Source organism: Euleptes europaea, chromosome 10, assembly GCF_029931775.1.
Source record: "Euleptes europaea isolate rEulEur1 chromosome 10, rEulEur1.hap1, whole genome shotgun sequence".
Taxonomy (NCBI): Eukaryota; Metazoa; Chordata; class Lepidosauria; order Squamata; family Sphaerodactylidae; genus Euleptes; species Euleptes europaea.
Genome location: NC_079321.1, coordinates 10,749,876 through 10,892,734, shown reverse-complemented (window position 1 = coordinate 10,892,734; position 142,859 = coordinate 10,749,876). Strand labels below are relative to the sequence as shown.

At 45.7% G+C, this 142,859-nt stretch overlaps 5 protein-coding genes across 6 annotated transcripts in view; 3 read left to right on the top strand and 2 right to left on the bottom strand.

Annotated features, from left to right (window-relative positions):
• Window positions 1-3,126, bottom strand: part of SLC25A27 (solute carrier family 25 member 27) — a 13,769-nt gene extending 10,643 nt beyond the window's left edge. Inside the window, exons 1-3 of the mRNA XM_056856823.1 lie at window positions 3,102-3,126; window positions 1,389-1,481; window positions 43-234 (exon numbers count right to left, since the gene is read on the bottom strand). Coding sequence (XP_056712801.1) covers window positions 43-234; window positions 1,389-1,481; window positions 3,102-3,126 — 310 coding nt within the window. The remainder of the gene's footprint in view (window positions 1-42; window positions 235-1,388; window positions 1,482-3,101) is intronic.
• A 5,183-nt stretch (window positions 3,127-8,309) lies between these two features.
• On the top strand, window positions 8,310-35,850 carry LOC130483913 (24-hydroxycholesterol 7-alpha-hydroxylase; the record flags this gene model as incomplete). Its single annotated transcript, XM_056856822.1, has 13 exons — window positions 8,310-8,366; window positions 8,707-9,138; window positions 13,617-13,752; window positions 17,027-17,201; window positions 17,723-17,872; window positions 18,563-18,656; window positions 19,239-19,337; window positions 20,120-20,210; window positions 21,575-21,708; window positions 23,291-23,386; window positions 24,333-24,421; window positions 26,574-26,661; window positions 35,770-35,850. Coding segments are annotated over 13 exons (1,713 nt in total), but the record flags the coding sequence as incomplete, so codon positions are not given.
• Window positions 35,851-49,549: 13,699 nt separating this feature from the next.
• On the top strand, window positions 49,550-103,456 carry RCAN2 (regulator of calcineurin 2). Of its 2 annotated transcripts, none has more exons than XM_056856925.1 (4): window positions 49,550-49,771; window positions 93,458-93,631; window positions 95,947-96,118; window positions 103,302-103,456. In XM_056856925.1, the coding sequence occupies exons 1-4, from the start codon at window positions 49,550-49,552 to the stop codon at window positions 103,454-103,456; spliced, it is 723 nt and encodes a 240-aa protein (XP_056712903.1). The 2 variants fall into 2 exon arrangements, with proteins under 2 accessions (XP_056712903.1, XP_056712904.1); XM_056856926.1 differs by lacking the exon at window positions 49,550-49,771 and adding an exon at window positions 75,807-75,893.
• Window positions 103,457-115,565: 12,109 nt separating this feature from the next.
• On the top strand, window positions 115,566-121,482 carry ENPP5 (ectonucleotide pyrophosphatase/phosphodiesterase family member 5). The gene is made up of 3 exons (XM_056856924.1): window positions 115,566-116,394; window positions 118,801-118,977; window positions 121,100-121,482. Exons 1-3 carry the CDS (start codon window positions 115,566-115,568, stop codon window positions 121,480-121,482), a joined length of 1,389 nt encoding a protein of 462 aa, XP_056712902.1.
• A 6,357-nt stretch (window positions 121,483-127,839) lies between these two features.
• ENPP4 (ectonucleotide pyrophosphatase/phosphodiesterase 4) lies at window positions 127,840-133,569 on the bottom strand. Its single transcript, XM_056856928.1, has 3 exons — window positions 132,744-133,569; window positions 132,157-132,327; window positions 127,840-128,334 (listed from the first exon to the last, which is right to left on the bottom strand). Exons 1-3 carry the CDS (start codon window positions 133,567-133,569, stop codon window positions 127,970-127,972), a joined length of 1,362 nt encoding a protein of 453 aa, XP_056712906.1. The 3' UTR covers window positions 127,840-127,969.
• Between the last annotated feature and the right edge of the window lie 9,290 nt (window positions 133,570-142,859).

Here is a 142,859-nt window from a genome sequence, read left to right as displayed (position 1 = left end):
ATAGATGAGATAGATGAGATAAATAGACTTTGCATTTCAGACCTATGTGTCTGTAAACCGCTGGTGTTGCTCCTTGCCAGAGTTTTAGCATCCCTTCTTCTTGGACTATCCCGGCTGCCGTACGTAGCATACCACGGTAAGGGACAGTCCTCCTTCTTGCATCTTCATAGCTACGTACAGCAGCTTCACCTTGGATCTGAAGCCGGGTTTTTGTGAGGTCCAGAGGGAAAGTCACTAAGGGAAGTAACCGAGAAGAAATTGGAATACGTGATTATTTTATGTAACCTTCCCAGTGCAGGAGACAGGTCACTTTTTCCCTAGGTAACTTCTGCACGCTGTTCACGTTAAATGCCTTGGCCCTAATTTAAAAGATGGCCATGAATTTGCCTCCTCAGAGGCTCTCCTTAAACATGCCCCACATCTGTGAAAAAGTGTGCAAACCAAATTACATTTTACTAGTATACCCACACCAAGGAAAGCAAAATTTGTAATGCAAAGTGGTATCATAAGAAACCTCAAGCAGACTGAAACACTGGTCCAGTTTAAAGCATGTTTTAAACTTTTTGAAAAGATACAGATCCAGTTTCTCATTTTAAAAATAAACTCGTTTCAGGCAATTTGAATGGACTGAAGCTGGTCTTCATCATCATCACCATCATTCACTATTTTTAACTTCATTTGTAGCCCCCTTTTCTCACTGAGACTCAAGTTGAATTACAATATCTCAAAAACAACTCAATCAAACAGCAGAAATCTCTAGTAAATGAAACAATGCCGTGGGGCCAGAATTACAGCACTGAAAATAATGCAAGCAAAAAGCTCTCTAAGGCAACAAAACTATTGAACTAAATCTCTTTGTTTCTGATAAAAGGCCAATTCTAAACTGTAGTCCCAGATCTCAAGCAGCAAAACTTTGGTTATTCATACAGCCTCTTTTATTTCATATAGATATCATGATAAGAAGCTGGTGTCTACTGAATTGAAGCTATCTGCGGCATCCTCTATATATTCAGTACTGTATCTATGGTTGCCAACAGGCCTGGAGAAAAAGTGTCTTGTCCCTTTAATAGAACCCTACTGTGCAGAAATGGGCAGCTGACGCTTTTCATGTCTTGCAGGTAAATCACCTGGTAAATAATATCCCATTACGGTAAGCCTCTGTTATGGGGACGGAACATTTTTCTCGAGCTCTGTTGGCAACCCTAAATTGTTTTTCCCCTGATTTGGGGTGGGGGAGAGGCAGCAGCTGCAGTCCCAGCATTACACACATTTCAGTGCCCACTCCCTGCCCACTCTCTCCGTACCATGCATAATTTTATAGACCTCTATCATGCCTTGTCCTTCTGCCCGCGCCCCACCATCAATACTGGTATGGACTGGGTCAATACCTAGTTCTGCCACAGAAGCAGCACACGCGGACAGGATGAACTTGCTGATTCTCGGCCACCTCTCTGAAAAAAGAGGCATTTTCCTCTTCCTTTCTGGATAGCATTCAGCATGCAAAGCGGACTGTTTTGTCCACCCGGGATAATCTGCAACAGTTCAGTGCTTCCTCGCTTTACATCACAAATCTGGGTCTTCCGGCCAACCCTTTCCCCAGCTTCATTTTTGTAAATTTCTCTTGCAATGGTAACAGCAGCACTCTTGTTAAAGTCCAGTGTCCTGAGAACCCTCACTTCAGAGAGTCTCTCGTTAATGACATGTCCATGTTGGGGGCTTCTGGGATATGTAGTCTTTTGTTTCCTTCACCAATATCCCACCAGATGTTACACAATTGGCAGCAAAAAAAAAATAATTAAAAAAAAAATACCCGAAAGACTGCCATGGCGTGTGCTTTTCTTGATTAAATTTGAATTTTTCTTAATGACATCTCACAAAGCTGGGGGAAAAGGCTTGTTATCGTAACTGAGAAAGTACTAAATTTTGTCTGTCATCTTTGTATGTCGATTGACTTGATGCTGCAAGACATATGTTTCTCAGTCACCCTTTTTGTAAACTGTGTTCAGATGAGAACTTGGAAAAAATACCATGTTCTAAATGTCATTTGGATTTTAGTATTATAGGCTGGTCCCTTCTACTAAGGTCCCTCCTAAACCCCATCCTCCCAGGCTCCACCCTCAAATCTCCAGGTATTTCAGAACCTAGAGTTGGCAATCCTAGTTGAAGGGCCTGTTTTAGAAGAAGAAGAAGAGTTGGTTTTTATATACTGACTTTCTCTACCACTTAAGGCAGAATCAAACCGGCTTACAATCGCCTTCCCTTCCCTTCCCCACAACAGACACTCTGTGAGGTAGGTGGGGTCGAGAGAGCTCTAAGAGAGCTGTGACTAGCCCAAGGTCACTCAGCTGGCTTCGTGTGTAGGAGTGGGGAAACAAATCCAGTTCACCAGATTAGCCTCCGCCGCTCGTGTGGAGGAATGGGGGAATCAAACCTGGCTCTCCAGATCAGACTCCACCTCTCCAAACCACCGCTCTTAGTCACTACATCATGCTGGCTCTCCTTTAGAAAAGGTCTTGCTTCTGGTGGGCTGACCTGATGGTGAATCCTGATTCTGTATTTCCGTTCCAGAGGGGCAGCTGAGCTACTGGTGTAGCAAAGTAGAACAAAAGTCCAGTGGGCACCTTCAACACTAGCCACTTCTGCATTATGTCTGGATTCATATTTAGGAATATACTTCTCAAGGCAGTTTTATTACAGCCCTCAGGCCTTACAGAACAGAAGGCAAACAAACAGCGTTAATTACTTAAAATTCACCTAAAATTACATTGCTACATATATAATTCATCCTAGGACATCAGACAATGAAAAGGGTTAGAGGTTATCAAAGGGAATTATACCCAGAACATTATCTCAGTCCATATTTCCATAGCAGAGGGCAGAAACGTATTTATTTGTACACTGATCCTTTGGTCAGCCTCAGCCAATAAAATTTTAAGAGACTTCTGCTTAGAAAACAGTTTTTTTTTATCGACCAGAAAGGGTTCTAGTAAATGCAGGCATGCTTGAAAATAAAATCTACAGTGTAACAATACACTTCAACCTTAAAAAATATATATCTGAACTGTCTCTTGGATGCTGTTTGCGCACATTTGCAGATGAACCTGAATGCTTCTCAAAGTTGTCCATGTTACAGGGATTCTTGTAAAACTTTTCTTTTTTCCAGAAGCTGCATGTCTCCAGTGGTGAAATTAGTTTTAATCACATGCTTATCTAGACATGTTGTTGTGATAAATTATGGCCTTTGGTATGGTTAATTTAATCATTAATATGAACATGCTGGAATCCTGCAGTCAAGGACTGGCGTGGCTAGGTCAGTACGTTAAATGCTCTTCGTTTTCTGTTACTTTTTTCTAATCAAATGCCATTTTCAGTGAAAAATATCCCACATGGTATATAAACCGATTCCATTAAATAGGGCAAATAAGGTAAAACCATGTAGACTGTTCAAAAATAAAATTCAAAATAATTTCATAAATTTGCATAAAGTATACATTCAAAAATAAAGCATAGAAGCAGCTGGCTTGCTCCTCCATGGCTCCCTTTCTAGCTGGCTCCTTTGCCATTCTTCTTTCACCCTCAGAACAGCAGAATGCTGAGGGCTGCCAGCCTCCAGGTGGTACCTGGAGATCTCCCAGAATTACAGATTATCTCAAAACTAAAGAGATCAGCTCCCTTAGAGGAAATAGCTGCTTTGGAGGGTGGACTCTATGGCATTATATCCCGCTGAGGTCCTTCCCAAATCTTGTCCACCCCCAAATCTCCAGGAATTTCCCAACAACCTCCAGGTGGGTATGGAGATTTCCTGGGATTATACCAGATCTCCAGACTACAGATACCAGTTCCCCTGAAGAACATGGTTGCTTTGGAGGGCGGACTCTATGGCATTATACCCTGCTTTGGTCTCTCCCCTCCCCAAACCCTGCTTTCTCCAGGCACCACCTAGAGGTTGGCAACCATACCAACCTGCTTCACTGAAGAGTAGATTCAGTTTTGCACACTAGCTGCTCAGTTGCCTCCCTTTCTTCCTCACCATCCATTTCAATCAGGTGTTTGTCTGTCACAGCAAAGGCAAACAGATATCAAGAGGCACCTTTAAGACTAACCAAGTCTAATCCAGCAGAAGCTTTCATGAATCAGACCTCATTTCCTCAGATCCATAACTAAGGTTGCCAACCTCCAGGTGGTGGCTGGAGATCTCCAGCTATTACAACTGATCTCCATGCTACAGAGGTCAATTCCCCTGGAGAAACTGGCCACTTGGGCAATTGGACTCTATGGCATTGGTCCCTCCCCTCCCCAAACCCTCCCCTCCTCAAACCCTCTCCTCCTCAAGCTCCACCCCAAAAATCTCCAGGTATTTCCCAACCTGGAACTAGCAACCCTATTCATAACGAAATGGAAATTTTACAAAGACATTTTTAACCACAATCACTGGGGGTGGGGGTTAGCAGGTAGGGGAGAAGATTTTTGTTCTTTTTTGGCCAAGTCACAGCTGACTTATGGCGACCCCGTGGGGTTTTCAAGGCAAGAGGTGTTCAGAGGGGGTTTGCCATTGCCTGGCTCCGTATCACGACCCTGGTATTCCTTGGAGGTCTCCCACCCAAATACTAGCCAAGGTCACCTAGCAAGCTCCCATGGCGCGAGTGGGGATTTGAACCTAGTTTTACCAAGTCCTAGTCCAGCACTTGAACCGTTATACTACACTGGGGGTAGGTGACTTTATTTACTGCTCCATAACTGAATCCCATGAGAGGCTGGGACTCATAATAAAAGCGTAACAACCACCTCAGTTCCAGACCCTTACGTGGGAACTCATTTGGAATGATTCACTACAATCCTCTCCCTGGCACAGCTCTCCCCCAACCCCAGAGGGTTGCCAACTCCGCGTTAGGAAATCCCTGGAGATTTGGGGCTAGAGCCTGGGTAGTTTGGCGGTTGGGGAGGGGAGGGATGTCAGCAGGGATGTGGTGCCATATAGTCCACCCTCCAGAGCTGTCATTTCGTCCAGGGGAACTGGTCTCTGTAGCGCAGTCTGGAGATCAGTTGTAATAACAGCAGGCTTCATGTGGAGGAGTGGGGAATTGTATCTGGTTCTCCACATTAGAATCCGCCACTCTTAGCCACTAGACCACGCTGGCTCTCAATCCCACCTGGGGGCCTGTGCGTTTGCCGGCCGTGGCCTGTACCCTTCTAGAGTTGTGGCTAAGACAGGAGTTGCTCTTGCCTAGGGTTGCCATCTCCAGTTTAGGAAATTCATGGAGATTTGGGGGGCAGTGCCTAGGAAGAGGGGAGTTTTAGGAGCAGGAAGACCTCAGCGATGCTACAGAGTCCACCCTCTGAACCTTCAGGGAAACTGATTTCTGTAGCCTGGAGTTCAGTTGTAATTCTGGGGGGACTCCAGGTCCTACCTGGAGGTTGGCAATGCTAATCTTGCCCCTTGCAACAGGAGAAAAGGAGGATCCTGCTTGCGCTGCCAAATCAGGGGGCAAGCAGCACCCAGAGTATTTTCTTTATCAGAGTCAATATTTTTTCTTTCTTTGCTTAACTTGCATCTTTATATTCTTAAACTAGGTCATTCCGACCTCATCCCTTTTTCAAAGCGGGAAGCATTTTTAAGGAGATGTCCAAGAACAACATTGTCTGCTTTCGATCTGCTTATTTATCAGCGCCCTGCAGTTCAAGGGCACCAGCTGGCAAGGGAGGGACTTCAGAGTTGAAATTTTACATTGCATAACCTTGGTTTTATCATGCGGGCAGACCTCTATTTAGGAGCTTGCTGAATCATCAGTAGCAATTGCTGAGGTAAGGAGCACTACCGAGATTAGAGACAGGGGTTACCCTTTATTGTCTAGAAGTAGAAGCCTGATCTTGTGAGATTTCAGCAGCTAAGCAGGATCAGCCCTGGTTAGTAATTGGATGGGAGACCACCTAGGAATACCAGGGTTGTTGTGCAGAGGCAGGCAATGGCAAACCCACCTCTGTTAGTCTCTTGTCTTGAAAACCCTACGGGGTCGCCATAAGTTGGCTGTGATTGACGGCACTTTACACACACAGAAATATGTCAAGATTAGTTGGAGAAAACTGGTGAGAGGGGGCAAAGGTGTTAGAGGTTTCCTGGAATTACTGATCTCCAGACTACATAAATCAGTTATTTACTTATTGTGTATTTATTTAAAACATTCCACTTCTCCGAGAGAACATAGCTGCTTTTGAAGGTGGACTGCATTATACCCTACTAGGGTCCCCACTCATGCCCACGAAGCCAACTGGGTGACCTTGGGTTAGTCACAGTTCTCTTGGAACTTTCTCAGCCCCACCTACCTCACAGGGTGTCTGTTGTGGGGAGGGGAAGGAAAGATGATTGTAAACCGCTTTGATTCTTCCGTAAGTGATAAAGTCGGCATATAAAAACCAACTCTTCTTCTTCCTCTCCCTAAACCCTTCCCTCTTCAGTCTCCACCCTCAAATCTCCAGGTATTTCCAAACCCAGAGTTGGTAACCCTAACTGGGGTGTTAGTCTTCTATATTAAACACCTTTACGTGCACATAAGACCTACTGATGAAATGTGTGTTTGTATTTGTGTGTGTTTATAATAATTGAGGCTCCAGGAAATAGGAAAGTTGTTTGGTTTCCTATATTTTAATCCCTCCCTTTCTCCAAAGGACTCAGGCCGGCTTCCATCAGTCTCCCCTCCTCCATTTTACCCACACAACAACCCTGCAAGGTAGGTTAGTCTAAGAGCATGCAACCAACCCAAAGTCACCTTGCAAGCTTTCATGGTGGAGTCAGGATTCGAATCTGGGTCTCCAAGGTCCAACATTCTAACCACCACACAAACAGGCTGCATGAACGGTGCAGTTCTTGCCCAACAATGAATGAAGCAAAACCCTCTTGTAAAACAAGGGGGGAAATAATGACCTGGTTTTCAGTGGGTGTTCTGAGGCATCCTTGAATACGAACCAATCCAGAATCTCTTGACATCGACACTGCAATCTGTTCTGGTAGCCGGTCACATTTGTTCCCACATGACCATGCAGTCAATGAGCATTTTAGCTTCATCCCCACCTCGGAGAAGAGCCACGGCAGTACCTTTCCCCCCCCCCTTTATCCCTTAGAAACTCCTTGATCAATTGATCTTGAGCAGCATATATCTAGTGTTGGAGGGATATAAGGATTGAAACAAATCTTGCCACTGACAATGTAGCCTTGGGATCCTGATCGCTTAGTAAAAAAGGCATTATGTCAGTCACAGAGGCATTGGATTTGTATGTTAAAAGGGGGGAAATACAGTGTGATCGAAGTTCCTCATAAAAGCGGCCTTCCAAAAGGGCATGGGCTAATGAGTCAATAGAGCCAGAAGAGCAAGGGCAGATCCTGTCGGAGTATGGTATATTCAGAATTCTGCCCTGCATTACCATAGAAGGGTTAGCATTCAATCTAGCCAAGCAAAACGCTCTACAGAGACGAGGAGTTGTCAGATAATATGTATAGGCAGGCAGACCACGTGGAGGGGGTATTCCGAAGAACTGGGATGAACAGACGCGACGAGCACGAAAAGTAGGGCTGTTATAATCGAGCTCTCCACGGCAGTACCAGCTGTATTTGCCCTGACCTTTTAAAACCTCTGCGCTGGTCGAGCATGGACCAGTTCTCATTAAAGGCCGCCCTTGCTCTGTATTTGCGTTAAGCAGCAGCTGCCAGGAGCCGCCGGCGTTCCCCTTCCACGCCCATCTTTTCTTTCCCGCCGGGCCGCTCGCCGCTTCCGACGTGGCTTGGAGCAATGGCCACGAGAGAGAGTTCTTGAACCAGGACAAAACCCGCAGAAGCCTGTGTTTCCAAGAATGCCTAATCGTGTGTAAGCTTAGTACCTGCCAGCTTCTGGCAAGGTTAGGAAACTTAGCTATGTAGAAAGGATTATTTGTTTTACCTCCCAGTGAACCCTACCCTTGAGTTTAGCTAGTAAAGATTATTCACAGTGGGTAGCCGTGTTCGTCTGTCTGCAGTAGTAGAAAAGGGCAAGAGTCCAGTAGCACCGTAAAGACTAACAAAAATATTTTCTGGCAGGGTATGAGCTTTCGTGAGCCACAGCTCACTTCTTCAGATACAGCTAGAATGTGAATCCATCTGTCTTTAAGTAGAGGAGAGTGAATTCAGACAAGCATTAGTATGTAAATGTGAACAGTATGTAAATGTGAACAGCAGGCGTGATGGGATTAGGTGTGGTATGCAGAAGAGTCTGTGATGTCCAGGGGAGAGATGGGTGTGGAGAAATCAGCATTGGTCATGAGCCATGAATGCAAGGTCTTTATTCAGCCCAGGTCAATGCATTGGAATATTAGTTGGAATATCAACTGTAATTCAGCAGTTTCTCTTTCCAATCTCCCTTTGAAATTCCTTTGTAAGAGAACTGCTCCTCTTAAATCTGCAACAGAATGTCCTGAGCCGTGGTTCCCGAAAGCTCACACCCGACCAGAAAATATTTTTGTGAGTCTTTCAGGTGCCACTGGACTCCTGCCCTTTTCCACCAGTAAAGATCGTTTTTACTAAGACAAACGACTTTGTCTCTTGTGTGTGTGTGTGTGTGTGCATGACTCATCCTTACTTTCAATAAGCCATAACCCACGAGCCTATCCCTCTGAATGGTCGCAGATGAATAAGTCAGTTCCAGAGCCTCAACAGCCTGGCTTGCAGGAGACCTTTTGCAGGGGGAGGGGGGGGGAGAAGAGCCCCAACCCCGCCGGACTGCCAGCCAGCCAGCCTGCCAGCCTGGAAGAGAGATCCTCCTCCTGGTCCTCCCAAGGGGCGAGGCTGCGGCTTGGCGGCCAGGCGAGGAGACGCCGGAGGAGGAGGAGGAGGAGGAGGCGGGGATCCCAGCGGGGTCTTGCAGGGGCAGCCGGTGCGGGGCCGGGAAGGCGCCTGGGGTCGGGGGTCGGATGGAAGGCAGCTGGGCCAGGATGGAGACCCCCGCCGCCGCCGCCCTCCTCCTGGCCGTGCTGCTGGGCTGCCTGGCGGCCAAGCTCCTTTGGTCCAGGAGGCGGGACGAGCCGCCCCGCATCCGCGGCTGGCTCCCCTGGGTCGGGGCGGCGCTGCAGTTCGGGCAGGCGCCCCTGGAGTTTATCGAGCAAGCCCGCATCAAGGTCAGAGCCGGGCGGTGGATTTGATAATGTTGGATAGGATGAGAACGGGTTAAAAATAATACCGGGATTAGCTCCGTTAGCAAAAGTTTATACAATTTATTTCTAGATGGACGAGGGAGAGGGGGGAGTCATTTTACTTTTAAATTAGTGATATTGTTTGTTTTTTTTATTTTTATTATTACTATTTAGTAATATACTATTTTTATTATTACTATTTATTATTACTATTTACTATTTTTATTATTACTATTTAGTATTGGATGCAGAGAGAGGAGTTAGGAGCTGGCTTTGCATTTCCAGGTGGTCGATCCAGTGTAGTGGTTTGGAGTGGAGGACTCTGATCTGGAGAACCGGGAGGAGTGATCTGGAGTGGAGGACTCTGATCTGGAGAACCGGGAGGAGTGATCTGGAGTGGAGGACTCTGATCTGGAGAACCGGGTTGGATTCCCCGCTCCTCCACATGAGCGGCGGAGGCTAATCTGGTGAACTGGGATTGTTTCCCCACTCCCACACATGAAGCCAGCCGGGTGCCACCCAGCTGCCTGAATATGTGATGAAGTAAAGCAGTAGGAAAAGACAGTCATGGAAAAGACAATTCACAGTGGGTAGCCGTGTTAGTCTGTTTGCAGTAGTCAAAAAGGGCAAGAGTCCAGTAGCACCTTAAAGACTAACAAAAATATTTTCTGGTAGGGTATGAGCTTTCGTGAGCCACAGCTCACTTCTTCAGAAGTATCTGAAGAAGTGAGCTGTGGCTCACAAAAGCTCATACCTTAAAGACTAACAAAAATATTTTCTGGTAGGGTATGAGCTTTTGTGAGCCACAGCTCACTTCTTCAGATACTTCAGATACTTCTGAAGAAGTGAGCTGTGGCTCACGAAAGCTCATACCCTACCAGAAAATATTTTTGTTAGTCTTTAAGGTGCTACTGGACTCTTGCCCTTTTTGACTATGGAAAAGACAGTCATGCTAGGAAAAGTTGAGGGCAGCAGGAGAAGAGGAAGACCCAACAAGAGATGGACTGACTCAATAGAGGAAGCCACAGCCCTCAATTTGCAAGATCTGAGCAAGGCTGTCAAAGATAGGACATTTTGAAGGACTTTCATTCATAGGGTCGCCAAGAATCGGAAGCGACTTGACGGCACCTAATACTCACTCAAAGCAGTAGCATGTATGTCTTACCAATTAATCTATTCCATAATGTATTATATGTTGGACATATCTGGTCCTGATATTTCTAGTATTTAGCAGAGTGCTCAAGGCTAATAAGCACAGCGGAATTGCACCTTTAGCAGCATCCCGCCTGTGTGCGCTCACAGGAACAAAAGAACAGCAGGCTTTTGTTCTAATCAAACTAAAAACTCAATTATTTTGGAAATACATCACTGATAGGAAAGGGCATAACAAGTCCACTAAGCTAATCTGACTTTCTAGGTATAAAAAGGTAACTGCCTTCCATCCCATTGTGTGTGTGTGTGTGGGGGGGGAGACCTGCACGCAGGAGCATGCGGTTCCTAGCTTCTAGTCTTGAAGGATGCAAAGGAGAGAAGAGAGAATGAGGGAAATCGAAAGTTCCTGAGAATATCAGTCTAAACATCAAACCACAGGGAGGGAAGGATAGTTTCAGATGACCCTTCTGTCCCTGTCCTGTCTAACTCACTGGTAAAAACCCCTCTGGATCTGATGTTAAGTGACACCGCAAAGGCTATCTATTCCAACATTATATTGCTCGGGCTTTGTGGGAATAGATTCCTGTCACTTAAGTTTACAGTCCTGTGGCTTGAACCCAGCAGCCAAAAGAAACAGCAGGCTTTCATTATAACTGGCAGGACCTTATAGCCGTTTATCTAAGGCTGCACTGAAACTTGACTATTAACCACCACTTATACGCCTGTTTCACGTGATATCTGAATGCAGGCGGTCTAACAGTGGCTTGTTCAGTGTCAATGTCAAAGAGAGCCAGCGTGGTGTAGGGGTTAAGAGCGGTGGTTTGGAGCAGTGGACTCTGATCTGGAGAACCAGGTTTGATTCCCTGCTCCTCCACATGATGGCAGCTGGGTGAACTTGGGCTAGTCACAGCTCTCTCAGCCCCACCTACCTCCCAGGGTGTCTGTTGTGGGGAGGGGAAGAGAAGGTAATAGTAAGCTGGTTTGATTCTTCCTTCAGTGGTAGAGAAAGTTGGCATATAAAAACCAGCTCCTCTTCTTCTCCTTCTTCAACAAATAGTCATGATTGCAATACACAAATGGGGAGTGGCCGATTACCATGTTATAAAAGCCCTGGTGTTCTGCCTTACCCCATCTTCTGTTCCCCTCCACACACCATCACAGTCACATGGCCGTTTATTTCCATGCTCAAAACCATAGCAGTGACTATACATCTGTCCTGCCATGCTTGTCTTTCCGGAGCATGTTCTATGTCCTCAGGTGACTTTTCTGTGCAGCAGAACCGGAATGCGCTGCAGAACTAGCCCAGGCAGAGAACACAGGGCAATCTGGGAGGCACTGAAGGCAATGGAATTTATTTCTAAATCCTACATAGGATGTTTTTGTAGCTCTTTCTGTCTGAGCACATCGCTCCTAGCCTTGCTCTGACGCGAGCTTCTGTTTGTCATTGTTGCACTGATCGCTTTTTAAAGTCACTGCTAAGAAATGGGAAACAAGCAGGCGGTTTAGTTTGCATTTAGCCTTACGTGTCTCAGTAGTATAAATGGCAGTGAATGTCGGTGTAGTTTTCCAGTTCTGGGAATTTACCATCTCTGTTATAATATGTGCAAGGGAATCTCGCTCTCTCGCTCTCAGAGTGACTTGATAGTTCCAATACATTTGTTCTTCCTAGTTTACACGGGCAGTGGTCATGAAGCCACAATTTCTAGGTACTGCTATTTGCCTCACTGTGACCTGACACTTTCCTGGGAGTAAGCCCTACTGAATAGACCGGAGTAGGTTTCTGAGTAGACCTGCTAACTATTGTTCTCCAAATGTACTCTATGCACGTTAATTTATTTTAAAAGATTCCCACTTTAAAAGCTGTAACATACGTGACACTGTGGTCCAATGAGACACGAACCGCATCCTCGTTTACATAGAAAAGAAAAAATATGTTTCTGAAGCACCTGAAAAGGTTGGGAAACCTGAATGTCATTGAATTTCAGAGGAAATTAGGTCATGAGCAGAGAAGTCTGCCATTTTGGCACGAGTGCTTCTATCCTGTTGGTTTCTTAGCAACTAGGAAAGTTGGAGCTCTGCTCCAGAGCATTTGTTCTAGGTTGCGTCATGGCATTACTCTTTGACCAAGCCATGAGAAGGGTTACTGCAGTTCACACTAGATTTCTAGGCAGTTCTGAAAGTTGCCCATTTATCCATCGAGAACAAAATAAGAATTCTAGAAGACAGATGAGTTCTCAAGGAAATACCTTCCAAGAAACACGTTTTCCAGTGTGATCGTTCTGAATGGTTAGTCTGCAGCGGCATAGTAAAATAGGAGTCCAGAGGCACTTTTTTAGAGATGGGCAAACTTACAGCGCAATTCAAAGTGTGGGGGGGGGGGGAAATTGACAGCAGCCAGGAGTGGCATAGCCGTGCTACTGCCACAGAGGCTTCCTGGCCACAAAATAAAAAAAATTACAAAGAAAAAAGCCAGAAATCCCTCATAGTGCTTAAATGGCGCCGTGCCACCAATTTTGGTGGCATAGCGATGCTGCAGCGCAAAGTGGCATTCCTGAGCTGAAAGGGGGATGCTGAACATCCTATCAAGCTTTCCCAAATGCCCATCAACATTTCTGAGTGTTCTAAAGGGATATTTGCAAAACGTGAGTCACTCTGAGCAGAGCATGAGAGGTTTGCCCATCATTAGCCCTAACATGGATGGTCCAGACTTGTCCAATCTCATCAGATCTTGGAAACTAAATGTCTCCAGCCCTGGTTAGTACTGGGATGGGAGACTACCAAGGAAGTCCAGGGTCCCTACGCAGAGGCAGCCAATGTCACATATTGCTGCCTTATACTGACTCAGACCCTTGGTCCATCAAAGTCAGTATTGTCTACTCAGACCGGCAGCGGCTCTCCAGGGTCTCAGGCAGAGGTCTTTCACATCACCTACTTGCCTAGTCCCTTTAACTGGAGATGCCGGGGATTGAACCTGGGACCGTCTGCATGCCAAGCAGATGTTGTACCACTGAGCCCTTCCCCACCACCTGTTTCTTGCCTTGAAAACCCTACTGGGTGGCTGTAAATTGACTGCGACTTGACTGCACTTTACACACACATAGTTTTAGGCTAGCGATAAAAAAAGTTTTGGCATAGCCCATCTCCACTGAGGAGGTTCACAGAGTTTATTGCCTGACCTGAAACAACATTACTGTCTCTGGACCTTCCTAGGGAAGTTGGACTGTGGTGCCGTTTCTGCTACAAGCTGTTAGCATAAAATTGCAGTTATAATAATCTATTTACCTTTTTAAAAAAATCTCTCTGTACTGCAGTATGGACCAGTATTCACAGTGTACATGCTCGGAAAACGATATACGTTTGTTACGGAGGAAGAAGGGTCTCGGGTGTTTTGCACTTCGAAAGATGCAGACTTTGAGCAAGCTGTACAACAGTCCGTCGAGCATGCAGGTAGGCAAAGAATGCTGAATTGCAGTGGAAAGAATTTGTGTGCTGCAGCATATCAATTTTGGGACTTGGGCTATGAAGACCTGTTTTTAAATCCTTGCTTGGTCACAAACCCTATTGGATAAGCTTGGAGTTGGACAAGTTACTACTTCGCAGCCTCACCGATCTCATGGTGACTGTGAAGGGGAGGATAGCCCCAGGTATACTGCCTTGACTTCCTTGGGGGGGCGGCGGCATCCAGATAAGGTTGCCAACCTCATGGTGTGGCCTGGAGTTCCTTTAGAATTAAAACTGATTTCCAGGTTACAGATCAGTTTCCCCTGGAGCAAATGGCAGCTTCTGAAGACAAGCATAGGGTTACCAGGTCCCTCTTTGCCACCAGTGGGTGGTTTTTGGGGTGGAGCCTGAGGAGGGCGGGGTTTGGGGAGGGGAGGGACTTCAATGCCATAGAGTCCAATTGCTAAAGCGTCCATTTTCTCCAGGTGAACTGATCTCTATCGGCTGGAGATCAGTTGTAATAGCGGGAGATCTCCAGCTGGTACCTGGAGGTTGGCAACCTTAGGGAGGCTCAATAGTACACCAAACAGTCTGGGGAGAAACTGAAGTCCCAGAGTGGATACAGAAGATGGTGCTCTAGGACTTCCATGCCTACAAGTGATGAAAGGTGGGAGAAAAAAAGCTGGGGAAAGTGACAATGAGGTGGGGAAAATGAAGTTTAAAATTTGAATTTTGGTGGGAGGAAGAGACCTCAAAAGGAGGGGGAATTGGAGGAACCAGCCTTTGATTGGGACGTGCGATCCCAGGATGTGACATCACATCTCCGCAGAGCTCCTTCCCCAGGCATCACCCCCAAATCTCCTGGAATTTCCCAAGGCAGAGTTGGCAATCCTAGGTATGGATTTGATAATAAGTAAATACCATTGACCTTTCAGTTCTCATGGTTAGACAAAATTTTAAATGCGTCCAGGCACAGATTTTTAATAGAAAGGCTGTAATCCTGAAGTGGGAGGTTGAAGCTCCTTAGGAGCCGGCGTGACTCCCTGCAGGCGTAGGTGCCACCTTATCATGGAATAAAGTGTCACCAAAACTCTGGAGCTCTCTCCCAAGGGAGATCATAGAATCACAGAGTTGGAAGGGACCACCAGGGTCATCTAGTTCAATCCCCTGCACAATGCAGGAAATTCACAACTACCACGCCACACACACACACCCAGTGACCCCTACTCCACGCCCAGAAGATGGCCAAGATGCCCTCCCTCTCATGAACTGCCTAAGGTCATAGGATCAGTATTGCTGACAGATGGCTATCTAGCCTCTGCTTAAAAACCTCCAGGGAAGGAGAGCCCACCACCTCTCGAGGAAGCCTGTTCCACTGAGGAACCGCTTTGACTGTTAGAAAATTCTTCCTAATGTCTAGACGGAAACACTTTTGATTTAATTTCAACCCGTTTTTCTGGTCCGACCTTCTGGGGCAGCAGAAAACAACTCGGCACCCTCCTCCATATGACAGCCCTTCAAGTACTTGAAGGCATTAGGGGGTCTCTGGTCAACTCTTAATGTTGGAGGTCTCCAATCGTGAACGGCAGCAGAAAGCAAACCTTGCTTTGGCCAAGGGCTGTCAGCCTCCAGGTGGGACCTCGGGATCCACCAGACTACAGCTTCTCCTCTTCAGGCTAAACACCCAGCTCCTTCAACCTTTCCTCATAGGACTTGGTCTCCCCTTACCATCTTTGTCACCTGATCCTTCTGTTGCCGTCTTCTGCCAGTGGGTGAAGGCCTTTTTTTTGGGTCCGTTTGGCATTCCCTCGATGATCCCTCCTTCCTAACCAATGTTTTAATGGCTGTTTTATGTTTTGTACGTATTTTAATTAAAATATATATTTTAAGGATGCGTGTTTTTTTGGGGGGGGGGTGATTTTAATAGTTTTAAAATGGGGTTTTTATCACATATGTTTTAAATCATTAGCTGCTTCGATGGGCCTTGTAAAGGCCGAACGGCGGGATACAAGTTTTGCAAATAAATGAATAGATGTTAAGTGTTTGAGAATGTTTTTAATAGCGGGTTAGTGTTTGCTAACGAATAGCGGTCACCAGGGGGCACTGTGACGGTTTGGTATTTGCATTGCACCACCTGTGCAGTTGTTGCAAGAAGGAAGGGCGCTGTGGAAAGCCAGGCCTGAGAAAACTGAGGGAGGGAGCTAAGAGGGATGTCAGGTTCATTATGGAATTGACGCATTATCTTTGTGCTCTCCACAAAGATAAATGTGAACAATGTCACGGCCAGCTGGCTGTTTCCACTGCATGCTCATGCATGCATGCTTTTTATCCACAGTCTGCCTCAGGCAGTTTTCAACAGGTGCGTTATAGACATCACCTCCAGCTGGCTGTTTCCGTTGCATGCTCTTGCATGCATGCTCCTGGTTTACCGTCTGCCTCAGGCAGTTTTCAACACATGCGGTATGAGCAGTTGCCACCTATCTTCGTGGGCAGCACTTCTGAGCCATTTCTCAGACACCCTACCTCCCACACACTGCAACTGCTTTTCATGGTCCAACTGCTTCCTCCATGCATGTGCTGTGCAGGCTGGATCGGGGGCATAGGGTTGCTAGATCCCGGGTGGGGAGCTCCTTAAGATTTGGGGGTGGAGCCTGGGGAGGACAGGGACCTCAGTGGGGTACAGTGCCATAGAGTCCACCCTCCAAAGCATCCATATTCTTCAGGGGAACTGATCTCTGTAGTCTGGAGATCAGCTGTAGTCTGGCGGATCCCCAGGTCCCACCTGGAGGCTGGCAGCCCTTGGCCAAAGCAAGGTTTGCTTTTTGCTGCCGTTCACGATTAGAGACCTCCAACATTAAGAGTTGACCAGAGACCCCCTAATGCCTTCAAGTACTTGAAGGGCTGTGATATAGAGGATGCTGCTGAGTTGTTTTCTGTTGCCCCAGAAGGTGGGACCAGAACCAACAAGCTAAAATTAAATCAAAAGAGTTTCCATTCTAGACATTAGGAAGAATTTTCTAACAGTTAGAGCAGTTCCTCAGTGGAACAGACTTGGACTAGATGGCCCTGGTGGTCCCTTCCAACTCTATGATTCTACCATATATTACAGCACAGGTCTGGGAAGAGGGGTGAAGTGTGTATTTATAATGGAAAGGATCACCCCTTTTCAAAACCAACACCACTTGGAATGTAGGCACATTTCCCACGAGTGCAAGTTTCTAGGTATTTTCCAGGACAATTTTTAAGCTGATCCTGATTAGATTTTGTTTGTTTGTTTAAGTTTCAGTTCCCAAAGAGATCTTTTATCAGAATAGGTTCAAAGTCTATATGATGATGAAGGGAAGGCTGTCGCCCTTGAACCTGCCCCAGCTGGTTGGGAGTATCTGTGCGGAAGTGCAAGAACACATGCAGGACTTAGGGGCGGAGGGAACCAAGAGTCTCCATGACCTGGTAAGGTAGGTGAATTTTACATCCCAGGAGGGAACGGTGCAGGCCTTAACGCTTTTAATTCAACTAAGGGGGTTACCGCACTTTGTATTCCCAGTGATGTAATAAGAGTTTGAAAATGTTATAAAAAACAATCGCTTTGATTGTGGGATCCTGCATGGCGGGGGAGGGTTGGGGTCACTGGCGATGTGGGGGGGAGGTAGTTGTTAATTTCCTGCATTGTGCAGGGGGTTGGACTAGATGATCCTGGTGGTCCCTTCCAACTCTATGATTCTATGAGCTGCCCTCTTCTGGCATTGGAAGATATGACTTTTGGAATTATTGAGGTGTTTCATAAAGCAGAACAGAAAGGGGGTGTTCTTGTAGAAGGTCCGCCACCAGGTTCACTCAAAAGTATACACTAGTCAAAATTGATCCATTAGAAACCTTGCTTTATATCTGTTGACTGAGACCAGCACGACAACGGACTGTAACCAAGCAGGTTCTCAAGTTACTTTTGACTCCAATGGTCATCTCTCTTTCATTGCAGGCATATCATGTTCCCAGCAGTCGCAAATACCCTGTTTGGAAAAGACGCCTTTCTGAAAACCAAAATTAATACCAAGGAGTTACAGGAGCACTTTCAGAACTATGACGATGATTTTGAATATGCCACCCAGCTGCCTGAATATCTGATGAGGTAAAGCAGTAGGATGTCTGTATTACTAGTTAATCTGTTCCATAATGTATTATATTGCTCTGGCTTTGTGGGGATAGATTCCTGTCACTTAGGTTTACAGTCCTGTGGCTTGAACCCACTAGCCACAAGAAACAGCAGGCTTTCATTATAACTGGCAGGATTTTATAGCCGTTTATCTAAGGCTGCACTGAAACGTGACTATTAACCACCACTTATACGCCTGTTTCACGTGATATCTGAATGCAGGCGGTCTAACAAGCAGTGTCTTGTTCAATGTCAAAGAGAGCCAGCGTGGTGTAGGGGTTAAGAGTGGTGGTTTGGAGCAGTGGACTCTGATCTGGAGAACCGGGTTTGATTCCCCGCTTCTCCACACAAGCGGCGGACGCTAATTTGGTGAATTGGATTTGTTTCCTCACTCCTACACTACTCAGACCGGCAGCGGCTTTCCAGGGTCTCAGGGCAGAGGTCTTTCACATCACCTACTTGCCCTGTCACTTTAACTGGAGATGCCAGGGATTGAACCTGTGACCATCTGCATGCCAAGCAGATGCTCTACCGCTCAGCCACGCCCCCTCCCATGATCATTCTGAGAAGCTCCAAAGCAATGCAAATCAAATGACTGTGCCATTACGCTTTCTGAACAGAGGCTGCCAAATATATTTCAACGGGGTTGTTTCGTCCCACTCGCAGGAAATGGTCTAAATCCAAGAAGTGGCTCCTTGAGGTGTTTGAAAAAGTGGTGTTCCATGCCGAGAGAATGAACCCCCCTGACAGCGATTCCAAGGTGATCCCTTCAGAAGGCTTTCTACCGCCATTATCATTTTTAGAGCACCAAATATCGTGCTGGGCTCTGTACAGCTTAAAAGCCAGCCCCCGCCAATGGGAGCGGCTTCCACAAATCTGCTTGCTAGTCAAACAGTTTAGGGTTAGGAATAAAACGTGACACTGGTCTCCCTGAGAGCCAGTGTGGTGTAGTGGTTAAGAGTGGTGGTTTGGAGCAGGGGCTCTGATCTGGAGAACCAGGCTTGATTCCGCACTCCTCCACATGAGCAGCAGATGCTAATCTGGAGAACCAGGTTGGTTTCCCTACTCCTCCACATGAAGCCTGCTGGGTGACCTTGGGCCAGTCACAGCTCTTTTCGAGCTCTCCCAGCCCCACCTGCCTCACAGGGTGTCTGTTGTGGGGAGGGGAAGGGAAGGTGATTGTAAGCCGCTTTGATGCTTCCTTAAGGGGTAGAGAAAGTCGGCATATAAAAAACAACTCTTCTACTTCTTGTGTGCCCACAGCACTTTCTTTGGCAAATCCCTAAGTATGTGTCGTTCCACCCCCAATCAACCCACCTTTTATTGGTTGTTCTCCTAACAGACGCTTATGCATCATGTCCTGGACACCTTAACGGTAAAACGCTTTGGTCCTCATTATGGTCTCTTACTCCTGTGGGCAGCTCAAGCGAACGCAGTTCCTGTAAGTATGTGGCTGGGGAATATGTTTCCTTCCGTTGGTCCACTGAGCGAAACGTCCGAAAAGAAGGGCTGGTAAATTCATGACCGGCGCCTGCTGAGGTGCGGGTGCTTGGGGACAGAAGGGAATCTGGGGGAGGGGGCCAGTGGTCCCAGCTGATGACGTGGGGCAGAGCTAGACATTCAGGGAACATCAGCACCTTGGACAGCAAATGGGTAGTGGGAGCTGCATGCTAGCCTTGGGTTATCCAGGACAAGCATACTTCGGAGATATTGCAGGCTCGCTTCCAGACTGCTGCAATAAAGCGAATATCATAATAAACCGAGTCACGCAAAACAATTTGGTTTCCCAGTGCATATAAAAGTTATGTCTACACTATACCGTTGCCTGTTAAGTGTGCAATAGCATCATGTCTAAAAAAACAACAATGTACTGTAATAATAATGAAAAAGTTTGAAATATTGCGAGAATTACCAAAATGTGACACTGAAAGGGATTTCCATCCTAATGGAAATGACTGCCATTGGAGTGGGGAGAGAAAATGAACTTCCTTTGCACTAAGAGAGCTACTCAGGGTAGAACTTTGCAACTGGAGTATGAGTTTGAATGTACCGAACAGCATCCAAGAATCAGGCAGTTTTAGGTCCCACTGATTTCAGTGAAAGAGGACTAAGCATTTATTTTACGCTCTGTTGATATCACTGGGACCTAAAAGTGCTTACTTTTAACTTAATCATGTTCATAGTATTTAATTTGTAACATTTCGCCCTCTGGACTTTCTTCAGGTTTCTTTTTGGACACTTGCATTTATCCTGTCTCATCCATCTGTTTACAACAATGTCATGCAGGAAGTAGAATCTGTTTTGGGGAAAGCAGGTAAATATGCTCCAGTACTGTGCTGTGCTATTGGCTTGGTTCAGACATCATGCGAAACCATGGTTAGTTTGTGAAATTACAGTTAGTGTCAACTGCGGTTAGGTGGTGAAGCCTGAATTCAACTTACAGGCGATCGCTCAAACCCTAGTTTACCTTGACCAATGCTGGTCCTGTCATCTTTGCTGTGATTAGGTGTCAACGTCATATGAGATTGTGCAAGGACAGTGCCAGACTGAGTCCAGATTAACCAACCCAGATTAATCCATGACATCCTCATTTGTGTATCACACGAAACCGTCGTTAGGGCTAACTATGGGTAATGTACCCACTTTTGATTGGCACAGCTTAACTTTCACACAGTGCAGATCCTTGTGCTGTGGTGGCAGCTGCTGCCAAAGCAACATTTTTTAAAATCTGCACAGCAAAAGCCCTACTTGGCCCTGCCCACTTCCTAAAAACACTTGGCAGGCACCAAAAAAGGTATTAGTGGGTAGCATGGTGCCCATGGGCACCAAGCTAGGGACCCCTGTTTTAATGGGCTGCTTGAAAAGGACGACCAGGAGGACAGTGGCAGAGCTAATCAATGTGTCAGCTGCTGAATGGCATGGGGTCACTTACAAACTGACATTTGAAGCATTGCATGGAAAATGAAGTTTGCATGTGTGGGGAAATATGTATTAGATATAATCTGAGAAGGCGAGATGCTGATAGATTAGCTCAGGGAAAAAAACCTGTACCAACTTTCTTCAGCTCCTGCTTCACCTTAGGATGAAATATGTTACATTCAAGGATGAATCTCCAGACACATCATCACAAAAATCAATGCAGGGGGGAGGTAGTTGTGAATTTCCTGCATTGTGCAGGGGGTTGGACTTGATGACCCTGGACGTGGGGTTGGACTTGGACCCTTGATGAGCCTTGGTCCCTTCCAACTCTATGATTCTATGAAAATGGGTTGGGAACTGGCCATGATACCATGCCTGGTGCCAGATCTGGTTTATGAGCAGACTTGCCCCTGTGTTTCAAAGTATTTCAACTGGTCTCTTTCTAAATCATGCCCATTTGCTGAATCGGCTGTTGGGATTTTGATGGATAGTGGGTGAGAGATAAAAATCTGAATAGTGGGTGAGAGATAAAAAGTGTGCACAAGGTGTAATCAATATTGCATTATCAGTTTTGACATTTCTGATTTCTTCCCAACATTGTTGCAATAAATGAGGTTTGGGTTCCTTCCACCAGCCCCTCCAGAATGAGGCAGGAGTACTGATCGCCCTTCCTCGGCTGCAGAAAGCTGACAGCCAAACGATATGGTACCGCTATGCTAAAATTCCCGAATTGGAATAACCTTGATACAACTTCTGCAGGTAAAGAAAAAGTGGAGGTGTCGAACAAGGACCTCAAAAAGCTCCAGTTTATCAAGTGGTGCGTTCTGGAAAGCGTGCGCTTGAGAGCCCCCGGCGTCATCACCAAGAAAGCCATGAACCCAATAAGACTTCAAGTGAGATTTTGTTTGTGAATGCCTCTCACGATGAACTTCAGTCCTCCAGCTTGCCTGTTTGGCAAGGAGGAAATTGTTAACCTTAAAGGAAGCACATACCTTTTATCTGTTGAGCTTCAGTGAAGGACGCCGGTTAGCACAGTTCACTTCCTTATTGAAGGAGGGGAGGGAAACAAAAGCTGAAGCTATTTGCGTGCCTGAGCAAAGTCCGAGTGAAGTGGTTGCAATTCCCATTCCTCCAGAGAAAGGATTTTAGAGATAAGACATCTTTTCTAATATCTTCCTAACCTCCAAGAGCTGGCAAAAAATATTCACCGTGCACTTTATTGGGCTTTTTATTATGTTTTGGTGGTGGTGGAAAGTGCCATCAAGTCGCAATTGACTCATGGCAACCCCTGTAGGGTTTTCAAGGCAAGAGATATTTAGAGGTGGTTGGCCATTGCCTGCTTCTGCGTAGCGACCTTGGACTTCCTTGGGGGGGGGGTCTTCCATCCAAGTACACTAACCAGGGCCAACCCTGCTTAACTTCTGAGATCTGACAAGATCAGGCTAGCCTGGGCCACCCAGGACAGGGCAAGAGAAGAACAGAGGTGGTTTCCATTGCCTGCCCCTGCGTAGCAATCCTGGACTTCCTTGGTGGTCTCCCATCCAAGTACTAAGCAGGGCCGACCCTGCTTAGCTTCTGAGATCTGGTGAGATCAGGCTAGCATGGGGCATCCAGGACAGGATGAGATGAACGGAGGCAGTTCTCATTCCTGCCTCTGTGTAGAAACCCTGGACTTCCTTGGTGGTCTCCCATCCAAGAACTAATCAGAGGTGACCCTGCTTAGCTTCTGAGATCTGACAAGATCAGGCTAGCCTGGGCCACCCAGGACAGGGCAAGAGATGAACAGAGGTGGTTTGCCATTGCCTGCCTGTGCATAGCGACCCTGGACTTCCTTGGTGGTCTCCCATCCAAGTTCTAACAAGAGCTGACCCTGCTTAGCTTCTGAGATGTGACAAGATCGGGCTAGCCCGGGCCATCCAGGGCAGGAATTTTATTATGCTTTAGATGCTACAAAATCCAGTTAAAATATAGCCAGCGTGGTGTAGCGGTTAGAGTGTCAGACTAGGATCCAGGAGACTCAAATTCCCACTCTTCCATGGGAGCTCATTAGGTAACCTTGGCCCGGTCACTCTCTCAGAATAACCTACCTAACAGGGTGGTTGTTATGATTTAAAGGGTGGAGGAAAGAACAATGTTATAGGCTGGTTTGAGTTCCCATTTGGGGAGAAAAGTGAGGTACAAATAAGTACCGGTAAATACATAAATAATGTTGAATTTCTGCGCAAGGACAAAGCAGAACTCTGTGTGTGCATCTCTTGAGTGATGAGCGCATTGATGGGATTTTCCACAAGGCCCTGTGGTGCCATCCTAACGAGCGTTACACCTTCTAATCCGCTTGACTTCAGCTGACTTGGAAGGGTGGTGACTCTGCTCAGGTTTGCGCTGCCAGTGACCCAAAATCGTTTGGTTGAGATTGACATGGGAATTTTGTCTTTAATGTGCCTGATACCCCCTTTCTCCTTCTCTTCCTCCTAGAACTTTGTCATCCCTGCTGGTGACATGCTGATGCTGTCTCCGTACTGGAGCCATAGGAACCCAAAATATTTTCCCGAGCCTGAAGTTTTTAAACCAGTAAGTTATCACATTGGAGCCCATTTGCTTTGCTCTTTTCTCCTGAATTGGTGGTGGCATATTCATTATTTCAATTGCTATTTCTATTATTTCCATTTCTATCCCGCCCTCCCCGGCCGGAGCCAGCCTCAGGGCTGGTAACAACCATTAAATTAACATAAAAGGTAAAGGTCCCCTGTGCAAGCACCGGGTCATTCCTGACCCATGGGGTCACGTCACATCCCAACGTTTACTAGGCAGACTTTGTTTACGGGGTGGTTTGCCAGTGCCTTCCCCAGTCATCTTCCCTTTACCCCCAGCAAGCTGGGTACTCATTTTATTGACCTCGGATGGATGGAAGGCTGAGTCAACCTTGAGCCGGCTACCTGAAACCAACTTCCGTTGGGATCGAACTCAGGTCGTGAGCAGAGCTTGGACTGCAGTACTGCAGCTTACCACTCTGCGCCACAGGGCTCCTTAAATTAACATATTCCAAAATAAATATCCATAAAAACTTAGATGTTGCCTTTCTGTTTTCCCCAGAGGGGAGTCAACTAGTTGCATGCTAATACGCCGGAAATGTTCGGCAGCGCAAATTTCTCCTTGCGAGCTCTGAAGGTTGAAAATGTTACCTGTTTTCTTTAATTGTAAGCTGAGAGTTCTTAGGTGAGCCCGACATCCACTTTTCTTTGTGTCACGGCCAGGGGGGTTCTGAAAGAAACCAGCAAGGGACGCTGAAGAACACCAGAAGCGAAGCTTTGCCTGCGGAGGTGGTTTAAGAGCCTTCGCCTCATCCCCCAACCCTACAGTTCATTCTTTATAAAAGCCTAAATGATACTGACCGGGGGAGCTTCTTACCCAAGGATCAAGCTGTATGAGGCCATTTTTAGTTCGGAAGGGAGGGGGGTAAAACATGAAGCTTATTTATACAAAGCTGAGTTTGGAAACAAAAGTGTTCTTCCCACAGGACCGTTGGAAAGAAGCAAATTTAGAGAAGAATGCTTTCTTGGAAGGCTTCGTGGCATTTGGAGGAGGGTCACATCAATGTCCAGGAAGGTCAGTGAAACAGCTGTAAGAAAGGACTGGCGAGCAAAAAAAGATTGACAATTTGTCTTTTTATGAGTGGCCTAATAACCTCCCCTCAGCCATTTGCCGGCATATCTTGAGAGGAAAGTTAAGAGGCAGTGCTGGGTATCTTGTGGTCACGTCCCGTGTAATGCTGCCAACATGTTCACTATTGGTCGCTTCCGTCTTCCCAGTTGGAATATTTGTCAATATTCTGTGACACTCAGCAAGGGGCTGGAGGAAAGTTTGCCTGCACCGCGCACCAGGTGCCTGATAATGCTTTTCCTCATTCCCGGGGGAGACACACATTTCATTCTCTTAATGTGGGTATATTATTTTGACAATGAGGCCTATGAGAGAGGGCTGAGCATTTTATTTCCTATATGAATGCATGGTTACAACATTTATACTGCACTGAAACAGAAAAAGATATAATGCTACCTTATCCGGACTGCTTGGGACCAGAAGTGGTCTGTATTTCAGTTCTTTCTATATTTGGGAATATTTGGGAATTTTTGCATATACATAATGAGATATCTTGGGGATGAGACCCAAAACTAAACACGGAAATCATTTATGTTTTATATATACTTTATACACATAGCCTGAATGTAATTTTAATAATTTTGTGTACATTGAACCATCAATGGCACGGCTGAGGGGCCTGTGAGTAATGCCTGCATGCCGGCTCAAAAGGTCTGGTTTTCGGATCAGTCCGGATATCGGATGTCTGGATAAGGGATACTCAACCTGTATACTTCAAGGTAGACTAGAGTCCTGCCAAACGAATGAACTGTTAGTTTTCTCTAATGGAAAGTTTTTGCTTATTGCCAAATATAGTGGGTGCATTTAAAAAGTGTAAATAAGAGGTTAAACATTCCTTGTATGTTTTTTTTAATAATACAGCAGTCATTTCTGTATCTGAATTGCTAACTTTCTTCCCCAAGGGCCAACCCATCTCTTTTCATACATCCACAATTTGTTCATCCAGATAATTTTGATTACTCTCATATAGCTGGTTCCTATGAATGGCCTCACCAGGTGGATCAGAAAACCCACTCAGTGTGTCTATGTTTGCTTTTGTGAGGGTTTTTTGTTATTATTGTTTGTTTGGGTGGTGGTTTTCTGTTTGAAAAATGAATTTAAAAAATTGGCGGCGGGGGGGGGGAGAAAACCCACACCGTGGGGCCGCACAGGGCTAGACTAGATGTCTCTGCAAACCTGGGGAAACCCCAGAATTTGTAGGAAAAGGTGAACAGTCGAACCAAAAATATTTGGGTCGACCCCTGTGAAAAATTAGCTAGCAATGTCTGTATTTCTTTGTGCAGTCGTCATGCAAAAACCCAACCAATATTTTGGGTCGCTTTGCAACTCAATACGCAGTGCAAAAAGATAAGGCAGGCAGGGATCACAGAAGACAGGGGGAAGAGATGATGGGTGGATGGAGGGAAGAAAGGAAGATGGGTGGGATGGGCAAGGGGAGATGGTTGATTTGGCAGGTGAATGACAGGCAGGGTCTTCGGTGACGTTCTAGGTGTGAACGCTCATCCTGCTTGCTTGCAGCCAAAAGCCATTCCCGATCAGCTCCCTGGAGGGATCCTCAGTGGGGATTTGGGGCTGAAATCATAGCCCCAGGCCCCTGGCGAGCAGCCAATAGCACGGTGCCAAGGGCTACAAAGGTACATAGGGTTGCCAGGTCCCTCTTTGCTTTTGGGGTGGAGTCTGACAAGGGCGGGTTTGGGGAGGGGAGGGACTTCAATGCCATAGAGTCCAATTGCCACAGCGACCATTTTCTCCAAGTGAACTGCTCTCTATTGGCTGGAAATCAGTTGTAATAGCGGGAGATCTCCAGCTGGTACCTGGAGGTTGGCAACCCTAAAGGTACAGGAAAATGGGACTTCCCTTTCTCTTCAAATTGTAACAGGTTCCACATTGGTATTGCAGGTAACCACCCATTTTGGAAATGAAATCAAGTATGTGTAAAGTAGTTGTAAATAAACTTGATGGGTTGGGTCTTCGGGGGACTTTCTACCCACAGAAGGGCACCTTTGGGACCAACCCCATAGTTTGGAGCCATCATGTATAATTAGTTAAGTGCTTAAAAAAAACCTGGAGAGAAATGACGGTTCTGTCTTTCTTTTAGGTGGTTTGCTATAGCAGAGATTCAAGTCCTTGTGGTTTTGTTCCTTTATAAATACGAATGCAACCTTATGGACCCAGTACCAAAGGAGGTAACATTCTCATACTGAGAACCCTTTTTCATTACATAATGTTTAGTATATGTCACTCCAGTTTTTGATGCTTGCTATATTTCTGAACAGTTCTAAGTTGAACATGGAAGGCCTTTTCTTACTTGTTTTTTTATTTTTGGTGAAATAACTGGCGAGGGAACACCCATGAAAAAACCTTACTTTAGAACCCAATCTGATCATTCTTAAAGATGTTTGCATTCTGCTCTGTAGCCTGTAGGAGGGAAGGCGGCTTGGTACAGCCCGCTCTCCTCAGATCTCGGCTTGGTGTAGCTGTTGAAATCCCCTAAAACTATCAATCAATGGCACTTACTAGCAATATAGACGGGCACTAAACCAGTTGGGTGCCACTGTGGTATAGTGGTTAGAGTGTTGGATGAGGATCTGGGAGACTCAGGTTCTAATCCCCACTTGGCCATGGAAACTCGCTTGGTGACTTCAGGCCAGTCAGACACTCCCTGCCTAACCTACCCCACAGGGTTGTTGTGAGGATAAAATGGAGGAGAGGAGAATGATGGAAGCTACTTTGGGTCCCCATTGGGGGATAAAAGCAGGGTATAAATGAAGTAAATAAATAAATAGAAACTCGTACCTCTCCTTGGTATCCAGTAAAGGGTAAATATAATAAAAATTGGCGGTTATTTGCGCTGGCAACCTACAGAAGGAGAAAGGCACCCTAGCCTGTCTTCCAGTTGGGGTTGATGAAGGACCATATGAGGTAGAGCAACATTAGCAGAAACTGAGGTAGAGCAAGATTAGCAGTTACAGTATCATCAAGCCAGGTTTTCAGTCACACAAACCAGATCTATACTTTTTTCATCCACAACTATACTGTGGATAATACAGATCTTACTCTTCACAGATGTATTGTACACCATCGAGGTCAAAATGGAGTTCTCTTCATTCATGTCTCTAAGGATGGGCTAGAGGTTCTACTGTGTCAGGCTGTTATCTCAGTTTCTATGTTGCCTCTGTTCCTTTGCTGAACCGTCCAGACCTCAAGGACAGCTCCACATACCAAAGCCTGGGAAAGTGTGCTCTGTTTAGGCTTTGGTGATGCTTTGTAATCTCCCACCGTTTTCAAGCCTTATATTGCCAACTAGCTAGCAAGACACTCATAGCTGTCATTTTATCTTCTGTGCACTGTATTGCCTATTTGACCAGTAAAAGCCATCTGCTTGGATTCTAAATGTCTCTGTGGTGATTTCTGGTTCTTTGGGTCAAGAGCTCACATTATGACAGCTATCTCCTTCATCACCCTTTTCATCAGTCAGGCTGGAGCCCAGGAGGGTTCGCCTGCCACTCGGATGGGAGCTAAGACAAAGCTCTCCGAGTGAGTTTACCGTGCCTGGAGCCCCGTGTGGCTTGCCTGCCGCTCGGATGGGAGCTACGACAGAGCTCTCCGAGTGAGCCCGGTCCCGGTGGATCTGTTCCCCGGAGCAGGAGCTCTGGAAGGGTCTCCTCCTTGATACCTTCCTTTGGGGACGCCCTAGACTACGTTCATCGGGCAGAAGTGGAACGTAGCCGCCTGACTGGACTTGTAAGGGCGTAGCGTGGAGGCCAGCGCCCGCCACGACCTCCTAGTGTCAGATTGTCTAGTGGAGGATGCTCAACTGGCCCGGTTGTGCGGAGCCGGGTTAAAAGTACTGGCAAAACGGATGGTTGCACTCCTCCACGGAATGACCTCGACCACCGCTTCAATGGCCGGGATTGCTAAGCTGTCAACCCCCGTCTTTGGCGTCAACGCAGCGACCTTAGCGGTTCAGGTCCTGCCGCAACTGGATCTTCCGGATCAAGCCGGCTCTATGTCGGCATGGGAGCAGGAAGCTCTGCCACTAGTGACCACGACCCTGACCACCAAACTTGAAACGGATCAAGTTTTAGCGGATCGTAAGGGAACCAAAGAGGACTTGCACTATGAGGAAACTCTCTGGACTGCAAACTTCCGAATCAGCCAGCCCCGTCGCTTAGGTGATGCTGGCAAGGATATGTTTTTGCTCCGACAGAACAATCGGGAACACATAGACCGGGTGGCCCACTTGCAGGGTCAAATGCACGTTTTGCTTCACGACAACGACTGCTTGCAGCAGATACAAGCCGACCCGGATGGCTCGGCCCCAGCTCCACAACCAGGGTCTCCTGATCAGGCTCAACCGCAGCAACCTGCGGCACCTCTGGGCGGAACGCCCATGTTGCCAGTAACTCTAGCAGTGCCTGTGGCGCCAAGGGACCCCAGAGCTCCCGTCCTGCCACCCCCAGGAAGTCCAGGGGTCCCGTTGCTTGGATCTACACCAGCACCTGTACTACCCCCAGTTCCATGGAGACCACCCAAACTGAAGATCTCTTTTGCCGGCTCGGCAGAGATACTACCTTGTCAGCGACCCAAGGTGAGGGGAGACCAAAAGCCTCCCCCCGAAGTCTCCGTTCCCTGCCCGCAGAGATCAGCACGGCCCCCTCGAGATCGCGAATCCCGATTCCAAAGGGGAGCTTGCCTCGTTTGCGGCGCGATGAACCACTTTGTTTCAGCATGTCCTCAACGCCTGGAACTCCCTCGACCGAATGCATTGCCCCGAGCTCGGGGACGACCTCAACGCAGAGGCACCGCGGCCACCCGCAGTACAGCACCGGGACGGCCCACACCCTCTGCACTTCCTACTTCTGCAGACCCCTCCGGGTCCTGGATTACAAGTGCCCCATTGGGGGACAATTCTCCGTCTTCGGACAGGGATCCTCCCTGGGATACCCTAGCATTAACCCTGGACTCGCTTCCTGACCTCTCGCAAAACTGGGGAAGGTCTCAACGCGGAGGCGCCGCGGCCGTCCGCAGTACAGCACCGGGTTGGTCCACACCCTCTGCACTTTCTACTTCTGCAGACCCCTCCGGGTCCTGGATTACAAGTGCCCCAGTGGGGGACAATTCTTCGTCTTCGGACAAGGATCTTTCCTGGGATACCCCAGCGTTAACCCTGGACTCGCTTCCTGACCTCTCACAAAACCGGGGAAGGTCTCAACGCGGAGGCGCTGCGACTGCCCGCAGTACAACGCCAGGTCGGTTCACACCCTCTGCACTTCTGTTCAGAGACTCTCCCGATCTTCCTGTTTCTACAGACCCCTCCGGGTCTCGGATTATAAGTGCCCCAGTGGGGGACAATTCTCCATCTTCGGACAGGGATCATCTCCAGGATATCCCAGTGCTAAACCTGGACTCGCCTCTTGACCTGTCTAATAACCGGTCACAGTCTGCGGTGAATGGAACGTCCCCGCAGACCCCCGCAGTTTCTCCTGTAAAACCTACGAAACCGACGAAGGTGAAAGAAGTAGAAAGTACGGTGTATGTGGACGCAGTGTTACAACACTATAAAGGGGGTCCCCAACTGCCTGTCAAGGCACTTATTGACTCCGGTTGCGCTCGCACTCTCATCAATGAAGCCACATTTGCAGCACTCAAAGTCAAGTCCGAGGCTTTACCAGCCCCCGTCCATTTTGCCCAAATGGATGGGAGCCATTTCAAAGGGGGCCCAGTTGATCATCGCACTATAGGGGTGGCGATGGGAATTGGCTCCCACTGGGAGCAAATAGACTTTACCATAGCCCCTATCCGATTTGAAGTGGTCCTGGGAATTAACTGGATTAAAGGTCATAGTCCCAGTATAAACTGGGACACGAACACGATCTCCTTTGCCAACCCCAAATGCGACCAGCACCGACAGCAAGTTGCGGTGCTGTCTCCACCCGCTTCGGCATTAATCTCCGAAGTCCCATCACCGCCATCCCTCCCTGATGTATACCAGGACTTTGCTGATGTCTTCAACATTAAAGAATGTGATGCCTTACCCCCCCACCGGGCCACTGACTGTGCAATTGAAGTGGTAAAGGACTGCACACTAACCAAGAGTAAAATTTACCCTATGAGCGCTTCTGAGCGCACTGTACTACGAGACTTTTTGGACAAAAACCTTGCCAGAGGGTTCATTCGCCCATCGAATGCCCCAAACTCAGCCCCTGCATTTTTCGTCCGAAAAAAGGAGGGCGACCTTCGCCTTTGCATTGACTTCAGAAAACTCAATGCAGTTACTCAAGCCAACGCCTATCCTATACCACTAATATCAGATATTTTGGGGCAGTTGCAGGAGGGTCGTATATTCTCCAAGTTGGACTTAGTAGAAGCCTACTACCGGGTCCGCATCCGCGAAGGAGACGAGCCCCTCACTGCCTTCTCTAGCTGTTTTGGAATGTTTGAATTCCTCGTGATGCCTTTCGGGTTGAAAGGGGCCCCGGGGGTCTTCATGCAACTCATCAACGAAATCCTCCACGATTTGCTGTATGGTGGTTTATTTGGATGACATTCTTATTTATTCAAAAACCATGGATGAGCATGTAGTTCTGGTCCGAGAAGTTCTGCAGCGCCTGCGCAATCACCAACTCTTTGCAAAGTTGGCTAAATGCGAATTTCATCAGAGCAAAATAACGTTCTTAGGATACATAATCGCCCACCATGGCCTTAGCATGGACCCTACCAAGGTCCAATCCGTTCTCGATTGGACCCCTCCTACCAACCGCAAACAAGTGCAACAGTTTCTAGGTTTTGCTAATTTCTATCGCGGGTTCATCCCTAACTTCGCCCAAGTGGCGCTACCCATTACCGACCTGCTGAAAACCAAGGGTAAAGAAAACTCGGCTACTTTACCCTCCGCTAAAATACTGTGGACTGATCAATGCCAAACCGCTTTTGTAGCCCTCAAACGCCTCTTCACTTCGGAACCCGTGCTACGGCACCCAGACCCGAATCGAATGTTCATTGTGCAAGTCGATGCCTCCGACGTGGCTATGGGAGGGGCTCTTCTTCAAAAAGGACCGGATGGTCTCCTTCACCCTTGCGCTTACTTCTCGAAGAAGTTTGCACACTCCCAATTAAACTGGCCCATTTGGGAGAAAGAGGCATCGGCCGTTCACCATGCCCTTACTCTATGGCGACAATTCCTGGAGGGGTCTAAAGTCCCCTTTGAAGTTTGGACCGATCACAAAAATCTAGCTGCCCTCACGGGGTCCCATAAATTGTCCGCAAAACAGCAGCGTTGGGCAGAATTCTTTGCTCAGTTTCGTTTCGTCCTGAAGCATGTCCCTGGGAAACAAAACGTTCTCGCAGATGCTCTCTCCCGGTTACCTCAATACCCGGCGAAACTCGATCGGCCAACAAACTCTTTATTTACACCCGCACAAAGAGAAGCCCTGCCTGTACTAGCTGTACAAACTCGATCCCAGACGCTGCCGCAACGGAAGCACGCAATAACCGGAGCGCAAGCTCCTCCAGCCCTACCGGCTGCCCAGCCGCCTCCGCAACCGAAACTCATGATGGCCAGCGCTCCCGCTCCTCCAGCTCCACCGGCCGCCCTGCCGCCTGCAGTCTGCACACCACCGCAAGTAAGCGCTTCCCCCTCGTCAACCCCCATGACTGCTCCTGATGCCACTATGACCAAGGGGGGGGGGTCCCCATCTCCGAATCCTTCTTAAAGTCCCTTCGGGAACAATGCCTTATGGAACGCTCAGATCAAACCCTGCCTCCTGGTGTAATCGAACAAGGAGGCTCTTGGTACAAAGACTCAAAATTGTATGTGCCCAAAGCGCTCCGAAAAGACGTTTTACACTTGGCTCATGGAGTAAAGACAGCTGGACACTTTGGGTTCCTGAAAACCCTTCACCTGTTGCGCAGACAATTTTGGTGGGGGGGAATGCGTTCTGACATTGACTCTTTTATTCGCAGCTGTCCTGTTTGCGCCACAGTGAAACGTTCTCAAGGCAAGCCCCCAGGCCTACTGCAACCACTTGAAATACCCAACAGACCCTGGGAAGTGATTGCTATGGATTTTATGACGGATCTCCCTCTCAGCGGGGGAAAAACTGTATTATGGGTTATCACTGACTTATTTTCTAAGCAAATACATTTGGTTCCATGTGCGGGGATCCCCTCCGCTCAGAAGTTGGCCCGCCTCTTCGTGTCACATGTCTTTAGACTACATTCGTTTCCGCGCAAAATAATCTGCGACCGCGGAAGTAGTTTCGTTGCTAAGTTTTGGAAAGCTTTTCTCAAATTGGTGGGGGTGGAACAGGGGTTGTCTAGTGCATACCATCCCCAAACGGATGGTCAAACCGAACGTGTCAATGCTGTACTTGAATGTTATTTGCGCTGTTATGTCAACTACCACCAAGATGACTGGGTAGAACTGTTGCCTTTTGCAGAATATGCTTACAATAATGCTGTACATCAGTCCACAGGCTTCAGCCCGTTTTATGCGGTGTATGGACAGGACTTCGGTCCTATCACCCCGATAGAAGGTTTGGAGGGGGAGGGGGATGCTGACATTGCCTCTTGGGCACACACCCTCCGTACCACATGGCCCTGGCTGGTTAGCAACCTTGACCGAGCCAAGCGCAAATACAAGGCGCAGGCCGACAAGCATCGTTCCCCCGGGGGGGACCCGCAAGTGGGTAACCTGGTATACCTTTCCACCAAGAACCTGCGTTCCACCCGTCCGTGCCATAAGCTCAATGCTAAGTACATTGGCCCATTTCCCATCATTCACATCATAAATCCTGTCACGGTGGAACTGTCTCTCCCCAAAACCCTGAGGTGTGTGCACCCCGTTTTCCATATCAGCCTTCTAAAGCCCCATGTTGCTTCCCCGCAATGGCACCCGGAGCCGCCTCCTAAACAGCCCATAATGGTGGGGGGGGGGGAAGAACATTTCGAAGTCTCTAAAATCCTGGATTCCCGCATACACCATGGAGTCTTGCAATACTTGGTCCGCTGGAAACACTTCCCCCCTGCCTATGACGAATGGGTTCGCGCACGGGATGTCGCCGCCCCCAAACTCGTCAACGCCTTTCACATTGCCTACCCAGACAGACCAGCCCCCTTGCAGAATGGGAGGAGGTCTTAAGGGGAGCAGGATGTCAGGCTGTTATCTCAGTTTCTATGTTGCCTCTGTTCCTTTGCTGAACCGTCCAGACCTCAAGGACAGCTCCACATACCAAAGCCTGGGAAAGTGTGCTCTGTTTAGGCTTTGGTGATGCTTTGTAATCTCCCACCGTTTTCAAGCCTTATATTGCCAACTAGCTAGCAAGACACTCATAGCTGTCATTTTATCTTCTGTGCACTGTATTGCCTATTTGACCAGTAAAAGCCATCTGCTTGGATTCTAAATGTCTCTGTGGTGATTTCTGGTTCTTTGGGTCAAGAGCTCACATACTGGCCAGAAAAACAGGCCCTCCATCTATAAAACTGAGCAAATTATCCCCACAGCCGTCACCCATTCCCATTTCAAGTAAGGCCCTTCCATCATGCTAGGCTCCATATCTCTGTGCCAGAGTGACAACACCTTCTTGAATTGCCCTTCAGGGTCACAGAGGAGAGATAACCCGGCACTGCCCAATCCTAAGCTGGAGATCATCATCTCCTATGTATGGGGTGGGTGGTGGGTCTAATATCCCTCTCACTTGTTCGGCAGGCAGGTCTGTGGCTCATTAGCGGAATGTCTGCATTGCATACAGAAGGTCCCAGGTTCAATCCCCGGCATCCCCAGTGAAAAGGAGAAGGGGCAGGTGATATGAAAGGGCACATGGAGAGACACGGCATGGGCATATGAGGGCGAGATGGTTCACACCAATAGAAGGAGGGACTAGACAAATTGATGGTGGAGTGGCCTATCAGTGGTGGTTGGCTGTGATGGCTGCATGGAACCTCAGAGTTCAGAGGCCATCTGCAACTCCATGCCAGTCTCTAAGGAGCGGTCTTCTTCATGCCTAGCTTATGGGGCATCCGTTTCCTCACTGTGGGAGACAGGATGCTGGATGGGACGGACCTTTTCTCTCATATAGCACATTCCAGCACACTTTTCCTTCCACAAGTCTTGTATTGTCGAAAGCATCAGTGACTTGTGAATGAATATGTCGTGTCGTCACACCCTTAACATAAGAACATAAGAAAGGCCATGCTGGATCTGACCAAGGCCCATCAAGTCACAGTGGGCAACCAGGTGCCTCTAGGAAGCCCACAAACTCTAGGAAGCCCACAAGCAAGACGACTGCAGCAGCTTCTGGTTTGTGTTCCACAGCACCTCATATAATAGCAATGCTCCTCTGCTACTGGAGAGGATAGGTATGCATCATGACTAGTATTCATTTTGACTAGTAGCCATGGATAGCTCTCTGCTCCATGAACATGTCCACTCCCTTCTTAAAGCCTTCCAAGTTGGCAGCCATCAACACATCCTGGGGCAGAGAGTTCCACAATTTAACGTAGAAAAGACTGTCAATACCCAGTTTTTGTGTCAGTTGACGTAGGCTGTCCGCTGGGTAAGAAAAGAGTAACATATTGGTAACTCGAGGGTGATCAGTTATGACAAAATGTTGGCAACCTTTCTGCTTCATATCGTGAAATTGAAACAACTGAAAATGATGATAAAGATTTGTTTTATTGTAAGAATCTGTGACAGTTTTATCAAATGTAAAGTAGGTTTGAACCCTATCCTGGAAGAACTTTCTTCCCAAGGAGATTCGTTTGTCAACTTGAGTTGTTGTTGTCCACCAGTGGGTGAAGACTTTTTTGTTCCGTCTGGCATTCCCTCAATGATCCCTCCTTCCTAACCAATGTTTTAATTGCTGTTTTTATATTTTGTGTATATTTTAATGGTTTTAATGATGTCTGTGTTTGGGGGGGTGAATTTTAATGTTGGTTTAAAATGTGGCCTTATCACATATGTTTTAAATTGTTAGCCCCCTTGGTGATAGGGTTGCCAACTTCCAGGTACTAGCTGGAGATCTCCTGCTATTACAGCTGATCTCCAGCCGATAGAGAAAATGGCCACTTTGGCAATTGGTCTCTATGGCATTGAAGTCCCTCCCCTCCCCAAACCCCATCCTCCTCAGGCCCTGCCCAAAAACCTCCCACTGGAGGCGAAGAGGGACCTGGCAACCCTACTTGGTGGACTTTGTAAGGGCAGAAAGGCAGGATAAAATTTTGTAAATAAGTAATAAAATATTTAGGCAGATAACCTGATGGATGTACTTAAAGGTGCTTTTGTGTTTTTGCAGAGCCCTCTCCACTTAACAGGGACTCAGCAGCCTGAAGGACCCTGCAGAATTCGGTATAAAAGGAGAACATAGAAATCATCAATGACACTTGACCTAGTTCCCATGCCAGCCGCTGCCATACTAAAAGACTCTTGATCTCAAGGGCTTCCTGTGTCCTTAAGGGCTTCCTGTGTTTTTCATGCACCACATCTGGAGTTTGAAAACCAGAGCTTTAACTACACTAAGCAACCTACGTATTTTTATACCATGCTGATCATTTGGGGTTTTGGATTCCTTTACCCGGAGAACAGCCAGCTTCTTTTTCAGCCTTCGTTTTCTTCATATGGACCCAACCTTTTTTCTAATGTGCTCTCTAATCAACAGACTGTCCCTAGTGTCAAAATTCGTTAAGGGGAAGCAGCTTCCGTTTGAGCCAGACAGAGGCGGATATGCTAGGAGCTTCCTTTGTAATAGAGTGGTTCACTCCTACTCTGCAGCTGCGGAAATAGAGACCGAGTCCAAAGAAGGTGTAAAATGTTTCCAGAATATGAACGACGGCGCTTGATGCCTGCTTATGGACACGTGTGTTTTAAAAAGACTCACCTTTTCTCTCTTAAAATGCAAAAAGCATGGAGCCCTGTTTCAAACACTAAAACCATAAGTACATAAGAAAAGCCATGCTGGATCAGGCCAAGGCCCATCAAGGCCAGCAGTCTGCTCACACAGTGACCAACCAGGTGCCTCCAGGAAGCCCACAAACAAGACGACTGCAGTAGCAGCATCCTGCCTGCTTTTCAAAGCACCTAATACAATAGGCATGCTCCTCTGCTACTGGAAAGGATAGGTATGCATCATGACTTGTATCCATTTGGACTAGTAGCCATGAATACCCCTCTCCTCCATGGACATGTCCACTCCCTTTGGAAAGCCTTCCAAGTTGGCAGCCATCACCACATCCTGGGGCAGGGAGTTCCACACTTTAACTATTAACTATTCCTTCTCTGCATGGCTGCCGAGAACATTTGGACAAGCCTCCCATTTGCATGGGCAGAATGAGACGTGTTATCTTCAGGCTGTTTTGAGCCCTAGAAAGCATTATGATGAACTAAAAACCGTTCTCGGGTTTGCAAATATTCACAGTAAATAAGACCAGGCTGGAAGCTCTGCATCGGCACCCTGTCCACGTGAATTCAGAAAGCTTTGAGATTTTTTACATCCCGACCCCTGTGCACATTTACTCAAAAGGACTTCCCACTGTGTTTAGTTGGGCAAGTGTGCATGATTGCTTCATCCCTTAGGATTTAGGTTCATCAACACAAAGATGCTGTCAAAACATAGCAAATGACTAATAAAATGTACTCTAACCCTTAATCTGTATCTGGAAGAGGAAGGAGGAGAAGGTGGAGAAGGAGTAGGAGTTGGTTTTTATATGCCTACTTTCTCTACCAAGGAAGAATCAAACTGGCTTCCAATCACCTTCCTTTCCTCTCCCCACAACAGACCCCCTGTGAGGTAGGTGGGGCCGAGAGCTCTACGAGAGCTGTGACAAACCCAAGGTCACCCAGCTGGCTTCATATGTAGGAGTGAGGAATCCAACCCGGTTCATAAGATTAGCCTCCACTGCTCATGTGGAGGAGCGGGGAATTGAACCCGGTTCTCCAGATTAGAGTCCACCTCTTCAAACCACCGCTCTTAACCACTACACTATGCTGGCTGTCAAGCGTCCCCTGTCTATTGACTGTGTCTTTCTTAGACAAATATTATTATCGCTTCGTTGCTTGACAGGAGGTGTCACCAGTGTTTGTTTTTCCTGTATGAAACAGCCTGTCAAGGCTCTTCAGGGTCAGGCATCAATGAGGCCAGCGGGGTGATCATTCTCCTGGTTAAGGCCTAGAGGAACAAGGCTGAATGAGGAGGGGATTTTGGGGGGGTATTTATAGCTCAAAATGGGTCCATGAGAAGTTGACTGTCAGTGGCGTGGTGTGATGGGTAGTGTCAGACTAGGGTCCTGGGAGACCTGGGTTCGAATCCCCACTTCCTCTATGGAAGCTCACTGGGTGGCCTTGGGCTTGTCACATCCTCTTAGCTTGACCTACCCCACAGGGTTGTTGCTGTGAGAGAACGGAGGAGGGGAGAACACTGTTCTCAGCCGATTTGAGTCCCAGCTGGGGAGAAAAGTGGAATGTAAATAAATAAATATGATAGTTTAGGAGTCAGAGATGTTAATAGCATTTAATGTTTCATTCTGCCTTTTTTTGAGGACTACAGTAAAATAATCTTACAAAGACTAACAGCGTGGCCCTAAGAATACTTGCTGGGAGTAAGCCCCGCTGAGCAGACCTGATTCTGAGTAGACGTGCTCTTTAAGGGACCCAAACGTTGAAATCATAGTACATATTGTTAACTGACAATTTAAAAAATGGTGGATAGTCTTAAAAGCTATATATAAAAAAGTCTGGGCAGGCTGTGTGTCTCATAGGAGACAAACCATTACAGCAATAAATTCTGCTTATGATAATAATGCAGGTAAAATATGGCGAGAGCGGGTTTTAGTTACCTAGCAGTGCAATCCTAAAAAGAGTTACACTTAGAAGGGTGTGACTCTGATTAGGATAGTTTCAGAGGGTAGCCTGACAGAGGGTCTGCAGTAGAAGAGGTAGATTCAAGTCCAGTAGCACCTTATAGAGGCCAACGTGATTTTGGGGGTATGAACTTTCATGAGTCAAAACTCATACCCCGAAAATCTTGTTGGTCTCTAAAGTGCTACTGGGCTTGAATCTAGCTCTTCTGATTAGGATGGCACTGTAAGTCTTTAAGGTACAACACTATTAATTTTTGCTACAATAGACTAATACAGCTAGCCCTCTGGATTTCTTAGTCATATCTGCTGTAACTATACAGACCCTTACACACTGAATATCGTGAAATGGTACATACTGCATGTATTATACATGTCTTAAGTTTTACTTAATATTTAGTCGGGAACCTACTTTATAGTAAATAACATGCAGTATGAACCATTTCACGATATTCATTGTATTATTCCACACATAATTCTGTTTGAAGACCAAGAGCAAGACAGACCGCTTTGTCAGAAACATGCAGTGGAAAGTGAACGGGACACCAGGAAAACTTTGAAGAGGTAGCAAAGATTTAATTGAATTCCGTTGATAGGAGAGGTCGGTTATGTATTCACATGGAACTGTGTTTGACTTGCTACAAGACTGAGAGCTCTTTATTCCGATGCTTTGATGATGAATTTCCTAGGAAGGATTTGATGGATGTATAAATATCTTTTTTTTCCATGAGAGTCGTGGGAAGTTAATTATAGCACTGACCTCATTACAAAGATTGTATTATTTGCTCTGTGTGCCAGACGAGAGAACGGTACAAGGGGGGAAAGGCTCGGAATTCAGTCAGGAACACTTTGCCCCGTTCCCAGTTCTTCAATGGCATTAGCGAGCTCCCTTTGTCACACCCAGAAGGAAATGTAAGCAGTGCTCCTTCTGGGCAGATCCTCAATGCACAGGTGCATGCATCCCCAACCGCCTCAATACCCGCAGCGATTTCTCTTCCCACACCAAATTGCCAGGCCATTAAAAAATATAAATAAGAGGCTCCAACCAGCTGTTTGAGGTTTGGTTCAGGAGGCTGGCTGCATTTTAAACTGTTCATGTACTGCCAAAAGCATCCAAACTTCAAACCACATACATTTTCAGGGAGGGTGGTTTCATTTTAGTAAGAATCCTGGATTTCTAATACTGTTCCGGAAACCCAAAGTCACAACCCAAACAGTGATTGTTGTGTATATTTTCTGTTCTGGGATTCCATTAGCACAAGCCTACTGCTGGTTTCTCGGCATCAGGGCCACAAGGTGTAAGGTGAGGTAATTTTCATCCGTTGGTGCCTTGCGTGTGTGAATGGGCAGGTGTAAGTCAGGAATTCCAGATAGAGGCTGTTCTTTTGAGTGGCAGCCCTTCACACATTCAGTTGCTGTCCATCACATACCCAGTGGTTGAACATTTGTGAAATGTAGCATATATAAAAGCACAACCACAGCTACAAGAAGGAAAACAAGATAGTAAATCTTGGCTCTATATCAGTTCACACATTCATATTAATAATAATAATAATAAACTTTATTTATATCCTGCCCTCCCCTGACAAGCTGGGCTCAGGGCGGCTAACATAATGATGATTAAACACATTGTATAGTATAAACAGATACTACAGAAATTAAAATATTCTAAAAATGCTGAATAATACATTCTTTATAGTCAACCAATGTCACCATATTGATTCCCTACGAAGAGAGATGGCACAACTGCGACCACCTTCCAGTTAGATGTCATACCTCAGGGGAGAGGAGATGGATAATAAAATTAACACTATGGAGGGAACACCATAAAGGGAGGGAACATAGGTATTTGCAGATTAAAAAGGGGGGAAGGGGAAAGGAAAATGGAAGGGGTGAAGACACGAAGTGATGTACCTAAGGAAACCAGCCTGTTTCTCAGATGGTGCCAGCTAATATACTCTGATACAAACTGATTTTAGGATTGCCGTGTTCGATATCTGTTATGCACTTTGTAGCCTACGCAAAGGCACCGAGGTCCTGTCACAGTACATAGTATGTAAGTATCTCTAAGCGTTTTGCTTAACTCAATATGCTGCAGAGCAGTTCTGGACCCCCTAACCTCCAGAATAGGAATAAACAGTGGTCCAGAAACTTTTATTGCATACAAAATATTCAAAGCCGAGGCGCATGTGTACAAATTAAAAACAACATGGAGTTGCTCCCTCCTCCTCTTAAAAATCTCTTGCTGTTTTAAATTATGATTAACTTGTTCATGAAAACACTAGTGAGGTGTCTGTTGGACGGAAGACTCCAGTCTCCACTTGCAGCAGAAGGGGGGTGGCGGAGAGCTGCCGCTCACAGGTCAGTTGAACATCTGGATTTGGTAGGAAAGCAATTTTTCTCTCTGATCAGGAGGGGAACAGAAGGCGAGCCTCTCTCCCCTTCCCATGCGTGGCCTGCAAGTGCAGCATGAGAATTATCCGACCCGCAATAAAGAAAAAGCACGTGCAGCCTGAACGCGCGTCCACTGTCACTTGCGAACGGCCCTCTAGCGGGGAAAGAATCGCCGCCGGCTGGCGAGAAGCGCTCCCCGCGCGAAGCGCGCGCGCAGGGAAGAAGGGGCGGCCCCCGCGGCTCCGGGCCCCGCCCAGCCGGGCTCCCTCGGCCGGCGATTGGCGGCTGTGCAGCCGGGCCCGGAGAGGCCTCGCGGGCGGATTGGCTGCGCGGCGGGCCGCCCTCTCCAGCCCCGCCCCGCCCCGCGCGCCAGAGCGGCTTCGGCGCCCCCGGCCCAGCGCCTTCCGCAGCGCAGCCCGGGCGAGTGTGGCTGCTCCGAGGCGGCGGGAGGGAGGCCGGCAGGTAAGACGAGGCGGAGCCGCCCCCCCCCGGCCCAGGGCCCCCCGCCTCCGTGGCCCCGACGCCCCGGCTGGCGGCCGGCCGGCGGGTCAGCGCCGCGCGGCTCCTCCGGCCTCAGCCCAAAGAGGCCCGCCACGCGGGGCGGCGGGGGGGCGCCACTGCTGAAGCCGGACCCTGGCACGCGGCCGCGCTGCGTCTGCGCTCTTTCTGTCTTTCTTTCTGTCTTTCTTTCTGTCTTTCTTTCTGTCTTTCTTTCTTTCTTTCTTTCTTTCTTTCTTTCTTTCTTTCTTTCTCTCGCTTTCTCTTTCTTTCGCTCTTGCTCTATCTATCTAATCTATCTAATCTCTTTCTTCTTTCTTTCTTACCCTTTTTCTCTCTTTCTCTCGCTTTCTTTCTCTTTTTCTTTCTTTCTTGCTCTCGCTTTCTTTCTTTCTTTCTTTCTTTCTCGCTCTTTCTTTCTTTCTCGCTCTTTCTTTCTTTCTCGCTCTTTCTTTCGCTCACTTTCTTGCTTGCTCTCTTTCTTGCTCTCTTTCTGTCTGTCTGTCTATCTCTTTCTTCCCTCTATCTCTCTATCTTACCTCTCTTTCCCTCTCTTTCCCTCTTTTCCCCCTCTTTTTTCCCTCTTCTTTCTTTCCCTCTTCTTTCTTTCCCTCTTCTTTCTTTCTTTCTTTCTTCTCTCTCTCTCTCTCTTTCTTTCCCTCTTTCTTCTCTCTCTTTCTTTCCCTCTTTCTTTCTTCTCTCTCTCTCTTTCTTTCTTTCCCTCTTTCTTCTCTCTCTTTCTTTCCCTCTTTCTTTCTTTCTTTCTTTCTTTCTTTCTTTCTTTCTTTCTTTCTTTCCCTCTTTCTTTCCCTCTTTCTTTCCCTCTTTCTTTCTTTCTTTCTTTCTTTCTTTCTTTCTTTCTTTCTTTCCCTCTTTCTTTCTTTCTTTCTTTCCCTCTTTCTTTCCCTCTTTCTTTCTTTCCCTCTTTCTTTCTTTCCCTCTTTCTTTCTTTCCCTCTTTCTTTCCCTCTTTCTTTCTTTCCCTCTTTATTTCTTTCCCTCTTTCTTTCTTTCCCTCTTTCTTTCTTTCCCTCTTTCTTTCCCTCTTTCTTTCCCTCTTTCTTTCTTTCTTTCTTTCTTTCTTTCTTTCTTTCTTTCCCTCTTTCTTTCTTTCTTTCTTTCCCTCTTTCTTTCCCTCTTTCTTTCTTTCCCTCTTTCTTTCTTTCCCTCTTTCTTTCTCCCCCCCTCCTTCTCGTTCTCTCCCCACACGGCCCTGCGTCCTCCTGCCCCGCCGGTGCGCGTCTCCTCCCCCCCCCGCGGCGCTCCCTCCTGGGCCTCCCGCACGTTTGCGGGTCGCTGCCGAGCCTGGGAGTGGGGAGCTGTGTTCAGACGAGACGCTGGGCGGGCGCAGAGCCCGAGGGGGCGCGCTGCCGTGCCCCCTTGCCGCTTCCCGTTCCAGCGTGGCCCCGGCGGAGGTCCAAGCGGGGGGGGGGGTGGGGGTTCGCGGCGGAGTTTGCCTGCGACCTCGGGGATCTTTGGCAGGGGCCAGACTCCCCCTTGCCCCGCCAAGCCCGCACCCGCACGCTCCGTCTTCTCAGGGCAGGATCCAGGTCAGCCCTCTGCAGAGAGCCGCCAGCAAACCAGTGGTGCTTTTTGCAAATCTATTGAGTCCGCGTGGTTTGGAGCAGTGGAGAACCAGGTTTGATCCCCCGCTCCTCCACATGAACGGCAGAGGCTGATCTGGTGAACTGGATGTGTTTCCCCACTCCTGCACACAAAACCAGCTGGGGGACCTTGGGCTAGTCACAGCTCTCTCAGCCCCATCTACCTCACTGGGTGTCTGTTGTGGGGAGGGGAAGGGAAGGTGATTGTAAGCCGGTTTGGGTCTCCCTTAAGTGGTTGGGAAAGTCAGCACTCTTCTTCTTCGTTGGCGGGGGAAGTGATCACAACACCCACAGATCTAAAGATCAAGTTATATTTGCAGAGGGTCATTAATTCATGCTGTAGTATTCCCCGTTGCTAGGTATGGGTGTGAAAGTTGGACAGTGAATAAAGCTGACAGGAAGAAAGTTCATTCCTTTGAAATCAGGTGCTGGAGAAGGGTTTTACCGGTACTGTGGACCCCACCCCCAAACCACCCCCAAACCAAATCAGTGGATTCTAGGGCCTGAACTTGCCCTAGAAGCTAAAATGACTAAACTGAAGCTATCCTACTTTGGTCACATTATGAGAAGACAAGAGTCACTGGAAAAGACAATAATGCTAGGAAAAGTTGAAGGCACCAGGAAAAGAGGAAGAGTGAACATGAGATGGATTGACACTATAAAGGAAGCAACGGCTCTGTCTGCAAGACCTGAGCAAGGCTGTCAAAGATAGGACATTTTTTTTTTGCCATCAAGTCACATCTGACCCTTGATGGGATTTCAAGGCAAGAGACATGCATAGGTGGTTTGCCATTGCCTGCCTCCACATCACAACCCTGGTATTCCTTGGAGGACTTCCGTCATCTAAATACTTGCCAGGGTTGACCCTGCTTAGCTTCTAAGATCTGATGAGATCAGGACTATCCAGGTCAAGGCACTAATTCATAGGGTTGCCATAAGTTGGAAGTGTAGGGTTGCCAACCTCCAGGTACTAGCTGGAGATCTCCTGCTATTACAACTGATCTCCAGCCGATAGAGATCAGTTCCTCTGGAGAAAATGGCTGCTTTGGCAGTCGGACTCTATGGCTTTGAAGTCCTTCCCCAACCCAGCCCTCCTCAGGCTTTGCCCCAAAAACCTCCCACCTGTGGCAAAGAGGGACCTGGCAACACTATGGAAGCGACTTGACACTTAACACACACACACACTAACATCCTCTCCCTCAGAGCAGATGTCAAAAAGGGTGCTGTGTCCTTTTTTAAAGATTTATTGCCTTTTAATAGAGATTAAGAGTTAAGTTTGGTCTTTTTTTAAAGATAAATTCTATTCATACACATTTCACATACACATTTCAAAACAAATAAAAGATGTCTTACATTGGTTCTTGTAGGTTATCCGGGCTGTGTAACCGTGGTCTTGGTATTTTCTTTCCTGACGTTTCGCCACCAGCTATGGCAGGCATCTTCAGAGGAGTCTTGTAGGTTATTCGGGCTGTGTAACCGTGGTCTTGGTATTTTCTTTCCTGACGTTTCGCCAGCAGCTGTGGCAGGCATCTTCAGAGGAGAAACGTCAGGAAAGAAAATACCAAGACCACGGTTACACAGCCCGGATAACCTACAAGAACCAATGAACTCTGACCGTGAAAGCCTTCGACGATGTCTTACATTGTTTAACTTTTAACTGAATACACTCCATAACTTGAAACCTCTGACCTTAGTAAATCACAGTTCTCATTCCTTTGGAGAAATGCATGGTTTAGCATAAGAAAAACCTCCTTCGCTTTATTGAGCCATTCACATACTTCATGCATCTTCTTTGATTACCGATAACTTGGCAAAGTTAAAATGCGCTGCGGTAATTGAATACAAAGCTATATCTTGTAACTTCATCAGGACTGTTGGTACAGAATTCAGTAACGGGCATTCTGGATTATTTTTTGTTGTCCTTTCCAAACCAACCAAAAGGCAACCTTTGCTGGATTCTTAAAGATATCTAGAGAAATTGGCTTTCTGCCTGTGGTCCTCTTTATATCTTGCTGGATTAATTACTTTACTTAAAAGTAAGTGGATGATGGCTTTGAATTAGGCCTGACCAGTTGGCTCCCCCCCCCCCGATTCTTTATTTAAAATGTTTTCACAACATTCATCAATACAGGTTGACGAAAGGTATTTACTTCCTTCAGTTAAAGTACAGGGAGTCGCATTATAACATGAGATGAAGAATCGGCGGACAACCGCTGTATTATTTAGGTCATAGAGTTACAGTGTTTGAGACAAAACTTTTATAAAGGCCGCTGCTGTTAACACATGCTTATGTCTGTGTGGATCTAAGTCTTTTCAGACATGTGCCAAATCTATTTAAATGAACAAATGGCAAAAAAAGGGAATCCGCTTTTCTGTATTATTATTGACATCAAAGGAACTTCGGGTTTAATTTGTGCAAATATTTTGTTAGCAATTACACTTTCCCATGTTGTATCATACCAAGTAGTTGTAGCAAGGTCTTATGTGGTGTCTGTATGGATTGGTCAAAATTGCTGCAATGGTATAGATGCCCATTTACAAGGATTAGATGTCACCTTTCTAAATAGGTTGGTGGGCGTTGGAGTAGACCAGACAGAATTTGCCTCTTTACAAACTTTAGAATCGCCATCTGTTGCTTTTTATGTTCTAGTTTGTCTAGAAACATGCAGCGAGCAAACCTGCTTTTGCGTAGTAATTATAACTGCATCCCTTAATATCAACACATCTTTACAGCTATGGTGAGCGCCACCATACATAGAATCATAGAGTTGGAAGGGACCACCAGGATCATCTAGTCCAACCCCCTGCACAATGCAGGAAATTCACAACTACCTTCCCCCCCACACACACACCCAGTGACCCCTACTCCACGCCCAGAAGATGCCCAAGATGCCTCCCTCTCATCATCTGCTTAAGGTCATAGAATCAGCATTGCTGACAGATGGCCATCTAGCCTCTGCGTAAAAACCTCCAGGGAAGGAGAGCTCTCCACCTCCCGAGGTAGCCTGTTCCACTGAGGAACCGCTCTAACTGTTAGAAAATTCTTCCTAATGTCTAGACGGAAACTCTTTCGATTTAATTTCAACCCGTTGGTTCTGGTTCGACCTTCTGGGGCAACAGAAAACAATTCGGCACCATCCTTTATATGACAGGCCTTCAAGTACTTGAAGATGGTTATCATATCCCCTCTCAGTCTTCTCTTCATTTACTCAATGTATTAGTAATGTTATCTACTCCCTGGCAAGGAACACACATAGGAGGGCCTATACACTGGCCAGAGGCGCATTCCTACCGTCTGCCATATTAGAAGGGAGATTTAAGAAGATCCCCAGGGTGGAGAGACATTGCACCTGTAGCGCAGGGGAGCTGGAAACCATCGAGCATATATATATTTTTAGATGTCCCCTCTATAAGTCAACCCATTCCAATATTATTGACCCTTTGATTAGGGAAATGGGTGCTGGTGATAAGGGTGAATGGGCCACAAGGTTTTTGCTGGGAGACAGCTCACCAGTTACCACCCAGCTTGCAAAATACTGTGCAGTAGCGATGAAGGTAGCAACCTCGAATCTTCCAAGGTGGTCTTCCCTCCGAGTACTGACTAGAGCTGACCCTGCTTAGCTTCTGAGTTATGACAAGATTGGGCTAGGCTGGGCCACCCCGGGACAGGGCAAGAAATGAACAGAGGTGGTTTGCCCTTGCCTGCCTCTGCGTCGCGACCCTGAGTTCCTTGGTGGTCTCCCATCCAAATCCTAACCAGGGCAGACTCTGCTTGGTTTCTGAGATCTGCTGAGATCAGGCTAGCCTGGGCCATCCACTGGCGGCCTGCCTGTAAATCGGTGTTGAGGCTTTCTTTCTAACATTTGGCATATTAATAGAAAAAAGGACAAATTAGACAGGCATATGTTAAAAATATCTCTGAGGTTAAGTGGTAGAGGGGCTGTTGTTTTATTAGTTTCACCAGAAGTGCTTTGGGGCACGTAGGCACTCTGATTTTGAAACGGGAACAGTTCTGTGGCTTTTCCAGGGGGAAAGAAATAGGAATTAGGAAATTTTCCAGTGCCTTAAATAAATCACGATCTGTTTTAGCATAATTCTGGCTTACATTTAGTAAACGTTTTAGAAGTACCCCATGTTGTTGTTTTTTAAATGTCTCAATAGCAACAGATTCTCGAACTGATCTGATTAGGACAGATCAAACCAAGTGTGGTTTAAATTTTATATTCAAGCATATTTATATCTTTCTGAGGAACTTTATTGGAATAAAACCTATGGATAATTAAAGGCAATCTTTAGGAAATGAAAATTTTCCTTTTTGGATAAAAACAAAAGCTATCCCGCATCTCTGCTATATATTTGTAAATAAAGGAAGCCAAATGCTGTATGTCTCCAGGGTTCTCTCCTATAGAAATTAACCCAGGGAAAGGGGTCCCTCAGGAACGCCACTACCGATGCTCACGGGGAGCAGTCTCCACTTGGTAAATAGCTACCTATATTCACCCTTTGCTTATTTGCGTCCTGGAGTCTGATTTGGTTGTATTTGTGTCAAATTTGCAGTAATACAAATAAAGATTTCTGGAGGAAAGGACAAACTTGTCTGAATACACAAAGGTTGGCTCCTCTGATGTGTAACCAGAAATGTTGCTGTGATAATAGGGTACCCATCAGTAGCTGTCGTGTTGTTACGAATAAACGATTGTGCGGTTTAGATGCGAGCTCCCCAGAGAACTAGAAGTTTGTGCTAAAATTAACATAGGCAGAATTTCAGTGGAAAGAATTAGGATTGGGACTTCTGCCAATTGGCATATTGGGTTTTGGTTTTTTTTGTATTAAATGGAATAAACAATTCATCGGGAGGGGGGGTTAGCGTGACCACCCAATGTGGACGTGCAAAGATAGCGTTATAGCATGTGAAGTCTGGAAATAGTTCCAGGGGTTATCCAGGGAGATGGAGGCAGGGCTTACTGGAACTGAGCCCCAATACCAGAAGTAGAATTTTTTTTGGAAATGCTGAAGCCACAGAGAAATTTTTTTGGGGAAATTGAAATTTATTCAATGTTTTCTTCCTTATCAGACATAAACTTATTTTGCATATTAAATGCATAATTTATAACTTAAATAGCATAGACAATTGTACTATTTGGCATAGTTATGGGATGGGCAGCCCGTTCCTGAGCCTAAAGGACGAAAGTCCTTTGGAGGCCAGGAAGGGGCTGCGCCGGCGTTTGGGCCACCTGCGCTGACGTTGGCATTACTTACACCACCCAGGATGGGCTGGATGCCGGCAGGGAGGCCCGGACGCTGGTCTCCCAGCGCTGTCGTGGCAGTGCCACCCAGGGATGCCGGCTGGGCCTTCCGCTGGCGTCCCACCGGCGCAAAGCCCTGCGCTGGCGTCCCGGGGGTGTTCACAGGGCGTGCCGGGGGCAGAGTTGCCAGTAGGCAGCTTCCTGTCCTCTTTCGGCCCGGCACACCAGCGGGGAGAACGGCATTGCTCTGCTTACTTTTTTGCACGTGCAGCCTTGCTGTTCACAATGGGGCAAAATGCCCCATTTAAAATTTAAAAAGCCGTTGAAAGGCTTTTTAAAGCCTTTTGTTGGCCAGGAAATGGGTTTGGAGGCACGGGGGAGGTGGAGGTGGGACCTTTTCAAGGCTGTTTCAGCCTCCCAGTCCACTCCTTCCCTTGCCCTGCAGCTTTGTTTTGCAGAAACCAAGGCTTGATAGTATTGTTGTGGTTGCCTGGCAACCCCCAACAGCCGTTGAGAGTTCAGTAGGCATTCTTTTCTTATAGCTATAGATTTTGTTTCTGTTATTTTGTGGAGTTTTTTGTTTTGTTTTTAGATTTTTTTTGCTATCCTGGGACTTTTTTCAGGTTTGTAGAGAAATTCCCCTGGTCTATCCCTAGCTCCGTTTTGTGGCTCTGTCAATCACGGTATGGTTCTGAAACAGATATATTGATGTCGTTGAGTGTCTTGCTAAAAAAATCATCATATTACACATTTTGAGTAACACCAGGTCTTAAAAGGCATCTCCCTCATTCCAAAAGAGAAAATATTTCATACATTGTTTTAGAGTTTTTCAAATAGTCCATTTTTAAAATGGAAAAATCAGAGAGAGGGAGTTGTTGGGAGAGATGGACGGGACCCCCCCCCATTTTTTGGGGGGGGGGCTTTCACGTCTCTATCCAGTGCTCGTTCACAGTGTCAGGCGTTAGCTCCAGATCCTATGAAATGATGGTAAAGAAAAGTTTTTACATGTGGGTGTGTTTTCTATACCACTGAGTTTCCCTTACTACCAACTGTCATTCATCTGGAACAAATAAAAAAGTCAGAGCTTAGTTTATGGCCACTTCATACCCAAGCTGTTTCTCTGCCTGACCTGCCTTGCATGGTTGTTGTGAGGGGAAAAAATGAGAAAAAATTGTATGTGTCTCCCTAAGCTTTGAGGAAGACAGGTGGAACAAAAATGCAGTATACAGACCTTTTAAGTATAGGATTGGAGGTTTGGTTGTCTGTGACTCCTGAATTATTTTGCCTTTCCTATTGTGACGCTGACCTTTCATTTGCACAGTTGAGTTTACAGTAGGTTGGTCTCTTTCATTACTGTATACACAGCATGAACCTTCCGTTTCATATTGAACACACACAAAAAAAACCCAGAAGATACTTCGGTGGCATGTATTTTTCGATTCTCTCTCTTGAAATCTTTTCCTTTTGTTCATCCCAACAGGAATGAGGGGAGAATCGTATTTCTTTGGACTGAGAGAGCCTGCTCACTCGAACCGTTTCCCAGACGATGTGGGACTTTTCTTACTGGACTCTGTAGACCAAGCAAAGGATGCCAAGTTATGTTTTGTAGAAGATTTCCATGAAATAACTGATTTCAATGACCTTCCCAACTCCCTCTTCGCTTGCAATGTTCACCAGTCTGTGTTTGAAAATGAGGACAGTAAGGTAGGGTGGCACCTTAACATATTTGTAGATGCATGTAACTGAATTCACAGTGTCTGGTTTTGCTTCCATCCCTCAGCTTAAATATTCACCCCCTACGCTTTCTGCATTGGGCTGATTAGACACGGTTTGTTGTTGTGAAATTAGATCTCCTGCGAGGAGCAGGGCCTTTATTACTAGGGTTCCCATTTGCCAAGTTGTGGTGGAAGACCTCCAGCCGATTGCGGCCCTTGCCTGCCGATGCTCAGCTGATTGGCGGGGAGAAACGGGCCACAGGGGGTGCATGATTGTCCTGGGGAGAAAGAGAAAAACCAGGCCTCAACTACTTTTAGGAAGATCTGACCATAGATTTCCTAGAGCTACCCAGAAGTGACAAGGATAACGCTAGCAATCGCCAGAAGCTCCATGGTAATCTTACCATACAGTTTCTGGCAATTGCTAAAGTTATCCTTGTCACTTCTGGGTAGCTCTAGGAATTACCACACCCTCTATGGTCAGAACTTCCAGTAAGGATTTTTCTTTTTAATTTTTCTCCTGAGATGCTGCCCACGCGCCATAACCCTCCCACTGGTTGCAACCCTATTTATTACATTTGCCTACGGAATTACTTTCCTGGTGATGTCAAGAGCTGTTCTTGTGTAAGGTATGTGAAACTCCTCTGTTCTGTTTGGCATTTAGCTTCTGAATTTGTTTGGAGGCTCTTGTGACTTTGCTCGGTGGTCCCTGTTGTTTTGAATCAGCTATTCGGTGTGCCGTTTAAATTATTACAATGAGTTTATGTACTTTGTGTTGAGTGTGAGGAAGATTGGCAAATCAGAATTTGCAGTGTTCTGAGACCCTGCAAGGCACTTGACAGTGGTAAGAATATTTGAGTAGGAAGCTTCCATGAAACCTTCTCTTCAAATCTCTCAATGCCGACAGACGTTTAGAGCCTTTCAGTGGTCTACAGAACTTTCAAAATGGGATGAGGTGCCTCCTGGCAACTCAGGTGTGTCCCCACTACAGGCTTTAGAAAGCTTACATTATTTCCTCTTCCCAGGGATTTATTACATTTTTTATCCTGCCTGTCTTGTAAGGAGCCCAGGGTGTGTGGTGCATGTTGTTCTCCCCACCTCAGTTTTTATCCTCACAACAACCCTGTGATGTAGGCTAGGTAGAGAGGAAATTGCTGGCCCAAGATCACCCAGCCAGTTTCATGGCCAACCTGGATCTCCACAGGCCTAAACACGCGAAAAGGTGTGGAACGCGGAAACCAGTTTTACCAAGCTGCTGTGTGGAATGCCCTTAACGTTCCTTTTGGTACATGACATCCTCAGCCACTGTCATTTCCTCAAGAGACAAGATTATATTGGCGCTTATCTGCTGACTGACTTCGTCCAGGGAAATGGCACTTGCATAATCAGCTCTCCCTCCAGACATCTACTCTTTCTTAAGCATTTTCTCTCCACCCGACCCAGAACTCCAGATGCCCCGGAGAGGATGCCAAGTCGCTGTCCAGGGGGTGTCTGTGCTGCTAAATAAGACAGTAGGTTTAAGCTTTCTGCTCGTAGGTAAGCAGGTCCATTTCTCGCCGCAGCGTCCTTAATCGAGACAGAATTAGCAGGCAGGCTTACCGTGGGAGCTCGCACGCTGTGCCAAACTGAACTGATTTGCAATTTAGCTGTTTCCCAAGAACAGACTCTGCCCTGCTCCTAACTGATTTGTTTTTCATAATCCTTTCTATTATTAGCCCCTGCTGCAGGACAGGAACTCGTGAATTTCATCAGAAGAAGTTGATTCTTCAGTTGCATGCCTAGCAGACCAGGATTTTTAACCGCTGCTAGGTTTTGGTGTAATAAGAAGGGCAGGGAAACGTGGAGGCATGGAATGCTTTCAAAACCCTATGCGTATCCGTGGCTTTATTTTAATCATTTGCCTATCGCAAGTGGGGCTTTTGGTAGTCTTGGGGGTCAGCTGGACAAAACTGCATTATTTTCTGGGCCTTTAAAATTCTACGTTTAATCATTTAACAATTCATAACAATAGTTAAATAATTAGAATTGATTGCTGTTAAGCTGTTAATTTATCTGTTACATTTTTTTATCCCATTCTCCCTCTTCCAAGTTGCTCAGGATGACATACTTGGATCTCCTCTCCAGCGTGTGCTCACAACACCCCGTTGAGGTGGGTTAGGCTGAGAGAGAGTGACGGCTCAAGGTCACCCATGGCCGGGTGGAGAGTTGAACCCAAGACTCTTAGAACCTAGTTGGACTCTCTTAACTACTGTAGTATCCTCTGTTCTGGAATAAGAGCCAGTGTTAAATACTAGAACGATAGTCCTGGTGGTTGGGTAGGACTCAGAAGTAGAAAGAAAAGAAGGAAAGGTTTTCCAGTGTTGGGAGCTTCTCCTATAAGATCACTATTTGTTCTCCCTACTTTCACGACACCTGAAGATAATTGTTTATTAGAGAGCAGCTTATTGTGGTGTGCGTGAGGCTAATTCTTAAACCAGTTCTCTCTGAGATCAACCCCATGGCCAACTGGGCCTACCAAATGCTTTCACCGTGTGCAGCATGGGAAGTTCTCAGATGGCAAATGGCTGTCTGTGGTGATCACCTTTTGTGGCTCATCTAAGGTGAGGAGAATCCACACCTGGTCATAGTCCAGAAAAGCAGGGGAGGGCCAGCGTGGTGTAGTGGCTAAGAGTGGTGATTTGGAGTAGTGGACTTTAATCTGGAGAACCAGGTCTGATTCCTGACTCCTACACGTGAGCGGTGGACACTAATCTGGTGAACTGGGTTGGTTTCCCCACTCCTACACATGAAGCTTGCTGCGTGACCTTGGGCTATTCACAAGTCTCTTAGAGCTCTCTTAGCCCCACCTACCTCACAGGATGTCTGTTGTGGGGAGGGGAAGGAAGGAGATTGTAAGCCGGTTTGATTCTCCCTTAAGTGGTAGAGAAAGTCAGCATATAAAAACCATCTTTTCTTCCTCCTTCTCCTCTTCCTCCTGTGGGGAGGGGAAGGAAGGAGATTGTAAGCCAGTTTGATTCTCCCTTAAGTGGTAGAGAAAGTTGGCATATAAAAACCATCTCTTCTTCTTCTCCTCCTCTTCCTCCTCCTCCTCCTTGGTAGGGAGTTACAGGTGACCAGTTTACCGCGTACCAACATGAACACTAGTAAGTTTCTGCTTTGTCTGCTTCTTGGTCAATGCTGTGAGCTGCCTGCACAAGAGAATTGGCATGTTTCCTCATATTATGAGATAGACACACTCTCAGCTTTCACATGTAATGTTGACGGTGGAGCATTTGTAGAATCTTAGGAGTTGCAGGTTGCTTTAGAGTCCCATCTAGTCCAACCTTCCTACTTCATGCAGGAAATCCAAAACTAGAACATCCCTGACAAATGGCAGTCTAGCCCCTTCTAGAAGGCCTCCAGCAAAGGAAAGCCCAGCTCCCCACTCCACCTCTGCTAGCTGGTTCCCTTGTCAGACTGCCCATACCATGAAAAAGACCCTTGTAAGGTTCATCCTGAAACCCTGCCATGGAAGCTCGCTGGGTGACTTTGTGCTAGAAGAAGAAGAAGAGTTGGTTTTTGTATGCCGACTTTCTCTACCACTTAAGGGAGACTCAAACCGGCTTACAATCCCCGTCCCTTCCCCTCCCCACAACAGACACCCTGTGAAGTAGGTGGGGCTGAGAGAGCTGTGACTAACCCAAGATCACCCAGCTGGCTTCATGTGTAGGAGTGGGGAAACCAACCCAGTTCACCAGATTAGCCTCCGCCGCTCATGTGGAGGAGTGGGGAATCAAATCCGGTTCTCCAGATCAGACCCCACCGCTCCAAACCACTGCTCTTAACCACTACACCACACTGGCTCTCAGTCATACACTGTCAGTCACACACTCACTTAACCACGACACCCCACTGGCTCTCTAGTCACACACTCTCATTCTAACCTATCTCAAAGGGTTGTTGTGAGGACAAAATGGAGCTGCTTTGGGTCCCCTAATGGGAAGAAAGGTGAAGTATAAATGAAGGAAAGCAGCCGGGTTCCTTCAGCCGTTCCTGATGCAACTAGTTGTCAAGACCCCTGACCATCTTTGCAGCCTTTCTCTGAACCAGTGTGCGAACTCATTTTCTCCAGGGGAATGGACCTGTGTAGTTGGGATATCAGCTGTGAATCCAGATCTCCAGCCCCCAGCTGAGGGTAGGCAACTGTAGGTCTAAACATAACTGATAACAGCCACTACTGTCAGACAGCTGTGATGGTTCTCGGCTCCGTCGAGGGAAAGGGCCAGAGGACGTTGCCTGGGATGCACCCGCGGCAGGTTGCTTTTGTTTTGTTTAAAAAAAAAAAAACAGCCTCCAAACGTGAAGCTCTCTGGCCGTATTACATCACTGAATCTCTTAGGTGCTGAATCACGATTATTTTTAGGAGGCAGCGTGCTTTTCCAGCTCTAAGAATAGTTCTGAGGCCTGGATTCCATAGAAAGTCACCCCAGCGGAGACGAGGTCACAGCTCCAAGTTGGCACACGGGATCCATTCCCGCCTTCCTGGTACACTTAACTGCGGCCTTCGTTGTACGTTAGCCTTCTGCCTTTTAAGGTTGCTGCTGCCTCTCTTTCGGAGATAGCGTTATCAAATCTTGCCTCTTGAGCGGTTTGTGTGTCTTGGGCTACAATGGTTCTGCTTGGTCTCTGTGCAGCCATGTGGGGTGTGTGTTCCAAAATAGCATCCTTTCCCCCCTTTACCATGCCTGTATTTAAGAACAGCTGAGCACATGAACACATGAAGCTGCCTTCTACTGAATCAGACCCTTGGTCCATCAAAGTCAGTATTGTCTACTCAGACCGGCAGCGGCTCTCCAGGGTCTCAGGCAGAGGTCTTTCACATCAACTACTTGCCTGGTCCCTTTAACTGGAGATGCCAGGGATTGAACCTGGGACCTTCTGCATGCCAAGCAGATGCTCTACCACTGAGCCACAGCCCCTCCCCAATCCATTTAAGATTTTGGCATAGTACTGTGTATGGCAATGTTCACGGCAAAGGCTGTTTTTGTACAGCAAGTAATATTGTATTTTTTGTCCTAGCCTGTCCTTAGTTCAGGGGTCCCCAACACGGTGCCCGCCGACATCTTTTCTGGTGCCTGGCAAGAGTTTTTAGAAAGTGAGCGAGGCGATTGTAGGGCTTTTGCCCCGATTGACCACTCTCATATCTCTTCTGTGGTTGTATACCAGGAGCAATAGAGACGATAGATCACCTTTTTAAAATTCTGCGATGAATGGATTGCACCCAGAGCTCTCCGGGTCGCTCCTGTTTTATCTAGATATCGGCTTCCTGTTGAGCCGTGGGTGGTATCATTATTACTAGCAGGTTTTGACCCAGAAATAATAATAATAGGAGTTGGTTTTTATATGCCGACTTTCTCTACCACTTAAGGGAGACTCAAACCGGCTTACAATCCCCATCCCTTCCTCTCCCCACAACAGACACACTGTGGGGTAGGTGGGGCGGAGAGAGCTCTAAGAGAGCTGTGACTGGCCCAAGGTCACCCAGCTGGCTTCGTGTGTAGGAGCGGGGAAACAAATCCAGTTCACCAGATTTGCCTCCGCCGCTCATGTGGAGGAGTGGGAATCAAACCCCGTTATCCAGGTTAGAGTCCATTGCTCCAAACCACTGCTCTTAACCACTACACCACACTGGCTCATAACTAGATGTGTTGCAAAATGTCTAGCAATAGTAATTTCTTTAAAGTTCTGTTAAAATGATTTTATTTCTTGATTATATATGAATTGGATGGGTTTATGTATTTGTTTATGTGTTAACTGGAGGTATTATCTATTTTATGGTCCATAGTGTGATATTGTAATGTTTTAAGTCTTTCAAGATTTTATAATGTTTTAATTTTGTTTTATCTTTTATGTATTATTTATGCTCAAGATCTTTGGTCTTATGAGCTTAATAATAAAAGAAAGGATTGGCCACTGGAGATTTGATTTGCTATGCAGATTTTTTTTAAAAAACCATTATTTTTGCACCAGCTGCCACCATTTGACAGGTGAAGGTCAATTCTGTTAATGATGGCCTGTTTTGGAGGTCATTAATTCATAAGGTCACTGTTAAGTCAGAAGCAACTTGATGGCACATAACATTCCCAGTAGGTGGCTTCCTTCACAGATTCGTCAAAGAATCTTATTATGCCTAATTCTGTAGAATTCAAGAGACTTTTTTCATTATTATTCATCTACCCCCTTCAAAGAGCCATCAAAATGCTACAGATAATTTTCTGACTTGACAAATTAAAAATCTTCTCTACTCTTGTTACCTTTATTGGTATGACCCATCTTTCCCTGCCAGTGAGAAGTGCATGCAAAAATGATACCTTGTTCGGACGTACGTTCGTTTGTTCACCAGTAGAATCATAGATTCATAGAGTTGGAAGGGACCACCAGGGTCATCTAGTCCAACCCCCTGCACAATGCAGGAAACTCACAACTACCTCCCCCACACTCCTCCAGTGACCCCTGCTCCTTGCCCAGAAGATGGCCAAGATGCCTCCCTCCCATGAACTGCCCAAGGTCATAGAATCAGCATTGCTGACAGATGGCCATCTAGGCAGCCCATGGTTTGTGGGCCGTCTTAATGAAATAATGGCATTGTTTCCTTTTAGAAACCTAATCCAGTAGGAGCAAAGATGATGAAGGAATTCCAGAATTTACCCACAAGATGTCACTCTTCAATGGGCATCTATTGGGAAGCCTAATCATGTGGCAGTTTTAAATTACAGCCTTCTGTAGAAAACTGCTCGGGGAAGGTGATGTTGTCCACGCTACATTCTTTGACGTCAGACTGCTCCCTCTTAAAGAAGCACCAGCTTTTGTGTAATTTGTCAGGTCAGAAATCTCCTCCTTTGTCTTCCTTTCGGTGGCCTTTGTTCCACACGTCCCTTTTTAGTGTTGAGGTATTTTTCTTTTGGTCTGTCTTTTTACCTCTTTGGGGATCTGCGTCTGTATGTCTGGTTGCCACAGGCATCTTCATTTGACAAGCACAATTAATTTCTTTTAACCAAAATTAACGTGGCTGCTTGGTGATCCCGTAGCCTGTTTCATATCTGTGAGACCTCCTTTCTCATGAACACATGAACCTGCCTTATACTGAATCGGACTCTTGGTCCATCAAAGTGAGTATTGTCTACTCAGACCGGCAGCGGCTCTCCACGGTCTCAGGCAGAGGTCTTTCACATCACCTACCTGCCTGGTCCCTTTAACTGGAAATGCCAGGAACTGAACCTGGGACCTTCTGCATATCAAGCAGGTGCTCTACCACTGAGCCACAGCCCCTCTCCCACAACAGCTTACACAAACCAGTGCGGAATGGCTTGTCTGAGGAGGTCAGGAAGGCTCCCACCCTCCTGGCTTTTCGCAAACTATGTAAAACTGAATAATTTAAGAGGGCTTTTCTACGCCAACAACAGGGTAGCACTGTACAGAATGATTCACAAAGTTACTTGGATAAATGATTAAGGACTGCAATCTACAATACTGTATATAGCTTGCTGTAAGTAGGACCCTACTATGTAATTTTGAATCATTTAATGTGTCATATTAACACTTCGGTTTTGCTTCAGTTCTGTTTTTTAGATTTCTAGTTGGTTCTACAACCTTAATCTTATTGCATTGTCTGATGAATGCCCCATCCTGTCGATTGTATTGACTCACTTTGTATAATCCGCCTTGAGTCCCAGTGAAAAAGCCGGACTATAAATAACACAAATGAATACAACCTTAATTTAGGTTGAATAAAACCTCAATTTAGAGCCAGCCTGGTGTAGTGGTTAAGAGCGGTGGACTCTAATCTGGAGAACTGGGTTTGATTCCCCAGTCCTCCACATGAGTGGCAGACTCTAATATGGAGAACCAGGTTGGTTTCCCCACTCCTACTCTTGAAGTTTGCTGGGTAACCTTGGCCTAGTCACAGTTCTCTCCGAACTGTCTCCGCCCCACCTATCTCACCAGATGTCTGTTGTGGGGAGAGGGCAGGTGATTGTAAGCCAATTTAATTCTCCTTAAAGGGTGGAGGAAGTTGGCATATAAAAACCAACTCTTCTTCTTCTTTCCCCCCAGTTCTGTATTCTCCCTGTGCAAACCGAATTCAATGCATCTGTGTGTGGATAGATGCAGCACACAGCATAGAATCATTTGTGGTACCAAAACTCTGGAACTCTTTCCCTAGAGAGGCTCACCGGTCCCCTTCTGTTGTCGTCTTTTGCCAGCCGGTGAAGACTTGTTTTTTGTTTCATCTGTTCCCTCAGTGATCTCTCTTTCCGCCCTGTTTTTAAATTTTTGTGGCTCAGTGGTAGAGCATCTTCTTGGCATGCAGAAGGTCCCAGGTTCAATCCCTGGCATCTCCAGTTAAAGGGACCGGGCAAGTAGGGGATGTGAAAGTCCTCTGCCTGAGACCCTGGAGAGCCGCTGCCGGTCTGAGTAGACAATACTGACTTTGATGGACCAAGAGTCTGATTCAGTATCAGGCAGCTTCATGTGTTCATGTGTAAATGTCTTTTTTATGTATGCACATTTTATCATCTTGTATGTATATTTTAACTTGCTTTTAATCGTTTGAATGATGTGTTTGATTTGGTTTTACTGGCTTGTAAGATGTGTTCTTATTATGTATGTTTTCAGTCTGCTACCTGCCTTGGTGTTGAGGGTAGAAAGGTGGGGTATGTGTGTGTGTGCGAAGTGCCTTCAAGTTGCAGCCGACTTAAGAACACAAGAACATAAGAAAGGCCCTGCTGGATCAGACCAAGGCCCATCAAGCCCAGCAGTCTGTTCACACAGTGGCCAACCACTGACCTATGGCGAAACCTTTTGGGGTTTTCATGACAAGAGACTAACAGAGGTGGTTTGCCAGTGCCTTCCTCTGCACAGCAACGTTTATTAATACGTTGTGTTAATAAAGTCAATAGTGATGACCCCTTGTACTAGGGTTGCCAACCTCCAGGTACTAGCTGGAGATCTTCTGCTGTTACAACTGATCTCCAGCCGATAGAGATCAGTTCGCCTGGAGAAAATGGCCGCTTTGGCAATTGGACTCTATGGCATTGAAGCCCTTCCCCAAACCTCGTCCTCCTCAGGCTGCGCCCCGAAAACCTCCCGCTGATAGCGAAGAGGGACCTGGCAACCCTACCCCATATACACACTGTAATTACCGAAGGAGGAAACATATACACAGAGCCACTTCACAAAGTATCAAGACAGTATGTTACAAAAGGACAGCACAATGATATGGAACCAGGGTAGAAGAAGAAGAAGAGTAGGTTTTTATATGCCGACTTAAGGGAGAATCAAACCGGCTTACAATCACGTGCCCTTCCCCTCCCCACAACAGACACCCTGTGAGGTTGGTGGGGCTGAGAGAGCTGTGACTAGCCCAAGATCACCCAGCTGGCTTCATGTGGAGGAGGAGCGCAGAAACCAACTGCCGCTCATGTGGAGGAGTGGGGAATCAAACCCGGTTCTCCATATCAGAGTCTACCGCTCCAAACCACCGCTCTTAACCTCTACACCATGCTGGACGCATTGAAAAGCTGGACTTATTGTGTCCAGATCTACAAGGCTCATTATTTGGGGTTTATTTTTATCCAGCGTGCAGAAGGCTTAAGTGATCAAGTCACCTGGCATAGATGGGAGGCTGGGGCTGGCTCTAGACCAAGTGGGCTGAAGGAAGACTTATCTGTCCTGGAACAATGTTCCCACCGCACTTAGCTTCGGTGGAGCTAATTTTGTGAAGATGGAGAGATTAGCATTCTTCCCAGAACTGGGTGTGGGAGCCTCTCTGTTGTTGTTGGAAATTTTTTTTGGAAATTTTTGTCCCTCTTTTCCCCTTTGATCCGCATGCAAAGGGCGCCCGCCCTCTGCGTTCCTCTCCCTTTCTTTTGCATTTATCCAGAGCTGCATTTCTTGTGCTCTTCTGTTTTATTTTTACTTTATTTTATTGACTCTCAGAGTTGGAAGAGGCTACCAGGGTCAACTACAGCTATAATATTTTCAACAAGTACAGGCATACCTCGTTTTATTGCACTTCGCTTTATTGCAGCTATAATATTCTCGGCAAGTAGGTACTCAATCAATACAGGCGCACCTCTTTTTATTGCACTTCGCTTTATTGCGCTTCGCAGATAACTGCGTTTTTGCGCGAGTCTATTGGCACCATTTTCCCAACAGCATGTGCTCACTTCGTGTCTCTGGGTCACATTTTGGTAATTCTTGCAATATTTCAAACGTCTTCATTTTTATTACAGTACATTTTTTTGGGACATAAAGCTATTGCACACTGAAATAGACTACAGTATAGGGTAGACATAATTTTTATATGCAATAGGAAGCAAGGTCCCTCTCGCTTTATTGTGGTGGTCTGGAACTGAACCTGCACTATCTCCGAGGTATGCTTGTACTTAAAAACCTCCACCTCTTCATGAGAGAGACTGTTCCAGAGTTGAATACACCTCACCATCGTGAAGTTCTTCCTCTCATTTAGCCGAAACGTCCTTCTGCTAATGCAGCTTAAAACTGCATTACCCTTTTTTGCTGCTGCATTACCCTGCTGGCCCTAATCCTTTTCACCGATGGTGCTGCCCAGCCAGGTTTCACCCATTCAACATTTAAATAGTTGATTTTTACTACTCAGGTTCCTTGTCTCCTACTCTCCGCTTTTCATAGAATCATAGAGCTGGAAGGGACCACCAGGGTCATCTAGTCCAACTGCCTGCACAATGCAGGAAATTCACAACTACCTCCCCCCCCACACACCCAGTGACCCCTACTCCATGCCCAGAAGATGGCCAAGATGCCCTCCCTCTCATCATCTGCTTAAGGTCATAGAATCAGCATTGCTGACAGATGGCCATCTAACCTCTTCTTAAAAACCTCCAGGGAAGGAGAGTTTACCACCTCCCGAGGAAGCCTGTTCCACTGAGGAACTGCTCTAACTGTTAGAAAATTCTTCCCAATGTCTAGGCGGAAACTCTTTTGATTGAATTTCAACCTGTTGGCTCTGGTCCAACCTTTTGGGGCAACAGAAAACAACTCAGCACCATCCTCTATATGACAGCCCTTCAAGTACCGGTATTTGAAGATGGTTATCATATCCCGTCTGTCTTCTCCTCTTCAGGTTAAACATACTTGAAATGCAGGGGCATTTTCAGGGGAAACCAACACAGGGTATGAAGAGCTGTGAAACCCAACCTTAATGGGAAATTAATTTGTTCAAAGCAATTTCCACAGTATTCCTTGGCAGCATTGGCTGTCCAGACTAGGCTCTGATTAGTCGCTCGAGACAGCAACCGTTTTGGGTGTAGAGTGGACCACTTTGGCATTGTGAACGGCCCTGCGTGTCCCGAACTGGCTTCTGTCCTCCTCAGCATCTTTGCCAGGGAACCTGAGGTCCATCTCCTTGGGCCTCGTCTTGGCCCTTTCCACTAGAGGGAGGCGTAATCATCTAGAATGGATCTGAAGGCAGGCAATGTGCTCAGCTGGTGGCCGCCAAGGGCCGGCCACGTGTAATCAAGCCAGAAAAGAAGAAAAGTGGTTTTTATATGCTGACGCTCTCTACCACATAAGGAAGAATCAAACCAGCTTACAATCATCTTCCCTTCCCCTCCCCACAACAGACACCCTGTGAAGTAGGTGGGGTGGAGAGAGCTCTAAGAGAGCTGTGACTAGCCCAAGGTCACCCACCTGGCTTCACGTGTAGGAGTGGGGAAACCAACCCGGCTCACCAGATTAGAGTCCGCTGCTCATGCGGAGGAGTGGGGAATCAAACCAGGTTCTCCAGATCAGAGTCCACCGCTCCAAACCACCGCTCTTAACCACTACACCACGCTGGCCCCCATTGGCTACCTGCGATTGTTCTCTGTGGAATATTCTATTCAGCCACTCACTGTTTGCTATACTGAGACATACAACTGAGCTTTTCACAATGCCAGAATCCAGTAGTTTATAAAGAGCAGCAAAAAAGCCCGACGGTTGCCTTGATTTTGCATGATTTTTACCATGAACCAGCTTGTGAAGTTCGGGAGTTGAAGCTCTTTGCTGGGCAGTATTTCCGGAGGAAACAGCGTGATCTCATTCACTAGCAACTGGTTGTGTTTTACTCTTCAAGCATTCCAATTTGTTCTTTCTCACAGCCTGGCCTTGCTAGGTTCAGCCTTGAGTCATGTACTAAATAAATGATAGCCCAAAAGTTTAATTCCTGTAGTCAAAATGTACCATGTTAGGTTATGGGGCACTACTGAATCCAGGCAGGAAATTTACATAAAGGATTGAGAACCTCTTTTTAATGCCATTGATTTCAGCAGGGAATGCACTTCCTCGGAGGGTGGTGGAGTCCCCGTCTTTGGAGGTCTTTAAGCAGAGGCTGGATGTCCATCTGTCTGGAGTGCTTTGATTGTGGGATCCTGCATGGTGGGGGGGAGGGTTGGGGTCACTGGGGATGTGAGGGGGGGAGGTAGTTGTTAATTTACTGCATTGTGCAGGGGGTTGGACTAGATGACCCTGGTGGTCCCTTCCAACTCTATGATTCTATAGGGTTGCCAGGTCCCTCTTCACCACTGGTGGGAGGTTTTTGGGGTGGAGCCTGAGGAGGGCGGGGTTTGGGGAGGGGAGGGACTTCAATGCCATAGAGTCCAAAGTGGCCATTTTCTCCAGGGGAATTGATCTCTATCACCTGGAGATCAGTTGTAATAGCGGGAGATCTCCAGCGAGTACCTGGAGGTTGGCAACCCTAGCAGGGAAGGGGTTGACTTCAGCATGTGCTCTGCTTTTATTTATTATATTTAACTAATTCATTCATTAATTCCCCACCTTTCTCCCCAATGGGGACCCAAAGCGGTTTATCTCTCTTCCGTTTCATCCTCGCAATAACATTTTCCTCTCTTCCGTTTCATCCTCGCAATAACCCTGTGAGGTAGGTTAGGCTGAGAAAGCGTGACTGGCCCAAGGTCACCCAGCGAGCTTCCATGGCACGAGTGGAGATTCGAACCTGGGTCTCCCAGATACTAGTTCGACATTCTTAATCACTACAGCGCACAGGCTCTCCCATTAAAATCAACAATTGGCCTAGGTCCTTTTAAAAAAATTGAGTATGATGCTGTTGCTTTAGCATCTGTGACTCAGTTGTATCGTTTTATTAAGAACATAATCCTATGCAGTTATTCCTGTCTACGTCTATTGAAATTTGTGCCTGTATCCTGCCACTCCACTCAGCACAGTTTGAAACCTTCCTCCAACCTTTGTTGAATTTTTGCATATATATAATGAGATGTCTTGGGGATAGGACCCAAGTCTAAATATGAAATTCATTTATGTTTTATGTATACTTTATACACATAGCCTGAATGTAATTTTAAACAATTTTTAAAATAACGTTGTGTACATTGAACCATCAGTGGCGCTGCTGATGGGCCTGTGAGTAATGAAGAAGAGTTGGCTTTTATATGCTGACTTTCTCTACCACTTAAAGAAGAATCAAACCGGCTTACAATCACCTTCCCTGACCCTCCCCACAACAGACACCCTGTGAGGTAGGTGGGGCTGAGAGAGCTGTGACTAGCCCAAGGTCATCCAGCTGGCTTCAGGAGTGGGGAAACCAACTCAGTTCACCAGGTTAGCCTCCACCGGTCATGTAGAGGAGTGGGGAATCAAGCCCGGCTCTCCAGATCAGAGTCCACCGCTCTTAACCACTACACTATGCTGGCTCAAAAGGTCCAGTTTTTAGATCAATCCGGATATCGGATGTTCTGATAAAGGATGCTCAACCTGTATAGCCCACTTGATGCTGGAGTCCCCCTTTGAAATCCTTTGGCTGGAGAGGGGTGCCTTTTGCTGACCCAGAAGTCAGGGTGGACCCTATCTCTTCATCGTTGCTTGCAGTGGTTTTACTTACCTTTGTCAGCCTTCGTTGAAAGCTGAGGAGTTGCCATCCGTATCCTTGCTAAAGGAGCAGCCGGACAAATCTAAAGTCCCAGCATCTCAAATGGCAGCACCTAACAAAAGAGGAAATCTGAAAGAAGTACGTTGCAAGCACTTGTATTGAATTCTGCTTTGCATTCGCTAAGCGGTCGCTGAAACCCAAACCAATTGCACTTGAAGAAGGAGGGCCAAGGGCAAATCTCTAGGCTTGTTGTTGGGGGGGGGGGAGTGCACCCTGGAGTGGAGGATCAGCCACAGATCCCCTTTTCGTGGGCTGCAGACCACTGTGTGCCCCCTCACCCCCTTTCTGCTTCCTCCTCTCCTGCCCTGCTTGACTACTGGGAAGGCGGGGGTTTGATAAACTTGGAGAGTCAGCGTGGTTTAGTGGTAAAGAGCAGTGGTTTGGAGCGGTGGATTCTGATCTGGAGAACCGGGTTGGATTCCCCGCTCCTCCACATGAACAGTGGACTCTAATCTAGAGAACCAGGCTTGATTCCCCACTCCTCTACTTGAGCTGTAGACTATGATCTGGAGAACTGGGTTTGATTCCCCACTCCTCCACTTGAGCAGCGGGCTCTATTCTGGAGAACCGGGTTTGATTCCCCACTCCATATGAGCAGTGGACTCTAATCTGGTGAACAAGGTTGGTTTCTTTCCCCACTCCTCCACATGAAGCCTGCTGGGTGATCGTGGGCTGGTTACACTCAGCCCCACCTACCTCCCAGGGTGTCTGCTGTGGGGAGGAGAAGGGAAGGTGATTGTAAGCCGGTTTGATTCTTCCTTAAGTCGGCATATAAAAACCAACTCTTCTTCTTTTGAGGGTTTGCCTTTACTGAAGAGAAGCCCAGGCTTATCCCCTTTTCCCCTTGAATTCCCTGGCAGAGCCTCAAGGGCATTGAGTCTGGAGGCATACAAAGAACCCCCCAGCAAGGTCCCACTGGCCCCACCACTCTTATGTTACTTCCAATGAAAAACCTGAAGTGATGAAGGGTAGCTCTAGGAATTGCCAAAAACTCTATGGTAATACTACTGAAAAAAGTAGTACAGAGGCCAACTTGCGCCAATGTCAGGAAACAGAGGGGGGGAAGCCGACCCACGAATGCAACAGTATGCCCTGTGGGGCTGGGAACATCTGGGTGATAAGTTATTTCAAAAGTGCAATGTTCATCAATACATGGATCCTTCACTGTGATTCTATGTCCAACGAATGCCAGAGCAGCAACTTGATTGTACAGAACAGCCCAGCAAGCGGTGGGAGTTCAGGGGGCAGGGACATGGGGAAGGCTGCAATGTCACATGCACAGTAACATTACTTCCAGTGAAAACCCAGAAGTAATGGAGGGTTGCTCTAGGAATTGCTGGAAACTCTATGGTATAGAGTTTCTGTACTACTGTACTACTTTTTTCAGTTTGGCACTAGAATATCGTTATATCGATATAGCATTGTAGCAATGTGTGTACCAGATTCTCTTAAACAGAAGACTTAGATAGATAAATAGATAGATATCCGTTTTAAGTAAAGGTGCCTCAGACAAAATTGAAAATGTAATTTATTTTGTTGTGGAAAGTTGAAAATCCATCGTTTGGTGCTAACAAACTCTAGGGTGGATGCTACACCCAAAAAGCTTTGAATGAGAACTTTGGAACCAACATCCTGTGTTTGCCTCGCATTAATGTTGAATCAAGTTACGGTAGTTTAATCCAGAGAAACTTGTGCCTTGCACAAGGCTCTTTAATATTTGAACACAAGACTGGGCCTTTCCCTTCATGTACTCCAGCGTCCCAACCCCCTGGCAAGCAACAGGGGCTCCCTCATAATACCAGACAGACGAGGCAGCCGTTAGGAGTTGTGTGCATTTTAGAATAAAAACTCATAAAACCCACAATTTACAAACAAACTAGCAGCGTTTGCAGAATTGTGTTGCTTAAAATGATGAAGTACCCAAAACAGAAATCGTTACCATATCGTATACCGCCAGAGGCAGAACAGGTGCCAACTGTGGAATAAAATGCATTAGCAAAGGTGCAGGAAGCTTTGAAAAACTGAAAACACCCACAGTTGCAATTAAAACCATTTATCTGGTTAAAAATGGGCTCATCTGTTTCACTTAACAGTGCAAAACTGCTGAATCACATCTAGTTAGCCTGAGCTAGAAACTGGGCAGTCATCCTCGCTCTTGTATTTGAAAACCATGACAGTCATATGCGCATGATGTATCTTTTTTTTTAAAATCACCATTGTGATAAATAAATACCTCAAGCATATATCTACAACCTTGGTGGGTAAGAAACGTCTTCTGCCACTGTCCTTTCATGTCCTGTATCATGAAGGACTTAACTACTGGGGTTGCCCGTAGGGGAAGAAATAGGTAGACCAGTGAGCGGGGGAAATGAAGAAAGAAATACTGTTGTGTCAAGGATGTAACGTCACTTCTGGGGCAAACCCAGAAGTGATGTCACACCACTCTAGGATTCAGCAGAGACTTTATGATTTACAGTAGAGTTTCCACTGAATCATAGAGTGCCATGACATCACTTCCAGCTTCACCCCAGAAATGATGTCATGCCATCAGTGTACCTGTGCCTCCCCTATGTCTACCCCTCGGTCTCCTTCACTGCACCAAGCTCTGTCTGGCAACTCTACTAACTACATGTTATGCTGTTTATAGGTCTGCTGTGGCTCCATTCTGGGTCAAGTCGGTTTTCCTGTGGAATCACCAACATTTTGTTTTCTCAGTAAAGCACAATTGTGGTAATAAAAAAGAAAAACAACTATAGAAAATGGTGGAGATGTTTTTATTGCAAAGAAGCAAGAGTAAGCATTTAAAGGGCCAAATAAAGGATTTATTTCAAATATGCTGGTGACTGGGAATGAACCCGAAATGGTGAATTGGTGCCAGTGTGGTATAGTGGTTAGGGTTGACTAGAAGAAGTGGGGTATGAATGAAGTCAAATAAAAAATAAATTGTTGCGAGGATAAAATGGACAAGAGGAGAAAAATGTAAGCCACTTTGGATCCCCATTGCATTCTACATGGGTCTGAACTTGGAAAGTGTTTAGAAACTTTGATTGGTGCAGAATGCTGCAGCCAGTATATTGAATTTTCTGTATACACTTTATACACATAGCCTGAATGTAATCTTAAATAATATTTTGAATAATTTTGTGTATACTGAACCATCAGAAAGCAGTTTGGCACCCTGCTGAGGGCCTGCATGTATTTCGGATCTTTCCGAATTTTGGATGTCCACATAAGGGATACTCAACCTGTACTTCATTTTTCCAGCTCTGTATCTTGATAGGGGAATAAAGATTGTCTTATTTGAGATCCTTTCGGTCTCATCTGAGAGTATTGTTCTAGAAAGGGATCCATGTATACAATAGTCTACAGCTGTCCCAAATAATACCCTAGAAGAAATGTATGGTTCTAAATGCATAGAAGGCTCTCTACACATGACTGCAATTTGGGTAACATGATTGCCAAGGTGTGCACCTATCTGTTCCCTGGTGTCCACTTGATTCTTTCCCAAATCATATTTCCCCCCAAACAGTCCTTTACTTCACTGGTGTAAGAGGTGTCTCATAATAGGCCAGGAAGCGTCATGTTTGTGTCTGCAGGGGGGACCCATTTGGAAATAGCTGCCTTTCTCCCAAGAGCTTGCTTGGCTTGGAACATGTTAACATTTTGTTGAACCGACTAACGGATAGGACCCAACCCCCATGAGCACTGTTTTATGATAGGTCCCACCCTCCCTGCATGGCAGCCATTTTATTGTGGCACATACCTGTTCTCAAAATTCCAGATGTGCCCACAGTTTCTAGGTTGGGAACCTTGGCGCTGCTGACTCAAACTGAAGGTCTGTTCTCTTACAATGATGTATATCAGAGGTTCCCAAACTATGCTCCAAGGAGCACTTGGTGCTCCGAGAATCATCTCCTAGTGCTCCATGAAGAGATTGGAGAGAAAAATACTGCTGTCATTCGTTTTAGTATATAGGATGGTGCTAGGCGAAAATTAGTGCTCCATGACGAATTTCTCGCCTGAAAAGTGCTCCGTGACTCAAAAAATTTGGGTACTTCTGATGTATATCTTTGTATATACATTGATGTATAGACAATGATGTGTATCAAGGTATATGTGTTATTATGCATATCATGGTATATGTGTTATTCTGAGCAAGAGAAATAAGAACCTAAATCCCAGTACTGGACTATGGATTACCGCAGAACTGTTTTGGAAGTACAGCTGAGTCAAAACCTTTGTGCTCTTAAATGCAACTGCAGAACTATCTGGCATGAGAAGACAGCAATGTACACAGCCTTTTAAAAAATTCTCAGATCTTTTGGTTGGGTATTTTGCTCCGACGACTCAAAGGCAGGCTTTGTCCCTTGTGGCAGAAATCACTTGAACCGCAAAAAACCTGAACTTTTAAAGAATTCTGTTTCATGGCTTCTTTTCTAAAGCTCAAAGACATCTCAGGGTTGGATCTAAGGGGGGCTGGAGGGAGCACCTGCCCCGGGCGGCAAGCAGGTGGGGGCGGCAACTTTGTGGGCTTGCTAGGCGCCTGGCAACAGCAACACACCCTTAAGCAAAAGTATTAAAAAGTCAACCTCCGCAACAGCTTCTGAAACATCTTCTTTCCTTCCCCCCCACCCCATTTGGGCGGGGTTATCATGCTGAGACTGAAGAAAGCAAAAGGCTGGTGCACCTATGTCTTTTGGGCTGGTTGTGAGGCGGGTTTTCTTTTTGCAGTCTCCCTTCCAGAGAAAAGGCTTGATCCCCACGCAGCCCAGCTGAGCAGAACTGCTTGGTTCTGCAGCCTGTGTGTGCTTACTTGTGAGTAAGTTGCTCACGGGTAATTTTACTCGCTACAGAGTTTGTAATCGGGGCAGAGGATTTCAGCTTTAAACTGATTGGTATATACACAGACGCACAACACTTCCCCCCTCTCTTGTGTTTTTATTTTTTTTCTCCCGCTGTCAAGATTCCTCCCCTTTTCTGGAGTTGCTGCAATTTGTAAGTTGCAGTTTGAAAAATACATGCTTCTGGCTTGCCTTACCTGCCTTTCCCTAGTTGTGTTTTTATTTATCCAGAGTCTGAAAAGGTGAGTGCGTTATTAATTTAAATTCTTCCTCTGATTTCTTCTGCATAATCGCGCCCGGAGCTACGAAATCTGAGCAGGTGCTCCTGAGAAATATTATCTTCCCAGCTTTTAGAATCCCACATGGAAACAAATGTGTTTGAAACCACAAAAAAAAAATCATTGAAAAATCTGTGTTTTAACTAGTATCTGCACATTGTATTGTGTATAGAGAAGGGAAGGGGGTAGGTAAACATGATATTCTCCTGATTTGATCACTTATTCCCCTTTGAATCACAATTCTGTGAAAACGAAGTTTCTCAACCTAGCACAGGAAAGCAATTTTAAATACCAGATTTCTGTTTAATTGTTTTTTAAAAGTAAACTCTGACCAGCAGTGAGTCAGCAAAGCTTAAAAATGAAAATACAATAATGACACAGTCGCTAATGTCATAAGAAAACTAGTCACCATGGACTGGTGCTTCCATTTTAATAAAGATACACATTCTCTCAGCAACTACATACAATTCCAATCAATATTAATGGAAGTTACACAAGTGCATTAAGAGGATAATGTACCCCCTGGTTGGTGACAAGCTTTCAAAGAAACTAGGGCTTCCCATAGTAAGCGACAGGGTCTTCCATTTCGTGTTGCAAAAGAGCTTGCTTGCTGTGCAGTTGTGTAATGCTAAGTTTTCAAAGTGACTTCATCCTGTCACTGTTTTGTCAAAGCCAAGTAAAGACTGTTCTGATAGTTTTAATACATTTTACTCAATGCATTTTGGGGGGGAAAGATCTTTTAAATATCTAAAGTACTCTGGAAGTAGGGTTCAAGGAATTACACCTCTGTGAAATTTACAGAAAAATACGATCTCTTTAGGGCCCCATGGCTGCTGTTAATGAAATTGTCTCTGTTATGAGTTGTTGTTAGAGCAACTGTACTAATATACCGCACTCTCCATCCTTGATCTCATAAAGGGTAGCAATCTTATGCAGGCTCTGAACTTTCTCCACTGTGAGCCTTATCAGCTTACACTTTTCATAAGTGTGAAATGTGTCATTATTCACAGATCATAAGAACATAAGAAAAGCCCTGCTGGATCAGACCAAGGTCCATCAAGTCCAGCCGTCTGTTCACATAGTGGCTAACTAGGTGGCCAGTAGATAGATAAGATAATGTAAAAGGGTAATTTATTCATTAACAATTCATAGAGGGCAATGCAATTTATTATATCATTTAAAAGAGTTGTTGATTATGTATATTATATCCGATGATTATATATATATATATATATATATATATATATATATATATATATATATATATATATATATATATATATATATATATATATATATATATATATATATATATATATATATATATGAAAAAATATGCATATAATATATGAGGGGCGTCATTTTGTACTTTTGCCCCCCTTCAAAAAATGTAGACCCAGACTTGAGACACCACAAGGTGTATATAGGTATGGATTTTGCAGGCCCAAGTAAATCCTGCAGTCAAACTCTCACTCGTTTCAGAGAATCAGTTTAGTTTTGGCAGAGTTTTTTTTGCGGGGGGTGGGGGGTAAGGAAAGAAAGAATCCGCATTACCTATTGTCAATCTTGAAACCTAAGAATCTAGTATTTCTCAAAAAAAGAAGTTCAGGGTTATATTTCAAGAACAAAGACAGGCTAGAGAGAGGCTGACGGTTCAGTTTGCAATTCAGTGAAATTCAAGGGTGGAGGCAGAGTAGGAGCCAGCAAAGATTTATTTTCTGAAAGTTGCTGAATTTATAGCTCCTGCTTATTTACTGTGAAATTTGAGTTAATCTTTGCTCGCCTGGATAGAGCTGGATGTGACTGTAACTGAGTATTGCATTTAAATCGCCTTCATTGATTATATTTTTGTGGTGGGTATCTCTGGAGAGTCTTGACGTTTTGATAATACACCTGAACTAATCTGTTCGCGGAGGATTTCATTTAGTGCCTAATTTATCTTGGGCTTGTCCCTTAACACTATGCCTTGAAAAAACGGATTAATGGGTTTTGAGCTAAAGCAATGCAGTGCTGTGAACAGACTGTATCACAACATGAGTTAGCGTCTCTATTTAATGGATATTTTTCAACAGCCTCTTACGCTGCAATCCTGGGGGTGGGGCAATCTACAAAGGAGCTGGCGTGGTGTCACGCTGGCGGAGGTGCCACTTTATCCTGGGACAAAGTGGCAAATGCACTGGTGCAGGGCAAATACGCTGGCGTCCGGGAACGACGCAACTCCGCCGGCCCCCTCCGTCAGCGCGGCCAGTCCGGGAACTAAATCCCGGAAGGGAACGGCCACACTGGCGAAGGAGAGGTGTTCCCACATTCCCGGGGGTGGAGCTGCCTTTAGGCAGCTTCCACAACCCTTTCGGCCCGGGAACACCCCCTGGAGCAGCGATGGGGCTGCGCCACCTTTTTTGATGGAGCAGCCCCACTTTTTTCAATGGGGAATATTCCCTTTATTTTGTCTGTGGTGGCCGGGAAGCCACAGATCTTTTCCCCCTTTAGGAATGGGCTGCCCATCTGAGTCAATAGTGTTGTCTGGAAGTGACGGGTCCATCCTATCTAACAACCCCTCACCCTTCTCCACAGCCTCTACAGTCTTATCCCATCACTTGGGCAGCTGTTGGGAGGAGAGCAAGCTGGCTGCAGAGACGAGGACAACTGCTGCCAACACAGCCGCCCACGAAACGAACAGAGTGGCCACAAGGGTGGTTTTACACCCCTTTCTCCACGGCTGGCTGGCTCTCCTCCAGGAGCCTTGGAAAATCCTCCCTCTCACCTGAGCTGCTAAGCCTCATGCTGAAGAGTAAGAAGGCCGAGCCCTTTCCTCTCACTCCAGATACACAAGGGGTGGCTAAGGTTCAACCATGGCAGGGAGAGACAACCCTTAGAAATAATCTTGGTAATTAAAAAGGTTATAGCTCTACGTGCCCTGACTGGGATGGCCCAGGCTAGCCTGATCTTGTCGGGTCCTGGAAGCTAATCAGGGTCGGCCCTAGTCAGTATTTGGATGGGAGACCTACAAGGAATGCCAGGACTGTTGTGCAGACGAAGGCAATGGCAAACTACCAGCATGGTGTAGTGGTAAAGAGGGGTGGGCTCTGATCTGGAGAACCGGGTTTGATTCCCCACTCCTCCACATGAGCGGCGGAGGCTGATCTGGTGAACTGGATTTGTTTCCCCACTCCTGCACAGGAAGCCAGCTGGGTGACCTTGGGCTAGTCACAGTTCTCTCAGCCTCACCTACCTCACAGGGTGTCCGTTGTGGGAAAGGGAAGGTGATTGTAAGCCAGTTTGAGTCTTCTTTAAGTGGTAGAGAAAGTCGACATATAAAAACCAACTCTTCCTCTTCCTCTTAACGTCTCTTGCCTTGAAATCCCTATGGGGTTGCCATAAGTCAGCTGTGACTTGATGGCAAAAAAATAATTAAAATACTGTGTATATATGGGATGGAATCAGTGTCCAAACTTAGATGAGATAACAACATTCTGTGTGAAGCAAGACTGTGCCCTTGCTGGTCAGGTAATGAGGAAGATATTTGCCATTGTATGTACTTTATTTATAGCCCATTTTTCTCACTGAGACTCAAGGCAGATTACAAAATGCAGAAAACAATTCAGGCAGCACAAGATATCCAGTAATAGTGCAGTAGGGCTAGAATTACAGAGATTTAGGAAGAAATGCAAACAGAAAAGTGTTTAAGGAGTATAAGACCATAAATATTGTGTATATTTGCCCCTTGTATGAATCTCTTAGGAGCCTCGTGGCGCAGAGTGGTAAGCTGCATTACTGCAGTCAAAAGCTCTGCTCACGCCCTGAGTTTGATTCCAACAGAAGTTGGTTTCAGGTAGCCAGCTCAAGGTTGACTCAGCCTTCCATCCTTCCGAGGTCGGTAAAAGGAGTACCCAGCTTGCTGGGGGTAAAGGGAAGATGACTGAGGAAAGCACTGGCAAACCACCCCATAAACATAGTCTGCCTAGTAAACGTCGGGATGTGACGTCACCCCATGGGTCAGGAAAGACCCGGTGCTTGCACAGGGGACTACCTTTACCTGTATGAATCTCTTAGAGTGCCAGTGCAGTGTGGTGGTTAGTGTGTGAGATCAGCAGGGGTGGTCTCAGCCAGTAGGCAATCAGGGCAGCTGCCATTGGCCCCATGTTGGGTAGGGGGCCCCAGTCACAACCCCACCCCCTTGTGTCACCCCCCCATGAAGAGCAGGGTCCCGCTGCTGCTGGCACTTGTACCCATCATGTCTGGGGCTCGGGCAGCCAGATTTCCAGAGGCAGTGATGACTCCAACTGGCCTTACACAGGGTGAGGACCACTCCTTGCTGGGTCCTGGTGAGAGAGATGGCAGGGGGCAGTGATTCTGGGGCCCCCATCCTGGACCTCTGGCCAAGGCCCCAGAATCATTAAGATCACACCTGCAGACCATGATTTCATAGAACCATAGAATCGTAGAGTTGGAAGGGGCCCCCAGGGTCATCTAATCCAACCCCCTGCACAATGCAGGAAATTCACAACTACCTCCCCCACACATACCCCCAGTGACCCCTACTCCACACCCTGAAGTTGGCAAAAAAGCCCTCCAGGATCCCTGGCCAATCTGGCCTGGAGGAAAATTGTTTCCTTACCCCAAAGTGGCAATCGACACTACGCTGGGCATGCAAGAAAGGGCCACGAGAGCCAAGCACTGACGCAACCCTGGGACTGACGTACACCTGGGAGATTTGTGTTCAAATCTCAACACTGCTATGAAGCTTGCTGGGTGACCTTGGGTCAGTCACTCTCTCAGCGACCCTAACTCACAGGGCTGTTGTGAGGATAAGGTGAAGAAGGAAGCGCCACGCACACCACTGACAGACAGACCTTTGCACATTATCAGAGATAGGCAAATTGGTAAGCTATAAAAGCCACACCGTTATGTGGCCTGGTGGGGCTTTGGCTTGCTCTTATTTATCCCCCATGCGATGCTGAATTGCAGAAGCGATGAGTTAGCTGGCATGATTCACCGTCTGTGTTTGCAGAATAGTTTTTGCACTGTGATGACGGTACTGCTGTTGGTGGTAACCTTGATGGTGACTTATGGGAAGGTTGAGCCGATTGATTTGGCAGCATTTTCTTCCAGTTGGCCTGGAGGACCCTGAGGGGGTCTTTGCACATGAGTGATGTCGCGAGAATTTTTAGTATTGAACATTAGTTCATGTTCAATATATATCATTAATTTATATTAAATGAGTTTGGGTTGGAAATGACCACCTGCATACCACACAAAAACCTGACTTTCAGAAAACAGCCCTTTTAGCTGACATCAGCTCCAATTAGGCTCTTGACCCTAAAGGGCACAGGAACTAGTCAACCAAAGCACATTGCTACTCCAAATCAAGGCCGTTCAAGCAGGCGGCAAACTGTCTGCCCACTCTAGGAGGAGATTGTTTTGGGAACATTGATGGATGGACAAGACAATCAGATATCAAAACTGACATTGAAAGAATTATTATGGAACAAGATATTTCTAAACAATTTAGTCATGATTTGCAGAAAACTCATTTCCTAAGAATGTGGCAGGGAGGGGCCATATGGCACCCCCTCTCCTCTCTATAAAGGAACAACCCAAAACCCCAGTTTTTTGTCCTTCCACTGAGAGACCACAGACCCTTTGAATGGTTGCCATCTCTGTCTCTCTCTCTGGAAGTGACCCAGGGGCCTCTGTTTCTGTTGCCTGTCAATATGTTTACATTTGTTAAGTACTGTCATATATGTTAAATATTGCTTTCTCCTTTGCTTCATATTCTTTCTGTAAGTTCAATAAAACTGTTTACTACTTATATTGCTTGAATGCTGTTTGAGAATGACTGTGGAAGAATGCTTCTCTGTATGCAAGGTCCTTTTTCTAGCCAAATCTTTCTGGGTTGCTTTTTGTTAAGTGAAGCAGGCAGAGAGGGCCATGCACATCGAACTAGAAGGTGGGGGTCAAAAGATTCCCACCACAAGTGGCAAGGGTAGCTTTCATTGAACCCGCTCACCAGAACATCCAGAGCCCCCTCCCCAATGCCAGGCCCCCACCCCTTATATCATGACCTGGGTAAGGGTCAGGTTTGACCACCTTTAGTTCTTTTTCTGGCAGAACTCCTGTGCCTTCACATGACGGGTAGTTGTCTGGCAGGCAGGCATAATAGGAAAGGGCATCTTTTCCTTGTTGAATTTTGTGTCTCTGTTAAAAAGGACTAAGAATCGTGCCAGGAAAAGTCGTAGCAAGGGAGACTCTGCCTCTGCCTGAAGACGATCAGAAGTATTGCTTCATCATTGTGGTGCCGAACAGGGACGCTTGTCACGCGATGCCCTTTGCCTCTGTGCGTGTTAAATGTGAAATCTCGAAAGCAAAGCCCCTTACGGGGTTGAAATGCCGAAATTAATGTGTGCGCCAGAATGCTGCCTCCGTTGTCAGGAGAGGTGGGTGTAACCTTCCCCTCAAACGTTTCGCCAGCCCAGGCGCTCGGCCGAAAACGGCAGTGACGATGATTCAGTCGCCAGCGAACGCTGCCTAAATGGATTTAGTGCGGATTCGGCTGTAGCACATCATGATGTTCAATTTGCGCCAGTGTGCTGCCTGGAGATAAAAACGCTTGCGGGGTGTCTCGGTGTGTGTGCGCGTGCGGGGGGGGGGGAGAATAGGTTATGTCGGGCTCTTGTGGTGATGTCATTGCTTTGTCAGGATAGAACAGCTCGGTTACAATTCTCCGCTTGTTTAGCTGGTGGTCGTGAGGCGGGAAGCAACGTGCAGAAGAGCTGGGGTGTCATTGTTTGCTTTTGCGTCTCTCTCTCTCTTTTAATGCAGTTGTTTTCAGTCCTGGAGGGCTTTTTCTTTTGGAGACTTAAAACAGCAGCGGCAGTTTGGAGGTTTCCTCAAAACCCCCGTCTCTGAGGCTACCTAAGCCCTTCGATTTACTCGAGCGGGGGAATGCCAGCCCGGGCCATGGAGTGTGATGCGTCTGCTCTGGTCGCGTGCGTGGTGGATGTTGAGGTTTTCACCAGCCGAGATGTTCAGGTATGTCCCCTCGTTCCCGTTTTTGTAGAGACGTCTCCTTGTCAAAGCGGATGAGACCGTAATGTCGTAATGGTCACAGGGAGAGAGGGTTGGAGCCCCTTATCTGAAGGGAATGGGGGGGGGGGCTTGCGCAGTCGTGTGAACTTAAAGAATGGCTTTGCAATTGTCCTTGCGAGGGGAGAAAGGCTGGTTCTGAATGAGAAGCTGGCTGGTCGCTCAGTTCTCCGTGCGCTTTCCAACGGGTTGTAAGTATGAATGAAACATTGGTTCTTGTAGGTTATCCGGGCTGTGTGACCGTGGTCTTGGTATTACCAATTGGCAGCTGCTGGCGAAACATCAGGAAAGAAAATACCAAGACCTCAGTCACACAGCCCGGATAACCTACAAGAACCAATGAATTCTGACTGTGAAAGCCTTCGACAATATTATGAATGAAACAGTTTATCACAATGGGTGTCACTAGCAGTAGAAAAGAGTCGGAGTCCAGTAGCACCTTAAAGACCAACAAAATTTCTGGCAGGGTAGGATCTTTCGTGAGCCACGGCTCACTTCTTCAGATACATCTACAATGTAATTCCATCTATCCTTAAGTGGAGACGAGTAAATTAGTGTGTCTAATTTACTCGTCTCTACTTAAGGATAGATGGAATCATATTCTAGCTCTATCTGAAGATGTGAGCTGTGGCTCATGAAAGCTACCCTGCCAGAAATTTTGTTAGTCTTTAAGGTGCTACTGGACTCCGACTCTTTTCTACTGAAATGATTTATGTTTCCCATGTGCGCGTTTGATAATAGGGTCGGAAGCACGCAAGACATGTTAAAAACGTTAAGCCGTTTTCCTGTATTTTTCTTTCAGAGTTCTTCTTAGAGTTCTGTCGGTTTTCTTGCCACGCACACAATTCTTTCAGTGCCGCATGGCTCTGTTGAAGCGGCAGTGTACAAACCCTTCTGCAAACAAAAGTTGGGCAGGTCATACAGATGTGTAACTTCAGCGTGACTCTTTATGTAGAAAACTGAAACGCTGGGTTGTCTGTATTTTGATGCAAATGTTGCGGCTTGTCTTCGCACTGGGTAACTACACACATCCATGAAATAGAATACACTTTTCCCGTTTGGTTTCATGGCCCAATAAAACACACCTAAAACGGGGTTTTAAAAGAGCAACTTTAAATAAACGTGTTTGTAGAAGGCAGGGAGGGGAGCCTTCCATTTAAATTAAGGATATTGTAATGTAAAACGGCAACCTACAGTGAACCGTTTTGGAGCTGCCAGAGAAGGCGAAACAAAAGCCCTACTAGCAACTGACACTCGGAGGGAGAAGTCTTTGTTTTAGATGTTGCATCCTCTGGATGCGCAGCAAGAGGAGTCTGAAGTTTTCTAGGCTGGTTCTTAAATAGCTTAATCGATCCCCAAAACAGCTTCGATTTCTTTAGAATCACAGACCTTCTTTTCATAGGTCTGTCCTTCTGTATTTCTTCGGTAGCTGTGCAGTTAGAGGGAACTGTTCTTAGCACCTGCGAACACAGGTTAGTAGCTGATCGAGTAGGTAGCACTCCTTATTTCCACCTGTACCTTGGCATAGCACTGGCTTTCAGGTAGATCCTGTGGATCCACTCCATCAACTGTGACACCTCTCTCCGCCGCATGGAGCCTTCCTCTGACTCAGGCTCCGAGGGGAAGGTGTCTTGCATTGGGGAAAGGTGTGGCTGTTAGCAGAATGGATCTGCAGGGGCTGGTTCCTCTGTGGAAAGCTCTGGCTTTGAATTGGTTAGTAAAAGAAAGAAGGAAGCCACGTGAGGTAAGTACTCCTTACCATTTCGCTGGGTTTGCAATATCCTTGCATATGGGTCAATACTTTCATAGGATAGCTGAGTTGGTTTGCAGTAGAACCTCTAGATTCGAGTCCACTAGCATCTTAGAGACCAACAAGATTTTTGGAGTGTGAGCTTCCGAGAGTCAAAGCTCCCTTTGTCGTATCTGACAAAGGGAGCTTTGACTCTCGGAAGATTGTACCCCGAAAATCTTGCTGGTCTCTGAGAGCCAGCATGGAGTAGTGGTTAAGAGTGGTGGTTTGGAGCGGTGGACTCTGATCTGGAGAACTGGGTTTGATCCCCTACTCCTCCACATGAGCGGCGGAGGCTAATCTGGTGAACTGGATTTGTTTCCCCATTCCTTCACATGAAGGCAGCTGGGTGACCTTGGGCTAGTCACAGCTCTCTCAACCCCATCTACCTCACAGGGTGTCTGTTGTGGGGAGCGGAAGGGAAGGTGATTGTAAGCCGGTTTGACTCTTCCTTAAGTGGTAGAGAAAGTCGGCATATAAAAACCAACTCTTCTTCTGAGCTGCTACTGGACTTGAATCTAGGTAAATACTTTATTGTTTTTTTTTAATCTTTTTTTTTAGTATGGGGTGGATTCAGTATTCCAATATATACTTTTCAAGGGGGTTTGAGTGGTAAAGCAGCCCGTTGCAATGCTGTGCTTCCAGGTGTAAACAGGAAGTGACGTAATCATGTTGGTGTGGCTGCGTGCACCCGCAGCCTCTGCCCCAGCTCCACCCCAAAAACCTCCCACCAGAGGTGAGTGGGGGGGACCTGGCAACCCTAATTATGCAGCAAGGAAAAGAGAATGGTAGAACTCACATGTGTTTATGCATATGTGTGTGTCTGTATTGTATAGTTTACTAAATAGTACTTAATGATGAATGGTAGGTTCATTAATAACTATGAATGCTAATTCACTGATAGGCAAAATTATGAGCCAATGCCCTGAAGGTCAAAGGTCAGCAAGGCACAATGGTCAGCGAGGTGGTGTACTGGTTAGGAGTGGTGGACTCTAATCTGGTGAACCGGGTTGGTTTCCCCACTCCCAACACATGAAGCCAGCTGGGAGGCCTTGGGCTGGTCACAGTTCTCTCAGAACTTTCTCAGCCCCATCTACCTCACATGGTGTCTGTTGTGAGCAGGGGAAGGGAAGGAGATTGTAAGCCTATTTGATTCTCCTTAAAAGGTTGAGAAAGTCAGCATATAAAATTCCCTTGCTGCTTACATAGAATCATAGAGTTAGAAAGGACCCCCAGGGTCATCAACCCCCTGCACAATGCAGGAAATTCACAACTACCTCCCCCCCACACCCCCAGTGACCCCTATTCCATGCCCAGAAGATGGCCAAGATGCCCTCCCTCTCATCATCTGCCTAAGGTTAGCATTGCTAACAGATGGCCATCTAGCCTCTGTTTAAAAATCTCCAGGGAAGGAGAGCTCACCACCTCCTGAGGAAGCCTGTTCCACTGAGGAACCGCTCTGACTGTCAGAAAATTCTTCCTAATGTCTAGACAGAAACTCTTTTGATTTAATTTCAACCCATTGGTTCTGGACCGACCTTTTGGGGAAACAGAAAACAACTCGGCACCCTCCTCTATATGACAGCCCTTCAAGTACTTGAAGATGGTTATCATATCCCCTCTCAGTCCTCTCCTCTTCAGGCTAAACATACCCAGCTCCTTCAGCCTTTTCTCATAAGACTTGGTCTCCAGACCCCTCATCATCTTTGTTTCCCTCCTCTGGACAAGTTCCAGCTTGTCTACATCCTTCTTAAATTGCGGTGCCCAAAACAGAACACAATACTCTAGGTGAGGTCTAACCAGAGCAGAGTAAAGCCATACCATCACTTCGCATGATCTGGGCACTATTTGATGGACCAAGGGTCTTATTCAGTGTAAGGCAGCTTCATGTGATACAGCCCAAGATTGCATTTGCCTATTTAGCCACTGCATCACACTGCTGACTCACTGGAAGATGTCCTTCTCCCTAATACATAGGGTTGCCAGCTCTGGATTGGGAAATACTTGGACATTTTGGGGGTGAAGCCTGAGGTGTGTGGGGTTTGGGGAGGGGAGGGACCTCAGCAGATTATTATGCCATAGAGTCCACCTTCCATAGCGGCCATTTTCTCCAGGGGAATTGATCTCTGTCAGGAGAACTCCAGCTACCACCTGGAGGTTAAATCTCAATAAATCACAACGTGTGCTGAAAAAACACTGGTTAAAGGGAAAAACAGCACCAGCTCCAATTATCAATTATCACACAGAATTTTGTATTAATTACTCAAAGGAACTTCAGTATTAGTGTACTGTTCTATACATTTGTAAATAATATAATAATCACAAACGAGGTGTAACTGGTTACCCCACCAGTAAGAAATAAAGTCTTTAAACATCAAACTGCAATAGACTCCAAAGTGAACAGTCCGAGTTCAAAACAAAGTCCAATACCGAGTCCTCTTAAATGAAAGTAAACCGGTTCCGGGAAGAGCCAGGAACCATCTGGTATCACTCGCAATAATAACAGTGGTCATCAAAGTCCAACAAATCCAAGACAACACCTCCGGATTTGTGTGTGTTTCGCCTGGAACGAGCTTCTTCAGTTGATTGATCAATTTTCATAAGGGTACAACGACCTCTGTAATAAATAAATATATCCAACAAAACCACATTGTATACATATTCCAGCTTAAAAAATATTATTATTAAAATTAAAAAGGAACCTCATTCTTATACATACCAATGACCAGCGGCCCCACGGGCTCTCCTGAGCTTAATGCTGGTAGTGTTAGCCCAAAGGTAGGCACTGGTTATAGACAGAAACCAGCTGAAACTAATTGTAGAGGCAAGCAGAGAAGGGATAAACACTAGTGAGTCTTAAAGGAATATCTCATAAAAAACAACTCAGATCAAATTCGTTATTGAGACCTGATCTCTGTCAGGAGAACTCCAGCTACCACCTGGAGGTTGGCAGCAATACCAATACACTTGGGGCACCCTGCCTTGGAGAGCCCTGGGTCTCTTTTGCCCCTCTACCCCAATCACAGCAGACCCTGCTTGCTGTTTATATCATGGGGGTCTTGGTCAAAGGGGAGCCTTCGACGTTAAAGAAATTCTCAAAAGCCTATGTTTTAGTTGACTGAGTAACTGTGTCCTTTTTTTAAAAAAATTAGCTACCGAATTCAGGCTTCAAACTCTCCTTACCCAGGCCTGTGTTTGCAGTTAAGTATGGGCATCCTCGTAGAACTAAGTGTGGTTTCAGGAAGAAGGAGGAAGAGGAGGAGGTTTTTATATGTCAACTTTCTCAACCACTTAAGCAAGAATCAAACCAGCTTACAATCATCTTTCCTTCCCCTCTCCACAACAGACACCCTGTGAGGTAGGTGGGGCTGAGAGAGCTCTAAGAGAGCTGTGACTAGCCCAAGGTCTCCCAGCTGGCTTCATGTGTAGGAGTGGGGAAACAAATCCAGTTCACCAGATTAGCCTCTGCCGCTCATGTGGAGGAGTGGGGAATCAAACCTGGATCGCCAGATCAGAGTCCACTGCTCCAAACCACCTCTCTTAACCACTACACCACGCTGGCTCTCTGATCTTAATAGTTTCAGAGGGTATGTTGGTCTATAGTAGAACAGCTAGATTTGAGTCCAGTAGCACCTTAGAGACCAACAAGAATTTTGGGGTATGGGCTTTTGGGGGGTCTGACGAAGGGAGCTTTGACTCTCCAAAGCTCATACCCCCAAGATATTGTTGGTCTCTAGGGCAAAAACGCATGGTCTCTTTAGCCTCCTTTATTCCCTGTTTCAGCCAGGATTTAGCCAGGATTGAATGCACGTTCGGCGAAACGCATGCGTTCCATCCTGGCTAAATCCTGACTGAAACAGGGACTAAAGGAGGCTAAAGCGACCATGCGTTTTCGCCCTAAATTGTTACTGAACTCAGATCTAGCTGACCTGGGTAGTGAATGCTAGTGCTGGAAACTGTAACAAGTGCAGTAGCTTCAGTTCAGTTCAGTTTCATTTATTTGCAGTCATTTGACCAGCAGAGAAGCGCAGTAGCAGTTCAAAGTCAAAGGTATTTAATACGGTCCGCGACCAGCAAATACAGCACAGTAGCAGTTAGTCGACAGCAAGCCAACAGTATCTTCGCGATGCCATCAGAAGCTTCTCCCCTACACCCTTCCACAATTTCAGCAGGCCAGGAAAAAGGCTGGATTTCTCTCCAGCTTGAATTGCAATGTTACGTTGGAAGTGGATTTGCAACCTGTTAATGAAGATCTAACACAGGAGTCCTGGGAAAGAAGATAAACACACCTGAGCCTTCGTTACCCAGACTGGCAAAGACTGATCAAAGTTTTCATGTTTGCACCTTCCTTTGGTCCAGGGAAGGAAGGCATGTCTCCTCCCTCTCCCACCCAAATAGATCCCCCCCCCAACCATGCACTTTCTCCCCAAAGCCTAAGGAAGTCTGTCCTTTCACCATATACCAATTACTTTCTAGGCACACGGATGAATGGTTTTCTTGAGCCTCTTGCTATTTCTTCTAATAATAGATGTCTAGGAACCCACAGTCCCCCGGCTCCGAAGCCGCACGAGGCTATGTTTCATCCCTGGCTATTTCCAACAAAGTCGCTGTCATTTCGGCACACTTGCGATAACACAGAAATACACCGAAAAGAGCTGCAGGATAGAAAAGGGGACTGCATCAAACATTTGCCAGTTTCAACTTTACTAGGATAAGCTATGAGCAGGAATTAAATTCCCATCATATGGCAATGTAGCAGGGTCTGTTCAAAAAACTGGTTTGGCGTCGGGGGATCTGGATCCAGCTTCTCCCTGGTAGCAAATTTGTGGCCTTGGGCAAGTCCCAGGAGGTCGAACCAGAACCAACGGGTTGAAATTAAATCAAAAGAGTTTCCATCTAGACATTAGGAAGAATTTTCTAACTGTCAGAGCGGTTCCTTGGTGGAACAGGCTTCCTTGGGAGGTGGTAAGCGCGCCTTCCCTGGAGGTTTTTAAGAAGAGGCTAGATGGCCATCTGTCAGCAATGCTGATTCTATGACCTTAGGCAGATCATGAGAGGGAGGGCATCTTGGACATCTTCTGGGCATAGAGTAGGGGTTGCTGGGGGAGGCAGTTGTGAATTTTCTGCATTGTGCAGGGGGTTGGACTAGATGACCCTGGTGGTACCTTCTAACTCTATGATTCTAAGTCACTTATTTTGAAGAAGCCCTACGTTCTGTTCGTATCAGGAATCTCCCTAGAGATGCAAAAGCCCGGCAGGTTGGGGGGCAGGAAAAAAATCAGTCTCCTTATTGAGGGCATTCCCACATTTGCAGGTTGTGTGGGCAGGAAGGTGCGTGTTATTGCCTCCATTTTCGTTGCCGTTGCCCCTCCGCACCACCAGAGGGCCCTTTTCAGGCTTTTGTTAGGAAAGTCTGGCAATTTCAAAGTTGAATTTAATGTTTTATCAGGTGATTATCCCTAGGAATTTTGCGCAAGAGAATGTTTCATTGATTTGTAAACCAGGGGAGTGCGGGGATAAAACCACCAATACATATAACCAAATCAAAACACTGTTAAAAAAAAAGTCTCTAGCTCTTTTCGTTACCAAAATGTAAGTGGAAAGGTGCATCTCCGCAATGAAAAGGGTTAGAGCAGGGGTGTCGAACTCATTTGTTACGAGGGTCGGATATGACATAAATGTCACTTGGTCAGGCCGGGCCATACCTCAACAGCCCAGATCAGGACTGGGTGGTGGTGGCTGCCTTGGCTTGCTCGCGGGCCAGATAAGAGCTCTCAAGGGGCCGGACCCAGCCCATGAGCCTTATGTTTGACACCCCTGCTCTAACACGTCCCTCAAAAAACTCTATGGTTTCCCTCAAACTCTATGGTCCCTCAAAAAACTCTGTGGCAGGGACATAATACCTGTGTGCTGAAGCATCTACATTGGCAACCCATCTGTTTCTGGACACAATGCAAAGTGCTGGTTCTTACCTTTAAAGCCCTAAATGGCTCTGGGCCAGGTTACTAGAAGGATCACCTCCTCCCATATTGTCCAGCCCACCAGTCAAGATCTTCTTAAAAGATTTTTCCGTGTCCCTGCTTTCAGACTTGAAGAAGGTGGCAACTACAGACAGGGCTTTTTCAGTGGGGGCTCCTCACCTGCAGAATGCCCTTCCCCCTTGAGGCTTGCCTGGCACCTCCCCAATCCTCTTTTAAGTGCCAAGCCAAACCATTTCTTTTTACCCAGGATTTCAGTTGACGTTTTATCCCATCCTTTTTTTAGTTTATTGTCTGTGTTCCGCCTGAGTGCTATTTTACGATTACCTTTTTAATGTACTCTGTTGGAATTGCTTTACTACTGTTTTTTTACATTTTACACAGAATTTTTATCCTTTTGCTGCGCATGCCTGGCTTTATTTCTATTTTTATTATTGATGGGTTTTAAATTTTGCCTTGTTTCATGATCTGGTTGCCGAAGTGTTTGTTTTCATTTTGCTTGCCTTCCGGGTCTGGAGGGGAAACCCATAATTTCTCTAAACAAACAAAGAACAGAAGTGTTTATCTTGAGCTTAGTCATGCCTTTTGTTCCGAGATATTGATACCCAAGTACAAAATACATGCAAATTGCTTCTGTTACAGGGATTCCAGCCTCCAGGTGGAACATGGGGGTTCCCTGGAATTACAGCTCATCTCCAAAATACAGAGATCAGTTCACCTGGAGAAAATGGATGCTTTGGAGGGTGGACTCTACGGCACTGTGCCCCACTGAGGTCCCTGCCCTCCCCAGCCTCCATCCCCAAATCTCTGGGAGTTTCCCAACCCGGATCTGGCAACCCTACCCCCATCCTCCACCGGTGGCCCTATTCTGTTATGAAAGACTGGCATGTGTCTCTAAGGTATCCTTCCCCCTTTAAAAAGTCATGGCAGTGGTGCCCCGATCTTGCTTTACTTGCTTGCTCATTCATGTTTTGCAAGGGAGATTTGGAACATACACAGACTCCAGTGTGGTGTAGTGGTTAAGAGCAGTGGTTAGGAGTGGTGGAGTCAGCACTTCTACTAGTGGAGCAGACATGTGGGCTCCAACCCAGTGTTTATTAGATGGACAGAGTCTAGTTAATTTTAACTTGCCAGTTACAGAATTTAGTTTGGAAAGGGGCGTGTGGATCTGTTCAGCCACCACGTGGAGTAAAACAGCTAGATCCGAGTCCAGAAGCCCCTTAGAGACCTACACAATTTTCGGAGTATAAGCTTTCGAAAGTAAAAACTCCCTTTGTTAGACTCCCTTGGACTCTCGAAAGCTTATACCCTGAAAATCTTGTTGGTCTCTAAGGTCTTACTGGACTCAAATCTAGTTCTCCAACACGGCTACCCTCTGAAATCACTTGCAGTAAAGAAATAGTTCTTTCATAGCAATAATGGGTTATTTCTGAAAAAAGCCGTTATCAGCGGAACTGATTTTGGCTTTCCTGAGAACAGCTTAAGACACCCGAGCGCTTCAGGGTTTGGCAGTATTTGCAAAAACAAACTAGAGACAAGTATGAATTAGGCACAGATTAGCCTACAGTACAGAAAAGTCTGCCATTTGGCACATTTGTGGAACTTTCAGAGTATAAGGAAGTGTCTGTTTTTGGGGGGCCTCTTCATTTTTGGGTAATAAAATAACTGAAAAGGGTGATCAGAGGAAAGTTTGTTCCAAGGAGAATAAAATGCAGGGTGCAGAGCCAACGCAGGAGGCAACAAAGCAGAATGGGGGGGGGGGAGGGGGAGAAGAAGAGGGAGGAGGAGGAGTTGGTTTTTATACCCTGCTTTTCTTTACCTTTAAGAAGACTCAAAGTGGCTTACAGTTACCTTAAGCATCCTGTTAAACATTGAAAGGGGTCTGTGGTTGAGTCTTGAATTTACCCCATCCCATCTCCATCAGATGCATTGGCTGAGGATCCAGGTGTCGAAGACAGACAGGCATTGAGCTCTGACTCGATTCCTCCCCATCACTTCCGTCTTGCTAAGTTCTGAAGATGAATAACTTCAGCCCCGTTCACAAGTTACAGTGAATGTACATACAGTCCTTGTACAGTGTACACTTGATCTTTCTTTGTACGTGCATCAAGTGATTCATACGTTAAAATCAATGCATGTACAAGTCAACATGTGACGTGTGGGTTAAGTGCCATCAAGTCACTTACAACTTACGGCGACACTATGAATCAATGACCTCCCAAATGTTATGTCACTAACACCTTGCTTAGTTCTTGCAAACTGAAGAACGCGGCTTCCTTTATTGAGTCAATCGATCTTATTTTGGGTCTTCCTCTTTTCCTGCTGCCTTCAACTTGTCCTAGCATTATTGTCTTTTCCAGTGAATGTTCTGTTTTTGGATTGTCTCGTCATAGGGTTTTTGAAGTAAGAGATGAACACATGTGGTTTACCATTGCCTGGGGAAGGGCCGTAGCTCAGTGGTAGAACATCTGCTTGGCATGCAGAAGGTCTCAGGTTCAATCCCCGGCATCTCCAGTTAAAGGGACTAGGCAAGTAGGTGATATGAATAGACCTCTGCCTGAGACCCTGGAGAGCCGCTGCTGGTCTTGAATAGACAATACTGACTTTGATGGACTAAGGGTCTGATTCAGTATAAGGCAGCTTCATGTGCCTTCTGTGCATTACTAACCAGGGTTAACTGTAGTGGCACTGCCATTGTCTATGACAGAACCTCCGCTGGTGTCACCTTTTGCTACAGCTGCTGTCCAGAAGCTACCCTTCAAGGATTCCTCTGCCCCCATCATTATTGGAACTCTCTGTTCTCTTCTGCTAATGTGGCCGTTGATCCTTGAAGGGGTTGGATGCCTCTTAGTCTGGTGCCTCAGTGTGACCATTCTGCCTTGAGTGACTCTAGTAGGAGTTTAGCCTCTCGACAGTCTGGACCCTCTTACGGTATTGCTGACACACACAAAACCCCTCACTTCGTTAAGGTGTGCATCCAAGAGGAGGCATACAACGTGTGATACAAACCCCACATTTATCTAGGATGGTCCCCAGTTCCATTTGTAAAGTGAATAAAAATTCCCTACGCGTTCCACATAGGGGCTTCTTCAGGGGAATCTGTAGTTATTGCGGTAATCCTTATGAGCATAAATTCTGTAGGGAATTTTTATTCTGAATAATAAAAAATATTTTATACCTATTTTGCAGTGTTGGCCTTGGCCGTATTTTTTATTTCCTGTTACTGGTGCTGCCCTTTTATTTCTTTTTGTCATTTGTCTAGTGAACATGTGTTGGTTCTTTCTTATAAACCGATGTATGCACGTAAAGGCAGGATGTATGTGCGTTCATGGTAACAGGTGAACAGGACTATTATGTTCACCTAATGTTGCTCCGTTAGGGGAGGAAAGAAGTGGCAGGGTGTGATTAGGACTCCCCTGCCTTCACCATATGCATTACCCGGTGTTCAAGCTGGAACAACCAGCATCTGTGCCTTCAGGTAAATAAGCATATCATAGATTTCACTCAGTGGGAAGACAATAATAAAGGCTGAAAAAGAGAATTGAAAATAAAAACTAGTAGCACTGCAGTAAACCCAAAAGGGGCATTTTAAATAATAACTGTTATTACTAAGACTTAGCCTCCTTTCCATACAGAGGCAGAATAAATTCCTATTTTGAGAAAGCTGTGAAAGTAGACATCTCTAGAACAAAGGATGAAAATGGACAGGGTTTTTTCTGGAGAGCTGAAAGTGTTCAGTGAGAGTCAATTCTTTGATTGATATACGTGCATCATTTCGTCCCACTGTAGTCTTAACAATATTACATATGTTGCTGTATGTGGTTATTAGATAGTTACAAGTGAGGGACCCGCGAGGATTTGTGGGGGCATCTCATTTCCCCTATCCTGCAATTTCCTTTTTCTAAAAATCCCTCATAGCTTCTCCCCTTCTTTTCTCCTTTCCACCCACCAGCCACATTACCTTTACCTTTCCCCTTGTATTCAGCTTTCCCTCCTTCCTTCCCCCACTGAGTCCTCCCTCAAAATCCAAAACAGGCCTAGAAAGATCCCTGCTCTCTTTCCCTGTCTTTTACTGACAGAAACCAAGGCTTGAAAGCTGGCAATATTGTTGTGGTTGCCTTGAAACCCCAACAACAGCCACTGCAGAGGGCATTGGTTTCTTAAAGCTACATGTGCTACTTATTTATTTGGGTGTTTTTTTTTTTTACCATCCTCCAATTTTATTTTATTTTTAGATTTCAAATTTTCCTACAAATGTGGGGCTTTTTTTTACGTTTGTAGAACAGTCTATTTTTTTCAGTTCAGAGTCCCACTCTCCAGATTTAAGTATCCACAGATGGGGTTGTGCTGAGAATTAGAATCATCAGCTGGCACCAAAGATGGGTGCCAGTCCTTTCAGAGGCTAACTTCTGACTAGAACAGAGGGGCCCCCAAGGTGGTTTTTTGGGGGGGTTTTGGTGACCAACTGTCGCAGTTTCTTGAGGTTTGGAGTCAGAGTACAACAGATCGTTGGGTTCTTCCCATCATTTCTCAAGGATACAGGCTGGAGCTAAAATCTCTGCCCGTTTGCACTGCTGTACTGCAGCAGTAGACAACCAGATTCCCGAGTTAGCCAAGGAGGTCGATACCCTTCTCGCTAAAGGGGGTATCGAGCAGGAACCCTGATCTGACCCATAGCAGAAGATCTCATGGTTTGGGCCGGAGCATGTATGACTCTCCCAAGGTCACCCAGCGAGCTTCCATAGCAGAGTGGGAAGATTCGAACCCGAGTCTCCCAAATCCTGGTCCGACACTTGAACCACTGCAACACGGTGTAGTGTTTTGAAATGGCTTAGGTTCAGTATTTTTCTACAACCTCCGGCCAGCAAATGCTTACAGCGTTGTCTCCATCCCAAAGGAGAAAAGCAGCCTCCAGAGTCTCTTGCAGAAACCAGGCAATCCAAGCAGCTGTCGTGTTCAAAGACTCCCTTGATGTATTTTGTGCGTTCATGATGAATGATTGCCGTCAGACTTGCGGATTGTTACATAACCATCTCTTCTTAGAATAAGAAAGGTTCCTTTTCGAAAAAGGGGACGGATATAAAATAAATGGGGCCTGTGGTCCACTAAAGTTTTTACGTTCAGAAGTCATAAGAACATAGGCTTTATCAAGCAGGTCATTATATCCAAAGTACTTTCAGCTAATTGTATCTAATATATATTGGTTGACAGTGTTGTCTAAGGAACTGCCATTCATTCTGCAGGTTCACAGTATTTGGTTGTTGCTACACTCCTGAGCAAGTATATGCAGAAGATTAACCACGATGTTGAGAATAGAAGATCAATCTGAATAATATACAAGCCACGATCCAATCAAAGTTCAGCCCTTAGTCTTTTTGCTTACATAAGAACATAAGAAAAGCCCTGCTGGATCAGACCCAGGCCCATCAAGTCCAGCAGTTTGTTCACACAGTGGCCAACCAGGTGCCTCTAGGAAGCCCACAAACAAGACGACTGCAGCAGCACCATCCTGCCTGTGTTCCACAGCACCTAATATAATAGGCATGCTCCTCTGATCCTGAATAGGTATGCATCATGACTAGTATCCATTTTAACTAGTAGCCATGGATAGCCCTCTCCTTCGTGAACATGTCCACTCCCCTCTTCAAGCCTTCCAAGTTGCCAGCCATCACCACATCCTGGGGCAGGGAGTGCCACAATTTAACTGTGCGTTGTGTAAAGAAATACTTCCTTTTATCTGTTTTGAATCTCTCACCCTCCAGCTTCAGCAGATGACCCCGTTTTCTAGCATTATGGGAGAGGGAGAAAAGCGTCTCCCTGACCACTGTCTCCAAACCATGCATAATTTTATAGACCTCTATCATATCTCCCCTCAGCTGCCTTCTTTCCAAGCTAAACAGCCCTAAGTGTTTTAACCGCTCCCCATAGGACAGTTGCTCTAGTCCCCTAATCATTTTGGTTGCTCTTTTCTGCACCTTCTCAAGCTCTGTAATATCCTTTTTTAGGTGTGGTGACCAGAACTGTACACAGTATTTCAAGTGTGGTCTCACCATAGGTGTGTACAAGGGCAGTATGATGAAAGGCAGTACTTATTTATTTATGCCCTACCTTCCACCCCAATAGGGACTCAGAAAGGCTTACTTCATTCTCTTCTCCATTTTATCCTCACAACAACCCTGTGAGGTAGATTAAGCTGAGAGGGTGTGACCGGCCCAAGGTCACCAGCAAGCTCCCACGGCAGAATGGGGATTTGAACCTGGGTCTCCCAGATCCTAGTCCAACACTCTTCACCACTACATCATGCTGTCTCTTTGACTTCAGTGGTAGACACTAACTTCTGGGAATGAAAGTTCTTCACTTTGGCCTTGTGTTGCCTAAAGTATTTGTGTATGCTTGAAGCATCCTTTAGTCTGGTCTGCAGTAATACTATACAGAAGGCATAATTATGGTTATTGTTTTAATTACTTTAGTTTCAGGAGAGATTAAAATAGGAGAATTAGGCTGTTCCATTGCATAATTTTGGATTTTCCCCCCTCCCTGGTGAATTGTGTGTCTGTGTGCATGCATATGAATGCCGCTCTTTAATACAACCATAATACATGCTGTCTGAGCTGGGCCCGTTTCCCAGTGCAAATGTTTACCTTAGAGCAGACAGAAAAGGGTTTTCTTTTACTGTTTGGTCTGATCACTTCAGGAGCAACCCTAAGCAGGTCTACTCAGAAGTAAGACCAGAGTTATTCGATGGGTCTTATTCCAAGGAACATGTCTTTAGGATTGCAGCCCTTGTTAGTATACTGCAGGAGTCCCCAGCCTTTTTGACCCTGTGGGCACATTTTTTGAACTTTGTCACGGCATGGTAGGTGCCGTTACAAAATGGCTGCTGCAGGAGGCGAAGCCAGCCACAAAACGATTACCACAGATTCAGTAACACAGATCCTTGCGCTGTGGTGGCTGTCAAAGCAACATTTAAAAAAATCTGCACAGACTTGCTGGGTAAAAACTCTAACTGGCCTGCCAAATTCCTAATAACACTTGGCAGGTGCCAGAAAAGGTGTCAGCAGGCGCCATGTTGGTCACCCCTGGTATACTGGCTCACTATGTGCAGTTGTAGATTACGCAGCATGGAAAACCGAGATGGAATTAATAAAGTGTGTGTGCTGGTGGCGATTAGGGGGGGATTTACACGATCTCTCTCTTTTTGGAACAAGTTCATCTGTATATAACATTATTTTTTGTGAGATGGCGGATCCGTTCCAGAAGGCGGTTCTAGGGCACAGCTGCTCGGCAGCGTGACGTGTGATGCGAGGGAGTCCCTCTGGGTTCCAGCCCGTCCCCTGTGCTTTTCAACATCTGTGTGGAATTGCTGGATGTCCAGAAATTGGGAGTGAAATGCCCTCATTACAATGAAGACATCCAGTCCCGTTTCTCCTCATGTGAATCGGGCGAGGGAGTGGATGTTCTGAACGAGTGCTCGGAAACAGTCGCTAACTGGATGGGACCCAACAAGCTGACATTTCATCCATATAAGATGGCATCATCGTGGGCTGATCGTGTTGTTAGCCAAGGATTAGGATGGAAGTTGGTCTGTTCTGTAAGGGGTTGCACCCTCTAAATGAAATAGCTGTGTGTAGGGGCGGGGGCTGTTAGATTTGTATCTTCAATTGGAAGAAGTCCTTTCTTCTCTGAGGCATGTGGTGGCACAGCTATGAATGCTCTCATCACCGAAAGCCAGCATGGTGTAGTGGTTAAGAGTGGTGGTTTGGAGCGGTGGACTCTGATCTGGAGAACCAGGTTTGATTCCCCCATCCTCCACATGAGCAGCGGAGGCTAATCTGGTGAACCGGGTTCGATTCCCCACTCCTACACATGAAGCCAGTTGGGTGTCCTTGGGCTAGTCACAGCTCTCTTAGAGCTCTCTTAGCCCTACCTACCTCACAGGGTGTTTGTTGTGGGGAGGGGAATGGAAGGTGATTGGCAAAGAGGGACCTGGAAACCCTATCTGAGAACAAAATGAACAAGGAGTGAGGCACCTATCTAGGAGACAGATGTCTGTTTCCAGGAAGTCTGTCTGCTATGCCACTCCACATTGGAGCTCAGTTACACACTACAATACTAGGCCCAGTTGGCCTGGAATTGGCCTTGGCTAGCCACAGCCCTGCCACAGAGTGGAAGAGGGTAAATAAAGGGCAAACATGGCCTCCACGAAGATTCTCTATTCCTTCCTCGCTATACACTATTCTTTTGTGCATATATCTGCTATAGTTGGTGGAGCATCAGCAAACTTGCATTGTGGATCAAAAACAAACAAAAAATGGGAGGTGTAGTTCCTTAGGAAGAGGAGGAGCCAATGTCCACACCTACTGACTTGGCTACCACTGCTTGGGGAGGGGCCATGGCTCAGTGGTAGAGCATCTGTTTGGCATGCAGAAGGTTCAATCCCCGGCATCTCCAGTTAAAGGGACTAGGAAAATAGGTGATGGGAAAGACCTCTGCCTGAGACCCTGGAGAGCCGCTGCTTGTCTTGAATAGACGATACTGACTTTGATGGACCAAGGGTCTGATTCAGTGTAAGGCAGCTTCATGTGTTTGTGTGTTCACCAACAAGAGACTGCGTTGGGAGGGTAGGTAAGCAGAGTGTAGGAATGAGCATAGAAATACTGGAGCAGCTGTTCTTCTACTGGAATCTGGGGGCCCCAGGGGGATACTCCAAGGGGGAGCAAAATCCGTGAATACTTTGTGAGGATCTGTCCTGCAAATGGATTGCGACAGTGTTCTCGGGATGGAGCCAGGGAGCTCTCTAACCCAGGGATCTACAACCCTTTTGAGCCTGCGGGCACCTTTGAAATTCCGACCTAGCGTGATGGACACAGCCACAAGATGATGCTGCAGGAGGTGGAGCCAGCCGCAAAATAGCTGCAGCAGCTTACCTTCAGGGACACAGTGAATATCCTCGTGTTGAGGTGGCGCCTGCTGTCAAAGCAGTGCTTTTAAAAATCTGCACGGCCAATCAAATCTCCAATGGTCAGTCAGAAACCTTGCTGGGCAGAAGCTTCATTTGCCCCCACCCACTTCTAAAAACCCTTGGCGGGCACCAGGGAAGGTGTAGGCGGGCACCACATTGGGAGTCCGTGTTCTAGTCTTCTAATAAAGGTAAAGGTCCCCTGTGCCCACACTGGGTCATTCCTGACCCATGGGGTGATGTCACATCCCAAATTTACTCAGCAGACTTTTGTTTACGAGGTGGTTTGCCAGTGCCTTCCCAAGTCATCTTCCCTTTACCCCCAGCAAGCTGGGTACTCTTTTTACTGACCTCGGAAGGATGGAAGGCTGAGTCGACCTCGAGCCGGCTACCTGAAACCAACTTCTGTCGGGATTGAACTCAGGTCATGAGCAGAGCTTGGACTGCAGTACTGCAGCTTACCACTCTGCGCCACGGGGCTCCTAGTCTAGCCTTCTACACAGCAAAAAAAAAAAAGAGAGAAAAGGTTACACAATATGGAGGGTGCGGCCAGCCAGAATTAGGAGTACAAATTTGATAGGGTCTGGGAACCGCCGCGCACTATTGACGCTATGCCTATACTTCTGTATATGTGAGTTTCTGTGTATAAAAAGGGATGTAGATCGTGTGTCGTATATTTCCATAAATCACTATAGTTTCAAAAGACTGGCTTGATGAGGAATTTTACAAGGGGGGCGGGGAAACATGGGCGTTGAAGGTGACCAGAATCATCTTCTATTTACAGGAAAAATTTGAGGGCTTATTCCACGCTTATGACGACTGTGTGACGTTTCAGCTCTTTAAGAGTTTTCGGCGGGTACGGATAAACTTCAGCAACCCGAAATCGGCTGCTCGTGCCAGAATAGAGCTTCATGAAACGCAGTTCCGGGGGAAGAAGTTAAAACTGTACTTTGCACAGGTAAGAATGAGAATGTTTTTAGTATGAGAAAGAGAGAGAGAATGAATGAATGAATGAATGAATGAACGAACGAACGAATGAATCTGTGTGTGGTTTGTATTTTTTTTAAAAAATAAGGACCGACTAAAATGTCACAACGCAAACCAAAAAGGTAGAGGTGCGGGGAAGTGATATTTCAGGGCATGATGGAAAATTCTAATTTTTCTATCAAACCCTGAAACATCTTTTCCCCCCTCCCCCCTCTTCTCCCCCTGGCCTCCCTTGTGTGTTTCCGTTTGTTCAGAAAATCCCTCCTGAAGAGTTCTGGGGAAATCAAATGTTTTCTCAATACTTGTGATAATTTAGTTGGTCCTAATTTTTTAAAATAGTATTACTCTGTTGTTTTTTTATTTAGTATGAGACTCTTTCCTCACTGGCATTTGTAAACTTTCAGTAGATGAATGTTGCGAGAAGAATTCTATTCAAACAATTCTACTGTAAGAAATAACAATACTTCTGTAATTGGGGGAAATGGTCAGAATACTGTTCGCACTGAGGTGAAACTGAGAAGACCATGTGTGTGTGTTAACTGCGATCAAGTCGCTTCCAACTCAAGGCGACCCTATGATTCAAAAGTCCTCCAAAATGTCCTGTCTTTGACAGCCTTGCTCAGATCTTGCAAATTGAGGGCTGTGGCTTCCTTTATTGAGTCAATCCATGTCTTGTTGGGTCTTCCTCTTTTCCTGCTGCCCTCAACTTTTCCTAGCATGACTGTCTTTTCCAGTGACTCCTGTCTTCTCATAATGTGACCAAAATACGATAGCCTCAGTTTAGTCATTTTAGCTTCTAGGGTCAGTTCAGGCTTGATTTGATCTAGAACCCACTGATTTGTTTGTTTTTCCAGCAGTTCACGGTATCCGTAACCCTCTCCCTCCAACACCACATTTCAAAGGAATCTATTTTCTTCCTATCAGCTTTCTTCATTGTCTAGCTTTCCCACCCATACATAATAATAGGGAATACGATGGCATGAGTTAAGTTAATCTTGGTTGCCAGTGGCACATCCTTACACTTAAAAGAAGACCTTCCCTGGAGGTTTTTAAGAAGAGGCTAGATGGCCATCTGTCAGCAGTGCTCATTCTATTACCTTAGATCATGAGAGGGAGGGCACCTTGGCCATCTTCTGGGCATGACGTATGGGTCACTGGGTGTGTGGGGGGGAGGTAGTTCAGAATGTCCTGCATTGTGCAGGGGGTTGGACTAGATGACCCTGGTGGTCCCTTCCAACTCTATGATTCTATGACCGTAGGTAACCAGAATTTGTGGAAGGAGAATCCCATCTCTCCCACCCATCGTTAGGGTTGCCAGGTGCCAGGTGGTGGCAGGTAAAATCCTGCCAATCGACTGGGTTGCCCGCCGGCCAGCTGAGGGCCGGCGGGCACAGCGCACACGCTCCGTGCGCGTCACTTCCGGTTTTACCCAGAAGCGACGTGGACTCTCTGGCGACCTCGGCTGAAACCCTGTGGAAACCATAGAGTTTCAGCCAGGATTGCTAGAGCATCTACGTTGCTTCTGGGTAGACCCGGAAGTGACAAAGGTGCGTCCCGCAGGGTGCATGTGCGTGCCGTGCCAGGCGCGCGCACACTGCGCACGTCTGCCACAGCCCCGCAAAGCTCCCGCCGGTGGAGCTGCGGGGCCTGGCAAGCCTACCCATCATGGCTCCAGGCCTCACCACCCACCTTAAGCCCAGTGGCAATAGCAATGGCACCCAAGAGATGCTATGAGCCCAGAGCAGCTCCCAGCATTCTTTTCCACGGTGGCCAGGCCCAAATGGGTCCCAGAGTGCTCTGCTGTGGCAGCCGGGCCTGGTGTGTCTCCCAGAGTACTCCGCCACTGCAGCTGTGGCCAGAACCTCTCCCGGCATCTGCTGCCATCGTGGCCAGAAACAGAGATTCTTATGGCATCCACAGCTGGGCCTGGAGTGGCTCCCGGTGACCTCCACAATGGTATCTGGGCCTGAAGTCGATCCCTGCAGTGGCTGCCAGCTCAACTGGTATTTGGGAGGAATTTAATATGGGGGGAATTTAAATCCCCAATGTATTTTTTTTTTACTTTTCAGATTCTTCTGCAAACTTGGGGAGTACTCCCAAGTTTACAGAAAAGTCTATCGAGCATCGATATGGTCCTGATCTGAGGATTTAGGTATCCGCAGATGGGGGCGGGGGGGGGCACACAATCGCTATTAGATATATAGATAACATTCTCTGCCTTTGCCCTTTTGGTCTTCTCCCAGTTGAAGCAAGATTTCTAAGTCGGTTTTCTCATTCATTTAAAAGGTCCAGACCTCTGAGACTGACGGGGACAAGAGACATTTGGCTCCCCCACAGCCAGCAAAGCAGTTTCTCATCTCTCCTCCCGCCTCACCTCCCATCGGCTGGCAGCCGGTTAGTGACGCGACGCCTGTTATCAACTACGACCTTCTTTGCGCCGTTTCGAAACTGGGACCAGGTGAGGTAACATGACTGCTTGTGGCTTTTAAAAGTGTGCCTTTAAAAATTTGTTCGGCTTTGTTCTAAGTCTGTGCAGTAAGGCCCCCCCCCCCCCAATTCTTCCCTTCAGGCATTTAGTATGAATCGTGGGGAATCATTCTGGGACAAACTTGTCAGCTGTTGGTGGGTACATGAGAGAGGGCCTTTTCAGTGGCAGCCTTCCCAGGGAGGTGCGCCTGGTCCCCTCACTTTTGACCTTTAGGAGGCAATTGAAGACGGTTTTATTTAGGGCTACATTTGGCCCTCTCTCATATACTCACCAACAGCTGACAAAAGTGGTAGTCTACTAGCAGTCCTGAGTTATCATTCAAAATTTTGCTTTTTATGTTTTTAATATATTTTATGTGTTTTGTCTATGTTGTAAGCTGCCTTGAGTTGCTTGAGAAAGGCAGCTAATGAATGTGATGTAGTGGTTAAGAGCCGTGGTTTGGGACGGTGGACTCTGATCTGGAGAACCGGGTTTGATTCCCCACTCCTCCACATGAGATGCGGAGGCTAATCTGGTGAACTGGCTACACACAAAGCCAGCTGGGTGACCTTGGGCTAATCACAGCTCTCTCAGCCCCACCTACCTCATAGGGTGTCTTGTGGGGAGGGGAAGGTGATTGTAAGCCCGTTTGAGTCTCCCTTAAAGTGGTAGAGAAAGTCAGCATATAAAAACCAACTCTTCTCCTTCTTCTCCTCCTCCTCCAATGGATTTCCCCACTCATACAATTCCCCTGCTTGTTCCGAAAACCTACATTTTATGTTGCTACGTGTGCCGCATAAAGGAACATCAGCACTAACTCAACACACACACACAGCATTGTAGAGGCATTACAGGAGGAAACATTTAGACCAGTTATCTGGATAATAAATCAATTCCTGCTTCAGAGCCGCTGGAATGTGAAACGCGGCTCATAATTCTGCACACTGGGGCAGCATTTCGCAAAGGTCGCCTGCTCTCTCCTTCGAAGAGCCTGCGGGCAGAGATAGGACAAGTCATTGTTGGGAGGAGTTTTCCCTCCCCCTCCCTCCCCCCTCCCCTCTCCCCCTGTGCTATTTTTAGCACGCATTGGTGAGATCAATTTTAGTTAAGTGCAGATGACAGTTTTAAAATGAGCTGCAGTTGTAAGATGCAAGCCTGCTAACCCTTAGCATTCTATTTCCGAAACAAGGACAGAAATGCTGCAATTCCCAATGCCTCACACAGGAAGCCGCCTTGTACTGAATCAGACCCCTGGTCCATCAAGGTCAGTATTGCCTACTCAGACCGGCAGCTGCTCTCCAGGGTCTCAGGCGGAGGTCTTTCACATCACCTACTTGCCTGGTCCCTTTAACTGGAGATGCCGGGGATTGAACCTGGGACCTTCTGCATGCCAAGCAGATGCTCTACTACCGAGCCACAGCTCCTCTACCTCCTCCTTTGAAATGCCCCTCCTGTAGTGGTAAAGGCTTGGTTTTTTTTATTTATTTATTTATTGTGCTGCACTTTTGCCCCTCCCTCCCCATCCTGAAGGCCGGGCTTGGGGCGGCTCACAAACAGAATTACACTAAAAACGATAAAATATTAAAATACAATTTAAAATGCACTTTCAAAATAGCCCGAACCATTTCAGTAATAGGGCAGTAATGCCCCCGATGGCGCTAGAATCAAAAATAACCGCTTGCAGTTAGGCAATTAGATGTAATCACCTCTAAGATGGTATAAGTGGCGGGGGGTGGGGGGTGGGGGACTCAGCTGCAGGGGAGGAGTTGTTGGTTTTTTTATGTGCCAACACTCTCTACCACTTAAGGAAGACTCAAACTGGTTTACAATCCTTTCCCCTTCTCCTCCCCACACCAGTCACCCTGTAAGGTAGGTGGAGCTGAGAGAGTGTGACCAGCCCGAGGTCACCCAGCTGGCTTCATGTGTAGGAAGAAGAGTTGGTTTTTATATGCCGACTTTCTCTACCACTTAAGGAAGAATCAAACTGGTTTACAATCACTATTCTCTCCTCCCCCACCCTTATTCCAGATCATGTGTGAATGCTCCTTTGGAGCCTTTCAATCTCCACTTATTGTGTTATTAAAAGGCAAATTGCAACCTTATTGGCTCTGGAATTTTCCAAAAGTTATAGAAAGGGGTCACACTTTTTATCTTGAATAAGCAAGCACAGGGCTTTGAACCTCTGAAATTTCTTTGCTCTGTCCCTGAATCTGAAATGGCACCTCGGGATTCTTCATGCCCTACGGAGCCTGCCGTGGTCCCACCCTTTCAGAATTCATGTTGGGTTATGGGTGCTACAGCGTGTTCCCATGATCAGGGTTGCAAATAGGGTTGCCGACCTCCAGGTAGTAGCTGGAGATTTCCTGCTATTACAACTGATCTCCAGCCGATAGAATCATAGAATCATAGAGTTGGAAGGGACCACCAGGGTCATCTAGTCCAACCCCCTGCCCAATGCAGGAAATTAACAACTACCTCCCCCCACATCCCCAGTGACCCCAAAATGGCTGCTTTGGCAATTGGACTCTATGGCATTGAAGTCCCTCCCCAAATCCCGCCCTTTTCAGGCTCTGCCCCCAAAATCTCCCGCTGGTGGCAAGGAGGGACCTGGCAACCCTAGTTGCAAAGGATCTTTTCCTCTCTCCCCCACCCCCCGCCTGCTCCAGGTCCAGCTTTACAGCCCTACAGAACAAACTGACCTAGGTTGTTGGTAACAGTCTCCGCGAAGAGGAAAGTCCATTAGTAGAGCAAATCGCTCCGAGGCCCATTAACGCTCGATCGCAATTCACAGCCGTGACCAGGCAGCAAAAATACCGCTGCTGTGCTTTGCTTGCTAATTTTTCAGGCCCGGGGAAACAGTGCTTCCTCAGAGGAGAGGGGATTGTCCTTGAAAGCCCGTCACACTGCCTCATAAATGAATACGGGACTGCAGCGCAATAGCTGTCGCACAATTTCCAGGTTCTTAAAAAAATAAATGGAGGAGTGTTGTGTTCTTTGTAAAACGTCAGCCTGTTTTATGGCTGCGAGCCATTAAAAATTGTGAATGTAATCTGCTCAGCACTGGCTGTTTTTCACATTTTATGTCTCTGAATGTACATGGAACATTAGCCGGGCAGGCCATGCTTCCTCCCGAAACTGGTTCCTGATGAACAGGACTACTTCCAGGGCTGCCGTTTGAAAATTAGTGATGGAATATGCCCTCATTAGAGTTGCCAGCTCCAGGTTGGGAAATACCTGGAGATTTTTGGGGTGGAGCCTGAGGAGGGTGGGTATTGGGGAGGTGAAGGACTTCAGTGTCATGGAGTCCAATTGCAAAGTGGCCATTTTCTCCAGGGGAACTGACCTCTATCAGCTGGCGATCAGTTGTAATAATAATAATAATAAGAAGAAGAGTTGGTTTTTATATGCTGACTTTCTCTACCTCTTAAGGGAGACTCAAACCGGTTTACAATCACCTTCCCTCCCCACAACAGACACCCTGTGAGGTGGGTGGGGCTAAGAGAATGTGACTTGCCCAAGGTCACCCAGCTGGTTCTACGTATAGGAGTGGGGGGAAAAACCCGGTTCACCAGATTAGCCTCCACTGCTCATGTGGAGGAGTGGGGAATCAAACCCTGTTCACCAAATCAGACTCCACCGCTCCAAACCACCGCTCTTTAGCACTACAACACACTGGCTAGCGGGAGATGTCCAGCTACTACCTGGAGGTTGGCAACCCAAGCCCTCATGTCGCAGCTGATTTATGGCAACCAGGGTGGATTTGATTTAAGTCTAATCAATTTAAATTACTAGTCAGTAAGACTAGATTTAAATCATCGTTTTCCACATAAAGACTTGTGGAGTATTCTGCTCTAAAGGGTTCACTTTCATTTTTACTACTTGCCCCTCCCTCCTCACACTTAGCTTCTTGTGCAGATCTATGCCACTCACCAAATAATCTTCTATTAATTGAACTTCTCAAAACTTAGCACTGAAGATGTAAGGAGTTGATTCTGTGTGCTTAGATTTGCAAAGAAACAATGGGATTAAAGTCTTTTTCTCAACTCTCTATGTTTATTTTATAACATTTTTACTGTGAAGGTATGTTATCTCTGCAGACATAAATTCATAGTTTTGAGAACTGCAAAACCAAGCATCTATGATAATATGTTCTAGATAGAAAAATTGCCCAAATTAATCTTACAGAAACTTCTGGAAGAGCATGACATTTAATGGAATTAATGGAATTCATTTACCAAAAATGTAAACATTGCATGAATATAAAGCCTCATGCTACATAATTAAAAACGAATCCTTATTTCACGATGAATAACCTTTGGACATTAATGTATCTTAAATAGAAAATTATCTTTAGATATATTTTCCCTCAAAAAGCGTTCTATTTTTTTAAAATCTGATTTAAATTTTTAAAAATGCAATTTAAATTAAAAAATCTGATTTTTAATTTTTTTTAAGTCATTGATTTTTACCCCATAGGGTTTTCAAGGCAAGATACTTTGGACTTCCTTGGTGGTTTCCCATCAAAGTACTAACCAGGACCAAGCCAGCTTAGCTTCTAGAACTGGCAAGATCGGATCAGTCGGAGCCTTACTCACCTGGACACCTGCCTATAATGTTCCATTTTCCAAGTGGAAAGCAGATCCTCTCAGTACTATTACAAGCAGGTGTCCCTTGACAATGAGGATAGAATCATAGAATAGAATCATAGAGTTGGAAGGGACAACCAGGGTTATCTAGTCGAACCCCCTGCACAATGCAGGAAATTCACAACTGCCTCCCCCACATACACCCAGTGACCCCATGCCCAGAAGATAGCCAAGATGCCCTCCCTCTCATGATCTGCCTAAGGTCATAGAATCAGCATTGCTGACAGATGGCCATCTAGCCACTGCTTAAAATCCTTCAGGGAAGGATCACTTACCACCTCCCAAGGAAGCCTGTTCCACTAAGGAACTGCTCTAACTGTTAGAAAATTCTTCCTAATGTCTAGACGGAAACTCTTTTGATTGAATTTCAACCTGTTGGTTCTGGTCCGACCTTCTGGGGCAACAGAAAACAACTCGGCACCCTCCTCTATATCCATCTGTGATGGATGGAAAAGACTCTGTCTGCATCTCTCTCTCTCTGTGTCTGTCGTGAAGCAGAGCTGTATGCAGATGACAGTGACCAGCGTGGACCTGGGAGCTGTTTGACAGCACTGACGTCAGCCCATAGCTGTGAAATTAACCGAAGCCTGCAGGGAAAATCAGGAAAGCAGAACCTTATAATTTCTCCGTTCAATTCGGCCAGGCTGTAATTTCTCCCTTTACGTTTTAGCCTGTCGGCCAGCCATTTGCTGCCTTACTGCTTCTGGATCAGAGAAGAGTCCTCAAAATAGAAATTGTCCTCTTGCATTATAGCCACGGTGGTAGAATATTTCTTCTAGGATAAAGGCGGATGCGTAGATTTTGTTGGAAAGCTTGATCTCTGTATAGAAAACCACGCGCAGTGTACGAAGGGCAGCCTTGATTCTTTGTTCTGTTGTGGATACATGCATTATTTATTTGGGGTTGTGGCTCAGTGGAAGAGCCGTTGCTTTCCTTGTAAGAAGGTCCCAGGTTCAATTCCAGCCATCTCCAGTTAAAAGGGTCAGGCAGTAGCATGATGGGAAAGACCTCTGCCTGAGACCCTGGAGAGCTGCTGCCGGTCTGAGTAGGCAACGCTGATCTTGACAAGAAGACTGAGAGGTGATATGATAACCGTTTTCAAGTACTTGAAGGGCTGTCATATAGAGGATGGTGCCGAGTTGTTTTCTGTTGCCCCAGAAGGTCAGACCAGAACCAACGGGTTGAAATTAAATCAAAAGAATTCCCATGTAGACATTAGGAAGAATTTTCTAACAGTTAGAGCGGTTCCTCAGTGGAACAGGCTTCCCTGGGAGGTGATAAGCTCTACTTCCCTGGAGGTTTTTAAGAAGAGATTAGATGGCCATCTGTCAGCAATGCTGATTCTATGACCTTAGGTAGGTTATGAGAGGGAGGGCATCTTGGTCACCTTCTGGGCAAGGAGTAGGGGTCACTGGGGGTGTGGGGGGAACCAGTTGTGAATTTCCTGAATTGTACAGGGGGTTGGACTAGGTGACCCTGGTGGTCCCTTCCAACTCTATGATTCTATGATTCAATAGTTAAGAGCAGGTAAGGACAAAATCTGTTCTTTCACCAGACATCAGGAGTAACCAGCCAGATTTAGCCTCCAGCTCAGCAGTGTCCTCGCATTCCTATCCCCATTTTCTTTCTCTCACATGAGTGCCTGTCAATACCCTTCTATGTAGCAAAGTGCCCTTGGGGGGAGTAGTATTGCAGTGGTAACACAACTTCTACTCCCCTGGACGGGCCAGGCTTCACCACCAGGGACCTGGGTAGGCCTGTGTCTCTTTGAATAAAGTGTACCAGTGCACCGAGTTTGCATCCTCACATCGCTGGATATTGCATTGTAGCAGGTATTTTTCCCCAATCCAGTTGTGAATCATTCCTGGAATGCATCGATAGCACGCAGGACCACAATTGTGTGGATGTGGCCCGAATGTCCCTAAAATATACTCATGGAAATTTCACCAATATATAGGATTGGGAATGCTGCATTTTATTTATTTGTTTGTTTGTTTATTGTTTCGATTTGTATCCCGCCCTCACTCCCCGGCCATGGAAATCAGGATAGCTGATCCATGGCCCATGTACTTCAAATGTCGAGCCCAGGAGTCCCTAAAGTAGTGCCCGCAGGTGCCATGGTGCCTGCTGAGATCTTTTTTGGTGCCTGCCAAGTGTTTTTAGTGGTGGGTGGGGCTTTTGCCCAGCAAGTCTTCTGATTGGCTATTGGAGATTTGATTGGCTGTGCAGATTTTTAAAAACATTGCTTTGGCAGCAGTGACCACCACAGCAAAAGGATCTTCAGTGTGTGGCTGAAGGTAAGCTGTGGCAGCAATTTTGTGGCTGGTTCCACCTTCTGTGGTGGCCATTTTGTGGCTGGTTCCACCTTCTGCAGTGGCCATTTTGTGGCGGTGCTCACTGTGTTGTGTCAGAATACTAAAAATGCCCACAGGCTTCATAAAATGCCACCGTGCTTCATAATAGAGGAGGTCTCTTTACCAGACATGAAAACAGCAACTTGTCTTCTAAACGCTTTTCTTTCCTTGCAGGTGAGAAATATGAGTTACACGCGGGCACAGAGTCCACTCCAAGCGTCGTGGTGCAGATCTGTGACAGCGACTCGGAGGAAGACCCAAAGAATTTGCCAAAGCCAAAAATTATTCAGACTCGACGTCCAGGCCTGCCTCCTCCGGTGTCTAACTAATTATCTCCCTCAAGAGCGTCTCTTCTTTCGTCCGCCTTTGTCCCGTTTGTTTTTTCGTTGGCTTTGTTTCTCTGTGAAAGGGCAAGCCCTGGTCTGGGGAGTCGTGGCTTATTTGAGCTTCGTGGAGTGTTCTCTTCCGCTGCTGTGAAGTCTAACTTAGCTAAAGGGTTAGGAAAATGTTCTTTGTAACCATACCGCCATGCACACTGGTCGATGTGTTTGAGATCAGGCAGGGGTGGGAAGAGGGGTTGGTTAGGCTGAGTCTTTCATAAGAACTTAAGAAAGGCCATGCTGGATCAGACCAAGGTCCATCAAGTCCAGTAGTCTGTTCACACAGTGGCCAACCGGGTGCCTCCAGGAAGCCCACAAACAAGACTACTGAAGCAGAATTATCCTGCCTGGGTTTCCCAGCATATATTCCCAGCTAATATATTCGGCATGCTCCTCTGATCCTAGAGAGAATAGGTATGCATCATGACTAGTTTCCATTTTGACTAGTAGCCATAAATACCCCTCTCCTCCATGAATATGTCCACTCCCCTCTTAAAGCCTTCCAAGTTGGCAGCCATCACCACATCCTGGGGCAGGGAGTTCCACAATGTAACTAGGTGAGCTTGCTTTTCAGAGCTCACTTTGTAGTAGATGGCAGCAGTGATGCCATGGAGACGCACAGATGTGTTGAGCTGTCCCCTGAGGCCTGCCTCCTCCTTCTGGATCCCCAACTCCCATTGAGTTCAAGATCCCTGCTTAGCCACACTTCATATGAGGCAGTAGGTTGGATCCTGTGTTCCACTAACTCCAGTGCTTTCCCCTCTGGTGCATGCATGAAGTTGCCCTAGTCCAAAAAAGACTCTTGTTCTGTCAAAGTATTATCTACTCAGACTGGCAGCAGCTCTCCAAGGTCTCAGGCAGAGTTCTTTGACATCACCTTTGGCTCAATGGTAGAGCATCTACTTGGCATGCAGAAGGTCCCAGGTTCAATCCCCATCATCTCCAGTTAAAGGGACTAGGCAAGTAGGTGATGTGAAAGACCTCTGCCAGAGACCCTGGGGAGCCGCTGCCGGTCTGAGTAGACAACACTGACTTTGATGGACCAAGGGTCTGATTCAGTATAAGGCAGCTTTATGTGTTCATGTGCACGGTGTTCTGCACCAAGTGGGGTCTCCAAGGGGAGGCCTATGTAGAGTCCATTACAGTAATCTAGTCTTGATGTTACTGTAGAGTGGATCCAGGTGGCCAGATCAGCTGTGTCTTGCAGGCTAGTCTGAGTTGGAAGAAAGCCTGTTTCTGCAGCTGCATTAAATTACTTCTCCAGCAGCAATGGTGGTTCCAGTATAACCCCGAGGATCCGCAAGAGTCAGCTGAACGCCATTGAAAGCAGGAAGCACAATGCCCTTCGAGGTCTCTGCCTTCCCGACCAGAATCACTTCTGTCTTGTCTGGTTTTGGTTTCATTTTATTTGCTTTTGGCCATTTGACCACAGCGGGCAGGCTGCAGCTCAAGACCTCTACCACATCTCCTGGGGGTTTGGATAGAGAGATGTAAAGCTGGGTTCTGTCCGCATATCAATGATATCCCGTTCCGAACTACAAGTGATGTCTCCTAAAGGCTTCACGTAGAGGTTAAAGAGGATACTGAAAATTCTCTTAGCGCTCCCTGGCACACATCTCAGAAGCTGGTTACCCAAGATTGGGTGGAGAAGGTAAAATTATATAATAGAAAAATATTTTTATTTTATGGCACTTGAAGCAGGTTAAAAACATTAAAAATGATAAAACAAGGCACACTGACGACTCATAAGGCTGATAGACTTAAACCACACTAACTATACTCATTTTGGCCTTCTGGCCTTCATCAGTGGTCAAATAAAAAACACCTATAATGCACACCCAAGTAACATACAAAAGTATGACCATATATAGATAGATAATAGGATGTATAATAAAATTCAAATTAGAAATCCCTTTAGGTAGAATACCTGTTCACTGGGCTGTATTGGTCTCTCTTACAAAGTGTGCATGCAAGTATCAACCTAGTAAAGTAGGTGGTTTAAGTCTATCAACCTTATGAGGGGAGGGTCTGTGGCTCACTGGTAGAGCATCTGCTTGGCATGCAGAAGGTCCCAGGTTCAATCCCCAGCATCTCCAGTTAAAGGGACTAGGCAAGTAGGTGATGTGAAAGATCTCTGCCTGAGACCCTGGAGAGCTGCTGCCGTTCTGAGAAGACAGTACTGACTTTGATGGACCAAGGGTCTGATTCATTAAAGGCAGCTTCATGTGTTATGAGTTGCCAATGTGCCTTGTATCATTTCTAATGTTTTCAACCCGATTTAAGTGCCTTATTTTTCTATTATATAATTTTACCTTCTCCACCCAACCTTGGGTACCCAGCTTTCGGTTTTTTAAGGTTGGGTTTCTTCCCCCCCTTTTTAAATTCAGACCCCACTCAGAAGTACAGTCCCCATTATTTAAGGGGGGGGGCAGTGACATTACAAAACCTGCATAAGTATGGATATTTCAAACATTTCCTATGAAACTTTTACAACTAATTTGTTAGAGCATTGCTGCTGTCTAAACACATGCATTCCATTTCAATTGCTGTTGAGATGAGAGGCAGTTGGTTTCGTGAGAGAATAATCATCCAGCATTTGATGAACACCTGACTCTACTTGAATGTAACAGTACAGTTTGCTCCAGCTCTTCTTGGTTGGGGGTTGAGGCCTCCCCCCTTTTACGTTAAAGTCTCTCCTACTAATACGATGCTCCATTTTGCTTGCAAATTAAGAACAGGGTAGTCACTCCAGTTCCTGTTCGTAGGTTCGCATCTTTTTTTTTTTTTTTTTGAGCAAGGGGATACAGGGCTGGGAGCAATTGGTTTCAGAACAAGGAAGGCCATGCAGTTCTAACTAACAAACAGAACTGAGCAGGGACACCATCCTAGGAGATTCAACCCGTGTACGCAGATATCAAAAGGGGGAAGCAGACTGTTCCATTATAATGTATACAATAAAAATGGCACATAATTTGAATAAGGGCCCCGCACCACTGCAGTTAGAACTTGGAATAGGCAGCATTTATGGATCTCCCATTGTCACATCCAGTGGGGATCTTAGCTTGGTAATCTTCTGCTCCAGAAGAAAAACCACCCCGCAGACAGAAAACTAGCATGACGGCGAAATGTCGCATCTCTTCTCTTGCTGATTTTCTGTTTGCAGGGAATTTTTAACTTTCTAAAATGACGCTCCCCTAACATCTGGGGTGATGTTACCCATTCTACCAACTCTTTCCCCCTTCTTGCATGAAGGACATTTGTTAGTAGACAGTGGTGACCAACTGGTGACCATTATAGTAGTGTATCCCAACTCCAGGAGCTAGCTTTGAAGCCAGGTTTCCATAAGGTTTCAGTACACCTTAAGGGGGGGGGGGAACCTTAGTGTTACTAATGTTTTATAGAAGTATGGACCAGTGGTTCTGCTTTTGCATTTGTATATCTCAAGAGTTCTTTTTTTTAAAAAAACATAAAGATTCCGTGCCGTGTGTTCAGCTTGCTTTTAACTTTTTGTGGCTTTTGAAATGACATTTAAAGAATTTGGGATATTGCAGCTCAAGTCTGGTGAGTCAAATTTAATCTCGCTGCAACTTCCCAATGGACTAAGAACTGGTCCTGTGAATGTCTTATATCGTTATATTCCATTATCCCTGGGTAATGTTATGTGGCTTCCATGTGTAGACCACTGGCTTGAGCTGAAGAGAGACCGAAAACAAATGGCCAGTTGCAAATTGGTCCAAGCTCATGTGTTCCATATGAATAACAAAGATGAAACCAACCCAGTTCACCAGATTAGCCTCCGCCGCTCATGTGGAGGAGTGGGAAATAAAACCCAGTTCTCCAGATCAGAGTCCACTGCTCCAAACCACCGCTCTTAACCACTACACCTCGTTGGTGTAGAGAGATGAGCAAAATGAGGAACTTTCAGTGACTATGGAAAGGGGCATGGACAGAGCTATTTTCATGTTTAGCGAAGTTTGAACTTCATCCTGCAGAGGCGAGAAAAGATACTTGAGCTGTATAAGACTGGAATGTGGGCCACAGAGAAAGATAAGCGTCTGCATTGACCCCAATAGTAATTATAGGACAGGTGAACTAAAATGAAGGCTGAAACTGCAACAGTCAGAAGACAGACGTGGCATTAAGCATGTAAGCATGGTGTTTATTGTATAAGGTTTATTGTATAAGGCCCAAAAGGGACATAGACAACGGCAGCAAAAACAAGGTGACAAACATGATATATGGATCCCCTTTTCCACGCCGGGTGATACTGCTTAAGATGGATCCCATGCCCAGGAAAGTAAGAGTATCACTGCTGAGAGTTTTCTTGGTGATTGGAGAGTCTGGGTGAGATGCGACCAGTGAAGACGAGTGATCCTTCGCATTTACCTAGTACTTCAGAGAATTCAAAGCACTTCCTATAAATCCTTACTCCAAGCCTGTAAGGTAGGCCAGTATTATTATTCCGTATTGCAGATGGGGGAGTTGAGGCTGAGCCCAGTTAGTGAATCCGTGACTGAGCTGAGACTTGAACCAGGAACTTCTGTATTTGTATATTATTCAATACATGACATTAGCTGTCACTGCAGGTACTGTGTAGCGGCCCCCAGCTGCTGTAGCTGCAACAGAAGATAACAAGAAACAATACTGAGGTTGTTTTTAATCTGCCAGAACACTGTGTTATATTACTATATAGTGCTATTAAGTGTTCGACATGCTCTGAATAGATTTTCTTAAAGGTAAAGGCAGTCCCCTGTGCAAGCACTGGGTCATTACTGACCCATGGGGTGACGTCACATCCTGACGTTTACTAGTCAGACTTTGTTTACGGGGTGGTTTGCCAGTGCCTTCCCCAGTCGTCTCCCCTTTACCCCCAGCAAGCTGGGTACTCATTTTACCGACCTCGGAAGGATGGAAGGCTGAGTCCACCTTGAGCCGGCTTCCTGAAACCGACTTCCGTCGGGATCGAACTCAAGTCATGAGCAGAGCTTTTGACTGCAGTACTGCAGCTTACCACTCTGTGCCACGGGGCTGTATTTTCTTAGTATTTCTTTTAACATTGAAACAGAATAACAAACAAGTCACCCAAGGAAGACAAGGCTCTTAGAGTTTGATTCCAGATGGAACCTCGTTCAAGTGCCCATGTAAACATGGTGGGCCTGAGAGGTAGATAGGTGGGAAATGGGCGGGGCAAGAGGGTGGAAGATTTAATGCAAAGGAGGTTTGCCTGTCCCTTTTTTAAAAAACATTTCTTCACATCCATCTGAGTGTGTAGGCTTGTGAGTTGTGGGATGTAGCACTGTTAAAATTGCACAGGCAAGTTCTCGCAGATTCTCTTGGTGGTGCATTTTATGTGCAGGGTGCTTGCATGTGGGTTGGAAATCTCATGCGCCATTATAAACTGCAACTTATTTGTGCACAATGTTCCATCTTTGCACTTCGCAAAGACTTCCCGTAACAGACATAAGTTGGATGGGTTAAAAAATGACACACACACCCCTTCTGTTGGTATATTTTAAAGCCAGTTTTACTCAGCTGTTGAAAGTAATAGATTTTTAAAATGGGTTAACTGGGAAGCAATTGCATCTCTGTAAATTCCTTGAAGTTGTGTTCCTGTTTGTTAATATATTTAACAACAAAAACAAAGTATATGACTAGAATATATTTTAGAGGCGAGTGTGCTTCGTGTTCTAGAATGTCCTAAAGGAATGTCACTTTTGATTTTTTTTTTAAATTCCTAATCCTTGAATTTTGACAAGGTTGTCTGTCTGTGGTTAGTCTCGCTCAAGCCTTTTATGCATGTTTATGTTCCATGCTCTAATATCACGTTCTTCTCATTCAGGTATCATAACTGATGACAGAGATGTGACGTACCTGTACATATTACAGATCAATACTATTTTTAACCATATCTTTTGTACAAATATCCACGTTCGTTCTATATTTCATTGGAAATCTAAAATATTAAAATTCGGTGGAAACTGATGTTCTTGTCTATACTTCATTCCCTTTTTCACTTGAACTTTAACGCCTTTGCAACTGATGTCTGACTTGGAATTCTACAGGGTTTATCACCATAACTCTCAGGGCATGAATGCCTTTTTTGTCGTTGCCATCCGCTATCTTCTACCGTACCCAATTACTGACACAGATTGCTGCCACTTCTGGCCAGCCGTTGCTCTCCAAAAACAAGAATCAAATCCTATGTTATACCTTTTATTAGGGCCAACCAAACAGACACAAAACATTGTGCAAGCTTTTGAGCTCAGCAGAACTCTTCATCAGGCTGGATTTTACCACATATTAAAAGATAGATGGGTGAAAAGCAGACTCTTGCATGCTTGCATCTCTTCGGATGCATGCAAGATCAGACCTTTTTAAATGTTGTGACATCCAGCCTGATGAAGAGTTCTGCTGATCTCAAAAAGCTTGCACAGTTCATACTGTAACTTATTGGAGATCAGGTAGTAAGCTGTGAAACTGCCTGCTAAAGGCACAAAGGATCATTAAATCAATAATTGCTGCAAAGTTATTGTATTCCCTCTACCTAAAAATGATCAGTGAACTTTAATGAGGGGAAAGGATGTGGCTCAGTGGAAGAGCCTCTGCTTGGCATACAGAAGGTCACAGGTTCAGTCCCTAGTATCTCCAATTAAAAAGAACCAGGCAGTAGGCGATGTGCCAGAGACCCTGGAGAGCCGCTGCCAATCTAAGTAGACAATACTCTGGTGGACCGCTGGTCTGATTCAGTATAAGGCAGCTTCATATATATTCAAGGTTAGGAAAAGCAGAGAAAATAACATTAAAGGCCATTTGCCATAAATATAATGATGTGCATATATGTACAGTAATATTTAACCACATTGGAGACACAAGGGCTCCCAGATTCAGGGGGAACCAGGGGCCACCCTTGGCATCCACTCACCACGTCAGCAAAACAGGGAGCACCTTTAGGGCAATGCCTGCAGGCCTGCTTACTGGCTCCAACTGGCCCTTTAACAAAAACAAACAGAAGTCCAGTGGCACCTTAAAGACAAACAACGTTAATTTCAATATGAGCTTTGGCGAGGCATAAGACTGTGACATACAAAAGCTCATCTTGAAATGTATGTTGTTAGTCTTTTAAGGTGCCACGGGATTTTGCTATGATAGACTAATGGAGATATCCTTTTGTCACGGCCCTTTAAAAGCCCACTGCCTGACAATCAGCTGGGAGGTAGAAGAAAAAGAGTTGGTTTTTAAAAGCCGACTTCTCTACCACTTAAGGAAGAATTAAAGTGGCTTACAATCCCCTCCCCACAACAGACACCCTGTGAAGTAGGTGGGGCTGAGAGAGTGTAAATAGCCCAAGGTCACCCAGCTGGATGCACGTGTAGGAGTGGGGAAACAAATCCAGTCCACCAGATTAGGGTCTGCGGCTCATGTGGAGGAATGGGAATCAAACCTGGTTCTCCAGATCAGAGTCCACTGCTCCAAACCACAGTTCTTAACCACTACACCACGCTGGCTCTCAGGTAGCCTCTGAGGGGTGAGGCATGAGGGGATGAGTCACAGCTGAGGGGGGAGGCAGTAACATCTGCCAGGAACTGATCAGATCTCATAGGAGTTCCAGAGGCGCAGACCATGGCTTGAAGCTCTTCAATGCAAGATGGATTTCTAAGTACAGATACTACTAGCATGCACTATGCAGAGGTCTAACCTGCTATATGTACATGGGACAGGAGCTCCTGGCTTCCCCACTACACCCAACTGGCAATATAAACTGATGAAAGAAAAAAGTCACATGTGATGCAGTGCAGTCTTCACAAAGTTAAAACAGTCTAAACCCACTAAAATCAATACGGTAGGCTTGCACTGGAAAATGGTAGTGTATTTTCACTTTTCAAAACAAGTCCCCTTGTCCTTTTTCAAGATGACCTACATCATTGTAAGGTTGTAAGCTCATGCCCTGCCAGAAAATATGTTAGTTAGTCTTTAAGGTGCTACTGGACTCTTGCCCTTTTCTGTCTTTAAGTATAGGAGAGTACTTATATACTATACTTATATGCTATACTAAAAGACAGATGGATTCACATTCTAAGCTGTATCTGAAGAAGTGAGCTGTGGCTCACGAAAGCTCACGCCCTGCCAGAAAATATTTTTGTTAGTCTTTAAGGTGCTACTGGACTCTTGCCCTTTTCTACACCTGTCTTTAAGTATAGGAGAGTCCTTATATACTATACTTATATACTATACTAAAAGACAGATGGATTCACACTCTAAGCTGTATCTGAAGAAGTGAGCTGTGGCTCACGAAAGCTCACGCCCTGCCAGAAAATATTTTTGTTAGTCTTTAAGGTGCTACTGGACTCTTGCCCTTTTCTACACCTGTCTTTAAGTATAGGAGAGTCCTTATATACTATACTTATATGCTATACTAAAAGACAGATGGATTCACATTCTAAGCTGTATCTGAAGAAGTGAGCTGTGGCTCCCGAAAGCTCACACCCTGCCAGAAAATATTTTTGCTAGTCTTTCAGGTGCTACTGGACTCTGGCCCTTTAAAAAAAACACCCTGTGGTTTTGATTCTCTCTTCCCCTTCATCTTTGCTCTCCTCCCCCCATTTTTGACAGCTGGGCTCCGTCACGTGATGCATCTCCCTCTCTCTCTCTCTCTCTCTCTCTCTCAATTGTTGGTGCGACGAGCCTCAGAGCGGCTCCCCCGCCCCCTCCGCCGCATTCGGACCGCGCAGGCGCCGTCCGGAGCTGAAAAGCCTCCTGCGAAGGCTGCGACCACAGCCAGCGGCCGTTCGGGACCGCTCAGGGGCGTGGCCCCATCGCGATTGGGCCGCTGGTGGCGGGGAGGCGGGACTCCGGCCGTCCGTCGCTTGGCATTGGCGCGTCGCGGAGGCAGGTGCGGACTGGAGAGAGGGGCGCGCTCTCGTGCTCAGGTGAGGCGGGGGCGGAGGGGAAGGGTCTCAGAGCGGGAGGGGGAGCCCCGAAGAGAGGGGAGGGCAACGGTGCGGCTTGGCTTTTGCCTTGCAAAAGGGGTCAGGGACGTATGAAAGGCCCTGCTGGGTCAGGCCAAGGCCCACCAAGCCCAGCAGTCTGTTTCCCACAGGGGCCAACCAGGGGCCTCCAGGAGGCCCACAGACAAGACAGCTGCAGCAGCATTATTATTAGGTGTCCCACAGCACCTAATGCAATAGGCGTGCTCCTCTGATACTAGAGAGAATAGGTATGCAGCATGAATAATATCCATTCTAACTAACAGCCATGGATACCCCTCTCCTCCATGAACGTGTCCACTCCCCTCTTAAAGCCCTCCAACCTGGCAGCCATCACCACATCCTGGGGCAGGGAGTTCCACCATTTAACTATGCGTTGTGTGAAAAAACACTTCCTTTTATCTGTCTTGAATCTGTCACCCTCCAGCTTTAGCAGATGACATCATGTTCTAGTATTATGGGAGAGGGAGGGGGAAAAAAGAGAAAAGAGGATAGGTGTGCCTCATGACCAGCATCCGATTTCGCTGTGTGTGTGAGAAGTGCCGTCAAGTCGCTTCCGACTCATGGCGACCCTATGGATCAAAGTCCTCCAAAATGTCCTATCTTTGACAGCCTGGCTCAGGTCTTGCAAATTGAGGGCTGGGGCTTCCTTTATTGAGTCAATCCATGTCTTGTTGGGTCTTCCTCTTTTCCTGCTGCCCTCAACTTTTCCTAGCATGACCGGCTTTTCCAGTGAGTCCTCATAATGTGACCAAAATACATTAGCCTCAGTTTAATCATTTTAGCTTCTAGGGTCAGTTCAGGCTTGATTTGATCTGTAACCCACTGATTTGTTTTTTTGGCCGTCCACGGTATCCGTAACACTCTCCTCCAATTTTACTAGTAGCTGTGGATAGCCCTCTCCTCCATGAACTTGCCCACTCCCTTCTTAAAGCCTTCCCAGTTGGCAGCCATCACCCTATCCTGTGTAGTCATTTGTTTTTGGTATCAAGTCACAGCTGACTTAGGGTGAGCATGTAGGCTTTTCAAGGCAAGAGATGTTCAAAGGTGGTTTTACTGTTGCCTGCCTCTCGATCATGACCCTGGTATTCCTGAGTGGTCTCCCATCCAAAAACTGACCTGGGCCAACCCTGCTTAGCTTCTGAGGTCTGATGAGATCAGGCTGGCCTGGGCTATCCAGCGCAGGGTGCAGTCATTAAGCCAATGATATTCAAGGGAGATGAACCCCTTTCTCTGGCTGTACTGTGTGTGTGTGTTAGACATGTCCTTGTGGACTCCTGATGTGTAGAAACACCTCTGTCAGCCTGGTAGAGAAGTTCATTTCTGGCCTGTAAAATTCCACCTTCCCTGCAGGTCTCAGCCCTTTGGTTCATAGGAAAATCCTAAGTAGAGTCAGAGCCAACGTGGTGGTGTGGTTAAGAGCGGTGGTTTGGAGCGGTGGACTCTGATCTGGAGAACCGGGTTTGATTCCCCACTCCTCCCCATGAGCGGCGGAGGCTAATCTGGTGAACTGGATTCCTTTCCCCACTCCTCCACATGAAGCCAGCTGGGTGACCTTGGGCTAGTCACACACTCTCAGCCCCACCTACCTCACAGGGTGTCTGTTGGGGTGAGGGGAAGGGAAGGTGATTGTAAGCTGGTTTGATTCTTCCTTAAGTGGTAGAGAAAGTCGGCATATAAAAAGCAACTCTTCTTCTTCTAAGTCAAATGCTGCAGGAAAACAACACTTGCGAGCCAGGAGCATTCCTTGCATCTCATTCCTGAGCTGGTCAGCCTGACTGTTCCAAGGAGTCAGTTACCCTGTCTTGAAAAGCTCAGTCTTAGTGTACAGATTTGGGGAGGAGGTGTGGCTCAGGGGTAGAGCATCTGCTTGGCATGCAGAAGGTCCCAGGTTCAATCCCCGGCATCTTCAGTTAAAGGGACTGGGCAAGTAGGTGATGGGAAAGACCTCAGCCTGAGACTCTGGAGAGCCACTGCCGGTCTGAGTAGACAATACTGGCTTTGATGGACCAAGGGTCTTATTCAGTACAAGGCAGATTCATGTGTTCATGTGAAGGGGGAGCTACTGTGGCTGTTATTCTATCCAGAATCAGTCATAATGTTTGGCTGCTGTGAAAATTCCTTTTCTGCTGTGAAAGGTATGATCCACAGCCCGTCTCTGGCTGGTGCACAGCCTGAATAGGAGAACCGGAATCATAACATCTTAATGTCCTCAGGTTTGAAACATGTTCTGGCCCTAGCTTAGAAATCCCCTTGGAATTGCCACTTCAGAGCGCGGTGAGCCCCGCTGAGAAAAGGTTCTGCGAATGGGTTTGTCATCACCCGGAAGGAATATTGAGTGGTGTGGGGAATGTATTTCAATAAAATCTTCCATGGGAGGGATTGGTAAATGGGTTTTGCCATGTCTGTCTCTGATTCCTTTTATTTAAATACGGTGGGAAATTATGTGCATTGATTCATTGGCCCTAAGATGTTCAGCTTTCCTTGTAGCAGGCATGAAGACCATATCACTTGGGTCACTGGTAATTTTGCTTGTTTGTTGCTTCTAGTTCAACTGGCTTACTTGAATAATCGTGAGTCCTGCAGGTTTTGCATGACCTGCAGTGATGCTCTGCAGTTAGTAGTTTTTAGGCACCTTACTATGGTGCTCTAAAGTCTGCATTGCATAGGAATGTGGAAGGGCGATGTTCTTGCCACAGGCCCCAGAACGTATGGCGTGGAGTAAGATATTTGCAGAACAGTTCCTGCAAGTTACCCTGGCAAGCAAGCCAAGCTGCATGCTACTGGCAGTCTCACTCTTCCTAATCCCGAGTTTTGTAATCACATCTGTAAAATGAACTTGTTTCTGAATCATTATCATCAGTATTTCACACTCACAGCTTAACCTTCCTCATAGGGGTGTTGTGAGGATAAAAAAGAGAAGAGAGCAATGTGAGCCACTTCGGGTTCCCTTTGGGGAGAAAGGCAGGGTACATATGTAAACAGATTGTTTTGTTTGCTGATCCTTGCAAACTTTTGTGCCTTTTTACTTTGCAGATGCTCACCTAGTGGTTGGATCAAAACTGCCTGCAGGGATGATTTTGAATGGCTTTTGCAGATTCCTGGCAATCTATTCGCTGATTTTCCCAAGGACTCTGTGTTTCTTGCCAAAACCGCAAAGGGTATTACTTGTATCGTTTGATGGCTTTAGGTGGGATTATATCTACAAATTCCCAACACCCAATTTCCACGATGTCATAAAGAATGGCGTACATGTCGAACAGATCACTAATGTGTTCATTACCAAGACATATCCTAACCACTACACCATGGTGACGGGTCTCTATGCAGAGAGCCACGGTATAGTTGCCAACGAGATGTACGATCCGATTCTGAATGAAACTTTCTCCATGAACCACATGACCATCTACAATTCAAAATTTTGGGAAGATGCTTATCCCGTCTGGATCACTAACCAAATGCAAGGGCATAGAAGCGGAGCCGCGATGTGGCCAGGGACCGACGTCAAGATCCACGGCGTCTTTCCCACACGCTACATGCTTTACAACGAGTCCGTTTCATTTGAAGAGCGTGTCGCCAAGCTGATTGAGTGGTTTATGTCTGAAGAGCCCATCAATTTCGGACTGCTGTACTGGGAGGAGCCAGACGAGATGGGACACCGTTTAGGTCCAGATAACCCTCGTATGAAGTCCGTCATCACTGAGATCGATAATCTGCTGAGCTACCTGGTGCAGGAGCTGAAGAGAGCAAAACTGTGGGACACTTTGAATGTCGTTGTCACAAGCGACCATGGAATGGCACAGTCCTCAACAGACCGGATCATAGAGCTTGACCAGTACGTGGGCAGAGACTTGTATACAATGATCGACCATTCACCCGATGTAGCTATTTTACCAGTAGAAGGTAGGAAATAATGCATTTGAATTGTTAGAAGGGAGAATTTAGCATCTACATCCATTTATGTTTAATGGGGATTAGAGGGTCTGCCATCTTGTTCAGGATTAGAAGACGAGATTCTTTTTTATACTTTGCTTGTTTTTCAGTAAACTGCACTTAACTAGAAAGAACCAAGGGCGGTTCATGTGTGCTGGGTATCCTTCAGTGAGGTTGCTTATTTAAAACATTTATATCCTGCTTTCTTTGGATTCAAGCCAGATAGCAGTATAGCAACAAGGTGAAAGAACACAAAAGCTGCCATTACTCATCAGGGTACAATAAAAAATTAAAACAAATGCATAGACTTAAAATAAAAGATTAAAAAAGATGTCGTGCAGGCCTTTGTGAATGAAGGCAGTAAAGGTGCGCTCTGAACCCACTGTGGTAGGCTATTCAGACGACTGGACCTACCACTGAGAGAGCCCCTGATCTAGCTGAATCTTGGTGCTTGTGATCATATTTGTCGTGGGGTCATAACAAAGAACCAAAATATTGAAACAGCCCCAGTTTGCATCAGTTGTGAGATGGGCTGCTACTAATATACTGTATATGTTGAACATAGCTCTCCTACCACCTGAAAAGTTTGTGACTAACTCTCACTTTTGATCAGATGTTAAAAGTGTGTAACATGATGCAGAAGGATGCCTTGTAGGCTGGGATCATAATCAGAGCGTTCCCGTCCATGTGCCTGTCCTCCCATGCGCACTGTTCATGCGCTAGCAGGAAATGGGCTGGAGGTGAGCTGTATTGGCTTTCGAGAGCTGCACAAAGGGCCTGTGCACAGATTACATATAAGGCATTATGTGGGTCTGTTAAGTTCAGGCCCAATTTGTGGTACGTAGTCATGCCATGAAATGCCCGCCCTTATAGCCTTTGACTTGGCAGCGTAACAGTGCAGTGCGTGGCTGCAATCCTCTTTAAAGTCAGGGTCCTCACTCCCACTGCCTCTGAATATCTGCAAGTGACTGCAGACAATCAGGCAACATACAGAGAGGACAAAGAGTCCGCGGTTCCTTCCTGAACAGGAAATGACGTATTGTCAAACCCACATACCTGACTTGTAAGCATCATAAACCTGGTTCTAAGCAAAGACTTCCAGTGTATTACTTCGGCTATGAAGCTGTACTGAAGCGATGCAGTTAGTGCCCTGGTCTCTCTTGTGTGAGTGGAGGGGGGCTTCAGCCCCTTCTCCTGTATGGAATAGCATACTGTATTGGAGGGCCTATGTCCCCAAACAGTGACTTTTTGATGGGTCCAAGGAGCTGCAGGAGCCAGCGTGGTGTAGTGGTTTGGAGCAGTGGAGTCTGATTGAGACCAGGTTCGATTCCCCACTCCTACACATGAGAGGTGGCTAATCTGGTGAACTGGATTTGTTTCCCCGCTCATACACATGAAGCCAGCTGGGTGACCTTGGGCTCTGTTAGAGCTCCCTCAGCCCCACCTACCTCACAGGGTGTTTGTTGTGGGGAGGGGAAGGGAAGGAGATTGTAAGCCCATTTGACCCCCGTGGCGCAGAGTGGTAAGCTGCAGTACTGCAGTCAAAAGCTCTACTCATGACCTGAGTTCAATCCCAACGGAAGTTGCTTTCAGGTAGCCGGCTCAAGGTTGACTCAGCCTTCCATCCTTCCGAGGTTGTTAAAATGAGTACCCAGCTTGCTGGGGGTAAAGGGAAGATGACTGGGGAAGGCACTGGCAAACCACCCCGTAAACAAAGTCTGCCTAGTAAACGTCAGGATGTGACGTCACCCCATGGGTCAGGAATGACCCGGTGCTTGCACAGGGGACCTTTACCTTTAAGTGGTAGAGAAAGTCAGCATATAAAAACCAACTCCTCTTCTTCTTCTCCACATGAAGCCAGCTTGGGGACCTTGGGCTAGTCACATTCTTTCAGCCCCACCTACCTCACAGGGTGTCTGTTGTGGGGAGGGGAAGGGATGGAGATTGTAAGCCCGATTCATTCTCCCTTAAGTGGTAAAGAAAGTCGGCATATAAAAAACAACTACTCTTCTCTTCCTCCTCCACATGAAGCCTGCTGGGTGACCTTGGGCCCGTCACAGTTCTCTCAGAACTCTCTCCGCCTTCACAGAGGCAGGCAATAGCAAACCTCTGAGTGTCTCTTGTCTTGAAAACCCCAAGGGAATGCCATAAGTCAGCTGCGACTTGACAGCACACACAAGGAGCTGCAGAGGAGCGGGTGGTTAACACGGCCTCCTTGAACTTGCTCTGTTTGCAGAAGTGTTGAATCGAAACATACGTTAAATGTACATATTTTTAAACTGCTAACTTCTTTTTCAAAGATCTGTAGCATGAAGAGGGAGAATTTTTTAAATCAGGATTTGGTAATTAATTCAACCCTTTTTAATTTATCTGAAGGCAAACTTGATGACGTATACAACTCTCTGGTCAAAGCTCATCCCCATATGACTGTCTATAAGAAGGAGGAGATTCCAAGCAGGCTGCATTACAGACACAGCAGTAGAATTCAGCCAATCTTAGCAGTGGCTGATGAAGGATGGGAAATCTTCCAGAACAAATCAGACCGCTTTGAATGTAAGTATGTGTTGTGTATTAAGTGCCGTCAAGTCGCTTCCAACTCATGACGACCCTATGAATCAATGTCCTCCAAAATGTCCTATCTTTGACAGCCTTGCTCAGATCTTGCAAACTGAAGGATGTGGCTTCCTTTATTGAGTCAATCCATCTCTTTTTGGGTCTTCCTCTTTTCTTTCTGCCCTCAACTTTTCCTATCATGATTGTCTTTTCCAGTGACTCTTGTCTTCTTATAATGTGACCAAAATACGATAGCCTCAGTTGAGTCATTTTAGCTTCTAGGGTCAGTTCAGGCTTGATTTGATCTATAACCCACTGATTTCGTTTTTGGGGCAGTCCACGGTATTTGTAACATTCTCCTCCAAGACCACATTTCAAAGGAATCTACTTCCTTCCTATCAGCTTTCTTCAATGTCCAGCTTTCACACCCATACATAGTAATAGGGAATATGATGGCATTAATTAACTTAATCTTAGTGGCCAGTGACACATCCTTACACTTCAGAATATTTTCTGGCTCCTTCATGGCTGCCCTTCCCAGTCTCAGCCTCCTTCTGATTTCTAGGCTGCAGTCTCCCTTTTGGTTGATGAGAATGTAAGTATACCCAGGTTCAAATCCCCACTAGCACCACAGAAGCTTGCTGGGTGACCTTGGGCCAGTCACACTCTCTCAGCCCTGACCCTGGCTAGTACTTGAATGGGAGACCTCCAAGGAAAACCAGGGGTGTGATGCAAAGGCAGGCAATGGCAAACCACCTCTGAAGGTCTTTTGCCTCGAAAAGTCTACGGGGTCGCCATAAATCAGCTGTGACTTGAAGGCAGAAAAAAAAACCCGCAACTGTTTCATTCCATATAGACCTAGAACTATTTTGTTGAAAATAATGCTGAACTAACAAGAGCCAGCGTGATCCAGTGTTACGTCTGAATATTTGGGAGAAAAATTGAAATTTCCCCTTGCTAGTCAGCATTGGGTAAGCGACGATCTCCGCCACCTGTACCACAAAGGAAAGGAAGTATGTGTTGGGCTGTACACAGGGGAAGGAACTCTAACAAGGATGTTAAGAATAAACTAACTACAGAGTTGTTTTCAAAATACTCTTCATGTTGAAACATACAACATAAGTAGTTCTCCATTTGCATAAAGTTATTGATTAAATATATGGAGCAATAGAATGTACACGGTTCAAAAACAAGGAAATTGCTTTAGAGCTGTTTCTGCTGTTAGCCCAAATAGCGGTGCTAATTTTGTTCTACCTTCCTCTCTTGTAATAAGATACCAGAATTTACTCTCTGAGTTAGTATCAAGAAGTGAACTCAGAGCATGGGAGTCCAGTTGTGAGATCTGGGTGTTGGTGTTAGGTGTGTCATGTTAGTAGGTATGGAGAAGTTCAGCACTCTCACATCTGGTGTGCTAATAATGCAACACACAAATTTCCTCCTGGACAATCTTCTTTAGCTGCCGAGGAAGGTTTGCGCTGCTCATAAATCAAAGAACATTTCTAAATGGTTTCTCTCATTTTAGAGTCCAGCTAAATGATTTGTTTCTGTAGATTAAACTACTGGCTAGTGATTTGGGGGCAGGGGGTTGTGTGTCTGTGAAAGCAAATAAGTAAAATTTCCACATCACTTCACTTCCCCTTATTATGACATGTGAATTGTCTTAATCAGTCCAGGTTTACCCATCAAACCCTGCATGAGAGCCAGTGAGGTGTAGTGGTCAAGAGTGGTGGTTTGGAGCGGTGGACTCTGATCTGGAGAACCGGGTTTGATTCCCCACTCCTCCACATGAGCGGCGGAGGCTAATCTGGTGAACCGGGTTGGTTTCTCCACTCCTCCACATGGAGCCAGCTGGGTGACCTTGGGCTAGTCACAGCTCTCTTAGAGCTCTCTAAGCCCCACCTACCTCACAGGGTGTCTGTTGTGGGGAGGGAAGGTGATTGTAAGCTGGTTTGATTCTTCCTTAAGTGGTAGAGAAAGTTGGCATATAAAAACCAACTCCTCTTCCTCCTCCTCCTTAATTGACTCCAGCTACGTGGCTATTCTTGATACAGTCAGTTATTCTCTTGACACGTAGGTACTTATGAATGGTGACAGTAATTGCGAACTTTTTTTCTTTTTCTAGTGGGCAACCACGGATATGACAACACCCTACCAGACATGCACCCGATCTTCTTGGCCCACGGCCCTGCCTTTAGAAAGAACATTAGTAAGCAAACTATGGACTCCACGGACTTGTATCCCTTGTTGTGCTACCTGTTGGGTATCGAGCCCTTGCCCAACAATGGCTCCCTTGACAATGTGAAAGATCTACTTGTGAGCGAAGCCCCCCAAAATCCTCAAGGTACAAGTCAGGAAGAATCCTATGCCTATTTCATTGGTGTTTTTCTGGGTAGCGTTCTTGTCTTTGGTTTTCTTATCATGTTCGTTAAACATTTAACCCGTAGCCAAATCTCGGCCTTGCGAGTACAAAACTTAGAAATAGCTCAGCCTTTACTACAGAGTTAACCTCGTTTCAAAACGAAGGCACTCGGTTGCTTTTGGATCTCCTTTTATTCTTAGTTAAGAGGTTTTCCAGACATAGAGTAAGTGGACACCCACAAGAATCTGTAGGTCTTCTGATCAGGTGGCTCCCGTGTGGATTGGTTGTCCTAGACAAAGATCCTTTTGAAGTGTTTAAGCCTTTTAAAGAACTGACAGCCTCTAATTAGCGGTCTTATACTAATGTGCCATTCTGAACTACTGGAATTTTTTGAGAAGGAACTCATCTTCCTAAATGCGCTTTATGGAATTCTTCTGAGCATCAGTCTTCATGACGAGAGCCAGCTTGGTGTAGTGGTTAAGAGTGGTGGTTTGGAGCAGTGGATTCTGATCTGGAGAACTGGGTTTGATTCCCCACTCCTCCACATGAGCGACAGAGGCTAATCTGGTGAACCAGGTTGGTTTCCCCACTCCTACACATAAAGCCAGCTGGGTGACCTTGGGCTAGTCACAGCTCTCTTAAAGCTCTCTCAGCCCCACCTACCTCACAGGGTGTCTGTTGTGGGGAGGGGAAGAGAAGGTGATTGTAAGCCAGTTTGAATCTCCCTTATGTGGTAGAGAAAGTCAGCATATAAAAGCCAACTCTTCATCTTAACAAATCATTGTCTTTGGCAAAATCACCGCTAATGTTGTTTTGCAGATTAAAAAATGAACCGTGCCCTGGTGGTTGTGTTGATACAGAAATAAAACCTACCGAAACCGCTTTAACGGATACTAAGCCCACTGTGGTAGCAGTTGCACAAGCTGCGGATACAGCGTTTTATTTTAATAGGATTTAAGTGAAAATTAAAGCGACCTTAAACATTAACTGTAGAAGGTATGCAAAGGCCCAGTTTAGTCTAAGACCAATTTTGATATATATTAGTTCAAAATAATGGATTGTTGTTTATCACTAGTTGAGGGACTTGGCAGTTGACTTGGCACATAAAATTACCACCAACCTTTCCGTTACTTCAAACAAAGGCCAGGTATTACTGTGCTATCTTAAGCAGAGTTGCACCTTTTAAGTCAATTGATACCCAGGGGCTTAGCAGGGTGTAGCTCTGCTTAGGAGAGTACTGATAGTCTATTCTTCTGTGGTAATTTTATGTGCCAAGTCCCTCAACTAGTGATAAACAACTATCAGTACTCCCCAATACTATTAAGTACTATTAATAAAGTATTATTAATTATGTACTATTAATCTAGTACTTTAAAATCAGGAACAACTTGATGGCAAGCCTGCAAGAGTTAACTTTCTTCTATATAGCCAGGGAGGCTTTTTCCCCCCACCCATCAGAACTTTGATGTATTTGACATTAACATACCATATTTATATTTAACTTGGTAGTAATCAGCACGGTTAAATGCGTGTCTTTTGCTACTTATGCTGAATAAGTAGCTAGCTTTTGAATGTTTGTGGGAACTTGTTGGCCAGCTGCCAGCAGGAACAGATATGATTCAGATCAACTTGCATAAACTTGACTAATTTCTGTATATGGCTTTACATTCATATTTAAATGTTCTCTTGGCTTTTGTTTTTCTATTCAGGTTGCAAGTGCACTTAGAAGTTTCTTTGATCTATTTCTTCTGTTTGTTTTAGTGTTGCATGCTGTAATTATAATATGCTTAGGGATGTTGACTATTTAGATGGCTTTTAGAAAAACGTATATAAGCCAAGTGCTGCCTCATCTTGCAACAAGGTGTGAAATTTCCTTGAGGAGATTGTAGCCCTTACTGCTGAATTGCATAAGGCCAAGTGTGAGTGATTGTGTCACTATGGCTGTCAATCTGATGCATGGCTTGCCAACTAAATGGTACCTACAGGACAGGAAAAAGCACAACAGTTCGCATAAGTCTCCCTTTTGCAGGCAGTGATTCTTTTGAAATTGTAATTTAGACATAACTGACAGGTGAAGCAATTAGGTAAGATCAGATAAGTACAACTTTTGCAGATAAGTGGCATTCCAATTACTTTTCTCCACAATAACCATTACTAATTATGGTACTTAATCAGATGGCAGAGATCTCTATTTCACAATCCCTGTGGGGATGTTAGGCCAGCGTGCTTTTTGGCCTCTGGTTTTTACAGGCTGTTTATTGGCTAACTCCTTTCCCCACCACGTGTCTCATATTTTCTTTGTTGTAACAGGGGCAGGTTCAACTCCAGTTTGTTTGATTTGCCAAGTCTATACAAGTTACTCACCTGCTTAGGTTTTAATTTTATGTTGTGCATCAAATGTACCTATTGGCATTTTCTTTCCCCAAAATAAAAGTGGCTAATCCTGCCACCCTGTGGTGGATATTAAACCAGTTCTTTCTGAACTTCTCAACGAACAAGATTTTCCTAAATTATCTGCCATACACATAAAAAAGCTAACGTGCGTTTCAGTATAATGTAGCATAAAGTAACATTTTGAAGAAGGGAAAGCAGGTTCATAATGAAAATGTGACACTACACAACCACAAAGCAGTGTATTTCTAAATGCAAGCTTTGATGGCTAATGTCTAGCTGGCTGGAAGTCTCATACCCAGTCGAGTTCGGGAGCCCATTCCCATATGGATGGTGAACCCTTATCTCCCAGTCATTCAAGGGCGCATGTCTCACACATTTCAGAACACTAGGTTTTTATCACTGACATTCTGCATAACGTAAGTCTTAACCAGTACTCTTTCGTTCTAGGAGCCAGCCCAAAAACTTAAGCCGCATTCATTTTTTAGCCTTTAGAGTTTTCTATTTTAGTGGCCATATTTTCTATTTCTTGCTACTACAAAAACCTATTCTTAATCTGTTCCTCATAATTTTACTAAAGCTGTGTCAAAAGTGCTATAGCACATAAATCTAGGGGCAACCCTGGTTGTCATCACCACAACCAAAAACTAACCTGTAATGATTAGGTAACGGTAGTCCCCTGTGCAAGCACTGGGTCATTCCTGACCCATGGCGTGACCACACATCCCAAGGTTTATTAGGCAGACTTTGTTTATGGGGTGGTTTGCCGTTGCCTTCCCCAGTCGTCTACACTTTACCCCCAGCAAGCTGGGGACTCATTTTAGCAACCCCGGAAGGATGGAAGGCGAAGTCAACCTTGAGCCGGCTATCTGAAACCGACTTCCGTCGGGATCGAACTCAGGTAATGAGGAGAGCTTTTGACTGCAGTACTACAGCTTACTACTCTGCACCATGGACCTAAGAAAAAACATGTTCTAATGTTTGTGGTTTTTGAAACGCAGTGTAGCAGAAAGTTTCATTGTGCACTCCCCACCCCCACATGTGCTATAGCTACTTCACAGTTCAATCATGTGTAGAGTAACTCTTCTTAGGATTGCACTGTCAATCTTCTATATAAACAGCCTGTGAAAGCAAGGCTTAAGTTGTACCACAACCTTCCTTCTGACATTTTCATGGAGGGAACTCAAATTCTCAAGGCTGTTTGACATGACCTTAAATAGCATGCCAGGATTTAGTCCTTTTCTGAATTAATTTGCCTTTCACAAGAGAAGGCTGCATTGTTCTTTTCAGCTGCTGTGTTAGAACTTGTTCTGTAACTCAAGTTCAGAAAGTGATATGTTCAAGGCAAGAGGTAATGCAAATAGCCTTCTTCTCTTCATGCAGAAATGACATGACTCTGTCCAGTTTTATCCCTGCGTATGGCACTCTTTATTCTCCTCCGCCACCTTTCATAGAACACGTCACTGTAGCTCGGCAGCTCTCCAAAAGCAATTTTTCCAAATACAGTACCAGCTTATATTTTCAGAAGGAAAAAAGGTCACATGAAAAAGGAGGAGTCAGGAAAAACAAGAAGCTGATGGAAATGTTACAATTACCTTTGCAAAAATGAATGTGGCATATCAGAATATGTAGTTGGCTAAATGTAGTAAAGGAGAAACCTTGACGTTGACAACAATAACCAGCTCTACAACAGGATTTAAAAGCAATTTATATAGATAAAACTTCTCCATGAAAACCCATGTCATACATATACAAATATATCTATCCACTTAAGGCACTGCCCCTTTAAAACAAACTTCAAAGTTTAATTTATACACCCAACTCCCCCCCCCCCCATCTCCTGAGATGTAGGCACCCCAATAAAAGAGGGAACTGTTCAACCACCCCCAGCTATGTTCCACTGGCCCACTGCAATGGAAAGAATAGTAACAAACATTCCATGTTTTGTTAAACTCTTTGGTTACTCAACCCATGTAAACTGGTAGGATCATTAGATTTTTAAAAATGTAAGATGGGCAAAATTAAGTAACTTGTAGTGTAGCCACAATTCAGAAGTTACAAGAGCCAAAATGAAAGAGGAGATACTTTTTGTATCACTCCCTAGCAGTCAAGTTTTTGCAGGCAGTCTTAAAAGAAGCCAAAGCCTTGCACTGTTCTTGTTACATATCCACAGCCACCCTTAATGAATAAAATCTGGACGATTAATGTTAAAATATTTATAGGAAAGATTTCAAGGGGGCTTTTTCAGCCCAAGTTTCGATTCTATTTTTAATTTCCATTTATGTATGCTATGATATATGACAGAACAATTTTTCAAATGTTTCTCTTACATTCTGTGTGCGAAAGAAAAATTGATTTTAGGAGAAATTCTTTCAGGAATTACTTTACTTGAACATCAGAACGCTTCGACTACTCTTGACAATAGATTTTAGCTGTTTCCCACAACAAATGTGAAGTGGAGCACCAACAAAGTAGAGAGGCAGGGTCACTACTCAGATCAACTTAAGCCCATTCACGTTGGCTATGATCCAGTTGCACCCCACAAAGGCACTTCTGCTCACACACAGATGAAATAGATTTCCTTCTGGCAGTAGCACTTTACATCTAGTAGGGTATCAGTGCATGCTTTTGGGTGGCAGAGGAACATGCTTATGGAACGGGAAAGCTGTAAAGTGTCTCTGTGTGAGTGTGGAATACTGCCTGCAATTCTTTGGATCCCACACTTTGGTAAGTAGCTCTTCAAAAAAAAAATCACGGTGTTACTATCAAATTGCTTTAAAGCAGTTCTCTTAGAAGTATGCAGAAATATAAAGTGACAGGTTGTGGAATGTGACAAAGGATAAGAACTTTGCTAACCTTACTGCATTAAAAACACACACACCTGCCCTGATATCAGAATAACTGATAAATAAAGCAACTTTAGGGCCATGTTTAAAAAGAACTAAAGATTAAAACATATGACCACCTGTACATAAATACTAATTTTTCCAAGACATTAACCTTCAGATTTAAACCTGTAACAACAACAGAAGGTCTACATTTACCTGTAAGGTGGAATGGTTTTTGCAATTAATGACAAACTGGGTTTCTGTTCACGTTTAGACCTCCTACTCCCCTTGCAGGTCTTCTTTCTTCTGATAAAAGTATCATTGGTTTTGTAAGTGCCATCCAAAAAGCTAACCACAGCTCCATTAACACACTGATTTGTCAACAGTTTGAGTAATTAGTACACACACATCTATAAATACCACCTTTAAAAACATACTAAAAAAGTTACAGCTGATTTAAACTATTTCAACAGTTAAACAGCTGTTCCTTGTGCATGTGATCCACACAGCAGGGAATAACATTTCAGTGTTTTGACTATGTCAGTCAAGGCAAGCCGAGTGGCTGTCTCACAGGAATGCTCCATACATTTCGGTGAGTGCACACATAAGAGAAGTGTAAATGCAACAGTCCCACCACAAGGGCCATCTGTAAAGGGAAAGATGTTGCAGGGGCAACCACAGGGGGCCCAGAGTATTCATAAAGGTTTCAGATTGTAACTTCGTGAGGAAGAAAACAGGCCGACAGTAGCTCTAGGAATATGGCTTTGGACATGGTTGTGTCAGTGGCTTGGCATAATATTTCTTCTGTGTTCTGTACTGGTTGTCACTTAAAGCTGCTGGAGTTCATATTTCTATTCCAAAATCCCAGTAAGGCAGGCTTATCTGTATCTCCAGTTTGCAGAGGGTGATGCTACAGAGCAACTGAGGAAGGCTAGAGCTGCAGAATCCTTATGCTAGTCGTCTCTAATTTAATTAATTGGCTCCTCGCAGCAGCTGCTCCTAAAGCAGTCTTACAACATTGTGGAAATGAGCCCTCTTAGTCAGCCCAATCAACATATCCCAGATAATGTAAGAAAAATGTTTACCTGAATGCAAGGGTTAAGATCATTAAAGTATTTTCCATGGAGAGGGACACTATAGAACCAGGAGAAAAAGAACAAGATGCACATCAAGAGAGGAAGCTGGAGGGGGAAGGGAGAGGCTGTAAAAAATCTCTTCTGTGAATTTGGTCCATTCATGGTTCTATTCCATCGAAGCCAGTGGTTCTTTCTCAGAGACGCTCGCTATTCTTCTGCAGTATTTGGGGTGGATCTTTATTAAAGTGCATAACAAGATGTTCTCCAATGTAACTTTACCCATCATGTCCAGTTTCCAAGACACAACCAGTGGAGTGCTGCCAAAGCTACTAAGCAGATTATCCAATTAAGGGATCATCATCATCGTCCTGAAGCTGAAGGCGTGAAAATGGACGCAGATTTGGCGTTCTGTTCTTCATGATGACGATAAGGCATGTCAGAGTAGTTAACACCATCAAGACCCCAATCACGATCCCGATGGCTTCAGGGATATTTATGCACCACTGGTCAGCTAGCAAACACTTGACACTGCTCAAGGTGCCGTTGTTGGGCTGGGGTGTCAAGCCAAGGATGTGACACATCATGGGATAAATGTCAACGGTGTTCATGGTCTTCCTCCGATAACCTTTGCGGAAAGCAGGCCCGTGAGCTGCCAAGAATGGATGCATGCTTGGAAATGCATTATCATAGCCGTGGTCACCTACTGAAAAAAAAAAATTCAGAGATGACATGCACCTAAGTCGTAGGTAACTGTTCTTCCCCCACAACAGGAAATCCTGCAAAATACAGAAATGTGCCCTCTCAAAGCCATCCTTTTCACAGGCCACAGGACTGTTTCATAACCTAACACTTCCAATGAAATTTAGTACTTATAGTTTGCTGTGTGTTTGAACTGAAACATTGCCATTCCTATTTGATGTCCCTGGTCCTCAAGCTAGAGCTCGATGCATTTCTAATAAAATGAATTTATTCCCCAGGGTGAGAGGGGCTGACGTCTATGCCTCACTCTACACGTGAAGATAACCAGAGGCAGGTTTAGCTTCCCCTTCGTTCCTTTGCATATGATGATGAAGAAGAGTTGGTTTTTGTACCCCGCTTTTCTCTATCTTCAAGGAGTCTCAAAAGCAGCTTACAATCGCCTTCCCTTCTCCACAACAGACACCTTGTGAGGTAGGTGGGGCTGAGAGAGTTCAGAGAGAACTGTCACTGGCCCAAAGTCACCCAGCAGGCCGCATGTGGAGGAGTGGGGAATCAAACCTGGTTCTCCAGATTAGAATCAGCCCCTCCTAAATAGACAAAAGAGGGACACAGAAAAATTGTTAAAAGGACTAAAGATGAACACATTGCATGCTGAAGAAAAATAGGGTAAGAAACAAGACAGAGGCTGTTAGAAAACAACAGACAAGATGCAGAAGTCTGGAGAGCAGCAATTGATTAAATACAAAAAGTTGTTTGAACTTAAGTCAAATGAAGGATGAATCCAATGTAGTGTAGAGATTAGGGCTTGGGAGACCCAGCTTCAAACTCCCATTCAACCTCAACAGCTTACTGGGGGACCTTGGGCCAGTCCCCACTCTCAGCCTATGCTGTCTCACAGGGCTATTGGAGGGTTAAAATGGAAGTGGGGAGAGCCAGGAGTGCTGAAGTTCCTTGGAGAAAGGGCAGGTTCAAAAAACATACAACAACAGAATGAGTGCAAAAACAAACATTAAATGAGGTAAATGTTGACAGCCATGTTTACATAGAACACCAATGAACTTGGAGAGGTAAATGAATAAAAAGAAAAAGAATTTTCTGAATTGCTAAAATAATCTTTAAAAATGGAATTTAAAAATCTTATTCACGCATTACTTCCAAAGGACAACAACATAAGGGAGGAACATCAAAACGAAACAGGATTCACTTTAAATTCAGTTACAAACTACTAATATTAGACTAACAAATGGTGATATAAAAGTGTGTGAAAATAAGTGAGGGGAACCTCATGGATGTTCCTAGAATAGATTGATAATATACTTCTAAATATCTTTTAAAAGAGCAAAATACCAACAACACAGAAGATGCAGGGAAGTAAAAGGAAGCATTATAAAAATGTACCACACAGTGGGAGAAAACTTAAGCAAAGTATAAGCAAATAAAAGGTGGAAATATACAGTAAGGCCAGCCACAAGGTGAAAAAAGTAACCTTTCCTTTAAGTTAAGATACAGGCATTAAAAACAGTTCAGCGTGGAGGGGCATAAACTGATGAGTAAGGCGGGACTAAGGTCATATTACTAGCATTCATTTTAAAATAATGCCCCGAACTCTATTTTGGAATCAAACTAATGTTTCTTATCTGTTACGATACTAACAAGAACCTAGTTCTTTCCCAATCCTTTTTGTCCTGCTAGTTAGTTGGTGCCCTTGACATGCTCTGCAAGGATTTCCTAATTTATCATGAATTACTTTGTGGGATGTCAAGCAGTTACAGAATCCTTCCTGTTTCTGTTTGATCACTCGGTGCTTAACGGAGTTCTTAATTCACATTCCTGTTCATTAACATGGACAACAGGAAGTAGCACAAGCCTGGATTTTCACAAGACTGCCTCTTAAACAATTGTCCACATTACAAATATGGATCGACACCTTCTGCTCAATCCTGAATGCTTTCTCTATTAAAGGGGCAGAGGTCAGTTGCAGTTCCCCTCCCAAGCCCCCCAAAAAATGACATTGGAGCTTCAGTTTTTCCCAGCACAGGTATTGTGTGTTCAACTTCATGTTAGACCCACTTGCTTGGATCCATCCAGCTTTTCTGTGGGTAAATAAAGTGGGTCCCCTTTAATCACCCCAAAAAAGGGGGGGATCATGGGACCTGCACATGCAAAAGCCACATGAAATGGGAGCTAACAGTAAGGAGAAGACGGGTGAGACCAAGTGAAAAAGCTGGCTTGATTCAACTCTCTGAAATTATCTCAACCAGGACGTTCAGAAACAAGATAAAAGGGGAAACATATTTGCTCTACTTAATACCCTTGGACAAACAACATGCCCTTAAATATAACAACCGAGGCACTTCCGAACACTTAAAGGCAGCTATAAAAATATCAATTTTGAATATGAATGAGCTGTGTCCATCTGAAATAGCAATGATTTCTAACATTTTGAGGTGTTAAAACTATGGACAGAATGAGGGTGCAGAATGTAGTAAATTAAAGTCCCTTCTCTGTGCTGGAGTCTCCCAGAGGGATACATCATATCAACCACTGCTAGTACCCAGGGATTTGAGGGTGGAGAAGAGGAGAAACTATGACAACCTTTCCGTCTTAAAGGTGGGTTTTTCCTTGAAGACAAGGGGGCAATATGTTTCTGACACTCTTTGCCCTACCATATAGTTCCTGAGGTATGGAGGAGAAGGAAGACAAGCATTCCTCATTTTTAACCTCAGGAGAGAAGTCAGAGTTGGAAAAGGACTGCAACTCTAAATCCTGCCTTAGTTTCCCTCAGGAAGCAGTTAACAGTCACAGACTGCATACTGAAAATGCCAAAACGTGGGAATGGCAGACAAGGAAAAGGTAGTTTTTTCAGATGTCACAGTAACGCACCTCTTTACAACAGAGAAGGTCAACAACAGTAAAGATGTGCATTAAGGGTTTCATTCTAAGAAATGCAACCAGATACAAGGCCATATTTTGCGGATTCTTTTCTGACTTAGAGTTCTGTTCTGATTCCTTTCTGACTAACCGAGTCTCTCCAAGAACATGAGTCTTAAATTACATGAGACCTTCTTGCTCCTGTCACATGCCACAGTTTTGGGGTTTGAGACATGATACATCACATGACCCATCTGAATTAAGCCTCTGTTTCCTTGAGCCTCACTACCTGCAAAGTGTGCTTATTCAAAGCATGCAGGTTCACAGCCATCTGCCCGGTTGTATGGGAAACAACCTCACAGGAAAGTTTTCATGAACTGAAGCAGAGGCGATATCTTCTAGCCATCAGAATCACATGCATGACCAACAGAGGTATGTGTGGACAGGTGTTGTACAGCACCCATTTCAGAGACAGACCATCTCGGCCTAGATCCTCCAGAGTTTCTGCGGGTGGAAGGATTTCCATTCTCAAAACACAATTTTCTTGCCTTCTCTCTCTCTCTCAGAACTCTGAAATGCCCCCTGTAAGTCCTGGGGGCATTTCAGGTTGCTGCAAGATGGGGGGAGATAAGAAAGTTGTGAAATCCTTCAGCCCATGGCAAAACTCTGAGGGAATATAAGCCCTTTTTCTTGTGTTTTAACTATTACAAATACCTACTTGATTATGCATTCAATTATGCAGGGAATTTGAGCAAAACTGTGAGATGGCAGCTAATCCCAGGAATCACTTTTAATGCTACATTGTCAAGGCTGAATGCTTGCAGGATTTCCCAAAGGCTTCAGTGTTCAGGAGGTGACTCTCCTGTGCCTCACATGACTACATGCCCCTTTCACGTGAAAGCCAATAGTTTTCTCCAGTCAGCCCAACAGTTGCCTGCAGGAGGAAAGTACTTACATTTATGAAGGGTCCCATTTTGCACAATTGTCCAGCCTTCATCTGCAACCAGGATTATGGGTTGAATGCGCTCATTATGATGGTAATGATATCGGTCTGGAATTTCTTCTTTACGATAAACCTTCATATTATTATTGCAGTTTTTCAATTTTTTATATACATATGTTTCATCTGAAGAGAAACTAGGTAGTGAGTTTGATGCAATGACATTGTTTATAACAATTTATTCCCTTAGCAAGAACTTGTCTTCCCCAAAAAAGCAGTTTTGAGGACAGACAATCCTAATTAAGAGATGCAAGTTCAGCATGGATATAATCTTTTAGCTTTATTTCAATATCTTTAACATACTGGCTTTTAGATCTTATAGGAAAGGAAAAGACATTTAGAATACAGTTCAATGATTTATAATTCTAAATATAAATGTATGAAAATGCTATTTCCAAAGTTTCCAGTGCAAATCCAATCATTAGAAAATACCTGCTTTATCTTCAAGTTAGCAAGGGTCAAGAACGGTACAATTTTAATAATCTTTAAGAGTTAATTGTTAAAAGTCAACCGAAATGCCATCTGACCAAAAATATACTTACTGATAAGAGGCAGTATGGCTGCAACTGGGCTGTTGTCTATCAGCTTGTATGAATGTCGCTCAACGCAGGCATCCAGTTTGATCAACCTGTCCTGGGAACATTGTGCCATGCCATGATCGCTGGTAATTATAACATTTATTTCCTCCCACAGTTTCGAGACCTTCAGGCTCTTAACAAGGTGGCCAATAAGTTTATCCACTTCCTGTAAGACGTTGGACATGTTTTTGGTATCTTCCGGGCCGTACTTGTGCCCACTTGCATCCGGCTCTTCCCAATAAAGAGTCGCAAAAGTGACGAGTGGGTCGGAACTGTTCAGCCATCTGATGATGTTTTCTGCTCTTTGGCTGAAACTTACTGAAGGGTTGTATTTCATGAAAAAATGAGGGGTGGTGTTGTGAATGCTGACGTCCGTGCCAGGCCACATGGCAGCAGCACTGGTTTTGTTCTCTTGCCACTGGTTGGTGACCCAAATGGGAATGGCTTCATCCCACCAAAAGGCATCTGCATCATTGAACGGCGAAAAGCTTTTCTTCGTAGCAGCATCAAACATGGCATTTGCTACAATGCCGTGAGTTTCCTCATACAAACCTGTGACTATACTGTAATGATTTGGGAAAGTTTTTGTGATAAAAGCATTGGTAACATGTTCCACAAGCACACCTTCTTTAATAAAACCTTGGAGATGCGGAAGATCATATGTCTTCAGATAATCAGCCCTGAAACCATCAAAAGACACCAGGAGTAACCTAGGTGTTGTCTTGTGTACAGAATCACCACTACAGCAAGCAATTATTCCATTGAGGAGAAATGTCAGTATTAAATTCATTGTTGATAGAATTTCACTTATTGGGAATCAGAAGATAAACCTAGGGGGGAAAGAATGAGAAAGCCTCATTAAGAATGTCAAATCAAACTAATTTAAGGGATTCTTTGGATTCTAGACAAAAGTTTCTGCTAGCAATCTTTATCGGACATAAACCAACTATCACTACTAAAATTAAGGTTAAATGGTACTAAGGTTTGCATGTTTATATCCTGACCTCTCATTTTATATAGGATAAAGTGGGTTTACAGATTTTTTAAATTAATGTACAGATTTTCCTCCTATTATGTCCTATATTTAGGTACTTCAGTAACTGGTTATAAATTCAGAAGGGCTGAATGTCCAAGCAGACTCCATGTAAATCTCATGGCCATTATTTCTCACTAATATTCAGCTTGGTCCAATAAGGAGATGCTAGATGGCCATCTGTCAGTAATGCTGATTCTATGACCTTAGGCAGTTCATGAGAGGGAGGGCATCTTTGCCATCTTCTGGGCATGGAGTAGGGGTCACTGGGGTTTGAGGGGGAGGTAGTTGTGAAATTCCTGCATTGTGGAGGGGGTGGGACTAGATGACCCTGGTGGTCCCTTCCAACTCTATGATTCTAATAAATATTTGAAATGCAGCTACAGAGGGCTGCTAACTTGGTTAGAGCAGTGGCAAGGGGGGGACTGAAGGTCTTTAACTCCTCATGGGCTGCCTTCCTAACAATAACAATCCTTCCCAAGCTTCTTTTTCTTCAGATTGGGAAAAAACTACAGTGACCCTATACTTCCCCCCCATAGGCAGGTATGATGAGCAATTTTTTCAGAAAAAGACCTGCAGGTCAACCTCTCCGCCCCACCCCCTACACACACTGCCGCTCTGATTAAATTCATACCCCTTCCTCCCAATCAATTTCAGTTTAAAAAACAAACAAACTAGGAAACTAACCACCGGTTCCTCATCAAAGTACAGCTGGGCTGTTTCAACCAGGGGTTTGCAGCCAACCCAGAAATGTTGTTCTTACACTGGATGCTATTTCATTAACAATCAGTGAGAAAAACAAGACAGGATATATTTTGTTACTAATTGGCTTTACCTATCATATCCTAGCTAGACCTTTTGTTGAAGTCCTTTGCATGAATAAAACTGCAGGCTTAGTTGCTCAAGTGACTAGTCCTTTGGTTATGTCAGAGTACTTTATCTTTTATCATGTGTAAAACTTAGAAAGGATAATTGCAAGAAAAAACTCAGTTATTCAGAGGTAGCCACTGGAACACTACTTAATTTTACACCAAACTTGTTTCTTCCTCTGTAGGTTTTTTTCTTGCAGCTTCTAACAGAACAACTAGACCGATCAGTTTGTACTTCCTGGTTTTCATCTTTGAGCACATTAACAACGTTAGGTTTGAATTCACAACATGACAAAAATATTCTTACAATGCTTAATATTAATTTGGATACAGTCAGATAAATAAGGAATGTTTTGCTGAGAAATTAAGTTTCATTGCACTAATAACTCAGAAGGCAATTGTTTCAATAATTTCAACAATTTACAGAGACTAGCAACTTCCCATATGGAGAAACTAAAGCTAGTTTGCTAGGAAACGTTGAGGGCAGCAGGAAAAGAGGAAGACCCAACAAGAGATGCATTGACTCAATAAAGGAAGCCACAGCCTTCAATTTGCAAGATCTGAGCAAGGCTGTCAAAGATAGGACATTTTGGAGGACTTTCATTCATAGGGTCGCCATGAGTCGGAAGCGACTTGATGGCACTTAACACACACACACACACACACACAGAGCTAGTTACGAAATTAAAAAAAAAAACCTTTTTGACATTGAGTTATGGACACAGATTTGAGTTCACCACTCACATTTACATAAAGTAAACCAGTTACAGAACAGGGGAAGTATATACCACCAGGTCCATACAAACATTTCTGGTCTATTCCTTCTCCTTTATGGCCACCAGAACTATCCTTGAGGGTCACAAAACCCACTGCAGCAATTTGATATACGACATTTTTTCAGCCTCTGTACCAAGCTTTTCTTTGGCAGACCGTTTCCTATTCCCTCTCTCCAAGAGCAGCCTACTTCAGCTCATATGCAGTTGTGCTGGGAGTTTTGTGTCTGGACTCGTGGCCAGCCAGTGTGGCGTAGTGGTTAAAAGCGGTGGTTTGGAGTGGCAGACTCTAATCTGGAGAACTGGGTTTGATTCCCCACTCCTCCACATGAGCGGCAGACGCTAATCTGGAGAACCGGGTCGGTTTCCCCACTCCTACACATGAAGCCAGCTGGGTGATATTGGGCTAGTCACACTCTCTCAGCCTCACCTACGGACTGTAAGCTAGTTTGATTCTTTCTTAAGTGGTAGAGAAAGTCGGCACATAAGAAACAACTCTTCTTCGAAGTGCTCCGCTGCCTACTCTTTCAGTTCTCCAGTTCTGGAACCTCAGGGGAATGAGCCTCAACAAGTTTATTCAGAGGCAAGGCAGAGACTCACCCATCCCTCAACAAAGGCAGGATGGGGGATGTTCAGTGGAGTGTAAGTCACCTCTAATTACCACTGTTAAATGTTTGATTTTTCTCTGGTCCATCCTGCTCTGTTTTCCTTTGCTGTAAAATACTTCCTCACTCTCCGTGCTTCCTGCTTAATCAAACGTTTAGTGGAGGAAAGCTCTTTTAGAAACTTAAGCGCTTGATCCTTGGGAGGAGAGGGAATTCCTTGCAGAAACGACTCCAGCCCGTGTAAGTCTGTAGACTCTATGTGCCACACTAATGATACACCCAAAAAGTTTTGGGTCACAAGTGTGTGACCAGACCCTCAGAACATCAGGGGAACGCACATTAAAAAGTACTTGTTCTTTCAGTGGTGTGAGGGGGGAGAAGGCACTTCCAGGCTCTAATCTGGAGAACTGGGTTTGATTGGGGAAGGGCCGTGGCTCGGTGGTAGAGCATCTGCTTGGCACGCAGAAGGTCCCAGGTTCAATCCCCGGCATCTCCAGTTAAAGGGGCCAGGCAGGTAGGTGATGTGAAAGACCCCTGCCTGAGACCCTGGAGAGCCGCTGCCAGTCTCAGTAGACAAGACTGACTTTGATGGACCAAGGGTCTGATTCAGCATAAGGCAGCTTCATGTGTTCATGTGCCCTTAGGTGTATTTTAGGGAGGGGCTGTGGCTCCGTGGTTAGAGCATCTGCTTGGCACGAAGGTCCCAGGTTCAACCCCCAGCATCTCCCATTAAAGGGACCAGGCAGGTAGGTGACGTGAAAGACTCCAGCCTGAGACCCTGGAGAGCCGCTGCCGGTCTCAGTAGACAAGACTGACTTTGATGGACCAAGAGACTGATTCAGTATAAGGCAGCTTCCTGTGTTCATGTATTCCCCACTCCCCCAGGTGAAGCCAGCTGGGTGACCTTGGGCCAGTCACGGTTCTCTCTGAATTCTCTCAGCCCCACCTACCTCACAAGGTGGCTGTTGGGGGTGGGGGAGGAAGGCGATTGCAAGCCACTTTGAGACGCCTTAAAATGGCAGAGAAAAGCAGGGTATAAAAACCAACTCTTCTCCTCCTCCTTTTACAAAAAGCTTAATGATCAGGACCGCGGGGTGCAGCTTTTTAGAAGATCCAACCCCGCCCGTCCCACTCGGCATCCCCCCCCCCCCAGAGGACAACCGCACACGGGACTCACTGCGCTCGCACGAGAGTACGCGGCCTTCTCTCCCCCCCCCCTTTTTCTTTTTGAGAGATTGCTACCAGAGCCCCCCACCCCACCCCCGGGTCACGGCTCCAGTTCTCTCTTCGGGAGCCGCGCTGAAACCTCCTCCTCGGCCAGGAAAAGGACGAGCCGCCTTACCTCGCAGAGCGCAGCCCGCCTTTCCGCCTTCCTCAGGCGGCGGCCGAAAACGGCCAAGGTCACCCCTCTTCCGCCGCCGGCGCGCGCCTGCGCACTCGCCCCTTCCCCCTCAACCGCCACTAACGGTCAACGAACGTCCCTCTCCGGCTCAGGCGGCGACTGTTCCAGGGCAGCGCGAGGAGGAGGGAGCCGGGAGCGGGGGCGCGCGCTCTGATTGGCTAAGGGGCCACCCTGCCTTGCGTTCCCATTGGTCTGCGAGGTTTGACAGCAGGTTGGGTTAAGATGAGGAAGCAGGTGCTGGCGGGAGCAATGTTGGGTCTCAAGAATTTAACCATAAGAAAGTTAAGTTGACGATCAAATCTACTTTATTAATAAATGACTGTGATATTGAACCTACAAGGGGGTAGAACTATGTATTTGTTTTGTTTTTTAATGTTAACTATTGTTTAACCGAGGGGTTTCTCTTTCCCTTTTTCCCTGTACCCTTATTTAATATGGAAAACCAATAAAAATATTTATATATAAAAAAAGAATTTAACCAACAATATTCCCCATTATTTTCACACTTTGGACATCCCACCCCTCCACAGAGCCTTCTCTCTCGCTAGGGTTAATGCCTTTCCTTCAAGGATGCTATATGGAAGGTATCAACAAATACCAATCCAGGAAAGGACTTGTCCCTGTGATACCCATTCCCTGGACTCAATTGATCATACTCTGTTGGTCTGCCCTCTATATGAAACACCCCGTGGGAAATGGTTAAAAAATTGGCTTCTTTCCAAATATCACCTATCTACCCAAGCAAAACGTCAATTTTTATTAAATGATTCCGATCCGGAGGTTACTGTAGATGTAGCCAATTTTCTAGTGGATGTGATGAAAGTTCAAAAAGCCCAAAGTTTGTAATTTCTACTTTTGGAATTTACTGGCCTATGTTTTTATCTTAATGACTGCATATTTTATGTACCTTCTGTAACAATTGTAATATTACTTATGCCATTAAAGGTTTTTCAGATTCAGATTCAGGTGCTGGCGGGAAGAGGAGCCGGCTGAGGGGAAAGGGGGAGTCGCGAAAAGGGGACGGAAGAGGGGGAACGGCTTGAGGAGCTGTCAGCCCTGTCCTGCTGGGAACGGGGAAGAAGGGGAGACCTGGCAGAGGTCTATAAAATTATGCATAGCATGGAGAGAGGTGGACAGGGAGAAGCTTTTCTCCCTCTCTCATAATACTAGGACACGGGGTCATCTGCTGAAGCTGGAGGGGGAGAGATTCAAAACGGATAAAAGGGAGTATTGCTTCACACAACGCATGGTGAAATGGTGGAACTCCTTGCCCCAGGATGTGGGGACGGCTGCCAACTTGGAAGGCTTGAAGAGGGGAGTGGACATGTCCATCGAGGAGAGGGCTATCCATGGCTACTAGTCAAAACAGATGCTAGTCATGATGCAGACCTGTTCTGTCCAGGATCAGAGGAGCATGCTGAATATATTAGGTGCTGGGAAACACAGGCAGGACAATGCTGCTGCAGTCTTGTTTGTGGGCTTCCTAGAGGCACCTGGTTGGCGACTGTGTGAACAGTGCTGGACTTGATAGGCCTTGCTCTGATCCAGCAGGGCCTTTCTTATGTTCTTATGTTATGTAATGCAGCTGTACTGGGGGGGCATGCAGAAGGTCCCAGGTTCAATCCTCGGCATCTCCAGTTAAAGGGACTAGGCAAGTAGGTGATGTGAAAGCCCCCTGCCTGAGACCCTGGAGGTTTGAGTAGACAATACTGACTTTGATGGACCAAGGGTCTGATTCAGTATAAGGCAGCTTCATGTGTTCATGTACTGTTGGGTTGGCAACTCTGAACTGGGAAATTCCTGGAAAATTTTTTTGGGGGGTGCAACCTGGGGAAGGAGGGAGTTTGTAGAAGGGGGGGACCTCAGTGTGGTATGAGGCTACAGAGTCCACCCTCCAAAGCAGCCCTTTCCTTCAGGGGAACTGATCTGTGTTGTCTTCCCAGCATCAGATGCAGGAATTTCACATCAGTTAATACTGAACTCATGTTTCATTTGCAAGAATGCAGTGATAACTGTTGCATATGTTTGGTGAAGCTCTTTAGAAATGCAGCCCTCCCAAATTCCAATATCTGATTAAAAAAAACCTTTCAAAATGGCATATCACAGTATCATACTGTTCAAGGAGCCATACAGGTAATCTAGCAACTCCCTGCTCAATGCAGGATCAGCCGAAAGCATCCCTGACAACTGTTCATCCAGACGCTGCTTGAGGACCATCAATGAGAGGGAGCTCACCACCTCCCTAGGCAGCCAATTCCGCTGCTGAACTACTCTTACTGTAAAAACTTTTTCTCTAATATTGGTCAAAAGGTCCCCATGCTAGCCTCTCACATAGCTCTATCTAGTCTCCAGCTAATTTCCCCCAATAAAGGAGACCCCTGTGCTTGGCATAACAAGCTCAGTTTAAACAAGATGCTGGGTGCAAAGCCGCACAGGGAACTACTTTTTTTCCTGCCAGCATTTCAATCTGGCCTTAAATACCATCATAACACAATCTGATAGCACTGAATGTTTTTCTTCCTAATTCCATCAAACTCCCTAGCTTCATTATTCCGAATAGGAATGAATAAATATTGTTCCACCAGCTCTTGCTCACGATAAACTTACACTGCCATCTAGGGTTGCCAGGTCCCCCCCAGCCGCTGGCAGGGGATGGGGGGCAGGGTTGCCAGATCCGAGTTGGGAAACTCCTGGAGATTTGGGGATGGACCCTGGGAAGGACAGGGACCTCAGTGGGGTACAATGCCATAGAGTCCACCCCCCAAAACATCCATTTTCTCCAGGGAACTGATCTCTGTAGTCTGCAGATGAGCTGTAATTCTGTGGGATCCCTAGGTCCCACCTGGAGGCTGGCATCCCTCTGTGTGTATGTGTGTGTGTGTGTGTGTGTGTGTGTGTGTGTTTAGTGCCATCAAGTTGCTTCCGACTCATGGCAACCCTATGAACGAAAGTCCTCCAAAATGTCCTATCTTTGACAGCCTTTCTCAGATCCTGCAAATTGAAGGCTGTGGCTTCCTTTATTGAGTCAATCCATCTCTTGTTGGGTCTTCCTCTTTTCCTGCTGCCCTCAACTTTTCCTAGTGTGACTGTCTTTTCCAGTGACTCTTGTCATCTCATGATGTCATCTCATGACGCTTCCCTACTGCCATCCAAAAGCAGAGTTGCACCCTTCTTAAGCTAATGGACTTCACCTGGCTTAGAAGAGTGTAACTCTGTTTAGGATGGCACTGCCAATAAGTCTACATATTGGTTCAGAAATAAAGGCATCGGAAATCACTATGTGCCTTTAATTTAAACCAGCCTACCCTGAACGTCTGAAGCAACTTATCAAACTATTAAAGCAAAAAATGAGTTTGACGGACCTGAACTTTAAAGTGTAGTGTTACCTGTGCCACTGGGAGTGTGACGGCCATAAATGAAAAAAAGCGTGGCATTAAACACTGTGAAGATATGTTCAGATACTTTGCACTGTGCAAGGGTTAAGAGGGAGTCAATCATCAGTGGAAATGTAATTTGTTGATTGAACGTGCTCCGTAAATGATTGTTAGAAACTTGTCATGTGGAACAGTGTGTTCAAAAAGCATGCCACAGCCTCGCTTCCTCTTAAACTGTGTTTATCTGTCACCATCGGCAACTTAATTCTAATTTGCAGAGGCTAGATAAACAGCTGATTCAACTACCGTCCGGCATGGAAAGTGAACAGTTCAGCCATATATATGAAAATATGGAGAATGCTAGATTTTACGAAGTTCCAAACGGGGAAGACACAAAAGGGGAAGATATTTATGATCAAGTTGAGGAAGACTCGCCGTCCCCTTCTTCGGCTGCTGTGTTAGATGGCGTGTACGTAAGCCATCAAAAGAGCCCAGAAAACAGCCACGCTAGCTCTCTGTCCTCTCAGCATGGATATGATGGGGAAGAAGAGTCTGATTCTTCTCAGCAAGATGCTTTGGAAGACCAGCAGCACCCTGAGGAGATGCAGCTGTTGAGCCCAAGAGAGGGTGACCAAAGTATAGCAAGAATGGCATTTGAAAATACAGTAACGGCTTTGGCCGATTCCAGCCAAAAGAAGGTGCAGGACACATTCAAATACTTCTCCACTACCATCAGGTTTTCCCGCAACAACTCGGAAGAAAACAACAACTTTCCGAAAGAGGATCATGACATTTTCCTCATTGTTAAGGTAAGCGCTGGTCAGTATAGCTGTGAAAAACAAGAATGTGCACTTTTGGAATGTTTGCGCCTTTGATCGCACTTGGCGAAAGATTCTAACTAAACAGCTGTAGCAGGTTGGTTCGATGGGACCGTGAAATAGCAAGGATCTTGTAATACTTTTGGAGAAAGTATTCCTTTAAACGTAGACGGCAGAAAAAGGCCTCCAGGTCTCTACAGAGTTGTACTGTCTGTGGAAAGGATAGGCCTCTTGAAAGGACAGATTCCTCTGTCAAGCTGGGAAAGGTTGACAGTATTGTTGGTGGGGTTGTTGTTGTGGTGTCCAGTTGTGCCTTGCAAAAGATTGGAACGTTTTTTGTCTTTCTGCTTTTGTAGGGAAGTTTGTGGCATATTGTAGATATCTTGTCTCCTATTGTGAAATGTTTCTGGAAAAGGTTGATGATGTAGTGAAGAGTCAAGTTCAGTGAGCTTTTCTTTGATTTGTTTCTGGTACAAGATGCTGACCAAGTGTTTCAGTAGCTTCTTGGAGAATGTATGACACAAACTTTAAGGTGCTATTGGACTCCTGCTCTTTTCTACTGCTAGTGACAGACTAACACGGCTACCCATCGTGATCTATCACCATAATTTGTGTTAGGTTTTAAAATACAATGGGACTAATTATTTTTTTTCTGCAAAAGGCCAAAACCTTTGGAGTTCATCCCCTGCTTGCCTGCAGAGTATACCTAGCCTGGATTCCCATCCAGGTGTCTTGCCGGGAAGTCCTGGTTAGCGTCAGCATTAAAAATGGCGCTGCAGGCTTTCAGAATGCCCATCTGCTCCTTCGTGGTGGTTTTTCCATTTAACAGTTTGTGATATTAGCATCTGTGTTTGAAAACATACCTCTTCCCAATGTTTCCACATTGGCAGAATTTTTTTCACCATGGCGCATTGATTGAGAAACCATTGTTTGTAACAGGAATACCTATGGTAAAAACGAAACTTGATTCCGTTCAGGCAAAATAAACAGTTGCTTCCATTCAGTTGTAAAACATATGTGCTTATGCTTTTTCTGATGCAGAGCTTTTCCTGGCAGAGATTAATAGGAATGAAACATGGGTAAATCTATGGCATCTCCCCTTCCTATAACAATTTGAGATAGCAACTAGTGCCATGAGGACAAAACTCATTTATTTTTAATAGTAAAAGTTAAAAATTGAAATTGTTCAAGACTTTCTATTCCTTG

What these genes read in the sequence shown, in the direction of transcription:
- RCAN2 (XM_056856925.1), top strand. Translation starts at nt 49,550, where the DNA reads ATGAGGGGAGAATCGTATTTCTTTGGACTGAGAGAGCCTGCTCACTCG. An exon ending in TTGAAAATGAGGACAGTAAG is followed by an intron (nt 49,772 to 93,457) that starts GTAGGGTGGCAC and finishes TTCTATTTACAG; the next exon opens with GAAAAATTTGAGGGCTTATT. An exon ending in TAAAACTGTACTTTGCACAG is followed by an intron (nt 93,632 to 95,946) that starts GTAAGAATGAGA and finishes TTCATTTAAAAG; the next exon opens with GTCCAGACCTCTGAGACTGA.
- ENPP5 (XM_056856924.1), top strand. Translation starts at nt 115,566, where the DNA reads ATGATTTTGAATGGCTTTTGCAGATTCCTGGCAATCTATTCGCTGATT. An exon ending in AGCTATTTTACCAGTAGAAG is followed by an intron (nt 116,395 to 118,800) that starts GTAGGAAATAAT and finishes ATTTATCTGAAG; the next exon opens with GCAAACTTGATGACGTATAC. An exon ending in CAAATCAGACCGCTTTGAAT is followed by an intron (nt 118,978 to 121,099) that starts GTAAGTATGTGT and finishes TTCTTTTTCTAG; the next exon opens with TGGGCAACCACGGATATGAC.
- ENPP4 (XM_056856928.1), bottom strand. Translation starts at nt 133,569, where the DNA reads ATGAATTTAATACTGACATTTCTCCTCAATGGAATAATTGCTTGCTGT. An exon ending in AGCCATACTGCCTCTTATCA is followed by an intron (nt 132,328 to 132,743) that starts GTAAGTATATTT and finishes GTTTCTCTTCAG; the next exon opens with ATGAAACATATGTATATAAA. An exon ending in AAATGGGACCCTTCATAAAT is followed by an intron (nt 128,335 to 132,156) that starts GTAAGTACTTTC and finishes TTTTTTTTTCAG; the next exon opens with TAGGTGACCACGGCTATGAT.